This window comes from Procambarus clarkii, chromosome 38, assembly GCF_040958095.1.
Source record: "Procambarus clarkii isolate CNS0578487 chromosome 38, FALCON_Pclarkii_2.0, whole genome shotgun sequence".
NCBI classification, from domain to species: domain Eukaryota; kingdom Metazoa; phylum Arthropoda; class Malacostraca; order Decapoda; family Cambaridae; genus Procambarus; species Procambarus clarkii.
This window is the reverse complement of record NC_091187.1, coordinates 8,637,878-8,782,056: the sequence shown is the minus strand read 5'-3', so window position 1 is coordinate 8,782,056 and position 144,179 is coordinate 8,637,878. Positions and strand designations below refer to the sequence as shown.

Sequence of the window (144,179 nt, the reverse complement as noted above, 5' to 3'; positions counted from 1 at the left end):
ACAGTTTTGATATTCCTAGAGTACGACTTAATCAAACTTGAAATGCTCTACAAATCAAGGGGCCCAGAATGTGGAATGACCTTCCCAACCATGTTAAAGACTGTACCTCTCTCAACCAGTTTAAGATAAAAACGAAGCTATACCTAATAAATTCCCTGTAACCTACCTTACCCTTCTATTGTCAACCAATGTCTGTTTTTTTTTTTTAAAGAGCGCTGTTTGTCGACATAATTGTATTTGTGCTGCTTTTTCATCTATGTTTTCATTTCTTGTTTTCATTCTACTCATTATGCTCAATTAGTATTAAGCTTGTCATTTAAGTTTATCATGCCCGAAACGCTTTGCGTAATAGTGGCTTTAGGCATTGTATGTACTAGCTCTACCTATAAGTCAACCAATCTTTGTAAAAATTTATTGTATGTATGTACCTTACCTAAATAAACATTTTATTTTATTTTATTTTTTTATTTTACTCTTTTCTAGCCAAACACAATGTACTTAGCTCTTGTCAATATGGCTTCAGACCGAAAAAAAGCACTAACGATGCACTTATTAGTATGATTAACTTGATACATGCAGTTCTTGATAAAAAGGAGTTTCCTGTTGGGTTATTTGTGGACCTGCGTAAGGCTTTTGACACTGTCAACCACCAAAACTTCTTCTTAAATTACATCATTATGGAGTCAGAGGACACTCCCTGCAATACCTCAAATCTTACCTTACTGACAGGCTCCAGAATGTTTCTGTGAATAATTCAATTTCTCCCACCCTACCCATCAACATTGGTGTTTCTCAGGGCAGCATACTTGGCCCTCTCCTCTTTCTCATCTACATTAATGACCTTCCAAATGCCTCCCAACACCTCAAACCAATTCTATTTGCTGACGACACAACCTTCATTTACTCCAGTCCTGATCCCCTTGCTCTAAATGCCACAGTAAATACTGAGCTAGAGAAAGTCCATCTTTGGTTAACTGCCAACAAACTCACCCTTAACATTGACAAAACTTTCTATATTCTGTTTGGCAATAAATCCTCTAATCAAATAAATCTCAAAATAAACAATACCCAAATTTGTAACACAGTAGATGGCAAGTTCCTTGGCGTTCTCATTGACCACAAGCTGAATTTCCAGGGACACATTCTAAATATATAAAAAAAAGTTTCAAAAACTGTGGGCATTCTTTCTAAGATCAGATATTATGTACCACGCCCTGCCCTGGTGACTCTCTATTACTCCCTCATCTATCCTTATCTCAACTATGGTATTTGTGCTTGGGGTTCTACTACCCAAAATCATTTACGTCCTCTAATTACTCAACACAAAGCTGCTATTAGGACAATATCCAACTCTGGCCCCAGACATCACTCGGTACCCCTACTCAAATCTCTGAATATGTTATACATTAAGTCACTGCACATTCTCTCATGTGTATTATACATATATAAAACGCTGAACTGTAATGCCAATCCTGATCTCAAAAGTTTCATAGAAGGTTGTAACAGAACCCATGAGCACCACACCAGAAATAAATACAGTTTTGATATTCCTAGAGTACGACTTAATCAAACTAGAAATGCTTTACAAATCAAGGGGCCCAGAATGTGGAATGACCTTCCCAACCATGTTAAAGACTGTACCTCTCTCAACCAGTTTAAGTTAAAAACTAAACACTACCTAATAAATTCCCTGTAACCTACCTTACCCCTCTATTGTCAACCCATGTCTGTTTTTGTTTTCAAAACAACGCTGTTTGAATGTAATTGTCTGTAATAATTTGTAATTGTATTTGTGCTGCTTTTTCAGCCATGTCCCCCCCTCTTTTACCTCTATTTTTATTTGTTCTCAACACATTTTATTCTTTATACCCATTAGTATTAAGCTTTAGTCATTAATGTTTTTCCTGCCCGAAACGCTTTGCGTAATAGTGGCTTTAGGCATTGTATGTACTAGCTCTATCTATTAACCCAACAAACTTTGTAAAATCTCTTGTATGTATGTACCTTACGTAAATAAACATTTTTTATTATTATTTATAAACAGGAAGGGAGAAAAAATATTGAATTATGCGTCAAAAAATTTCAAAATGGTAAAAAATTAACATCAAACACAAGTGTCAATATAAATCATGTCTATGACTCTCAGCCATCACAATAGTATATATTTTAAAAAAATAATAATTAGTTTTATAAAAAAAAAACTTAAGTTAATTTTTTTTTTTAATTTTGTTTTTTATTTGTTTATCGGACGATTTGCATGAAACTTATACACGTGACTGCACATAAGCCTATCTGTAAGGGTGACAATTTTGGAGGAAATTGGTTGATGTCAACCTCAGCCACAGATGGCAGCACCTTACACTTTAATTTTAATAATATGTTTTTCAATTAACATAAACTGAGTCCCTACTCTTTCATTTTTATTCAATTTACATGAAACTTACACATTATATGTAAAGTTTATGTCGCTAAAATCTCATGCCAGCGTTTTTTCCTAAGTTCATTTATTGATTTTATAATATCAATAAACATGATATATTTGCATAATTTTGGGGGTAACTTTGACTTTTTGTATTAGTAAAACTAAACATATTTTGGACAATCCGCGGCATCAGATCCTTTATTATATGCTAATGTGTCAGAAAAGTGTCATAGAATGATTATATCTGAAACTTGTGGTTGTACGAACTTGCTGACAATGTGTAATATTCGTTGAAAAAAATATAAAATCTCCCTTTCTATTTAGGCTGCAGTACTGAAACTTGGAACAATTGCAGCCCTTTTCACACAACTAGTCAAAAATGATTTCTTGACATTGAACAAAGTTTAAAAAACTAACTCGTGGCTCTTATAAATAAATAAATAAATATGTTTATTCAGGTAAGGTACATACATACAAGTGATGTTACATTAATGGATTGATATATAGATAGAGCTAGTACATACAATGCCTAAAGCCACTATTACGCAATGCGTTTCGGGCAAGAAAAACATTAATATCTAGAACTTAATACTAATTGAGCATAAAGAATAAAATGTGTTGAGAACAAATACAAATAAAGATAAAAAAAAAGGGGGAACATGACTGAAAACGCAGCACAAATACAATAGGTTGACAAACAGTACAGAGTGAGGTAGGTTACAGGGAATTTATTAGGTAGTGTTTAGTTTTTATCTTAAACTGGTTGAGAGAGGTACAGTCTTTAACATGGTTGGGAAGGTCATTCCACATTCTGGGCCCCTTGATTTGTAGAGCATTTCTGGTTTGATTAAGTCGTACTCTTGGAATATCAAAACTGTATTTATTTCTGGTGTGATGCTCATGGGTTCTGTTACAACCTTCTATGAAGCTTTTGAGGTCAGGTTTAGCATTACAGTTCAGCGTTTTATATATGTATAATACACATGAGAGGATGTGCAGTGACTTAATATCTAACATATTCAGAGATTTGAGTAGGGGTACCGAGTGATGTCTGGGGCCAGAGTGAGATATTGCCCTAATAGCAGCTTTGTGTTGAGTAATTAGAGGACGTAAATGATTTTGGGTAGTAGAGCCCCAAGCACAAATACCGTAGTTGAGATAAGGATAGATGAGGGAGTAATAGAGAGTAACCAGGGCAGGGCGTGGTACATAATATCTGATCTTAGAAAGAATGCCAACAGTTTTTGAAACTTTCTTTGATATATTTAGAATGTGTCCCTGGAAATTCAGCTTGTGGTCGATGAGAACGCCAAGGAATTTGCCATCTAATTTGTTACAAATTTGGGTAAACTCTCTTAAACTCTCTCCACCGAATACCCTCCTCCCCCCCCTCCCGTCACCACTATACCTCTCACCACTATACCTATACCAGCGCTATACCACTATACCTCTCATCTATCCATATCTCAACTATGGTATTTGTGCTTGGGGTTCTACTACCCAAAATCATTTACGTCCTCTAATTACTCAACACAAAGCTGCTATTAGGGCAATATCTCACTCTGGCCCCAGACATCACTCGGTACCCCTACTCAAATCTCTGAATATGTTAGACATTAAGTCACTGCACATCCTCTCACGTGTATTTTATATATATATATATATATATATATATATATATATATATATATATATATATATATCACACCAGAAACAAATACCTATTTGATATTCCAAGAGTACGACTTAGTCAAACAAGAAATGCTTTACAAATCAAGGGACCCAGAATGTGGAATGACGTTCCCAATCGTTGAGTGTGTTATATATATTTTTTCAGTGGTTAGTATATTGGACTGGAGTGAGAAGGTGTGTAGTGCACTCTGAGGAGCTACACACGTGACAAAAGATACATTTCTCTCATTTCTCAGATAAGAGATACTTATCTCTCTCATCTCATTTTCTCTTGTAATGTATCTTTCATTTATCAATTCTGATTGAAATTACCTACTTAAAATTATCTGCTAGATTAAGGACCTGCCCGAAACGCTGCGCGTACTAGTGGCTTTACAAGAATGTAAATACTGTACTATCCAATGTATTCTCACAAACCCAATGTACCTTCTTGTATATATATAAATAAAAATAAAAATAATAATAACAATAAAATAATTTGACACCTCAGCTCGGACTGAGCGACCTTGAAAACAGGCGCGAATGTGGAGCAGAGGCCTAACTCCATGTGCCCCGCCTCTTAGCAGTGGCTCTGCATGCATAAATGCATAAATAGTGTGTTAATTATTACTACTGAGCCTGCGTAATGATTGGGATCCCCTCGCTGTGTAACTGTGTGGTACGAGGTGTGTGCAGGTGTGAACCTGCCCAGGCGACACTCGAGGCATGACGACTACTGCCTTAGAGAGGGCAGGTGCTGCCTCAGTACTGGGCAGGTGCTGCCTCAGTACTGGGCAGGTGCTGCCTCAGTACTGGGCAGGTGCTGCCTCAGTACTGGGCAGGTGCTGCCTCAGTACTGGGCAGGTGCTGCCTCAGTACTGGGCAGGAGCTGCCTCAGTGGCCTCACACCAGAGTGCATCAAGTGGTCCACACCAGGAAGATACAAGCATGCTATCTCTCACAGTGGAGTCACATGCTGGACAGGAGGAGCCCAATAGTCACGAACTTCCTTGGACAACTGTTGTGACCCGAAGACACAAGGAACCAACGAGTTAATACATCATAACCATGAGAAGAAAAGAATCAACCTGCATTTTCCCCCGAGCTCGGGAACTGCAACGAAATATGCATGGTTGGCTGAGGCAGCCAAACAACACCCTGGTGGTGGGTAAGTGTAATTACCTAAGTGTAGTTACAGGATGAGAGCTACGCTCGTGGTGTCCCGTCTTCCCAGCACTCTTTGTCATATGGTGTTGGCGAATGGACATGCAAACCATGTCCGTATGAACATTACTGAAGAGATGGTGCAATATTTCTCAAAAATCAAATCAAATCAAATGTTTATTCAGGTAAAGTACATACATACAAGGTAAGATACAAAAGTTGATGGATTTATAGATAGAGCTAGTACATACAATGCCTAAAGCCACTATTACGCAAAGCGTTTCGGGCAGGAAAAACACTAAGACTAAAACTTAAAACTAATTGAGATTAAAGTATAAATTGTGTTAAGAAAATAAAAAATCTAAAAAAAGGTGAGAAACATGGCAGAAAAATTAGCAAAAATACAATTTGGTCAACAAACAGCATTCTTTAAAATAGTAGACATTGGTTGACATTTAGGGGTGAGGTAGGTTACATTGAGTTAATTAGGTAGTACTTAGTTTTTATCTTAAACTGGTTGAGAGAGGTACAGTCTTTAACATGGTTGGGAAGGTCATTCCACATTCTGGGCCCCTTGATTTGTAGAGCATTTCTAGTTTGATTAAGTCGTACTCTAGGAATATCAAAACTGTATTTATTTCTGGTGTGGTGCTCATGGGTTCTGTTACAACCTTCTATGAAGCTTTTGAGATCAGGATTGACATTATAGTTTAGCGTTTTATATATGTATAATACACATGAGAGAATGTGCAGTGACTTAATGTCTAACATATTCAGAGATTTGAGTAGGGGTACCGAGTGATGTCTGGGGCCAGAATTGGATATTGTCCTAATAGCAGCTTTGTGTTGAGTAATTAGAGGACGTAAGTGATTTTGGGTAGTAGAGCCCCAAGCACAAATACCATAGTTGAGATATGGATAGATAAGGGAGTAATAGAGAGTCACCAGGGCAGGGCGTGGTACATAATATCTGATCTTAGAAAGAATGCCCACAGTTTTTGAAACTTTTTTTGATATGTTTAGAATGTGTCCCTGGAAATTCAGCTTGTGGTCAATGAGAATGCCAAGGAATTTGCCATCTAATTTGTTACAAATTTGGGTATTGTTTATTTTGAGATTTATTTGATTAGAGGATTTATTGCCAAACAGAATATAGAAAGTTTTGTCAATGTTAAGGGTGAGTTTGTTGGCAGTTAGCCACAGATGGACTTTATTAAGCTCAGTATTTACTGTGGCATTTAGAGCAAGGGGATCAGGACTGGAGTAAATGAAGGTTGTGTCGTCAGCAAATAGAATTGGTTTGAGGTGTTGGGAGGCATTTGGAAGGTCATTAATGTAGATGAGAAAGAGGAGAGGGCCAAGTATGCTGCCCTGGGGAACACCAATGTTGATGGGTAGGGTGGGAGAAATTGTATTATTCACAGAAACACATTGGAGCCTGTCAGTAAGGTAGGATTTGAGGTATTGTAGGGAGTGTCCTCTGACACCATAATGATGTAATTTAAGAAGAAGGTTTAGGTGGTTGACAGTATCGAAAGCTTTATGCAGGTCCACAAATAACCCAACAGGGAACTCATTTTTATCAAGAGCTGTATGAATCGAGTTAAGCATACTAATAAGTGCATCGTTAGTGCTTTTTTTGGGCCTGAAGCCATATTGGCAAGGGCTAAGTATATTGAGTTTGGCTAGATATGAGTAAAGCTGCTTATAGATTAGTTTTTTAAAAATTTTTGACAAGTTTGGCAGGATTGATATAGGTCTGTAGTTGTTAACATCTGTGAGATCACCACATTTGTGGACAGGCGTTACTCTCGCTTTTTTTAGAATATCTGGAAAGGTTTGGAGTTCAAGTGACTTGTTGAAGAGCAAAGCAATAGCAGGGGCTAAAGATCTGGAGGCTTTTGTGTAGATTAAAGTTGGTATCTCCTCAAGGGCACCAGACTTGGTTTTAAGGGAAAGGATTATCTCATTGACGTCAGTGGAATTAATAGGCTTTAGGTACAGAGGCTGTGGATAGTTACCTGTAAGATAGTCCTTAATGTCAGTACTGGAAGATGGAATATCATTAGCAAGGGATGAGCCAATGGAAGAGAAGAACCTATTGAACTCAATAGCAGAATCTGAGGCTGAAAGCTGACCATCGTTATTAGACAGGAGAGTCGGTTTGTTATTTATAGACTTCTTTGATCCCAATATTTGTGAAATTGTGCTCCAAGTTTGTTTAATGTTGCTCTTTATTTGGGTAAATTTATCTTCGTAGTATTTAGTTTTGGCTCGTCTAATTATCTTAGATAGCAATAATGAGTAATTCTTTGAGAATTCTTTGGAGACGGTTCCTAGCCTATACTTCTTCTCAAGGTCATGATTTTTATTAATAGATTTAAGTATTCCCTTTGTAAGCCAGGGATTGTTAAGCCTTTTGGTTGTGACTTGTTTTGTAAGCATAGGACAGTGGGTATTATAAAGGCTAAGAGTTTTTTGAAGAAAAGATTGAACTGCTAGGTTGATGTCCTCTATGTTACCTAACTCGGACTCCCAGTTGACATTATCAGTAGCAGTTATAAAATTGTCTATAGCAGTTTCATTGTGTAGTCTAAAACGTATCTCTCTTGACTCAAGAGGTGGTTTGCTAATGTTAGTTAAGAGAAATGTGGGGTAATGGTCTGTAGTGCTATCGGTGATTATACCTGAAGTAAGCGGAGAGGTTATGTTGGTCCAGATGTGATCTAGAGTCGTGGCAGTGCTATCAGTGATTCTAGTTGGTCTAGTGATTAAGGGTATGAGGAAGCAGGAATTCATACAGTTGAGGAAGCTAACAGCAGTAGGGTGTTCAGGCTCGCAGAGGTCAATATTAAAGTCCCCTGCGATAATTAGGTGGTTTTTGTTCAGTCTGTTATCAAGTATTAGATTTCTAAGGTTTGAGTTGAATTCGGACACATCAGTGTTAGGAATTCTATAAACTGCTAATTGTTCTAATGCTCTAGTTCTAATTTCTTTTAAGCATGTTAGTTCTTGGTGGTAGTAAAGAGCAGTGCCACCACCTCTCTGAAGTTGACGACAGTTGTGAATTGCCGAGTAGTTAGGCATGTTAAAGAGTTGAGTAGTATCCTCTTTCAACCATGTTTCAGTAAGTATAATAAAAGAGAATTTGTTGTCAATAGTTTCAATCAAGGCACTAACATCATCGAAGTGTTTACCTAGGGATCTAACGTTCAAATTGATTACAGAGATATTGTGATTATGAGTTAATACATTGTTTACATCCTGTGCTGCAAAATATCTGCAATTTAGTTCATTAAAGTGATTATTGTCATAGATAGTGGATAAGAGGTTAAGTTCTGGGTCTATACTTGTCTGCATAAAAAAAGCTGATTGCAGGAAAAACAAGGAAAGAAAGGCAGATTACAAGGTAGAAATAAGCTATAAAATAGGGGAAAAAAAATGTACACAATACTGTACCAAACAAACACAAAAGGGGCTTACAGGGTTACAATGGAGTAAGGGAGTATGGCTAGGCTAGGCAACCTAGGTAATAAATGAGATTAAAGAAAAAAACATATAAACATGGACTATACAAAACACAAGATATAGATATACAAAACAAAAATATAAACAAGACTAAGCAATACAAAAACAAATTGAGCAAAAATGAAAAATGAGGTAGATTGCTTACAGGTACTCTCAGGTACACTGTAAGTAACAATAGACAGCAAATATATATCAATATAGAAAAGAATGTCACAATACAATAAGATAACAATTACAGGAACAGATGAAAACAAATCTGCTGTAAAATAGAAAGTAATTATAGCAAAACACAACAATATAATAATATAACAATACAATAAGAGCTTACAAAGTATTGAGTCTGCTAAATTAGAGAATAATTATGGCAAGACACAACAATAAATGTAAGCAAACAAAAGAATTGAAACAATTAGAGGTAGAATTAAGGTCACTAGATAGCCATGGAGGATACACAAGTTTGGCGGAGAGAACAAAAAATCAGTTGAGACTGACAAGATGAATATATAAGAAAATTTGACAAATGATAATTGTAAAGTAAAATAATCTTAAAGATAATAAATTTTATTAAGCTTAGTTTTAACTTATAATTAGTATGAACTTAATTAAATTCAGTTTTGAAGCTTTTTTTGATATATTTAGAATGTGTCCCTGGAAATTCAGCTTGTGGTCAATGAGAATGCCAAGGAATTTGCCATCTAATTTGTTACAAATTTGGGTATTGTTTATTTTGAGATTTATTTGATTAGAGGATTTATTGCCAAACAGAATATAGAAAGTTTTGTGAATGTTAAGGGTGAGTTTGTTGACAGTTAGCCAAAGATGGACTTTATTTAGCTCAGTGTTTACTGTGGCATTTAGAGCAAGGGGGTCAGGACTGGAGTAAATGAAGGTTGTGTCGTCAGCAAATAGAATTGGTTTGAGGTGTTGGGAGGCATTAGGAAGGTCATTAATGTAGATGAGAAAGAGGAGAGGGCCAAGTATGCTGCCCTGAGGAACACCAATGTTGATGGGTTGGGTGGGAGAAATTGTATTATTCACAGAAACATACTGGAGCCTGTCAGTAAGGTAAGATTTGAGGTATTGCAGGGAGTGTCCTCTGACTCCATAATGATGTAATTTAAGAAGAAGGTTTTGGTGGTTGACAGTGTCAAAAGCCTTACGCAGGTCCACAAATAACCCAACAGGGAACTCATTTTTATCAAGAGCTGCATGTATCAAGTTAATCATACTAATAAGTGCATCGTTAATGCTTTTTTGGGGTCTGAAGTCATACTGGCAGGAACTAAGTATATTGTGTTTGGCTAGATAAGAGTAAAGCTGCTTGTAGATTAGTTTTTCAAATATTTTTGACAAGTTTGGCAGAATTGATATAGATCTGAAGTTGTTAACATCAGTGGGATCAGCACATTTGTGGATAGGGGTTACTCTCGCTTTTTTATTTATTTATTTATTTATTTATTTATTTATTTATTTATATATATACAAGAAGGTACATTGGGTTTGTGAGAATACATTGGATAGTACAGTATTTACATTCTTGTAAAGCCACTAGTACGCGCAGCGTTTCGGGCAGGTCCTTAATCTAGCAGATAATTTTAAGTAGGTAATTCCTATCAGAATTGATAAATGATAAAGATACATTGCAAGAGAAAAATGAGATGAGAGAGCTTAGTAAGTATATTAAAGCTCATTGTTATATTAAAGCTCTGATTGATTACATTGACAGCTTGATTAGTAATTTAAACAAGATTAATAGACACCATACAGCAGATTGACAGCACATATAAGACAGCAATGATCACAATGGTAAAGATGCTCAGATTGGGTACATAAAGATTGGGAGACTGGGTAGCAAAAGATACAGATAAACAAGATTTATAAACACCATACAACAGATTGGCAGCACATATAAGAAAACAGCAATGATCACAATGGTAAAGATGTTCAAATTGGGAACATAAAGGTTGGGAGATTGGGTAGCAATAGATACAGTGCAATTTTAAGGCAAAAGTGAAAAACTATGAGGATGAAATTAGGTACTTTTTAGTATTGATTTTGAATGATGTAAAAGTTGGACAGTTTTTCAATTCACTAGGGAATGAGTTCCATAAACTGGGTCCCTTTATTTGCATAGAGTGTTTACACAGATTAAGTTTAACTCTGGGGATATCGAAGAGATATTTATTTCTGGTGTGGTGATAATGGGTCCTATTACATCTGTCCAGGAAGAGTTTCAGACAAGGATTTGCATTTAAGAACAGGGTTTTGTAAATGTAGTTGACACAAGATAATTTGTGGAGAGAGAGATTATGTTTAGCATGTTTAGGGAGTTAAACAAGGGGGCTGTGTGTTGTCTGAAAGCAGAATTTGATATTGTTCTGATAGCAGATTTTTGTTGGGTGATGATGGACTTGAGGTGGTTTGTAGTGGTTGAACCCCATGCACAGATACCATAGTTGAGATAGGGATAGATTAGTGCATAATATAGAGAGATGAGAGCAGAGTTAGGAACATAATATCTGATTTTGGAGAGTATACCCACTGTTTTAGAGACTTTCTTAGTTATGTGTTGTATGTGGGTACTGAAGTTGAGTCTCTTGTCTAGGAATATGCCAAGAAACTTTCCATCATTTTTATTGCTAATGTTTACATTGTCAATCTGAAGCTGAATTGCATTTGTAGATTTGCTTCCAAATAGGATGTAGTAGGTCTTTTCTATGTTAAGTGTTAGTTTGTTGGTTGACATCCATAAGTGGACTTTTTTTAGTTCATTATTAACAACATCATTTAGTGTATGTGGGTTGGGGTTGGAGTAAATGAGGGTAGTATCATCAGCAAACAAAACAGGTTTCAGAATGTTAGAGACATTAGGCAGATCATTAATGTATATAAGAAAAAGAAGAGGTCCCAAGATGCTGCCCTGTGGCACTCCAACAGTTATTGGTAGAATGGGAGAGATTATATTATTGATGGCTACACATTGGTGTCTATCACTAAGATAGGATTGGATATAGTCGTGTGCATGGCCTCGGATTCCATAATGATGGAGTTTACATAAGAGGTAATCGTGATTAACCGCATCAAAGGCCTTTCTCAGGTCAATGAAGAGTCCATTTAGAATATTTTTAAAATATCTGGAAAGGTTTGGATTTCAAGTGACTTGTTGAAGAGCAATGCAATGGCAGGAGCTAAAGATCTGGAGGCTTTTTTGTAAATAAGTGTTGGTATCTCTTCAAGGGCACTAGACTTGGTTTTAATGCGTCCAGGTGTACGGCGCGGAACTCTGAGACAGTGCTCAAATTGGTGATTAAGGTCATCAACAAATGTATCAATGTCATCTGGGATTTGGTATTCCGTGAACCAGTCACTCATCCTGTTTATGAAGTGCGGCCTCATATCTGGTCCGAGTGATAACCTTTTTCTTTTATTTGTCTCTTTCTTTCTCTTGCTCATGTCGACGGTGGTAATCAGTGCCCAATGGTCACTACATAAACTGTGCACAATGTGTGTACTGGCATCCGTGTCCTGTGCATTCAGCAGGAGAGCATAGTCTAGTCTTCCTCCTCTGAGGTGAGTTGGCTGTTCATCACACAGGACCCTAAGGTTTTCACTTCCCCTGACAAAGAGTGACAGTTTCCGTCCATTGACATTGGGCTGATGACAGTTGGCACCAAAGTGTGGGTGTCTGGCACTCTGGTCACCGACCAGCAGGGTATAGTCTTCATTATGCTCATTCCTATGCTAACGAAACAAGTCACAACTAAAAGGCTAAACAATCCTTGGCTTACAAAGGGTATATTTAAAGCCATAACCAACTCTGGCCCCAGACATCACTCGGTACCCCTACTCAAATCTCTGAATATGTTAGACATTAAGTCACTGCACATTCTCTCATGTGTATTATACATATATAAAACGCTAAACTATAATGCCAATCCTGACCTCAAAAGCTTCATAGAAGGTTGTATCAGAACCCATGAGCATCACACCAGAAATAAATACAGTTTTGATATTCCTAGAGTACGACTTAATCAAACTAGAAATGCTCTACAAATCAAGGGGCCCAGAATGTGGAATGACCTTCCCAACCATGTTAAAGACTGTACCTCTCTCAACCAGTTTAAGTTAAAAACTAAGCTATACCTAATAAATTCCCTGTAACCTACCTTACCCTTCTATTGTCAACCAATGTCTGTTTTTCTTTAAAGAGCGCTGTTTGTCGGCAGAATTGTATTTGTGCTGCTTTTTCATCTATGTTTTCATTTCTTGTTTTCATTCTACTCATTATGCTCAATTAGTATTAAGCTTGTCATTTAAGTTTATCATGCCCGAAACGCTTTGCGTAATAGTGGCTTTAGGCATTGTATGTACTAGCTCTACCTATAAGTCAACCAATCCTTGTATAAATTTATTGTATGTATGTACCTTACCTAAATAAATTATTTTATTTTTTTATTTTATTTTTATAAATAAAAAACATGACCTTGAGAAGAAGTATAGGTTAGGAATCGTCTCCAAAGAATTCTCAAAGAATTACTTATCATTGCTATCTAAAATAATTAGGAGAGCCAAAATTAAATACTACGAAGATAAATTTACCCAAACAAAGGGCAACATTAAGAAAACATGGAGCACAATTTCACAAATATTGGGATCAAAGAAGGTTTTAAATAACAAACCAATATTCCTGTCAAATAATGATGGTCTGCTTTCAGCCTCTGACACTGCTCTTGAGTTCAATAGGTTCTTCTCTTCCATTGGGTCATCCCTTGCAAATGATTCCATCTTCCAGTACTAATATTCAGGACTATCTTACAGGTAACTATCCACAGTCTCTGTACCTAATGCCTACTAATTCCACTGATGTTACTGACATAATCCTTTCCCTTAACCCTCAGAGGAAGAAAATAAAATGGTATGAGAACGATTACATAAAGATGCTCAATGCAAATGTTAGGAGCATGAGTAGAGAGTACCGGAGACATAAATATAATAAATATATAAATATTTATGCTCTTGAGTCCCACCGAAAGCAACCAAGAACTGTTCAAAACTGTGTCAAGTTGCCAGGGAAGAGAAGATTAGAGAGGGGGAAAGACAATGGCTTGAGTTCACTAGCTCTATTGGACGGGAAACATCTGCAAGACAAGTGTGGGCAAAAATTCAGATAGCTAAGGGGGGCAGAGCCCGGCCTGCGGCTCACAAAGACCCCCAGGGTAAGGCTGAAGAACTAATTCACAAGTGGAGTGATGCAGCATCCTCCTCCTCCCTCCCTGCAGAAATCAGCAGGGAACAGCTCCTGCGACATGATGACAGAAGGATTAGGATAACAAGAGCACTGTCTAGTGATGACGAATATGGGGAACCAATCACAGCCCAAGAAGTAAGGGGCGCTATGAAAAAGGGTAAAAGTACAGCACCTGGTGAAGATGGCGTCACCTACGACATACTCAATGCACTGTGTGAAGTGTCTGGGAATCCACTACTCCACTTGTTTAACAAGTCATTCCTAAGTGGAGTGTTGCCCACACAATGGAAACACGCAATAATTGTTCCCATACTGAAGCCTTATGACCCTGGTAATTACAGACCTATCAGTCTCGTGTCATGCACTTGCAAGATGCTTGAAAGGATCATCCTAAACCGACTGATGCACAAAATAGGCAGGTTAGGGGAGGGGGTCAATGGATTTGTTAAAAGACGGAGCACAGCAAATTGTATAGTTAATTACTTGGCTAATGACACGGCTAGGTACTCTGTATTTGTTGACATCAAAGGAGCCTTCGACAAAGCACAGGGGATTGCGATCCTGGACGAGCTTGCATGCATGGGTGTCAAGGGGAGACTCATGAAATGGACTGAAGACTACCTCACAGGAAGGAAAGCCAAGGTTTCTCATCTACATTAATGACCTTCCAAATGCCTCCCAACACCTCAAACCAATTCTATTTGCTGACGACACAACCTTCATTTACTCCAGTTCTGACCCCCTTGCTCTAAATGCCACAGTAAACACTGAGCTAAATAAAGTCCATCTTTGGCTAACTGCCAACAAACTCACCCTTAACATTGACAAAACTTTCTATATTCTGTTTGGCAATAAATCCTCTAATCAAATAAATCTCAAAATAAACAATACTCAAATTTGTAACAATTTAGATGGCAAATTCCTTGGCATTCTCATTGACCACAAGCTGAATTTCCAGGGACACATTCTAAACATATCAAAAAAAGTTTCAAAAACTGTTGGCATTCTTTCTAAGATCAGATATATTATGTACCCCGCCCTGCCCTGGTGACTCTCTATTACTCCCTTATCTATCCATATCTCAACTATGGTATTTGTGCTTGGGGTTCTACTACCCAAAATCATTTACGTCCTCTCATTACTCAACACAAAGCTGCTATTAGGACAATATCCAACTCTGGCCCCAGACATCACTCGGTACCCCTACTCAAATCTCTGAATATGTTATACATTAAGTCATTGCACATTCTCTCATGTGTATTATACATATATAAAACGCTAAACTGTAATGCCAATCCTGACCTCAAAAGCTTCATAGAAGGTTGTAACAGAACCCATGAGCACCACATCAGAAATAAATACAGTTTTGATATTCCTAGAGTACGACTTAATCAAACTAGAAATGCTCTACAAATCAAGGGGCCCAGAATGTGGAATGACCTTCCCAACCATGTTAAAGACTGTACCTCTCTCAACCAGTTTAAGATAAAAACGAAGCTATACCTAATAAATTCCCTGTAACCTACCTTACCCTTCTATTGTCAACCAATGTCTGTGTTTTTTAAAGAGCGCTGTTTGTCGACAGAATTGTATTTGTGCTGCTTTTTCAGCTATGTTTTCATTTCTTGTTTTCATTTTATTCTTTATGCTCAATTAGTATTAAGCTTTAGTCATTTAAGTTTTTCATGCCCGAAACGCTTTGCGTAATAGTGGCTTTAGGCATTGTATGTACTAGCCCTATCTATAAATCAATCAATCTTTGTAAAATCTCTTGTATGTATGTACCTTACCTAAATAAACATTTATTTATTTATTTATTTATTTATTTATTTATTTATTTATTTATTCTTGGAGTTCCAAGAACTGCCAAAACGTCTAAGCTACGAGAGTTGTCTCTCCCCAGTGTTAAAAGCAGAATTAAGGAGCTGAATGCTAAGCTTGCAATTAGGATAGCCAGAGATCCCCATTACAATGATATTGCTAAGAAAAAACTGAGCTCTGTGTTACTTTCAGGGGGAAACAGAAGCAAAAAATGGCATCACAGATCAGTCTGCTACCTGGAAGAGCTTCACCTGCTTGAGCAAGCCCGTGAGCTCCTGCCTGTAGAGAGGTTACCTCGCTGGGAGGATGACTCATGCAAGATCATCATCAATGAAATAGCAATGAAAAATCCAACATGATACCACAAGAAATGAGGCACAAGTATCTCGAGGAAATTTATACAGAAGCCGGAGATGAACTAGATCAAATTTACACTGACGGGTCATCTAATCCTGTCAATGGCAGGGCTGGTGCAGCATACACGGTAATCAAGGATAATACTTTCCAACGCAGAAATGAAGAAAAAGCGCGTATTGAGAACTATGCCTCTTCAACGCAAGCAGAGCTAACTGCCATTGTTATGGCGTTAAGGTTTCTTGAATGGAACACTAATGGTGCAGTGATTTGCACTGATTCAAAAGCAGCACTGCAAAGCTTAAGTAAAAATCGGGCAGAAAATCTTGCAATAGTCGCTGAAATTAAGAGAGCTGTGAGAGTACTTACCAATCAGGGAAGAGTCGTCAAGTTTCTGTGGATCCCCTCCCATGTTGGGGATCCCCTCCCATGTTGGGGATCCCCTCCCATGTTGGAATATGTGGGAATGAACGAGCAGATGTGCTGGCTGCTGAAGGAGACCATATTGAATACTTCATACCCAAGACTCTACTACAAATTAGAGGTATTGTCAGGCAACATCACCGTGACAAGGTAACTGAGGAAAGAAGGATAGAAGCACAAACCAGGGAATCTGTACGATGGTACAACATGGTTGCAGCTGACAATCCCAATCATTATGGCCGAAGAGGAGGACGACGAGGGAGAGAATCAGTAATAGCGAGAATCCGTCTTGGATACAAATATCCATGGAGATATGGAATGGAAGCAACTGTTGATCAGCGAAGTTGCAGAATCTGTGGTGAGAGTGATGGACACCGCCTTGACCACTATCTACGTGAATGTGAACACCTGAGAGACATTAGAAATATGTGTAGAATAATAAACCCCACATTGTTTGAGTTAGGAAAACACTATTTGTCAAATATTGATACTGTTCTTAAAAGATTCTCCCATTTTGCACCCGCAAGATAACGTAAGATTTTAAGGGTTGATAGATGTTAATCTTCTTGTTTGAGGAGCTGTTCACTTGAGACAGTTAAGCAAGTCTCAGCTGTGTCTGGGTACAAGTGACAGGATGAACAACCCAGCGGGTTTTCTTCCTATTGGGGAGTGTTGTACATGCTGCTATGGCGGTGTGTCCACTCACAAGATGAGTGACGCTGTCCAAAAAACTCCCCCCTCGGGGCAAAATTAAAAAAAAAATTATATCTATACCACTATACCTCTTATCTATCCTCTCATCTATCCTTATCTCAACTACGGTATTTGTGCTTGGGGTTCTACTACCCAAAATCATTTACGTCCTCTAATTACTCAACACAAAGCTGCTATTAGGACAATATCTCACTCTGGCCCCAGACATCACTCGGTACCCCTACTCAAATCTCTGAATATGTTAGACATTAAGTCACTGCACATTCTCTCATGTGTATTATATATACATATATAAAACTCTGAACCGTAATGTCAATCCTGACCTTAAAAGCTTCCTAGAAGGTTGTAACAGATCCCATGGGCACCACACCAGAAACAAATACCTATTTGATAATCCAAGAGTACGACTTAGTCAAACTAGAAATGCTTTACAAATCAAGGGACCAAGAATGTGGAATGACCTTCCCAACCATGTTAAAGACTGTACCTCTCTCAACCAGTTTAAGGCAATGTATGCAGGCACACATTCATTCATTCATTCATTCATTCATTCATTCATTCATTCACGTAAAATAACGAATAAAGATAAAAATTAAGTACTACCTAATTAACTCAATGTAACCTACCTCACCCCCAAAATGTCAACCCATGTCTACTACTTGAAACAACGCTGTTTGTTGACCAAATTGTATTTTTGCTTTTTTTTCTGCCAAGTTTTCCCGCCCCCCCCCCCACCCCTTTTTTCATTTTTTTCTTATTTTTTTCAACACAATTTATGCTTTAATCTCAATTAGTATTAAGTTTTAGTCTTTAATGTTTTTCCTGCCTGAAACGCTTTGCGTAATAGTGGCTTTAGGCATTGTATGTACTAGCTCTATCTATAAATCCATCAACGTTGTGTATCTTACCTTGTATGTATGTACTTTACCTGAATAAACATTTTGTGTTTTTGTTTTTTTGTTTTGTAAGGAGAAATATTCCACACACAATTCTAGATAATTTTCAAAAAAACTTCCTGGCAATTGAACTCCAAACTACGAAAGGTATAAACTTGATAGGAACATGCTACCAACCACCAAGACGACCTTACCGTCCCCTGGCAGACATCATGAAACTCACCAGAAGGAACAGACCTGCCTTCTTCCTGGGAGATCTGAACGCCAAGCACAGAACACTGGGACACGGAAGGCACAACCAAGCAGGAGAAGCCATCCACAATATGATAAGGAACGGAAATCTAACCCACCTGGGCCCAGACTTCCCAACTTACGTCAGACAAGGCCACAGTGGTAAACCAGACATAATACTGTCAAACAACCACCACTTCCTAAACACCCACATAGAAAGGGGCCCTGTGAGCACAAGCGACCACCTACCCATAATAATTACGCTGTCAACTAACCCCATTCACAAACCCTCACCACCAAGACTTCAATACACTAAAACTGACTGGGAAGCGTTCAAAAGCAGGGCACAGGAAATCAGTGTCACGGACTTTCATGGAAAGGAAACATCATGCATAAACACAGAGCTAAATACATGGATTATGTATTACATCCTAGATTACATCCTTGACGTTATCTACTCAGCCCTTGACAAAACTGAGTTTCCGATTGGACTCTTCATTGACCTAAGAAAAGCCTTTGATACTGTTAATCACAACTACCTCTTACTTAAACTCCAGCATTATGGAATTCGAGGCCTTGCCCTTGACTACATCCGATCCTATCTTAGTGACAGACACCAATATGTAACCATCAATGATATAACTTCTTCCACTCTACCAATTACCGTTGGAGTGCCACAGGGCAGTATCTTAGGACCTCTTCTATTTCTTATATATATAAACGATCTTCCTAATGTCTCTAATATTCTCAAACCTATATTGTTTGCTGACGATACTACCCTTATCTATTCAGACCTCAACCCACATACACTAAATAATGTTGTGAATAATGAATTAAAAAAGTCCACCTATGGATGTCAACTAACAAACTAACATTAAACATAAAAAAGACTTACTACATCTTATTTGGAAGCAAATCATTGAATGCAATTCAGCTACAGATAGACAACATTAACATCAGTAATAAAATGATGGAAAGTTTCTTGGCCTATTCCTAGACAAGAGACTCAACTTCAGCACCTTCAGAAGGTACATCACCACACCAGAAATAAATATCTCTTTGATATCCCCAGAGTCAAACTTAATCTGTGTAAACACTCTATGCAAATAAAGGGACCCAGTCTATGGAACTCACTCCCTATTGAATTGAAAAGCTGTCCAACTTTTGCGTCATTCAAAAACAAAACTAAAATGTACCTAATTTCATCTTCATAGTTTTTTATCTTTTGCTTTAAAATTGCATTGTATCTATTGCTACCAATCTCCCAATCTTTATGTTCCCAATCTGAACATCTTTATCATTGTGATCATTGCTGTCTTCTTATATGTGCTGTCAATCTGCTGTATAGTGTCTATTAATCTTGTTTAAATTACCAATCAAGCTGTCAATGTAATCAATCAGAGCTTTAATATACCAATGTGCTTTAATATACTTACTAATCTCTCTCATCTCATTTTTTTCTTGCAATGTATTTGTTATCATTTTATTAATTCTTCTAGAATTTACCTACTTAGAATTATCTGTTAAATTAAGGACCTGCCTGAAATGCTGCGCGTACTAGTGGCTTTACAAGTATAAATAAATAAATAAATGTTTATTTAGGTAAGGTACATACATACAAGAAATTTTTACAAAGATTGGTTGACTTATAGGTAGAGCTAGTACATACAATGCCTAAAGCCACTATTACGCAAAGCGTTTCGGGCAGGAAGACTGTAAATACTATGCTATGTATTCTCACAAACCCAATGTACCTTCTTGTATATAAATAAATAAAATAAATAAGTGCGGGCGGGGGTAGAGAGCTCCAGGCGGGGTGAGAGTCGTAGAGCGAGGCACTCTGCATGCGGGCCTAGTCGAGGAGCTCCAGGCGGGGTGAGAGTCGTAGAGCGAGGCACTCTGCATGCGGGCCTAGTCGAGGAGCTCCAGGCGGGGTGAGAGTCGTAGAGCGAGGCACTCTGCATGCGGGCCTAGTCGAGGAGCTCCAGGCGGGGTGAGAGTCGTAGAGCGAGGCACTCTGCATGCGGGCCGAGTCGAGGAGCTCCAGGCGGGGTGAGAGTCGTAGAGTCGAGGAGCTCCAGGCGGGACAAGAGCGTGGAAGCTGGATGCCACTAGAGTCTGGCTGTCTGCTCTGTGTCGAGGCCGAAGTGTCTTGGGGTCGGCGATGAGTCACAATAACGTGGCTGAAGTATGTTGACCAATCCACACACTAGAAAATGAAGGGACGACGACGTTTTGGTCCGTCCGACAATCGACTTGAGAATGGTCCAGGACGGACCGAAACGTCGTCGTCCCTTCATTTTCTAGTGTGTGGTCTGGTCAACGTCTTGGGGTCGGTTGGAACTGTACACACCGAGTGCTACATTCTTGAGGCTGAAGGTGTGCTGTACTGACTCAAGGTTGGGGGTTACCTTACCTCAAGGTGTGCGGTAGCCCCCAAGCGTCTGTACTGAAGTTAACTGAACCACTATGGAAATTATACTGATGATTATTCGATTGATTGATGAAGATTAAGCCACCGAAGAGGTGGCACGGGCACGAATAGCCCGTAAATTGAGTACTCTGCTGTTGTTGTTTTAGATTTAGCTACTCAGAACGAAGCGTCCATGTAGCACATTTTGGGTTACATGGACATTGTGAGCCCGTAACTGAGTTCAGTTATTCACGATAATCTTGTTACTGTGATATTTGGGTCTAAGTAGTAAATGGAGGTGGGGTTTCCTCCTTTTCTCCCGTTTCTTTTTCGCTTATGTTTTGGTGCACTGGTTTTTTTAGTCTTGTTTTAATATCATTATCTTGGTAACGGATATAGATGCAGAATGTTCACTAGTGTGTCCCATTCTTCAACTGCTTTTTTAATCATTGTAGTCGCGGTGGAATGTGCATCTAATGCAGCTGCTGTCGTTGGATTAATGTTGAGTTTGATGCGCAGGGGTTCAGTAGCTTCACATTCCAGTAAGTAGTGCAATAGCGGCGCCTCTGCTTCTGGTCCACAGATATGACACTCTTTAACTATTGGGCTTATTACCTCCCAGCAGCACTTGTAACCAAGTCTGAGTCTGTGTATGGCTACTGCAATGTCTCTGGATATCTTTTTGTCAGGCTTGAAAGAGTAGTACCCAGTGGCTTGTTCGTACCATATCGCAGTGGATTTTCCTTCCGCTACTTTTGATCTGTGGCGACTTTTGATAGTAGAGAATATTTTCGTCTTGATTTGTTCCTTAATCTGTGAAAAACTTGGAGATATTTGAACCTGTAGAACAGGTAGAGCAGTGGCAGTTTTTGCTAGTGAGTCTGACTCTTCATTACCATATATGCCAATGTGACTTGGTATTCAATTTAGATTGATTGATAGCCTGATTTAGAGATGGTATGAATGACGACATCAAGTAAATTATTCTCAATTGTATAGTTTATTGCCTCCTTCAGGGCATATAATTCTGTTTGCAATGTTGAGCACCCACTATTCATGCTCCAGTAAGCTTCATGGTTGGTAGTGTAAACTGCTGCCCCAGCAGAACCTCTTTCTTGATCAACTGATCCGTCTGTGAAGATGTGAGTCGTTGTGGGTCTGGAGATAGTTTCCATTTGTTGCTCTATTACTTCCTTGAGCCTCTGCGGGTCACATGCTGATTTTTTAACTGGTAATCCTTCAATAATTATCTTTAGACTCGATTCTTCCCATGGTGGAGGCTGCCGAAAGTGTTAATATGGTCTATCTTCCCCTTTGTTTTTAATGGTCCATTTCAAGTCCACTTTCTCTAGAATCTTGGCCTGATTATCCATCCATGCACTTGTTCTATATTGAAGGTTTTTCTGAAGTGATCTGTGTATGCTATCTTTGATTGACAGTCTGGCGGTGGTTCCAACAAGTTTTGTTGTTATGGTGGCTATCCTTTGTTTGATCCTGTTTTATAAGGCTGATAAATTTGTTTCCATTCTAAGGTTCTCTCAACGCGTCCATATAGGTGCTCCCAGCATTGTTCTGAGGGCAACATTTTGAGACACTTCCAGTTTCTCCCATTGGTTATCACTGAGGGATGTAAGAACAGGAGCAGCATAGTCGATGAGTGACCTAACTGCTTGAACGTAGTACATTTTGAGTACTGGTAGAGATGCACCATCTCTAAGACTGGTCAGAGAGCACAAAGCTGAGTTTCTGGCTTTACAGTGTTGCCGAAGATATTCAATTTCTTGAGTGAATTTCAACTGGTTGTCTATTATGACTCCTAGGTATTGAAAGAAGTTAACCCACTCAATTTCGTGTCCTTGTATTGCGAGTCTGATGTCTTGAGTTCTCATTTTAACGGCCATTGTTTTTGTTTTATTGCTGTTTATTTTCACTGCGTTCCGCTTCCTTGCTGATAATATCTAGGCATTTTTGTGCATGGTTCCTTGCACCTTTGCCACTGATGATGACCACAAAGTCGTCTGCATAGTTAAGAAGTTTGGCTTTTGGTAGCTTGAGCTTCATGAATTGTTCCATGAGACAGTTGAAGAGGAAGGGGCTTAGTACTCCTCCCTGCGGAGTTCCATTTTCCATCCTCTTTGAGGTCGATGTTTTTCCTTGGAATTTGACTTTAGCTTCTCGGTTAAGCAGGCTTCCTTTGGCAAAGGCAAGAGCGTGTCCTTTGATTTCCTTATCCACAAGGCAGCACAGTGTAGCTGGAGCACTGACTAGCTCGAAGGCTTATTCTAGGCCCAGAAAAATAAGAATTCCAGGTTTGTTATTGATTTGATCCAGGAGGGAGGTAAGGCATTCTGTAGTTCCAACACCTTTTCTGTAAGCAAACATATTTTGGTGTAGTGGATTGGTTTTCCATTCACATTGATTAAGGGCCATTCTTTCTGCAGTTTTGGCCAGACAGCTGGTTAATGAGATGGGTCTTGGATTTCCTGGGTCTTTAGGTTTTGGAATGGGAAGAATAATTGCACTGTTCCAAGAGAGTGGTCGGGTTCTTGTCACCCATACTCTGTTGATGAGACTCAAGAAGGCTTCTTCACCCTTTTCTCCTAGCTTGGCTAGCATGTTGTAAGTGATTTTGTCATCACCTGGAGCTGCATTTTTAGTTTTCTTTGTAGCTCTTCTGAGTTCTTTCAGATTGAAAGTGTTACGTTTAGACCGTAAGAGAAACAATTTTCTTCCACTCATGGTTCATTCTCAACAACCACAACAATGACGTCACAGGTATACGTTACATTACTTCTTCAAAAGCTTCCTAGAAGGTTGTAACAGAGCCCATGAGCACCACACCAGAAACAAATGCCTATTTGATATTCCAAGAGTACGACTTAATCAAACTAGGAATGCTCTACAAATCAAGGGACCCAGAATGTGGAATGACCTTCCCAACCATGTTAAAGACTGTACCTCTCTCAACCAGTTTAAGAGTAAAACTAAGTACTACCTAATTAACTCCCTGTAACCTACCTTACCCCTAAATGTCAACCCATGTCTTGCTATTTTTAAACAATGCTGTTTGTTAACCAACTTGTATATTGGCTATTTTCTACCAATTTCCCACCTTTTTTATCTTTTATTTGTTTTTAACGCAATTTATACTTTAAGTTCAATTACTATTATTAAGTTTTAGTCCTTAGTATTTAGTATTATTAAGTGTTTTTTCCCCACCTCACCTTGCCCGAAACGCTATGTGTACTAGTGGCTTTAGGTATTGTATGTACTACCTCTATTCATAAATCCAACATTATGTTTGTAAATCAACTATGTATGTACTTTCCTGAATAAAATTTACTTTACTCTACTTTGCTTTACTACTTACTATTTACAGTGTTATAAACAAAGCATGTGCTCAAATGTCTTTAGTACTTAATCCTACAATACCTTAATCCCAACATTCCTCCCCTTTTAAATAAACTCTATCCCTACAGGTTAAGTCTATCAGGCGGTCGTGTGACTCTCCCTGAGTGTCTCAACTGGAAGTCCTGACCTGTTACTTCTGGGAAACATTCTTCTGAATTACTCCTTGTAGAGTCCATAGGGTTAACTGTATCCCCATTACCCTCTACTGTCCCTTGCTCTGCCTCCCGGTCCCCTGCAGGTGCTGCTATCCCTTCATTATAAGGATGGGTATCACTAGTTGCCCCACCTGAAGGGTCTTTAAAATTCCCTGTGAACCTTGGCATGAGCTGACCGGCATGCCTTTTCCAATTAATGTTCCCAAAACTCTGCACTTGCACAGTGAAGTTCCTGCGGCCCAGGACTTCCCTAATTTTCCCTTCCACCCAGGGCTTTCCACTTCCAAAATTCCTTGCATGTACTGCATCCCCCTCATTAAACAACAATTCCTCTCCCTGAGCCAACTGACTGGCCAAGCTAGTTACCGATTTCTCTTTATTGGGATCTGTCTTTACTGCTTCCATGTGCACTTTAAAGTGTCTATTAAACAGTAATTCAGAAGGAGATTTACCAGTAGTAGAATGAACAGTTTTCCTTTGATTATATAAAAATCTACAAAGCCTTGTATTAATAGTACCTTCCGTAAACCGCTTTAACCCTTCTTTCAAGGATCTCACTGCTCTCTCTGCTCGACCATTTGAAGAAGGATTATAGGGGGCAGGTGTTACATGTTTAATATCATTTTTTCGAAAAAAATCTTCCATTTCCACAGAAACAAAATAAGGAGCATTGTCTGAGACAACCATATCTGGCAATCCAAAATTACAAAATGTTTTCCTTAGTAATTCACAAGTTACAGATGATGTGGTGGAATTACACACATGCACATCCAGAAATTTGGTGTATGAATCCACCACCACTAGGTAATATTTATTATCCATAGGTCCCGCATAATCTACATGAAGTCTAGACCAAGGTTTTCCAGTGCATGGCCAAGAAAGTACTGGGGCCTGGGGTCTCTGATAATTCTTAAAGCAAATATGACAATTCTTAGTTTCTTCAGCAATATCCTGGTCCATTTTTGGCCACCAAACCCAACTTCTAGCTTCTGCTTTCATAGCATTTATGCCATTATGGCCCACACGCAGCTGTTCCAAAATCTTACATCTCAGTTCCCCAGGCACCACCACTCTATTCCTATACAAGAGTACATCCTGGTGAATACTAAGGTCAGCCTTTACTGTTGTATACTCTGACAATAACAAATTATCATTCCAACCATATTTGACATTTTTCATCAACAGACTTAATTTAGGATCTCTACCAGTTGCCTTCCTAATAGTCTGGAATGAAATATCCTCAAAAGACAGATTCCACCAGGTTAACATACTCCACTGGAATACTGGAATTTAATTCTTCTGTCACAGGCAATCTACTTAATGCATCAGTTACTACATTATCCTTGCCTGGCTTAAACTCTAAATCATACTCAAACTGAGAGAGTAGTAATGCCCATCTTTGAATTCTACCATTGGCATTAACTGGAATCTGCTTACCTCTGCCAAACAATCCTAGCAGGGATTTATGGTCTGTTCTAGCAAGAAATTTCCTCCCCAGCAGAAAATACCTCAGTTTTTTTACAGCATATACCAAAGCTAAGGCTTCTTTATCTAACTGAGAATAATTCTGTTCTGCAGGAGATAATTTCTTGCTAGCAAAATATACTACTTTATCCTGACCATCTACTTCCTGTAATAATACTCAACCCACTCCTACTGGGGAAGCATCTACCTCCAGTTTTAACGGGAGTCTACCTGTAAAATTAGTGAGCACTGGAGAATTGATCAATTCCTGCTTAATATTCCTGAATGCATTTTCCTCTCTTGCTGCCCACTTAAATCTAGCCCCTTTTTTCAACAATTCATACAATCTTGAGGTTATCTTGAGATGATTTCGGGGCTTTTTAGTGTCCCCGCGGCCCAGTCCTTGACCAGGCCTCCACCCCCAGGAAGCAGCCCGTGACAGCTGACTAACACCCAGGTACCTATTTTACTGCTAGGTTACAGGACATAGGGTGAAAGAAACTGACCGTTGTTTCTCACCGGCGCCCGGGATCGAACCTGGGACCACAGGATCACAAGTCCAGTGTGCTGTCTGCTCGGCCGACCTGCTCCCACTGCAAGTGGGGCCGGCACTCGCTGCAAGTTACTCAAAATTTGAGCTATATATCCCCGCTCACGACTAACATCAGGCATGTGAAGGGGACTGAGAATGTTGTTGCCGATGCCCCCTCTCGACCTGGCTTGTGTGCACTTTGGAGACGACCCACAACTACGCAGAAATTGCTAGAGCCCAGCAACAGGACCTGGAACTCCTACAATTGTGCACCCCTTCCTCAGCACTTCTGCTCGTCTATGTACCTATGCCTAATTCCGAGGATACTAATCACGTGTGACATTTCTCATTGGCATCCTACAGCTATATACTGTATATGCCAAATACTTATCGGCAGAGGATCTTCACGGCTCTCCATTCCTTGGTTCACCAAGGCATCCGAACTACACTACACCTTCCTGAGAAAACTGACGGTATGGCCAGGCATTAATACTAATGATCAAAGTTGGGGTTGGAACTGCCTCCAGCGTTGGCAATCAAAAATACATTAACACACAGACGCCTCTTCAGAACTTTCCATTACCATCGGCCAGATTTAAAGTAGTGCATGTGGATAATGTTGGTCCATTTCCTCATTCCAGGGGATGCTTGTACCTTACCACTTTTCCAGATGGCCTGAGGCAGTTCCCATGGTGGAAATGACAGCAGTTAGTAGTTCGGGCTTTCCTTCATGGGTGGGTCTCCCATTTTGGAGCCCCTGCAACGACTGTCACGGACCCGGGTCGACAATTTTAATCACGCTTGAAGGGTTCTTGGTATCACACAACCAAACTCCAGCCTACCATCCTCAGGCTAACGGGATGGTTGAACAGTTTCATCGCCAACTGAAGGTGGCTCTAAGGACAAAACCAAACCCGACATCATGTATCAACAACCTTCCTTTGGTACTCTGGCATCCATTCAGCAACTAGAGGACAGTGGGTTCTCAGCGGCTGACCTTGTACTGTATATGGTTCCAATTTCCCACTTCCTGTCGATCTGATCACTCCAACACCATACCATGAGCCGATGGACAAGTCTGCCTTTGTGGAGCGACTTTGGAGGGCGATGTTGCAGATTTGTCCTATGCCCCCCATCACCCATCTACACGCCCTACCTACATACCCCAAATCGCTCTATTAGCCACGTGTTTCCGAGGGTTGACAATTGTGACAGCAGCCATATGAGAGACCTTTCCGGGTGATGTCGAGGACTCCGAAAACCACAACCATCGACCGTCGGGGTGCTGAAGTGGTTGTCACGATTGATCGGGTGAAAGCAGCACATTGACGCCACACCAGCAGTGGTGATCCCAGCTGTTTCTCGTGTGGAAGTTTGGTACCCATACCAACAAGCCGAATCCCCACCAGTAGCAGACCTTCCTGAAGATGTACCTACCGATTTCTTTCATCTACCGGTACCATCTCCAGAGCGGAGCCTTCCAGCGCCTGTAGATGAATGTATGAACAACAGCGATGGTGACGTCAACATGGAGGGTCGCACAGGACGCACAGTGCACCGACCTGCCCTATTCCTGGACGCTCTGGTATCTCGTCTTGAGGGGGGGTCGTGGGTGGTGAGTACTGTAGTGACTTCAGTACCCCCTACAACACTGCCAAGTTGAGGGAAAATGGCAGAGGAGCAGAAGTGAAGCAACCGACCAGCAGGAGGGGCACAACAAGGAGAGAACCACGAGACTAGACGCTCTCACCAACTTGTCCTCTTAAAAATAATGTCACTTTTTGCTCGTATGCGCTATGGCCAAAAGTGGACGTAATTTGAAACAAAATACTCACAAAAGTGACGTACTGTCCCGTTTTCTGTGAGTCGTCCGGCTTACTCAGAAAGGTTAGGAGAGGAAACTTTCAATTAACATTTTTCATACAAATTTGAAACTATTTCCTGCCCACCTAACCTACCAGAGGACCCATAAATTACTACTGTTATTTTTTTTTCAAATTATGTCCACTTTCGGCAACATGGACAAACGGCCAAAAGCGACATTTCTAAGAACAGGTTGCTCACATACCCTCCTTGAGTTTGTATGGTTGTAGAACATGTGTTGATCAGACTTTTTTACTTAACCCTTGTCTGGTGGATATTAGGGCACTAAAAGGCATTTGGACTGTAGAAATGAGGGGGAAGTAATTTTTTTTTTACCATAAATTATGGAAAGCTCACAATGCTGCTTTACGTGTTGAAAATGTAGCTTATGAAGATGCTCTTGAAAAATTGTGCGATGCCATGAATGCTTTGCATCTGAAGACAACTTGTTAAATTTTGCATTTGGCATATTATTTAGCACAAGAGGCAATTGAAATATTTAAGTTTGGAGGAATTACCATAAGCAACAAGAAAAATTCTTAATTATCAACAGTGTCTTACTAGTCTTGTGAGCAATTTCCAGCACTGTTCAAGCCCATCCTGTTTTGGTAGTACTTATAGCAATGATGAGGACCATAGAACACTTACATAGTACAGTACATGACACACAAAACTAACCTATCCTAACTACCCTAGGCTTAATTCACGATATCCGATGCCTAACAATACATGTGCGCGCTATACTAGGCCTAAGAATATTCAAGTGGGTTTTGGCTTCACTAATTTGAAAAAGAATTCCATACTAGTCAATATACTACCATCTAAAAGCTAAGAACGTACAAATTTTGACTACTGACTATTGTCACAATAGGTACTACCTGAACGGGAAGGGTTGGTATATTCATGACTACATCTATGAAAGATCAGATGTTTATTCAGGTAAGGTATATACATACAAGTGATGTTACATTAATGGATTGATATATAGATAGAGCTAGTACATACAATGCCTAAAGCCACTATTACGCAATGCGTTTCGGGCAAGAAAACATTAATATCTAGAACTTAATACTAATTGAGCATAAAGAATAAAAAGTGTTGAGAACAAATACAAATAAAGATAAAAAAAGGGGGAACATGACTGAAAAAGCAGAACAAATACAATAGGTTGACAAACAGTGTTGATTAAAAAAAAGAAAATAACAGACATGGGTTGACAATAGAGGAGTGAGGTAGATTACAGGGAATTTATTAGGTAGTGTTTAGTTTTTATCTTAAACTGGTTGAGAGAGGTACAGTCTTTAACATGGTTGGGAAGGTCATTCCACATTCTGGGCCCCTTGATTTGCAGAGCATTTCTAGTTTGATTAAGACGTACTCTAGGAATATCAAAACTGTATTTATTTCTGGTGTGGTGCTCATGGGTTCTGTTACAACCTTCTATGAAGCTTTTAAGATCAGGATTGGCATTATAGTTTAGCGTTTTATATATGTATAATACACATGAGAGAATGTGCAATGACTTAATATCTAACATATTCAGAGATTTGAGTAGGGGTACCGAGTGATGTCTGGGGCCAGAGTTGGATATTGTTCTAAAAGCAGCTTTGTGTTGGGTAATTAGAGGATGTAAGTGATTTTGGGTAGTAGAACCCCAAGCACAGATACCATAGTTGAGATAAGGATAGATAAGGGAGTAATAGAGAGTCACCAGGGCAGGGCGGGGTACATAATATCTGATCTTAGAAAGAATGCCCACAGTTTTTGAAACTTTTTTTGATATATTTAGAATGTGTCCCTGGAAATTCAGCTTGTGGTCAATGAGAATGCCAAGGAATTTGCCATCTAATTTGTTACAAATTTGGGTATTGTTTATTTTGAGATTTATATGACTAGAGGATTTATTGCCAAACAGAATATAGAAAGTTTTGTCAATGTTAAGGGTGAGTTTGTTGGCAGTTAGCCAAAGATGGACTTTATTTAGCTCAGTATTTACTGTGGCATTTAGAGCAAGAGGGTCAGGACTGGAGTAAATGAAGGTTGTGTCGTCAGCAAATAGAATTTGTTTGAGGTGTTGGGAGGCATTTGGAAGGTCATTAATGTAGATGAGAAAGAGGAGAGGGCCAAGTATGCTGCCCTGAGGAACACCAATGTTGATGGGTAGGGTGGGAGAAATTGTATTATTCACAGAAACATATTGGAGCCTGTCAGTAAGGTAGGACTCGAGGTATTGTAGGGAGTGTCCTCTGACTCCATAATGATGTAATTTAAGAAGAAGGTTATGGTGGTTGACAGTATCAAAAGCTTTACGCAGGTCCACAAATAACCCAACAGGGAACTCCTTTTTATCAAGAGCTGTATGAATCGAGTTAAGCATACTAATAAGTGCATCGTTAGTGCTTTTTTTGGGTCTGAAGCCATATTGGCAAGGGCTAAGTATATTGAGTTTGGCTAGATATGAGTAAAGCTGCTTATAGATTAGTTTTTCAAAAATTTTTGACAAGTTTGGCAGGATTGATATAGGTCTGTAGTTGTTAACATCTGTGGGGTCACCACATTTGTGGACAGGCGTTACTCTCGCTTTTTTTAGAATATCTGGAAAGGTTTGGAGTTCAAGTGACTTGTTGAAGAGCAAAGCAATAGCAGGGGCTAAAGATCTGGAGGCTTTTTTGTAAATTAAAGTAGGTATCTCCTCAAGGGCACCAGACTTGGTTTTAAGGGAAAGGATTATCTCATTGACGTCAGTGGAGTTAATAGGCTTTAGGTACAGAGACTGTGGATAGTTACCTGTAAGATAGTCCTTAATGTCAGTACTGGAAGATGGAATATCATTTGCAAGGGATGAACCAATGGAAGAGAAGAACCTATTGAACTCAATAGCAGAATCAGAGGCTGAAAGCTGACCATCGTTATTAGACAGGAGAGTCGGTTTGTTATTTAAAGATTTCTTTGATCCCAATATTTGTGAAATTGTGCTCCAAGTTTGTTTAATGTTGCTCTTTATTTGAGTAAATTTATCTTCGTAGTATTTAGTTTTGGCTCGTCTAATTATCTTAGATAGCAATAATGAGTAATTCTTTGAGAATTCTTTTTAGACAATTCCTAACCTATACTTCTTCTCAAGGTCGTGTTTTTTGTTAATGGATTTCAGTATTCCCTTTGTAAGCCAAGGATTGTTAAGCCTTTTGCTTGTGACTTGTTTTGTAAGCATAGGACAGTGGGTGTTATAAAGGCTAAGAGTTGTTTGTAGAAAAGATTGCACTGCTAGGTTGATGTCCCCTATGTTACCTAACTCGGACTCCCAGTTGACATTATCAGCAGCAGTTATAAAATTGTTTATAGCAGTTTCATTGTGCAGCCTAAAGCTTAACTCCCTTGTTTCTAGAGGTGGTTTGCTAATGTTAGTTAAGAGAAATGTGGGGTAGTGGTCTGTAGCGCTATCGGTGATGATACCTGAAGTAAGCGGAGAGGTTATGTTGGTCCAGATGTGATCTAGAGTCGTGGCAGTGCTATCAGTGATTCTAGTAGGTCTAGTGATTAAGGGTATGAGGAAGCAGGAATTCATACAGTTGAGGAAGCTAACAGCAGTAGGGTGTTCTGGCACGCAGAGGTCAATATTAAAGTCCCCTGCGATAATTAGGTGGTTTTTGTTCAGTCTGTTATCAAGTATTAGATTTCTAAGGTTTGAGTTGAATTCAGACACATCAGTGTTAGGAATTCTATAAACTGCACCCACAGACAGGTATGGCTCTCAAAGTATGTATAAAAGGGGCCATTAGATCCCAATTTGTCCTAAATATGCAATAAATGAAAACTCATTCGATTTCAATCAAACTTTCTTGACTAGTTGTACATTCATTTCATGAATGTTTTCATGAAGTGTTTCATGTGGTAAAAGTTTCAGCATCGTAGCATAAATATGAAGGGATAATAAAAATACTTGATTCAAGTGTCAAAATTATACCAAAATGGTCAAAAACGTTTATCAAACAAAAGTGTCAACTGAAATCATATCTACGACTCTGCTATCACAATAGCATATATTAAAAAAATATAATTAGAGTAGAAAAAAATTAAGTTAAAAATAGTTTTTTTTTCAATGTTTTTTTTTTGTCGAACGATTTGCATGAAACTTGTACACGTGACTGCACATAAGCCTATCTGTAAGGGTGCCAATTTTAGAGAAAACTGGTTGATGCCTCAGCCACAGATGGCAGCACCTTAGATTATTATTATTATTTTCTTATTTATTTTCAAGTAACAAACATTGAAATAACACTTTCATTTTTTATTCAATATACAGTACATGAAACGTACACCGTATATGTAGAGTGCAAGTTTCTAAGTTTGGTAGTAAGAGTTTCTCTCTAACTTCATTTATTGATTTTATAATAACAATAAATATGACATATTTGCATAATTTTTTGGTGGAACTTTGACTATTTATATTAGGAAAACTAAAGATGTTTTGGAAAATCTCTTACTACCGATCCTTTGTTATATGCTAATGTGTCAGAAAAGTGTCAGAATGATTATATTTGAAATGTGTGTATATTTAGACTTTAAAATGTGTGTATATTTAGACTTTAAAATGTGTGTATATTTAGACTTTAAAATGTGTGTATATTTAGACTTTAAAATGTGTGTATATTTAGACTTTAAAATGTGTGTATATTTAGACTTTAAAATGTGTAAAAGTCGTTGAGAAGAAGAAGAAGAAGAAGAAAAAAAAAAAAATCTCCCTTTCTATTTACGCAGCAGTACTGAAACTTGGGACAATTGCAGCCCTTTTCATATACAACTAGTCAAAAAAATATGGGTTGACATTGAACAACTTTCAGTAAACAATCTAATGCCCCCTTTTAAGTTAAATGTGTCTTTGAAAAAATAATACTGGCCTTATGAAATACCAATTACAAAGAAGCCACAATATTTTCTCCACGATGTTTAAGCTTTTCTTATTCTGCACTAAATGCCTTTAGCCTTACAAGGGTGCTAATTTTGTTGAAAAGTTCTTCACGAACTTACAAAAATATGTAACCATGCCAACAAAAGACTGTACTTCCCCAACTGATGTTGGGGCTGGGGCATCTATTATAGCAGCTACATTTTTGTGAGAAGGAGTAAAGCCCTTACCTGAAATATGGTACGCCAGATATTCAATGGCCTTGGTCTTCAATGTTGTATTTCCCTTATTAATCTTCACATTGTGCTTTTGCAAAAGATTCAAAACTTGTTCTAATCTATCATCATGCACTTCCTCATTCTCCCCACATACAATAATGTCATCTAAAAAACTAGCCACACCTTCAATGTTAACTAACAACTGGGACATGAATCTCTGAAAAATTGCTGGAGACGAGGAGAGTCCAAAAGGAAGTCTTTTATACTTAAATAACCCCTTGTGGGTATTAATCACTAACAATTTCTCGCTCTCCTCCTCTACAGGAATTTGCAAGTAAGCATCTTTCAGGTCAATCTTAGAAAAAATTGCTCCCTTGCAGACCACTGACAACAACTCATCTATCTTAGGTAAAGGGAACTTCTCACAGTGTATGCGGTTGTTCAGTTCCTTGAAGTCTGCACAGATTCTCAAGGATTTCTGATCTGCCTTCAACACTGGTACAATTGGGGCTGCCCACTCACTATGTGTAATTGGCTCTAAGATGCCTTCTGCCACATGCTTTTCCAGGGCTGATTCTACCAATTGTTTGTAATGAAACGGAACTGTTCTTGCCTTGAAAAATTTAGGTGAAGCCCCACTTTTCAGGTGAATTTTTGCCACCATGCTATTAATTGGCTTATCTGCCTCCACTGAATATTTGTCTAACATTTGTTCAGCACTTTTAATTGTTTTAACTATCGACAATTCATCTAGGCCCGCCAAGAAAATTCCCACTTTTTCCATGAGATCCTTACCACGTAGGCTAGGATTACGTGAATCCACTACATAAAAATCCTGGTTAATTTCTTTTCCATTATAACCTACTTTTGCCGACACCTTGCCATAGTCCTTAATCGGTACATTATCATAAGCACTTAAAGATTTTTTACCTGGTTTTACATTCAATTGCAAGGTATCTGCCCAATCTCTAGACAATGTTGACACTGCAGCACCAGTGTCCAGTTCCAAGGGAACTAACTTCCCATTAATTACAAAATTCACCACTTGCGACTTCACTGAACATACCTTTTCTTTCACCGAATATAGTCGGTTTTCCTCACCTGCAGCTTCTTCAGACTGGTTACCTTCCTCTACTGCCTTGACCACAGTACCACTATCTCTTCTTCCTGCATTCCCTGGTCGTCTCCTCTCCCAGGCCTTGCTGTTCCTGTTCAGATATTCCCTACACACTCTCTGCAAGTGTCCCTCCTTGTTACAAAAGTTGCATATATAGGCACAAAACTTGCACTTGCTACTTATGTGATTGTACCCACAGTGTTTACATCTGGTCTGGTCCTGTACTACCTTAATTTCTTGAGTAGATTTTGTACTTCCAAAAGCCCTTTCCAGGTTCAAAATCTTCTCGAGCACTGTCCATGAAGTCATCGATTGTAAATCCAAGTTTTCTGCCACCAGGTTAGGGGGAAAAATATCTAATTTCCTACTGCCATGAACAACTGGTCCCGCACCCGGCCCTCCAACTGTCCTCCGAAGTTTCAGTGGTTTGCCAACGCCTTCAAGTCCGCATATCAATCCTATACGGATTCGCGCTGTTTTTTCGTCCTCTTCTGGAAATCCCTCAAACTCCTGTGATATGATGGTTTCACCACATACTGACGTTTAAGCAGGGCAATCAGGTCTACATAGGTCTTCGTGTGGGGTAGCTCAGGTGCACACAAGTTGCAGGTCATTCTAAACAAAACTGACATTATTGCTGCCTACAGAGTAGGCAAAAAGAATCCATCGGGACAAAACCAGCGGAAAATTCGCCTGAAGCTGACTTCCAAGTCCATGAAATCTTATCTTGTCCGGACAGCTGCATCCCAACGGAAGGGACTCTACATCAACGAGTGCTTGACTAGGAACAGACAGCAACTCCTCCACCGCCTGCGTCAAATCCGTCAACAAAACCCAGCTGTGATTCATCAGTGTTTCGTTAGAGATGACGTGATTAAAGTGAGAAAGATCTCAGTAGGTAAAATGTTTACAATTGCTAATGAGAATAACCTCAACACTTTCCTCTCCCAATGTGGTTTGTCTCACCTTATTATCCCTCTCATTGAGTCAACATAATTAACCCCCTTGTCACCTAGTGCGGGCTACGTATCCTAAGTCTCTTTGTTACACTTTTTGACTTAATTTTTAACTTACTCTTAACTAGTTATTTACTGAACTTAATGAATTCAGTGCATTAATATTTCTTCAGGTCTTATTAATTATACAGTCATAACTGAACTATTTATAGTTAATAATCATTAGCTTAAACTTGCCTATGTTTATTATTCAACTTTATTCTTTGCTTTCATTTATTACCTAGGTTGCCTAGCCTCGCCATGCTCCCTTACTCCATTGTACCCCTGTAAGCCCCTTGTAAACTACCTCATTTTTTTCTTTTGTTGTTCATTTTGTGTTTGTTTTGTACAGTATTGTGTAAATATTTTTCCCCATTTTATAGCTTAATTCTACCTTGTAATTTGCCATTCTTGCCTTGTTTTCCTACAACCAGCTTTTTTATGCAGACAAGTATAGACCCAGAACTAAACCTCTTATCCACTATCTATGACATTGTGGGGGTTTTCTTTTTTTGCTTTCACGACTGCAATGCGTACGTCGCCAATGTACATGTGGCAGACGCTTTACGAAGCTGTCGGAACTAGCAGAATAGAAAATACGAGAGCAACCGTACAGGGCCTGGGAGCAAGGTCGAGTTAGAGTCCTTGAGGGTCTCTTCTCAGACTAGCCTCACCTGGTCTTGCTCCACGTTGATCGTTGGAATCTCCTCAATGATTTAACAATTTACGGGACTCCTAGGGTCCTCATCACATTTATAGTTTGTGACTTATAGGCAACTCGGTGTTGAAGACACTTAGAGCTGAAGGCTTGAGTAATATTGGCAGTATTCAGAAGTGGTTCAACGGAAACACCGCATAAAGCTTAACAGTAGTTTATTTACTAACTTAACCACTAATACACAGGGTGCTTGATTTACTTTAGATTGGCATCAGCAAAGCTATGGTTGTATTAGCGAGACTCTTGACGTCTGGCTAAACGACTCGGATCCACTCGAGGAGAAACACCTAACTTAATAATAATAATAATAATAATTTTTATTTAGGTAAAGGTACATACATAAAGAGATTTTACAAAGTTTGTTGGCTTTATAGATAGAGCTAGTACATACAATGCCTAAAGCCACTATTACGCAAAGCGTTTCGGGCAGGAAAAAACACTAATGACTAAAGCTTAAAACTAATGGGTAAAAAGAATAAGATGTGTTGAGTACAAATAAAAATAGAGGTAAAAGAGGGGGGAACATTGTTGAAAAAGCAGCACAAATACAATTACAAATTATTACAGAAAATTACATTCAAACAGCGTTGTTTTGAAAAACAAAAGAAAACAAAAAGCAGACATGGGTTGACAATAGAGGGGTAAGGTAGGTTACAGGGAATTTATTAGGTATAGCTTCGTTTTTAACTTAAACTGGTTGAGAGAGGTACAGTCTTTAACATGGTTGGGAAGGTCATTCCACATTCTGGGCCCCTTGATTTGTAGAGCATTTCTAGTTTGATTAACACAGTTGACAGCCAATCATTAACACGGCAACCTAACTGCCGGTATGCAAAGGGATCACAAGAGTTCCAACCGGATACTCGGTAATGATGATATGCAATATATCAACAAATACACTGTCAATGGGACAGGCAATAACATGCACAATAATATTATCACACAATAACTAAAGGTGTGGTGTATGTGAAGCTCACATTCACAGACGAGTGAAATGCAGTGATACCACACAGATAACCACGCATTCACCGTCGATTCACCTATGACCTGTGACAGGTATGAGAAGGTGAGAACTGTGGTTGATCCCTCAGATCAACATAGACACAATAAAACAATGACAAGATCTTGTACTTACAGATAGGTACCTTTTCCTTACTCACTCACTCACTCAGGCACATTTATACAAGCACTCGTAGGTGGCCTGACAGCTGGTTTCGCTCGTAGACAAGGAGGGTACTTGCAGTAGGGCGGGCTGTATGCTTAATAGACAGACACACGCACACACTGGCACTGGTGATGAGCAAGGTGGTGACGTCACGTAGTAGTGAGGGCGGCGGCGGGCGCCTCGAGGTACTGAGGTACTGGGGTACTCGGGTACAGAGGTACTGAGGTACACGCTCGGGACGAGTGGCGGCTGTGGTACCATGCAGGTACACTTGTGGTAAAGTCACACACAGGTTACTTAGGCGGCGGCACTGCCTTATTTCACTCTAAGTCACTCACAACGATCTTTGTCACCAGGGGTTACCTGATACCAGTCTGTTTCGCTCTGGAGATTTGTCACTTTAGGCTTCTGAACAATATATTCACACTCGTGATTCTGGGCGAGTGTTGGTATAATGTTCAGACTCTGAGTTAACTTGACGGTGAGGAATGGACGGTTGTTCAGTCTATTGGCCGATAGACTGAACAGCTACACGTCCTCTTTGCTAGAGATCCCTCACAAGAATGCTTTACAAGTGCTGCCGGGCATCTCGTGGCACCCAGCACAAAGAGTTACAATTTGACCAATGGCATTGCAGCAAATGAGCGGGAACCAATCATAATGACATTTCGATGAGCAGTAGGAGAGGTGACGTCACGAACACGTCATAGCTGCTATTCTCCATCGCGCCGGTTGACCCCAGAGGGGAGACGCTGCTAGCGTCTCCCCTCTCCCACGCGGGCACCAGCCATGTACTCACTGACCCTTTGGTGTCAAGTATGCTTAACTCCCTGTATCTACTTCCTGCCTGGACATACGGCGGCCTCCGTGTTATAAAAGTGTTCCTGGTTAAGTGGGCATTCTGGAGATACCCAACATGCCAGGTCACTATCCAGGGTTAACAGAAATAGGACCTTGTGCACAAGATCGGTGCACTGTGCACAGCAATGAGCCATTCCAGTCACCTGTGGGAGAATCTTGAGAGACACTCTCTCACAGACAATCATCACTTTAATGACCAAAATTGCAGATATTTTGCAGCTCATGATGTAAACAATGTATTAACTCATAATCACAATATCTCTGTAATCAATTTGAACGTTAGATCCCTAGGTAAACACTTCGATGATGTTAGTGCCTTGATTGAAACTATTGACAACAAATTCTCTTTTATTATACTTACTGAAACATGGTTGAAAGAGGATACTACTCAACTCTTTAACATGCCTAACTACTCTGCAATTCACAACTGTTGTCAACTTCAGAGAGGTGGTGGCACTGCTCTTTACTACCACCAAGAACTAACATGCTTAAAAGAAATTAGAACTAGAGACTACTGTGGGGAGTATATCTTCGCCAGTTTCAGAGTCAAGGGTGCCGAGTCTGTCCTGTCTGTGGGTACAGTCTATAGAATTCCTAACACTGATGTGTCCGAATTCAACTCAAACCTTAAAATCTAATACTAGATAACAGACTGAACAAAAACCATCTAATTATCGCAGGGGACTTTAATATTGACCTCAGCGAGCCTGAACACCCTACTGCTGTTAGCTTCCTCAACTGTATGAATTCCTGCTTCCTCATACCCTTAATCACTAGACCAACTAGAATCACTGATAGTACTGCCACGACTCTAGATCACATCTGGACCAACATAACCTCTCCGCTTACTTCAGGTATAATCACCGATAGCACTACAGACCATTACCCCACATTTCTCTTAACTAACATTAGCAAACCACCTCTAGAGTCAAGGGAGTTAAGCTTTAGGCTGCACAATGAAACTGCTATAGACAATTTTATAACTGCTGCTGCTAATGTCAACTGGGAGTCCGAGTTAGGTAACATAGAGGACATCAACCTAGCAGTTCAATCTTTTCTTCAAAAAACTCTTAGCCTTTATAACACCCACTGTCCTATGCTTACAAAACAAGTCACAAACAAAAGGCTTAACAATCCTTGGCTTACAAAGGGAATACTTAAATCCATTAATAAAAAACATGACCTTGAGAAGAAGTATAGGTTAGGAACAGTCTCCAAAGAATTCTCAAAGAATTACTCGTTATTGCTATCTAAGATAATTAGACGAGCCAAAACTAAATACTACGAAGATAAATTTACCCAAATAAAGAGCAACATTAAACAAACTTGGAGCACAATTTCACAAATATTGGGATCAAAGAAGTCTTTAAATAACAAACCAACACTCCTGTCCAATAACGATGGTCAGCTTTCAGCCTCTGATTCTGCTATTGAGTTCAATAGGTTCTTCTCTTCCATTGGTTCATCCCTTGCAAATGATATTCCATCTTCCAGTACTGACATTAAGGACTATCTTACAGGTAACTATCCACAGTCTCTGTACCTAAAGCCTACTAATTCCACTGATGTCAATGAGACAATCCTTTCCCTTAAAACCAAGTCTAGTGCCCTTGAGGAGATACCAACTTTAATTTACAAAAAAAGCCTCCAGATTTTTAGCCCCTGCTATTGCATTGCTCTTCAACAAGTCACTTGAACTCCAAACCTTTCCAGACATTCTAAAAACAGCGAGAGCAACCCCTGTCCACAAATGTGGTGATCTCACAGATGTTAACAACTACAGACCTATATCAATCCTGCCTAACTTGTCAAAAATATTTGAAAAACTAATCTACAAGCAGCTTTACTCTTTTCTAGCCAAACACAATATACTTAGCTCTTGTCAATATGGCTTCAGACCCAAAAAAAGCACTAACGATGCACTTATTAGTATGATTAACTTGATTCACGCAGCTCTTGATAAAAATGAGTTCTCTGTTGGGTTATTTGTGGACCTGCATAAGGCTTTTGACACTGTCAACCACCAAAACCTTCTTCTTAAATTACATCATTATGGAGTCAGAGGACACTCCCTGCAATACCTCAAATCTTATCTTACTGACAGGCTCCAGTATGTTTCTGTGAATAATTCAATTTCTCCCACCCTACCCATCAACATTGGTGTTCCTCAGGGCAGCATACTTGGCCCTCTCCTCTTTCTCATCTACATTAATGACCTTCCAAATGCCTCCCAACACCTCAAACCAATCTTATTTGCTGATGACACAACTTTCTTTTTTTTTTTTTTATTATTTTTTTTTTTTTGAGATATATACAAGAGTTGTTACATTCTTGTACAGCCACTAGTACGCGTAGCGTTTCGGGCAAGTCCTTAATCCTATGGTCCCTGGAATATGTTCCCCTGCCGCGAAGAATCGTTTTTTCATCCAAGTACACATTTTACTGTTGCGTTAAACAGAGGCTACAGTTAAGGAATTGCGCCCAGTAAATCCTCCCCGGCCAGGATACGAACCCATGACATAGCGCTCGCAGAACGCCAGGCGAGTGTCTTACCACTACACCACGGAGACTGTAAACTTTTTTTTCGGAGACTTTCCTTTTCTCCAGTCCTGACCCCCTTGCTCTAAATGATACAGTGAATACTGAACTAAATAAAGTCCATCTCTGGCTAACTGCCAACAAACTCACCCTTAACATTGACAAAACTTTCTATATTTTGTTTGCCAATAAATCTTCAAATCAAATTAATCTAATAATAAACAATACCCAAATTAGTAAGAAGGTAGATGGCAAATTCTATGATATTCTCATCGACTAGATTCAAAGCAGCAAAAGGCAACATGAAAAGCACATGGAATACCATCTCTAACATCCTGGGAACTAAACAACACTCCCACAACCAGATAACACTATCTAAGGATGGCCTTACACCATCATCTGACTTAGAAATGGCGAATGAATTTAATAGCTTCTTTTCATCGGTTCGTGCTAACCTTGCCAGTAAAATCCCACAGACTCAGACACATATCAACACATATCTCTCAGGCAGCTATCCAAACTCTCTTCTCCTCTCACCAGTCAGCCCGTCAGATGTTGTGTCCATCATACACTCACTAAAAACCAAAGCTGGAAACATCAGTGAAATCCCATCCATTGTATACAAGAGCGCCTCCCATGCCCTTGCGCCACCTCATAGCTCTGCTGTTCAACAAATCCCTTGAGTGTCATACCTTCCCTGATATCCTTAAAAAAGCAAGAGTAACGCCAGTTCATAAAGGAGGTAATCCGCCAGACATAAACAACTACAGACCAATATCGAACCTACCCATACTATCAAAAATATTTGAAAAAATTATCTACAAACACCTCTACTCCTATCTCGTAAAATTCGACATTCTTAGCCCCTGTCAGTTTGGCTTCCGCTCTCAAAAGAGTACCAACGATGCAATTATTAGTCTCCTTGATATAATTTACTCTGCCCTTGACAAAAATGAGTTTCCAATTGGACTCTTCATTGACCTGAGAAAGGCCTTTGATACTGTTAATCACGATTACCTCTTATGTAAACTCCATCATTATGGAATCCGAGGCCATGCACTGAACTATATCCAATCCTATCTTAGTGATAGACACCAATGTGTAGCCATCAATAATATAATCTCTCCCATTCTACCAATAACCGTTGGAGTGCCTCAGGGCAGCATCTTGGTACCCCTACTATTTCTTATATACATTAATGATCTGCCTAATGTCTCTAACATTCTGAAACCTATTTTGTTTGCTGATGATACTACCCTCATTTACTCCAACCCCAACCCACATACACTAAATGATGTTGTTAATAATGAACTAAAAAAAGTCCACCTATGGATGTCAACCAACAAACTAACACTTAACATAGAAAAGACCTACTACATCCTATTTGGAAGCAAATCTACAAATGCAATTCAGCTTCAGATTGACAATGTAAACATTAGCAATAAAAATGATGGAAAGTTTCTTGGCATATTCCTAGACAAGAGACTCAACTTCAGTACCCACATACAACACATAACTAAGAAAGTCTCTAAAACAGTTGGTATACTCTCCAAAATCAGATATTATGTTCCTAACTCTGCTCTCCTCTCTATATTATGCACTAATCTATCCCTATCTCAACTATGGTATCTGTGCATGGGGTTCAACCACTGCAAACCACCTCAAGTCCATCATCACCCAGCAAAAATCTGCTATCAGAATAATATAAAATTCTGCTTTCAGACAACACACAGCCCCCTTGTTTAACTCCCTAAACATGCTAAACATAATCTCACTCCACAAATTCTCTTGTGTCAACTACATTTACAAAACCCTGTTCTTAAATGCAAATCCTGCACTGAAACTCTCCCTGGACAGATGTAATAGGACCCATTATCACCACACCAGAAATAAATATCTCTTCGATATCCCCAGAGTTAAACTTAATTTGTGTAAACACTCTATGCAAATAAAGGGACCCAGTCTATGGAACTCACTCCCTAATGAATTGAAAAGCTGTCCAACTTTTACATCATTCAAAATCAATACTAAAAAGTACCTAATTTCATAGTTTTTCACTTTTTGCCTTAAAATTGCACGGTATCTATTGCTACCCAATCTCCCAACCTTTATGTTCCCAATTTGAACATCTTTACCATTGAGATCATTGCTGTTTTCTTATATGTGCTGCCATTCTATTGTACGGTGTTTATAAATCTTGTTTATCTGTATCTTTTGCTACCCAGTCTCCCAATCTTTATGTACCCAATCTGAACATCTTTACCATTGTGATCATTGCTGTCTAATATGTGCTGTCAATCTGCTGTATGGTGTCTATTAATCTTGTTTAAATTACTAATCAAGCTGTCAATGTAATCAATCAGAGCTTTAATATAACAATGTGCTTTAATATACTTACTTATCTCTCTCATCTCATTTTTCTCTTGTAATGTATCTTTATCATTTATCAATTCTGATTGAAATTACCTACTTAAAATTATCTGCTAGATTAAGGACCTGCCCGAAACGCTGCGCGTACTAGTGGCTTTACAAGAATGTAAATACTGTACTATCCAATGTATTCTCACAAACCCAATGTACCTTCTTGTATATATATAAATAAATAAATAAATAAATAAATAAATAAATAAATAAATAACAAGCTGAATTTCCAGGGACACATTCTAAATATATAAAAAAAAAGTATCTAAAACTGTTGGCATTCTTTCTAAGATCAGATATTATATACCCCGCCTTGCCCTGGTGACTCTCTATTACTCCCTCATCTATCCTTATCTCAACTATGGTATTTGTGCTTGGGGTTCTACTACCCAAAATCATTTACGTCCTCTAATTACTCAACACAAAGCTGCTATTAGGACAATATCTAACTCTGGCCCCAGACAGCACTCGGTACCCCTACTCAAATCTCTGAATATGTTAGATATTAAGTCACTGCACATTCTCTCATGTGTACTCTATATATTTAAAACTCTGAATTGTAATGTCAATCCTGATCTTAAAAGCTTCTTAAAAGGTTGTAACAGAACCCATGGGCACCACACCAGAAACAAATGGGCACTGCTTTCCCCGGAAAGCGGGGGAATTTCTGATAGAGGAGAAGAGACATTGGCGCAGCGCTTTCCGCAAACGCTGCGCGCACAGTATGTGTGGGATATTTAAGGGACTAGAAGAGGAGTCCCGTCGGACCATTTGGTCACCACTTGGTCCGGGAGACATCTCCCGTCACGCAGGGTGCAGTTGCGCCTCCACAGATCTCCAGTATCATCTTTTGATACTGGTAATGGCTCGAAAGGGCCACCACTTACGGGCTATTCATGCCCGTGCCACCTCTTGGGTGGCTTAATCTTCATCAATCGAGTCCCGTCCCCACTTACGCTGTAGCCACAGCCTGCTTTGCAATGAAACCCGCACTGCACCGACACATGGACCAGTGGTCGGTACCTTGGGTTCAGTCTGTTTAACTGTGTTCTCAAACCTGATGGATCTTACGCCAGCTACCTCGGTCCCAGACATCACCCTGTCCGGCATTGTCGTCGTGGGCCCTTCTACGTCTCAGTGCGACCCGCCAGGGGCGGCCTGCCCATCTCAACATGTCCTAAGGTACAGTGGTGTCAGTGTTTCCCCCACCATGCTCAGCGTGCGGGGCCTCCTGTCTAGTTAGGGACGCCCCCCCTGTCTGGCGTGTGCCCAGCGCCGTGTCCCTTGTGGTGCGTGTTGCGCCGCCCTAGCTAGCTTCCTTTCTTTAGAGCATTACTTGTGCGGGTTATTCGGCGCGGTCCTTATCCGCCCTCAGTGCCACGCCCGGGCGTGCATGCTGTGGTGTGCACGTGTGGGGCTCCTTTCCGCCCGTGGGTTGGCATCGCCCCGTCTGGTGGCACCACCCCACATGGCCAGGCACTCAGTAGCTGTCTTGCCCTAGGCGTCCTTAGGTGCCCTGGTTTGCCTCACGCCCCGGAGGGTCGCCCGGGCCAGCGGGCCATGAGGTATGCACGTGCGGGCTCCTTAATTTACACCCGTGGGTGGTGTTGCACCAAGCCTGGTGGCGTCCCCCCACGTGGCCGGTCACTCTGTGGTTTTCCTGCCCCTAGCAGGTGCCCCTAGAGGCCCTGGCTGTGTGCCTGGCCTGTCTGGCGTATCCGGAGTGTCTTGTGCCGGCGGGTGCCAGCGCCGTCGTCCCTTGTGGTGCGGGTGTGGCCCCCAGATGTGTGGACTGCCCAGTGTAGCCTGGAAGAAACTGCGGCTCTCAGGCCGCTGGTTTGTGCAGACGTGTGAACTGCCCGGTGTAGCCCGGAAAACCTGTGGCCCTCCCTGCACCCCTAGCTGGGTAGCTGCCGCATGCTCCAGCTGGTCTGTTCCAGCCGCTGTGGTTCCAACTGATGATGTTCCAGCTGCTGGTGGTGCAGCCGATGTTTCTCCAGCTGGCTGGTGTCGCAGCTGATGTCGTTCCAGCTTGTTGATGTTCCAGCTGCTGACGTTACAGACGTTGATGTCCCAGCTGCTGTGGTTCTTGCTGTCGGTGTTCCAGCGGCTGTCGTCGTAGCTGGTGCTGCCACAGCGGGTGTTATACTGGCCGTTGAGGTTACAGCTGATGGTGCACCGGCCACAGATGCTCCAGTTAACGATGTCCCAGCTGCCGTTGTTGTAGCTGACGATGTTCCAGTCGACGTTGTTCCAGCTGTTGGTTTCCCGGCTGTCGTGTACCCAGCTGATGATGATCCAGCTGCTGGTGTTCACGCAGCTGATGTTCCAGCTGCTGGTGTTCCAGCTGTTGTTGTACCAGCTGTTGATGTTCCAGCTGCTGACGTTCCCAGTCGATGGTGTTACAGCTGCTGCGGGCGCAGATGATGCTGTACCGGATCGCTGATGTTCAAGTTGATCATGTTACAGATGCTGATCTTCCAGCGGTTGATGTACCAGCTGATGATGTTCCAGCTGACGAAGTTGCAGCGGCTGTTGTTCCAGCCGCAGATGTTCCAGTTGATGGTGTTCCAGTTGATGGTGTTCCAGCTGTTAATGTCCCAGCTACTGTTGTTTCTCCTATCGATGCTCCAGCTGCTGGTGCCCCAGCGGTTGATGCTCTGGCCGTCGATGTAACAGCCGGTGACGTTCCAGCTGCTGTTGTTCCAGCTGATGCTGTTCCAACTGCCGTGTTGCAGCCCGATGTGTCCCAGCTGCTGTTGCTCCAGATGGTGTTGTTCCTTCTGTTGATATTCCTGCTGTGGTTGTTCCAGCAGATGATGTTCCAGCTGCTGTTGTTCCAGCTGGTGATGTTCCAGCTGTTGATGTTCCAGCAGCTGAGGTTCGAACTGTTGATGTTGCTGTTGTCCCCGGGCGCGGGGTCCCTCCCCCAAGTCCGTCTGTCTCCCCCCTTTTGCCGTGCCCGTCTGTCTTATGCATTAGGGTACTATGCATTAAGAATACTTTAAGATGAATACAAGACAATCTCTGGCACGATCTAAAGGACTTCCAGAAGGATTCTAGTTGGTTCCAAGATCGCTTCAAGCGTAACATGACTGCAAGTTACCTTCACGATGACTTCAAGATAACTCCGAGACGACTCCTAGATGGCATCATGTTGACTTCACGATGACGCCAAGATGATTTCAAGACGACTCTAGGTGGAATCCAAGACGTCTTCAAGATGACTTCAGGACGCCCCCAGGATGACTTTAGGACAATTCCAAACGACTTAAGTTGGCTTTAAGATCACTTTGGTGAACCTTCAAGATGTTTTCAGGCTGGCTGGGCCTATAGTGTATTCTTCAGTTCCCCCATTCGGTCTTGGGGGTGCCGTTTTCTTTCTCACAGGGCTCGTCGGCGGGTCCCCCCCCCTTCTCTCTTCCACGCTCCCATGGTTGACTACAAGTTGACTTCACGATGACATCTTGATGTCAGCATGATATCTCCACGTTGACGACTCAAGATGACTCTAGGAAGAATCCTAGATGTCTTCAAGATGACCATGAGAAGGGGACCCCCTCACCACACTCACGTTGCGTGTCCCTCCGCTGCGTATTTGCGATCGCCTAAAAGATGACTGCAGGTGACTTCTTGATGTCCGCATGATGACTTCATGTTGGCGTCTTCCTGACTTCAAGATGATTACAAGTTGATCTGTAGATGACGTCAGGACGACTCCAGGAGGCCATCAGGATGACTTCAAGACGATTCCCAGACGACTCCAAGCTGCCTTTCATGTGGACTGGTGGCATTATATTATATATTAATTTAAGTTCATTTCTATTCAGTATTGGGTTTATTGTTGGCTCACTTCTACCATATTATTACCTGTACTGGATTTTCTGATCAGGGAGAAAAAAGACACCAGCAGTATGGGGCTTATTTATTAAGTAGTAAACTACAAGTAAGTAATTTCTACAGAACACGTAAATGAGGCGGCTATAAGTGAGTACTTGACAAATGCTATAACATAGACGTGGATAACTCTAAGTACAGCTAAATCAACTTAATATGAACACCCATAGTAACATTTAATAAAGTAGGCTTATAGCCAAGTAACAAGATTATTCAAAATTTGCAGAACACCAAATAAGCTTATTGTCTAGGAGTAGAAGTAGAAGTCAAATGTATAACATAACTGAAATAGACAATCAGGACATTTAATGTAAATATAATGGGAATAAACAACGTAACATTTAATAATGCAGCCTGACCAAGAGACCAGATAAGACATAATGCTAAACCCTAGTGGAGTTAATACGGAAGTTAACCAGTGCGTGCGGAATTTACATAGAGACTGGGAAATGCCTGATGTTAAATTGGAGGAGAAATTAACCCAAGCCATGATGGATTGCTTATCTAGTGACCTTAATTCTACCTCTAATTGTTTCAATTCTTTTGTTTACTTGCATTTATTGTTGTGTCTTGCCATAATTATTCTCTAATTTAGCAGACTCAATACTTTGTAAGCTCTTATTGTATTGTTATATTATTATATTGTTGTGTTTTGCTGTAATTACTTTCTATTTTACAGCAGATTTAGTTTTCATCTGTTCATGTAACTGCTTATCTTATTGTATCGCGACATTCTTATCTATATGCTTACTGATATTGATCCTGATCGAAATCTTCTGTCCCATATCCACACTCATCAGCACATTGATCATCATTATTGCAGGTATTACACAGCAAATCCTGCAAAAAACAAACTCCTAAATAGCACCTGCTTATCAGTTTACAACCAAAATGTTAAGTCACTTGGTAAACATTTTGATGATATAAATGCACTTCTTACAGCACTAGGTACTAAATTATCTTTCATCATTTTAACAGAAACTTGGCTAAGTAATGACTACACCCAATTCTACAATTCAGCTGGTTATAAAGCCATTCATAACTGCAGGCCTAATAAAAAGGAGGTGGCACAGCAATATATTACAAAGATACCTTCATCTGCAATAGTGTCATTAGTGATAGAGACGACTATTGTGAATATACCTTTGCCAAGTTCTCCAGTAAATCCCTTAAATCCTCCCTGATAATCGGTGCCATCTATAGATTTCCTAATACCAACATAGCTTTATTCTCTGACAATGTAAGGAATCTTATCATAAATAACAATCTCAACAAAAATCACATCATTCTGGGAGGTGATTTCAATATTGACCTGGGTCTTCGAAACAACCCTCAAGTTGACTATTTCCGTAACAGCATGCACTCCTGTATGCTAATCCCCACAATCACCAAGCCCACCCGAGTCACTCAAACATCTGCCACTACTCTGGATCACCTATGGACTAATATAACAGCTCCCCTTACATCTGGGGTAATTTATGACAGAACAACTGACCACTATCCTACCTTCCTCATAGCAAACATGGACACAGCACCACCAGAAAGCAAGAAACTCTCATTCAGGCTACACAGTGAATCAGCTTTAGGCAATCTTTCTAATGCACTTCACAATATTAACTGGGAATCTGAATTTAATAATACACAGGATATAAACTCATTAACTAACCTCTTTCTCTCCAAAACTCTAAGCCTCTACAACACTCACTGTCCCCTCCTTACCAAACAAGTAACTGACAAAAGAAAAAATAACCCGTGGCTCACAAGTGGCATAATTAAATCAATCAACAAAAAACATGAATATGAAAAGAAATTTAGGATTGGCCTAGTTACAAAGGAAGTAGTTAAGAGGTACTCATCAGTGCTTACCAGTATCATAAGAAAAGCTAAACTTTCATATTATGAGACTAGATTCAAAGCAGCAAAAGGCAACATGAAAAGCACATGGAAAACCATCTCTAATATCCTAGGAACTAAACAACACTCCCACAACCAGATAACACTCTCTAAGGATGGCCTTACACCGTCATCTGATTTAGAAATGGCGAATGAATTTAATAGCTTCTTTTCATCGGTTGGTGCTAACCTTGCCAGTAAAATCCCACAGACTCAGACACATATCAACACATATCTCTCAGGCAGCTATCCAAACTCTCTTCTCCTTTCACCAGTCAGCCCGACAGATGTTGTGTCCATCATACACTCACTAAAAACCAAAGCTGGGAACATTAGTGAAATCCCATCCATTGTATACAAGAGCACCTCCCACGCCCTTGCACCACCTATAGCTCTGCTGTTCAACAAATCCCTTGAGTGTCATACCTTCCCTGATATCCTTAAAAAAGCAAGAGTAACGCCAGTTCATAAAGGAGGTAATCCGGCAGACATAAACAACTACAGACCAATATCAAACCTACCCATACTATCAAAAATATTTGAAAAAATTATCTACAAACAGCTCTACTCCTACCTCGTAAAATTCAACATTCTTAGCCCCTGTCAGTTTGGCTTCCGCTCTCAAAAGAGTACCAACGATGCAATATTAGTCTCCTTGATATAATTTACTCAGCCCTTGACAAAAATGAGTTTCCGATTGGACTCTTCATTTACCTGAGAAAGGCCTTTGATACTGTTAATCACAATTACCTCTAATGTAAACTCCATCAGTATGGAATCCGAGGCCATGCACTGGACTATATCCAATCCTATCTTAATGATAGACACCAATGTGTAGCCATCAATAATATATCCTCTCCCACTCTACCAATAACCGTTCGAGTCCCACAGGGCAACATCTTGGGACCTCTTCTATTTCTTATATACATCAATGATCTGCCTAATGTCTCTAACATTCTGAAACCTATTTTGTTTGCTGATAATACTAGCCTCATCTACTCTAACCCCAACCCACATACACTAAATAATGTCGTTAATAATGAACTAAAATAAGTCCACTTATGGATGTCAACCAACAAACTAACACTTAACATAAAAAAGACCTACTACATCTTATTTGGAAGCAAATCTACAAATGCAATTCAGCTTCAGATAGACAATGTAAACATTAGTAATAAAAATGATGGAAAGTTTCTTGGCATATTCCTAGACAAGAGACTCAACTTCAGTACCCACATACAACACATAACTAAGAAAGTCTCTAAAACAGTTGGTATACTCTCCAAAATCAGATATTATGTACCTAACTCTGCTCTCATCTCTCTATATTATGCACTAATCTATCCCTATCTTAATTATGGTATCTGTGCATGGGGTTCAACCACTGCAAACCACCTCAAGTCCATCATCACCCAGCAAAAATCTGCTATTAGGATAATAACAAATTCTGCTTTCAGACAACACTCAGCCCCCTTGTTTAACTCCCTAAACATGCTAAACATAATCTCACTCCACAAATTCTCTTGTGTCAACTACATTTACAAAACCCTGTTCTTAAATGCAAATCCTGCTCTGAAACTCTCCCTGGACAGATGTAATAGGACCCATTATCACCACACCAGAAATAAATATCTCTTTGATATCCCCAGAGTCAAACTTAATCTGTGTAAACACTCTATGCAAATAAAGGGACCCAGTCTATGGAACTCACTCCCTAGTGAATTGAAAAGCTGTCCAACTTTTGCATCATTCAAAAAGAATACTAAAAAGTACATAATTTCATCTTCATAGTTTTTTACCTTTTGCTTTAAAATTGCACTGTATCTATTGCTACCCAATCTTTATGTACCCAATCTGAACATCTTTATCATTGTGATCATTGTTGTCTTCTTAGATGTGCTGTCAATCTGCTGTATGATGTCTATTAATCTTGTTTAAATTACCAATCAAGCTGTCAATGTAATCAATCAGAGCTTTAATATACCAATGTGCTTTAATATACTTACTAATCTCTCTCATCTCATTCATTTTTTTTCTTGCAATGTATTTGTTATCATTTTATTAATTCTGATAGAAATTACCTACTTAAAATTATCTGTTAGATTAAGGACCTGCCCGAAACGCTGCGCGTACTAGTGGCTTTACAAGACTGTAATTACTGTACTATGCTATGTATTCTCACAAACCCAATGTACCTTCTTGTATATAAATAAATAAAATATAATAAAACCCGTGGAAAGATGCAGGGTGCCCCAGAACTTTCGGCATAACTTACGGAAAGATATAAGGGGCCCCAGAGATAGTTGGCTGCCCCAGCTCAGGTGTGGCACCAGGGCTCAATATCATCAAGAAAGAGATAGATAATATTGCGAGATCAAAAGTTGCCGATAATCTTTCAAGGAAAAAGTTTTATGATTATTCGGGTGAAATTTAAAAAAAAAAAAAGATTCATGCAGAGGAGTAACAAAAGTTATAGATGATGTCTCTGGGGTCCAATAATAGTCAGAAACGAGACAAATCGTGAATTGATTTTCAGATCTGATTGGGCAGTATCCTCCCGACTCAACCTCTGGGGGACAATTCGTGAAAAAACGATTTGAAAGGTGAATTTGTGCTCACCTAATCGTGCCTTTTTTGTTTATTGTGTTTTATGGGCTTTATGTAACAAGTTAGAACATGTTTGGGCTAGAGAAATGTGTGTGAATATTGAATATGTGTTTGAGATAGAATACGTTCGTATTTGAAGTGGAAATATTGGAATAGAGTATTGGGTGGGGAAGAAGCATGACTGAATAGTATAGTAAGTCCTTGACACACCTCCATTTTCTGTAATGGTCAGTGATTGGCCTGAGGGTTTATGTGCGGATTTTGACCAATCAGAAGCCGAGTACAAAAATTATCATTGCGTCCCGGGGTCATGGACCAATCAGGTGAAATATTTCTTATATGTTGCGGGGTGTCACGTGACCTGACGTCATCAATAGCAGCCCCCTACATACGAATTAGTATTAAGTTTTAGGCTTAGTGTTTTTCCTGCCCGAAACGCTTTGCGTAATAGTGGCTTTAGACATTGTATGTACTAGCTCTATCTATAAATCCATCAACTTTCTGTATCTCACCTTGTATGTATGTACTTTACCTGAATAAATATTTGTATTTGTATTTGAATACCCCATTGGGGTTAAGCAGGGTTCTAAATATATCAAAATTTTTTTCAAAAACTGTTGGCATTCTTTCTAAGATCAGATATTATGTACCACGCCCTGCCCTGGTGACTCTCTATTACTCCCTCATCTATCCATATCTCAACTATGGAATTTGTGCTTGGGGTTCTACTACCCAAAATCATTTACGTCCTCTAATTACTCAACACAAAGCTGCTATTAGGACAATATCCAACTCTGGCCCCAGACATCACTCGGTACCCTTACTCAAGTCTCTGAATATGTTAGATATTAAGTCACTGCACATTCTCTCATGTGTATTATACATATATAAAACGCTGAACTGTAATGCCATTCCTGACCTCAAAAGCTTCATAGAAGGTTGTAACAGAACCCATGAGCACCACACCAGAAACAAATACAGTTTTGATATTCCTAGAGTACGACTTAATTTTTTTTGAGATTGAGATATATACAAGAGTTGTTACATTCTTGTACAGCCACTAGTACGCGTAGCGTTTCGGGCAAGTCCTTAATCCTATGGTCCCTGGAATACGATCCCCTGCCGCGAAGAATCGTTTTTTCATCCAAGTACACATTTTACTGTTGCGTTAAATAGAGGCTACAGTTAAGGAATTGCGCCCAGTAAATCCTCCCCGGCCAGGATACGAACCCATGACATAGCGCTCGCGGAACGCCAGGCGAGTGTCTTACCACTACACCACGGAGATAGGGATAAGATAGGGATAATCAAACTAGAAATGCTCTACAAATCAAGGGACCCAGAATGTGGAATGACCTTCCCAACCATGTTAAAGACTGTACCTCTCTCAACCAGTTTAAGATAAAAACGAAGCTATACCTAATAAATTCCCTGTAACCTACCTTACCCCTCTGTTGTCAACCAATGTCTGTTTTTTTTTAAACAACGCTGTTTCTCGACCTAATTGTATTTGTGCTGCTTTTTCAGCCATGTTCCCCGTGTTTATCTCTTTTTTTATTTGTTCTCAACGCATTTTATTCTTTATGCTCAATTAGTATTAGGTTTTAGTCATTAATGTTTTTTCATGCCCGAAACGCTTTGCGTAATAGTGGCTTTAGGCATTGTATGTACTAGCTCTATCTATAAATAGATAAATTTTTATAAAATCTCCTGTATGTATGTACCTTACCTGAATAAACATTTATTTATTTATTTAAACAAGGGGGCCGAGTGTTGTCTGAAAGCAGAATTTGTTACTATTCTGATAGCAGATTTTTTCTGGGTGATGATGGACCTGAGGTGGTTTGCAGTGGTTGAACCCCATGCACAGATACCATAATTAAGATAGGGATAGATTAGTTGCTCCAATACTAATACATAACACTAAGTACATAATATCTGATTTTGGAGAGTATACCAACTGTTTTAGAGACTTTCTTATTTAAGTGTTGTATGTGGGTACTGAAGTTGAGTCTCTTGTCTAGGAATAGGCCAAGAAACTTTCCATCATTTTTATTGCTAATGTTTATATTGTCTATCTGAAACTGAATTGCATTTGTAGATTTACTTCCAAATAAGATGTAGTAGGTCTTTTCTATGTTAAGTGTTAGTTTGTTGGTTGACATCCATAAGTGGACTTTTTTTAGTTCATTATTAACAACATTATTTAGTGCATGTGGGTTGGGGTTGGAGTAGATGAGGGTAGTATCATCAGCAAACAAAATAAGTTTCAGAATGTTAGAGACATTAGGCAGATCATTGATCTGCCTAATTTAAGAAATAGGAGAGGTCCCAAGATGCAATTATTAGTCTCCTTGACGTTATCTACTCAGCCCTTGACAAAACTGAGTTTCCGATTGGACTCTTCATTGACCTAAGAAAAGCCTTTGTTACTGTTAATCACAATTTCCTCTTACTTAAACTCCAGCATTATGGAATCCGAGGCCTTGCCCTTGACTACATCCGATCCTATCTTAGTGACAGACACCAATATGTAACCATCAATGATATAACTTCTTCTACTCTACCAATTACCGTTGGAGTGCCACAGGGCAGTATCTTAGGACCTCTTCTATTTCTTATATATATAAACGATCTGCCTAATGTCTCTAATATTCTCAAACCTATATTGTTTGCTGACGATACTACCCTTATCTATTCAGACCTCAACCCACATACACTAAATAATGTTGTGAATAATGAATTAAAAAAAGTCCACTTATGGATGTCAACGAACAAACTAACATTAAACATCGAAAAGACTTACTACATCTTATTTGGAAGCAAATCATCAAATGCATTACAGCTACAGATAGACAACATTAACATCAGTAATAAAAATGATGGCAAGTTTCTTGTCCTATTCCTAGACAAGAGACTCAACTTCAGCACCCACATTCAACACATAACTAAGAAAGTTTCTAAGACAGTTGGTATACTCTCCAAAATCAGATATTATGTTCCTATCTCTGCTCTCCTCTCACTATATTATGCACTAATCTACCCCTATCTTAATTATGGTATCTGTGCATGGGGGTCTACCACTGCAAACCACCTTAAGCCCATCATCACACAACAAAAATCTGCTATCAGAATAATAACTAACTCTGCTTTCAGACAACACTCAGCTCCCTTGTTTAAATCCCTAAACTTGCTAAATATTAACTCCCTCCACACATTCTCTTGTGTCAACTACATTTACAAAACCCTGTTCTTAAATGCAAACCATGCTCTGAAACTCTCCCTGGACAGATGTAATAGGACCCATTATCACCACACCAGAAATAAATATCTCTTTGATATCCCCAGGGTCAAACTTATTCTGTGTAAACACTCTGCGCAAATTAAGGGACCCAGTCTATGGAACTCACTCCCTAGTGAATTGAAAAGCTGTCAAGCTTTTGTCTCATTTAAATATATATACTATTTATACTTACATATACTTAAATATATATACTATATATACACGTTCCACAGGAATATTTTGGGACGACACAATAACATAGTCAAGCAGCATTTACTGGTCCTGTTCATCCTGGGAGATGGAATGTTGGGCAGATGACACATTTGCAGATGACACTAAGATCTATGATAAAGAAGGAAGTGAAAGTGATATTGAGACTTACAAAGAGATCTACATGAACTCCACCGATGGTCAGATGACTGGCAAATGCTCTTTAATATCGATAAATGCCAGACCTTGCCTGTAGGGCATAACATTCCACGTCACAACTACCAAATTGCCCACACTACCTTACAACAGATAGATGAAGAATGCGACATTGGAATCAGAATCCATCATTCACTAAAAGTTGCACAACAAGTGGGAGCGGCAGTAAAAAAAGTGAACCAAACCTTGGGAATAATCAAGCGTGCCTTTACTTTCAAGGAAACTATAGTAGTCCTTCAATTGTATAAGTCTCTGGTGCGCCCCCACCTGGATTATTGTATACAGGCATTGAGACCTTATCTTCAGAAAGACATAGCTGCTCTGGAGAAGATGCAACACCGGGCAACAAAAATCATACCAGAGCTTAGTCATCTCTCGTATCAGGAAGGGTTGAGGGCCACTGGCCAAACAACACAGCAAACCAGGCATGACAGGGCGGAGCTCATCGAAACACTTAAAATACTCAACAATTTGGACGATGTTGATCCGGACACTTTCTTCTAAAGGTCAGATGTAACACGAACGAGGAGCAACGGGTTCAAGCTCAACAAGCCACAATGTAGGACAGAAAACAGGAGAGGCTTTTTCTCCCGTATGGTTGTAAACCCGTGGAACAGCCTACCCGCCAAAAAGTAGGTAAGGTAAACGCCAAAACTCTACTGGGTTTTAAAATACAGATATAAAAGATCGTCCAGGCAAATGGGTAGGACCTTTGACAAGCAGCCAACTTCCTGTCCTCGTTGAGGCCACCAATATTAGTGTCTCAAGTAAATTAAAGGTCGGCAAAGATCAGTAACCAAAGAGAATGGGAAGAGCGACGTGGCGGGTAAGCGAGCGAGCGAGTGACGTCATCACAACAAAGGTTGCTATAGACGTCTCCAAGACTCGGGAAGTTCGCCTGTCTTAAAGACCTGTGTCCACAATACCGGCCAAATTGTCCCTCCCACAGTACTCTCAGGACACTTATGGCAGTGTAAGTGTGTGGTGAGGCCACACCACTGAAGACATTGAGGATATACCACGAGGGAGAGACAAAACTGTTGAAGGAAGGAGTCACTGGCTCCACCTGACCACCTTGTTCCTCGCACTCTCATCATCCTCCGTAAGTACTGGAGTGCATTACCTGCTTGATACCTGGTTGATGGGGTTCTGGGAGTTCTTCTACCTCCCAAGCCCGGCCCGAGGCCAGGCTCGACTTGTGAGAGTTTGGTCCACCAGGCTGTTGCTTGGAGCGGCCCGCAGGGCCACATACCCACCACAGCCTGGCTGATCCGGAACTTCTCTTAGAAAACAGTCCAGTTTTCTCTTGAAGATGTCCACGGTTGTTCCGGCAATATTTCTTATAGTCACTGGGAGAACGTTGAACAACCGTGGACCTCTGATGTTTATACAGCGAAGAGTTAGGGGTGACATGATAGAGGTTTACAAGTGAATGAATGGACACAACAAAGGGGATATTAATAGGGTATTAAAAGTATCAGTACATGACAGAACACGAAACAATGGGTATAAATTGGATAAATTTAGATTTAGGAAAGACTTGGGTAAATACTGGTTCGGTAACAGGGTTGTTGATTTGTGGAACCAATTACCGCGTAACGTGGTGGAGGTGGGGCCCTTCGATTGTTTCAAGCGCGGGTTGGACATGTAAATGAGTGGGATTGGGTGGTTATAGATAGGAGCTGCCTCGTATGGGCCAATAGGCCGTCTGCAGTTGCCTTTGTTCTTATGTTCTTATGTTCTCTGATTGTGCCTATGGCACCTCTGCTCTTCACTGGTTCAATCCTGCATTTTCTTCCATATCATTCACTCCAGTACGTTGTTATTTTACTGTGTAGATTTGGGACGTGGCGCTCCAGTATTTTCCATGTGTATATTTTTTGGTATCTCTCTCTCGTCTCCTTTCTAGAGAGAACATTCGGAGAGCTTTGAGACGATCCCAATAATTTAGGTGTTTTATCTCAACGATGCGTGCCGTATATGTTCTCTGTATTCCCTCTATTTCAGCAATCTCTCCTGCTCTGAAGGGGGCAAGTGAGTACTGAGCTTTCTGCTCCAACATTGTCTTACACCCCCAACATACAATTGTTAATAATAAAAATAATAAAAATTTATTTAGGAAAAGTATATACATAGTTGCAGAGTTACAGTACAAACATTCTGTTTGATTTAAAGATAGAGGTAGTACATACAATACCTAAAGCCACTAGTACGCATAGCGTTTCGGGCAAGGTGAGGTGGGGAAAAAAAACACTTAGACTAAAACTTAATAGTAATTAAGCTTAAAGTATAATTGCATTGAAAGGAAAAAATAAAAATAATAAAAGATGAAAAAAGGGGGGGACATGGTAGAAAATAGCCAATATACAAGTTGGTCAACAAACAGCATTTTTTTTTTCTTCAACAAAAATGTTGGGGTATGGAAATAGGACTATGGAATTGTTGGAGGTGTAGATGTAGGCCAGTAGAATTGTTGGGGTAAATTATATGCCAATAGCATTGTTGGGGTGTGGACATTGGCCTATCGAATAATGATAACTTTTATAATAATAATAATAATGAGAAATTCCACTGGGACTGTGTGGTGTTGCAAACCCATGACCAAGGCATTGCCAGCCGCATACTCTACTACTGTACCACCACTGACTTAATTACAATCGGATTTCTACTGATATCACAGGAAGTCTGTGATATCCTGATATCACAGTCCTGAAGCCAGTCCAAGTTTTATGTAAGACCCCAAGCACTCAGGTGAAGGATAAAGTACTGTAGTTCAACACTGTATGCACAACTTCAGATACACAGAAAATCACACTAAGGTGATATACATCACTGAACAATCCACTGAGGCTGTGAGGTGATGCAAACATTGCAGGTTTGCATCATCTCACAGCCCGAGGGAATTTTCTCATTGATGTATATCACTTTAGTGTGATTTTCTGTGTAAATAATAATAATAATATTATTATTTATTCAAAAGATTGTGTGTACAAAGAACATAAGAATATTGTTCAATTGAAGGGACAGAAGTTACACATACTAATGAAGCCACTATTACGCAAAGCGTTTTGGGTAAAATTAATAATAATATAGAAATTTTTTAATTAAAGTTGTGACGGGATAAAACACTTAATACTGTTAGAGAAGTAAGCTAACAAAATGAGAATGTTCAAGGAAAATAAAAAATTAATACAAAGAAGGTGATACTTAAGGATGACAAGCATAGACTATTACATTATGGAGTCAGTAGTTCTAGCAACAGTACAGTAGTTTATTTACATTAATTATAGAATGGAAATACAAGGTGTAATTTAGAAAAGCAAGTGAACTATTCCTCATAACATTTTCTTTGAACATATCAGAACATAGAATAACATACTATAATTTAAGGTTAATTTGGCCAACAGTTTCAAATAACCAAGATCATAAAGGACACGAGTAAACACTTTATCAAAGAAATGCATGAAATTAGATGACATTAAATGTAGATAGTAAATGTAGAAATTGAATGTGTGTACTCGCTTGAATGAACTATATGGAGCATAGCCGATTCATTCCAGTGTGGAATTCATTCCATCCGTTCGGCCCCAGCAACTCCCTTCCCCCCCCCCCACCCCCCAAAAAAAATGCAATCACATTAATGCATATGCCAGTCCACATTTGCCTTATGAAAAATTTAAATAACAAAGAATTTGAATTGCAATGAAATAAATTGATATTGCACGTTACAGTACTGTACTTACCCTACCAGTTGAGTTTTGTAGTGCAAACTTTGTTAGCCTTAATATCCTGAGAGTGCCACACACATGAATATAAATTGTTTAAAGAACAGTAACTTTTCTAACAAATGTACATTATACTCTACAGTCTGTACATAAAGTACAGACCACTAGAATCACACTACTGCAGTACACTTATATCATACAAACTACACTTTGTACATTTAATGTCATTAGAACTGTGCTGTACAGCTCAATTGGCACTCCCAGGTAAGTTATGGCTAGTGCTGGGTGCTGGTCCAGTTGCCTGGGCATCAGCAGAAGGTGTGTCCTTGCTAGTGCTGGGTGCTGGTCCAGTTGCCTGAGCATCAGCAGAAGGTGTGTCTTTGCTAGTGCTGGGTGCTGGTCCAGTTGCCTGAGCATCAGCAGAAGGTGTGTCCTTGCTAGTGCTGGGTGCTGGTCCAGTTGCCTGAGCATCAGCAGAAGGTGTGTCCTTGCTAGTGCTGGGTGCTGGTCCAGTTGCCTGAGCATCAGCAGAAGGTGTGTCCTTGCTAGTGCTGGGTGCTAGTCCAGTTGCCTGAGCATCAGCAGAAGGTGTGTCCTTGCTAGTGCTGGGTGCTGGTCCAGTTGCCTGAGCATCAGCAGAAGGTGTGTCCTTGCTAGTGCTGGGTGCTAGTCCAGTTGCCTGAGCATCAGCAGAAGGTGTGTCCTTGCTAGTGCTGGGTGCTGGTCCAGTTGCCTGGGCATCAGCAGAAGGTGTGTCTTTGCTAGTGCTGGGTGCTGGTCCAGTTGCCTGAGCATCAGCAGAAGGTGTGTCTTTGCTAGTGCTGGGTGCTGGTCCTGTAGGCCTACTGTGAAATCGTACCAAAAACTTTGGAATCTTAGATTGTTTCTTTGTTGTGTGCTTCATTATAATATCTTTCATGTCCTTTAGGTGCAGGTAATAATCTGTCAGCTCTTCATTATCAGTTACAATAACCAAATCAAGCAGATCATTAACCTTTTGCAATGATGCAGCATATGGAATAGGTAACACACTATCATCTTCCTCTTCCACATCTTCATCATTATTACCAGTAACACACTGGATAATCTCATCATCAGTTAATTCACCATAACCTGGATCATCAGCATCATTACCTAACCACTCATTCACATCAGAAAGTTGCAAATCTTCCTCACCTGCATCTCTGAATGTCTCAAAAATCGCATTATCAAAGCCCTCAAAATCATAGTCATCTACATCTTTATTCTAACCAGGTACCAGACTCAGAATTTTATTCCAAGCATTCTTTAATGTGGTGACCTTCAACTCACTCCATGCCTTGGCCTAGTTGTAAATTGCATCTTTAATTGAATATTTCTTGAAATTTTCTAGTGTTCTACTAGCCTTCGTATCCTTATTAGGCATCTCGTCTTCCTCAGAAAGCAGAACTTCCATAATATCTGAATTTATAGCTCTTTTATAAAGCCTTTGAGAGCATAGATAACCCCTAATCCATGGGCTGTATTACAGATGTAGTGTTTGGTGGTAAAGCCATACATGTTATTTTGCCATCAGGCGATGTTAATTTAGCAATGGGGTGAGCTGGGGCATTATCTGTCAACAACATTGCCCTTACCTCAGCTGGATGAATTCTGCACATCCTGCAGAATTCATATCTGCTGCTTTTTTACTTCTTTACAAAAGTGATTCTGGAACCAATCCTCAAAAGTAATCTGTGTGAACCAGGCATTTTTTGTGTTGTAGTAGACGACAGGTAATCTGTTCATGCAGTTTTTCAATGCTCTGAGGTTGGCAGATTTCCCAACAATTGCGTACTTTGTTCGGTGACTGCCATCTGCGTTACAGCACAATAATGCTGAAATTCTTTCCTTCTTTACCTTGCAACCAGGAATTCTCTTCTCAAGCCTGAAGGCCAAGGTGTTTCTTTGAAGGCATATCCAGTTAAAGCCTGTTACATCTGCATTGTACACTTAAAACCAGCTTAGATTATTAGATATCATGTGCTGAGAAAGTTTATGCTTATATGCATTAGCACTTCCAACATCTGCACTTAATGCATCGCCACAATTTTTCTTGTTAATGATGCCATACCTCTCTTTAAATCAACATACTTATTCAATACAAGCCTTGAAATTGTCTATGTTTAACTTTACAGCAAGTCTTTCAGCTGCATTTCTAATAGAATCAACTCAAACAAAAATTCCTTTTGCACGATGCTGTGTAAACCATTTAAATACAGATGAGTCTAAATCCATATACTTAGCAGGTTTCAATGTTTTCCTGTTGCCTATTGCTTGAGTTTGAGCAAAGAATTTCTTAATATTATCCTTCTGCTTTTTTTATATCACAAATTGTAGCTTTACCGATGTTGAATTTTTGGGCGAGTTGAGTGACAGAGTATCCACGCTCTGCTTTCTCTGTCAAGTCAACTGTCTGATCAATTGACAAATGTTTTCTCTTTTGTTTTATACCTTCAATACCATGAATGCTGCTCTGAGACATCTTGACAGATTAAATGAGTTCAAACAGTAAAAATTGTTCAAATTTATCATGAAAATCCTTCGCACGTGAGTCCGACGTTTTTACCCCAGGAAGAGGTGAAGCACATGGTGCCAGCCATCTCATCCAGGCCCAACGCGTTGACATGACCTGTGCTTATTTTATAGGGATATTCAAAATTTGATGTACATATTGACTGTTACAAATTGTTTTATTTAAAATATTATTATTGTTATAATTAGAGAAATATTGTTAGTGTGAAATTTTATGCATTTTATACAGTACAGTTCTGTATTAACCCTTAAGCTGTGCATGGCATACATATACGACAGGACCTGATGGCAAAGTTCAATTTCTCAAATTTGCTCTAATGCTTTCCAATTTTTTGTGCAAACTAGCAAATCCTGCAACTTTGTCTAAATGATCATAAACGTAACTTGTAAAGTAAGAAAATAAAAAATAATTATAAAATTGAATATTGAAAACTTCAGATATTGAGATCAGCTGCAAAAATATAAACTATCACCAATTGTTCATTTGGTGTTATTATGCTCTCAGAATAGTATATGATCTTCATTTTCATAGATTTAGAATATATGTTTTCAGTTTAGTTTACTGTAAAAAATATCATCAATGTGGCATTTGAATTATGTGCCAAATTTAGAAAAAAAATTGATAACTACAAATGTTCAGGGTTTGTGAAAAATCCATTCTAATAGGATTGTAGAACAGACAACTGTGCACATTATTTGTAAAAATGGTGAGAATCGGTCAGAAACTGAATTTTTTGAAGCTGTCTCAAAGTTTTAGAGATAACTGAAGTTAAAGTTATCGACAATGAATAAGGTAGTTCTAATTCATTAATTTACATATATGTTTTAATAAACATTGTTTGGCATTCGTACTCGAATATGTGAAAGTTGTAGGTCAATATGTGTTGGAATAATGTCAAGAAAAAATACCCCCCCCCCAAAAAAAACTAAATACTGTATAGGGAAAATTATAATGATCTAGGGGATAAAAATGTATAGTGGCACCTCGATTAACGAGTTTAATCCTTTCTGGCACCGAGCTCGTTATATGGAAAACTCGTCTTAAGAAACAAATTTCCCCATATAAAATAAAGGAAATAAATTTAATCCGTTCCACTCACAAAAATATCCATACTTGTATGACATTTTATAATGTAAATATAATACTGCACATGTATTTATGAATGTTTTGTTGTACTATTTTCATGTTTACCTTATGAAGAGTCGTTGCTGGCTTGAATGAGACGATGGAGAGGTGGGAAGGAAGAGAGGGGTTATGGTGTGGAAGGAGAATCCACCTCTGAATCAGGGGGGCTCTCTCGGGAATTTCTCCCCACTGGGACTGGTTTGTGGTTCACTATCACTGGCTCTTCTTTTCCAAAGAACGTATCTATTGACAATTGCTTTTGTCTTTGTTTTAGGATGTTCCTAAAACGAGTCGGCAAATTGTTATTAAACATGTTCACACACCGGGTTGTCACTGCTTTATCAGGGCAGCTTTTCCAAGAATGCAGTCACCTTTTCAAACATTCCCAACACTTCCCTGATCTCACTGGAAGAGGCAGCATCCTCCCTTACCTCCTCATCTCCTTACTAATGGTGCAAATTGTTGATGAGGACCTGCCATACTTCCTTGTGAGATCAGTCACACAGACACCACGCTCATGCTTTGCTATTATTTTCTTCTTCAAATCCACAGTAATTGTGTCTTTCTTCCTCTTGACAACACTATCTTTAGCAAGCAGCTTCTTTGGCGACATCTTGCGTTACAAATTGTAGTCACAAAACCACAAAATACCGAAAGAAAAGCGCAAATAAATGCAGAGGGATGCTTGTCGTGCGCGATACAACAACAACACTGGTGTCGGAGGCGTCCGAGAATTTGCAAGAACCCGCAAGACGCTAGGAAGCACCATGTGGTTTTGCTCGTTAATAGAGGTGAAGCTCGTCAATAGAGACAAATTTGCTGTGAGTGGCTCGCTCGTTACTCGAAATGATCGTAGATACAGCCGCTCGTTAATCGAAGTGCTACTGTACTTTATTAAAGTGATAAAGTCCTGATCATCAAAACCGCCCAAAGAGACATAGAAAATAGAATTTGAAATCTGTTAAAAACTCAGTCATAAAAAAATTCAAAGTCCCAAGTTCTGCCAGTTGTGACTGATTTATTGGGTGACCAATTTCATTCTATCTTGACATAGTTAGGGATGGGTATGCACTCTCCAGGATGTAGAGGTTACATCAAAATGAGATAATAAACAAAGGAGACAAAAAAAAATATATATATTTTTTGGATATTGGTGACAGTAACAGATATTAACATTAGGCAATACATTTTTATGATATATAACAAAATAGAGCATGATAACATACTCATTATTATTGGTATTATTATGTATTACTCAGCAATGCTATACAGGCACCAGCTGCATATCCACTTTGTGGACACTTCTTGCTACTATTCTTCTTCTTTGTACATTGTACAGGTGTTTGCATCTCTTTATTACTGCATTTTCCCTCAGTTCCAGTTAATAGGAGCTGTTCTCCTTATCAACAAAATGTTCTCCTTTTAAAAAAAAAATGGTCTTAAATACATTTTGAAAATATTGGAATGAAACTTTCATGATGCTTATGCCAATAAGTTGGAGATTTGTTTAGCATTTAATATTAATTTTCACATAATTAAAATATTTTTTGCCCAGCCCAGGCTATAGCAGCTTAAGGGTTAATGCACGTGGTTTGTATTACGTAGGCTGTCAGAGAGGGAGGGGAGGCAGCCGAGAACCCGCCCATACCCACTTCCTGCCCACCCTCCTTACTCCTGCCCACCCTCCTTACTCCTGCCCACCCTCCTTACTCCTGCCCACCCTCCTTACTCCTGCCCATCCTTCTTACTCCTGCCCATCCTTCTTACTCCTGCCCACCCTCCTTACTCCTGCCCACCCTCCTTACTCCTGCCCACCCTCCTTACTCCTGCCCACCCTCCTTACTCCTGCCCACCCTCCTTACTCCTGCCCACCCTCCTTACTCCTGCCCACCCTCCTTACTCCTGCCCACCCTCCTTACTCCTGCCCATCCTTCTTACTCCTGCCCACCCTTCTTACTCCTGCCCACCCTCCTTACTCCTGCCCATCCTCCTTACTCCTGCCCACCCTCCTTACTCCTGCCCACCCTCCTTACTCCTGCCCATCCTCCTTACTCCTGCCCACCCTCCTTACTCCTGCCCACCCTCCTTACTCCTGCCCATCCTCCTTACTCCTGCCCACCCTCCTTACTCCTGCCCACCCTCCTTACTCCTGCCCATCCTCCTTACTCCTGCCCACCCTCCTTACTCCTGCCCACCCTCCTTACTCCTGCCCATCCTCCTTACTCCTGCCCACCCTCCTTACTCCTGCCCACCCTCCTTACTCCTGCCCACCCTCCTTACTCCTGCCCATCCTCCTTACTCCTGCCCATCCTCCTTACTCCTGCCCACCCTCCTTACTCCTGCCCACCCTCCTTACTCCTGCCCACCCTCCTTACTCCTGCCCATCCTTCTTACTCCTGCCCACCCTCCTTACTCCTGCCCATCCTCCTTACTCCTGCCCATCCTTCTTACTCCTGCCCACCCTCCTTACTCCTTCCCACCCTCCTTACTCCTGCCCACCCTCCTTACTCCTTCCCACCCTCCATACTCCTGCCCACCCTCCTTACTCCTTCCCACCCTCCTTACTCCTGCCCACCCTCCTTGCTCCTTCCCACCCTCCTTGCTCCTGCCCATCCTCCTTACTCCTGCCCATCCTTCTTACTCCTGCCCACCCTTCTTACTCCTGCCCATCCTTCTTACTCCTGCCCACCCTCCTTACTCCTGCCCACCCTCCTTACTCCTGCCCATCCTCCTTACTTTTGCTCAAAGCACAATACCTACAAAAAGTTATTTAATTTTTCTAAACATTTACTATGTTTTGGTGGGAAAAATTTAGTCATAGAAACCTTAAATTTGTTTTATTTTGCCTTAATAGGTAATACTGCTTCCAGTCTCTGCTCGGCTACCCAGGACGATAGCAAACACAACTTCTGCCCATTAATGATGGTAAGGACAATTTTATTCTGACTGTACTACCAGTGTGTGTGTTTATCATGTTGATGTCAATAACCAGTGAATGTGAGTGTATTAATCAAGATATTTTCATTAACTAGTGTATTAATGCTGGTCTTGTCCTGTCACGTCTTGAGTCTTGTTCTGTCACACATTCAGGCCACAATTTTTTCCAGCCAGAGATCAGGGTTCTTTGAGTCACTTCTTGCCAGGCTTTGTCAACGAGTTTTAAAGCACTACAAATGTTAAAATGGTGTTTCCACAACTCTTTGAGGGTGAAGTTTGTGGCTTCAGTCACTTCAAAACATTTCTGGAAAAGTGCCCTTTCATAAAGTTTCTTAAAATTCGCTATGATTTTCTGGTTCATAGGCTGAATTAGAGGAGTGGTGTTAGGCGGAAGGAACTTTACTGTGAGAAATTTATTGTATCTGGGCAACAAATCATCTTCCAAGCCTGGAGGATGAGCAGGAGCATTGTCGAGGTGAAGCAGGGCCTTGAGTGGCAAATGTTTCTCCTGCAGATATTTTTCTATGGCAGGGCACATCACTTCATTCACCCACTCCGTAAAAAAAATCCTAGTCACCCATGCCTTATTATTAGCCCTCCACATCACACACATTTGGGTTTTCTGCACTTTATACTGTTTGAAAACCCTTGGATTTTCAGAATGATACACTAGCAAGGGTTTAATTTTCAAATCGCCACTCGCATTTGAACACAGCACAAGCGTAAACCTATCTTTCATAGGCTTGTGTCCGGGCAAGGATTTTTCCTCCTTGGTAAAATATGTCCTCTTGGGCAATCTTTTCGAGAACAGTCCTGTTTCATCACAATTAAACACCTGTTGCGGTAGGTAACCCTCAGCCTCTGCAAACTCCTTAAATTCTTCAATAAATTTCTCAGCGGCTGGTTTGTCTGAGCTGGCTGCCTCCCCATGCCTCACAACACTATGAATACCACTTCTTTTTCTAAATTTCTCAAACCATCCTCTGCTTGCCTTAAAGTCTCTTTCTGCACTCGTTCCAGGGGTTTTCTTTACAAGTTCTTCATGCAATACTCTGGCTTTCTCACAAATGATGGCCTCCGAAACACTATCACCCGCTAACTCCTTGTTGTGTATCCAAATTAATAACAACTTTTCCACTTCCTCAAGTATTTGTGGTCTTTGTTTCGTGATTGTTGATACTCCTTTTGCCACTTTGGCACTCATAATGTCCTTTTTATCGGAAAGTATAGTGCATATCGTTGATGTGGATTTGTTGTACTGCCTACAAAGTTCAACAACACGTGCACCATTTTCATGCTTCCGAATGATCTCTTGCTTTTCCTCTATTGTCATCCTCACATGCGATTTCTTGCCTTGAACCTTGCCACTGCCTTTCTTGGGACCCATTGCGATGTATATTATAACAAATTTTATGCTCAAATAGCAAACCTTCGAAAATAAACGATAAATCCTTGTGAAGAATTCAGGCGGGATAGTCACTGGGCGCGAGGCACTGGCAAACTGAGCGGCAATCGCCGAGCCACCACGCGCTAGGTCGGCCCGTACACGTATCAACAAACTCCTATCCTGAGGCAACCCTCGTAACCCGATGCAAATTTTCTGAGCAAATCCTGCTCGTAACCTGAAAAAATCGTAACCAGGGACGCTCGTAAGCCGAGGTACCACTGTACATGAATATTATATGGTAATAATACAAGATGGGCAAGGATATGCAATATAAACAGGCAAAAAAAAAAAGAGAACAAAGTGAGAATTAGACAATTAGATTAAGATTATGAATAAATAAATGGATTCAGATTCAAAATAATTAATAAAAAAGGAAACATAATTAATCAAATTCTAAATTCAGTAATCTCTTAAGATTGTAATACAGTAATATCATATGGTAATAAGACAAGTTGGATAAGGGTATGCAATAGAAACAAACACATATGGGCTGGAAACACTGATGTACTTAAAGCTTAAGAATCCATTAACAATACTGGAATATTAGACAACAAACAAGACTAGTAGCTAATATTAATGGGCAGATATATAAGTGAGAAACTAAATTATTAATTTTTAATTCACAAAGTAATGAATTAAAGATTCAGATGATTTGACAGATTAAGAGTTCAAGGTTTATAACATTTTGGGAAATTGAAGTGTTAGTATCAACAGATAAATGGGTAAGTTGCAAATATTATAAGCTAAGAATATGATAACTAGACAAATTAAGCATTCAAAAAATTATTACATTATATAAAATTGAAGTCATTGTAGTAATAGTTATAAGAGGGTAAATTATATGTATTTAAAACCAATTATATAAAAAAGAAGCATATATTAATTTATATAAAAATATAAAAAAACTAAATTTAAATAAGGTTAGCCTAGGTAAGGCTTGGTCACTCGTGTGTTAGTTTCAGCAATGACATTGGAAGTTTGCTGGCTTCCAGTTATGTCACAATCAACAAAGAAAGCCTATAATTGTTAGACATTTTTTATTTCATGTCTTTTGCCTCTTCTTTCTTAGCAATGATCGTTCCATTCCTGGTGTAGCACTGCTTGATAAAATTTAGGTTTTGTTTGTGAACATGATGCAGTCTGTAGAGGAGGATCAACGCTGCTTGGTAAGGCACTCATTAATATAAAGGTTGCGTTTATATTTATGGCTGATTGAATGAGATCTTACTTATCATTGGGATAAGCTAGTTTAGTGAGCTTATCTGTCTGGTGCTTTAGTGATTTTTTTATCTATTCTGATAGATTTAATAGTATCATTAAAGTTTATCTCTGATCTAATCAGTTGATGAGCTACACCTGAGTAGTTCTCACATTCTTGTTCTTCAGGCAGTTCAGTAGAGCTGATGGTGAGCAAATCATGGAGTTTTTGTTGATCCCTCTTGTTTGGAGAACCTGAAACACTTATAAATCCATTACAATAGAACCTCGAGTGACGACCGCTTCAAATGGCATGCAATTTGGTTAACGAACACCCTGATTGCCGACAATTCGTCTTGTTAGGCGAGCGCTCGTTTGAATAATGTGAACACCACATGGTGGGGTCGCGCTGCTTCTCGCAGATTCTCGGACGCCTCCGATGATGCAAATAAATTATTTTTCTTTGTTTAACCCTCAAACCGCTAGGGGCCCAAATGGAATTCACACCCACAGGCGCAACAAAAAAAAAAATTCCAAAAAATTCTTTCGTCTTATAGAAGTGTTCATTTTTGTTCCCTGATCACGGAAAAAATAACAAAAAAATCGTAGGTGGCATATTTTAGCCGCAATAGGGTAGGGAAGTGTGGCAAAAAAGGGGCGTTGGCAGAGCCTTCGCCAGACGAGGTCTACTCCGCCCGAGCTGTCAGACGGCAGTTGCCACAAATATATTATTACCTAATTATTTCAATGTCTCTGATTGATTTTTTCTTATAGTTATTTTGCAGTAATATTATTCCTAAGTTCCCTGTTTATTGTCTCCCAGTCTACCATTTTATTATTATAATTTAATTTACTGAATAACCCATCTCTCGCTTGATCATTGTTTAGGTCTATTCTGGGTATTGATGGTAGTTTACACTTCAATGAGCTTGTGATCTGAGTATGTGGTATCTGATATCGTAATGTCCCTGATTATGCCTTCATTGTTTGTAAAGACCCGATCTAGAATATTTTCATTTCTCGTTGGTTCTGATATCTGCTGGTTGAGTGAAAATTTATCACAGAATCTAAGCAGCTCTCTAATCTGTGGTTGGTTATGTCCTGATAGATTTCCTTGTATAATATTATTGTTTGCTATTCTCTATCTTAGATTTGGCAAGTTGAAGTCACCTAAGAAGATAATATCAGGTATCGGGTTCACCAAATTATCAAGGCTATTCTCTATTTTGTTAATCTGTTCTGCGAATTCCTCAGCCGTTGTATCTCGCAGTTTGTATATTAGAATAAAAACTAAGTTTATTTTCTCTATTTTTACTCCCAATACCTCTACCACCTCATTTGTAAAGTCAAGGAGTTCCAAGCATACAAGGTCTTCCCTAATATACAGACCCACTCCTTCATGTGACCTAAATTACCCTATCACACCTTTATAGATTATATCCTGGAATCCAGATCTCACAGTCGAAGAATTCCCTTGCATGGGTTTCTGTGAAAGCTTCAAATACTGCATTTGATTCAGTTTGGAAGCCATTGATGAATTGTACTTTGTTTTTGTTTTTTCTTGTTTTTAGTCCTTGCATGTTGGCAAAGATGAATGAGTTTACTCAATTTGGGATAGTTTGACTGGGAGACTTTTTTGGTAGGTACATTATGCGAGGACATGTTTAGTTTGTTTGGCCCAGTGCTGATTGTTGTAGGGCAGTTGCCTGTCATAGTTGTAGTTCCTTTTTGGTGTACTCACCTAGTTGTGCTTGCAGGGGTTGAGCTTTGGCTCTTTGGTCCCGCCCCTCAACCGTCAATCAACTGATGTACAGATTCCTGAGCCTACTGGGCTCTAGCATATCTACATTTGATACTGTGTATGGAGTCATCCTCCACCACATCACTTTCTATAGTGCATTCCATTTACTAACTACTCTGACACTGAAAAAGTTCTTTCTAATGTCTTATGGCTCATTTAGGTACTCAGCTTCCACCTGTGTCCCTTTGTGCGTGTACCACCTGTGTTAAATAATCCATCCTTGTCTTCCCTGTCAAATTGTAATTTGTGTCTGTAATGTATCTGTATATGTATCGGGTGTGTAATTGTATCTGTGATTCTGGTATGCAAGTGGGTCTGGCATCCAGTTCCATACATTCTCTATGTCCCCCCTTTTGAAATCTCTTTTGGCTTGGTATAAAAAATTAATTGAGTTTCCTCAAAATTCATTATCTTGTTTGACACTCTTTATGCAACGTTTCGTGCCTTTCACATGAAAGTATTGGCAGCTGAGGTCATAGCATTTTCTGTCCTCGAGTGAGGTTTGGCACATGTCAGGATAGAAAAACCTACATGTTGATCCAAATTGACACTGTCCTTTCCTAAGTACATTTAAACATTTTTTGGGATGGTGGTAACTGCATTCTAATCCTTTCTTATTACCAGCATATCTATGTCTGCATATGCCCTTTACATAAAATTTATATATCTGTCCTTCTGGTCTGACTCGTTCTATCTGGGACTGTTGTAGTGTTTGTACCTATCGTGCTGTCTATTACACTTTCTAGTCTATGGTCGTCAGCATCCGGGCATACTGAATCAGAGTTTAGAACTTCCAGAGTTTCTGCTTCAGTTTCCTCCCTGACTATAGATTCTGCCTCAGGTCTATTAGAATTATTGTTGTTCATTTCAAACACTCTCTGGATGGCTGGTACGCTTTCAATGAATTATGTTTTCCGGGATTATGCGTCATGTTATCTAGAAGGTTTTTTAGGATATTCCAAGATGGCAGGTCATTTTTATACACCCAGAGCAAATGGCCAGCTCTCAGTCCCATGGTGTTACTCCTATACAAGCTGAATGAAATCTATTCTTACATATATAACATTCAATTCCTGTTGCTTTCGACTTTAAGGTTTTATTAGTGGCAGCAAATTAATTTGTTAACTGCCATTTTCTGGCGGGGAGCCCCGTCGGCTCCCCGGAACTTTACCAGGCTGATATGCTAATGTCAGACTTTGGCATCAGTCATGTGTATGGAAATCTAGGGCCTACCGGGGACCACGGCCAGAACCTGGCCCCCTCAGAGAGGCAAGGGGAGCAATGGCCTATAGAAACCCCCGTGTGGTTGGAAGCATTCTATGTCTGCCATCGACCGGGTCAAGCATCCAGAAAGGTAAGCATTCCAAAACAAACCCCTATTCTGGTGAAAATTGCTACCTAAAGCCGAACTAGTGGATAGAACTCCTCAACAGAAAACAAGCAAACTAGTATAACATCATACGTCACCCCGCCGCTGTCTGCGCAGCTCCCCCCTCCCCGGGAGGGGGAAGGGGGAGCCCCAGACCTCCCACGCCGGCTATCCATCCATCAGTTCTTCGGCTGATGCTATAGGCACCAGTTATGTGCTCCGGCTCCAGTGGTTGTTTCAGCACTGTACCTAGAGTGTGGTGTCTGTTTTCTAGGTGGTGCGTGAGCCACTTGCGTGAACCTACTTGCGAGCATAAGCCTTATTGCTGGTACGTCCGTGGACTTCCAGGGCACACTAACCTGTTTTCATATAGAAGTTCCAGCCCATCCTGGTTGTGGGGGTAAGTGGGGCCTGCGGGCCGCTCCAAGCAGCTGCCTGGTGGGCCACCCTCTGGCCGGTCTAGCCTGGCCTCGGGCCGGGCTTGGGGTGTAAATGAGCTCCCAGTACCCCATCCAGCAGGTATCGAGTGGGGTTTCTCCGCCGTCGGTCGCCTGGTGTGCAGGTTTCTGGGCCTAATGGGTTTTGTCGTAAGAACTGAACCCTATGGTACTCCACTTGTGACATTTCTCCAGTCCGATATATTGCCTCTGATCACTGCCCTCATTTTTCTATTAGTCAGAAAATTTTTCATCCATGTTAGAAGCGTACCTGTCACCGATCCAATATGTTCCAGTTTCCAGAACAACCTCTTATGTGGAACTCAGTCAAAAGCCTTTTTTAGGTCCAGATAGATGCAGTCAACCCAACCATCTCTTTCCTGTAATATCTCTGTTGCTCGATCATAGAAACTGAGTAAATTCGATACACAGGATCTTCCAGATCGAAAACCATACTGTCTGTCTGATATTATATCATTTCTCTCCAGGTGTTCTACCCATTTAGTTTTAATTATTTTTTCCAATATTTTGACTATTACACTTGTCAATGATACCGGTCTATAATTAAGGGGGGTCTCCCCTGCTTCCACTTTTGTAAATTGGAACTATGTTAGCCTTTTTCCACACATCAGCTACAACTCCTGTAAACAGGGATACCTGAAAAATCAGTTGAAGACTAATGCTGAGCTCAGGTGCACATTCTCTCAGAACCCATGGTGAACACCATCTGGACCAACTGCCTTGTTCTTATTTAGCTCCTTGAGCATTTTTTCCACTTCGTCTCTGGACACCTCTATGTGCTTATCTTGTTCTCTGGAATTCTTATTGTATCTGGTTCCCTGAAGATTTCCTTTTGTACAAACACACTTTGGAACTTTTCGTTTAATGTTTCACACATTTCCTTTTCATTTTCCTTGAATCTATTTCCCATTTTCAACCTCTGTATATCATCCTTTACCTGCAATTTGTTGTTTATGAATTTATAGAATAGACCTGGTTCTGTTTTACATTTGTCTGCAATCTCTTTTTCAAAACTTCTTTCTGCCTCTCTCCTCACTGCCGTGTAGTTGTTTCTCGCATCTTTGTATCGCTGGTATGTTTGGGGGTTAGGCCTCTTCCTGTATTGATTCCATTTTTGTGTCTTTTGGTCTCTGGCCCTCTCGCACTTTCTGTTGAACCAATCCTGTTTCCTAGTTATGCTTCTCTGTTTTGGTATAATTTTTTTTGTGCCTTTATCATATATTTCACAAAACTTGACATACATCTCATTCACTTCCTTGCCTAGCAACAAGTCGGTCCAATTATACCCACTAAAAAAATTTCTAAGGTTGTAATAATGTCCTCTCCTAAAGTCAGGTTTTTCAATTGCATCAACCTTCATATTTTCTTCTATATTATAATGCATTGCGTACTTTATTCCCCAAAAGACATGGTCACTTTTACCCAAGGGAGGAAGGTACTGAATGTCAAATATTTCTTCCTCCTTCCTGGTAAATATCAAATCTAGCATGGAGGGAATGTCCCCTTCCCTCATGCTTGTAGCTTGTTTAACATGTTGATACAAGAATGTTTCCAGGATGAGGTCTACAAATTTACAGGTCCAGAAATCTTCTGTTTTAGCTTCATATGCTTCCCAGTCTATGGCTTTCAAGTTGAAGTCGCCGACTGTCAACAGTCGTGAACTATCGTTATCCGCTTTCGCTATGATCTCTCATTATTGTTATAAGACCTTCTCTTTTACTATCTAGCTCCTTCTTTGACCATGTGCTGCTTAGCGGTGGACTGTATGCATTTATGATCATTAGTTTATCATCCTCATGGTAGATCTTTAGTGCTATTATGTCAACTTCTTGTGGATTGGCAGTCATTATTTCGTTCACCTTTAGGTGTTCTTTCACCAGCACAGCAACGCCACCGCCTTTCCTAATTTTTCTGTCCCGTCTCCAAATTGAGTAGCCCCTTGGGAATATGACTTCATTTAAAATAACATCATCAAGTTTTGTCTCCGTGAGTGCAACAGTGTCTGGTGTCTGCAGCTGTATTACATCACTTAAGTCCAGTATCTTCGATCTTACTCCATCTATGTTGGTGTATGCAATCTTCAGGAACTTGTTCCCCCTCTTCTTATTTTTCACTCCCCCTCTCTCTCTAATGATTTTGTTGGTTTGCCTTTATGTACCACTTTACTGGTCTGCCTACCCCTATCACTTTATAGAAAAAAGAATTGATTTCTTCTTCATTCCTGCTCTCATTTAAACGTTTTGCCTCGGCAAGGTTCAGTTTCAGCTTCTCTCTATCTTCTTTTGAAAGATCTCGTCTTAACGACCACACTTTCCCATCCTCATCACTTTGTAATTTTCTAGCATTCCTTAGTACTTCTTCCATCTGTTTGGCACCGTTTAGGGTAATCCTCAAAGGTCGATCTTTCCCTTTTACATATCTGCCTATTCTCTTGTAGTCGCACACATTCTCTATGGTTGTAAGACCTTCCACGAGGCCAACAATTTTATCTACTACTTTTGCTTCTTCTACAGCTCTTTCTGACCTAGATGTTATCTCCTTTTCTTTACAGCCAAAAATGATCAGGGACTTACTCCAATCAACTGTGTTTTGCACCAACTTCGGGTTAGATGCCAATTCTTTTCTCACTTCCAGCCTAATGTTTGTTTTATCTTGGTTGCCGCAGTGTTTGACTTCCTTAACTGCTGCTTCTATTTTTTCCTTCTCCTTGGTCACTTGTGCATAAGTGAGTTGCATATCTTTCTTGCACTGTTCTATTCCCTGTGTAACTTCCTCCATCTGTGCTGACAAAATCGTGCATCTTGTGGCGCTGGCAGAGCCGCTTCGGCTGGCTTTCGGTCTTGATGTTGCTTCTGCACCATTAGTAAGCTGTCTCGTGTGTCGTTTCACCTCCGGCCTGTTCATGCACCGCTTGCACCATCCTGGTCTCTGGTCAGCGTGCTCTGTCTTCTCGGTTTGTAGTGCCCCTTCGGTTCAGGTGTGTTTTTTCGTCTGCTCTTTTTCCTTTTGGCATTTGCCTCTGGGGGTCGGGTCGCTGTGTTTTCTTGCTACTTTGGTTTTAGCGTTTTGGTTGTTTGGTGGCAGCAGTCTCCATCTTTTCTGGCGCAGGGTGGGGCTGCTACATTCTGGAGGTGTCCAGGGTTTGTTGGTGCTTCGTTGCCGGGGGTGTGTCGTGTTTTGTGTTCAGTGGTGGCCCTCCGCTGTTGTTTGCGTGCCACAGCATTTGGGTCCGGAGCGTGTTTTGCATTGATCCGGTTCTGTTCTTCCCGGTTCGCGGGTGATGGTGTCCCGGGTTGTCAGTCGTGTTCTTGTGGCTAAGCTGCCTGTGTTCTTCCCTCATGCCCATGGCGTTCGTGGCTTCGGTGCTCTCGCTGCTGTCTGGGCGACGTGTCCTTACGGTTTTTCGGGCATGGATTTTTGGTGTTCGTATGGGGGCCTTGCTGCTCGTTGTTCTCGTGTTGTTCCCGGGACTTTTCGGGGCTGTGGCGCCTTGGGTTGGGGTTTGCTGCCGGTTGTCTCGCTTCCATGGGGGGTGCGTGGTGTCTGCCTCTCGGTTCCGTCCCTTTGACCTTCCTCTGTGGGTAGTTAGCTCCGGGGAGCCGACAGGGCTCCCCCCAGAAAACCAGCGTTGAATGTAATTAAACGCCATTTTCTGGGTGAGACCCGGAGGCTCCCCGGCAACCCTCCCTCCCTCCGGTCGGTGGTTTTTCGCGTGTTTTGACATCCAGCCTCAGAACTGATGGGTGGATAGCCGGCGTGGGAGGTCTGGGGCTCTCCCTTTCCCCTCCCGGGGAGGGGGGGAGCTGCACAGACAGCGGCGCGGTGACGTATGAAGTCATACTAGTTTGCTTGTTTTCTGTTGAAGAGTTCTATCCACTAGTTCGGCTTTAGGTAGCAATTTTCACCAGAATAGGGGTTTGTTTTGGAATGCTTACCTTTCTTGATGCTTGACCCGGTCGATGGCAGACATAGAATGCTTCCAACCACACGGGGGTTTCTATAGGCCATTGCTCCCCTTGCCTCTCTGAGGGGGCCAGGTTCTGGCCGTGGTCCCCGGTAGGCCCTAGATCTCCATACACATGACTGATGCCAAAGTCTGACATTAGCATATCAGCCTGGGAAAGCTCCGGGGAGCCTCCGGGTCTCACCCAGAAAATGGCGTTTCATTACATTCAACGCTGGTCTTGTCCTGTTTTGCTGTGCACTTGGAATGGGGTTGCCAGTGTTCTATATTTGCACGAATGCCAACCTCTTGTACCTATCTAATCTTGAAAGTGTGTATTACAACATTCAATATGCAAGACCAGTTTGTCTATTCCCTTTATCTCAAACCCTACCCAGCTGCATGTTCCAGGGTATACTGTAAATGGCAACCTGGAGTTTAGTGAGTGGCTCCACTCCCTGGCTGTTCCCTGGGTCACCATCACCACCAGTGTGGAGGTGCCAGTTTTCTATTTGGTGTCCTTAGTATTTCAGTATTTAGTAAACTGTCCTCAGTATTTTACTATTTCTAATATTACAGTATATGTATATTTAAATTTATATGCTTAACCCTTATGTACAGGTACTTATTGTATGTAGAGGAGTACAAGTCACTGTTGTTGACCGTAACCTTCCCCTCAGGTCTCTGGGTTGATGTGTCCTGTTGCCACTTCTTTGTTCTTAAACCATTAATGACTGGTTGGCTGTATCCATTATCATAAGGAATTTTATGCTTACTTTCTGGCTTCCTCTGTTGACTTACTCTATTATTTATTTCTAGATTCCCATTCCCATATTTCAATATAAATTCACAGTATATTCTCACTGAGGACGGCTCTAGCCCTGGTCACCTCGTGGCTAGTGTATACAGTATATTCTCACTGAGGACGGCTCTAGCCCTGGTCACCTCGTGGCTAGTGTATACAGTATATTCTCACTGAGGACGGCTCTAGCCCTGGTCACCTCGTGGCTAGTGTATACAGTATATTCTCACTGAGGACGGCTCTAGCCCTGGTCACCTCGTGGCTAGTGTATACACATTCAAGGGTGTTGCCTTATTTTGGCACTCTTATACATCTCCACTTTTACACATGGCAATATTCCTACATTTCAACTTTTATGTGTCGTGTTACACTTCACTGTAACTTCACTGAATCACTGTTTTAGAATAGCTAATACAGTGGAACCTCAGTATTCGGATTTAATTGGTTCCTGAAGGGGAGACGAATGCCAAAAAGTGCGAATGCCGAATAATTTGTTCTCATATGAAATAATGTAAATTGGATTAATCAGTTTCAGACCACAAAAATAAATATAGTTATACAATAATTAAATGAAATAAATGCTAACACACTTTACCAACGCTTAGACATATGTTGATGGCATATGTGGAAGGTGGTGAGGCAGAGGAAGAGAGATGTTCTTTGGCAGGGGAGTCCCATACCATTATAACTTCTGATAGTTGTGCTTCTGGGATTCTTTCTCTTTTCTGTCTTTTTCTGTTTCCCTCATTACACTCACTGGATGCTTTTCTTACAAGAAACTTGTCCAAGGATAATTAATTTTGTCGGCACTTTAACCCTTAAATTGCGCATTGCATCATATGATGCTTTGACCGACTTGCAGTAAATTGCGCATCGCATCGTATGATGCTGTGGAGTACTATGCAAGATTTAAACGGCCCACGGATACACGGGGTTCACCACACCTTCATCAGGGCTCTTGTAAACAGATGCCATAAAAAAAATTCGTGGGCTAAATTCCCGGGTGTTAAGGGCCTCAGTATTGAGTGAGCTACCAAGCCTGACGCACGCAGCATGAGCTCACAGCACTGCTGTTCAGCTTGTGACCACAACATTGCCTAAAGATGCCATAATATACTTGTTCATGCTATTATGTAGTGATAATATTATTACAGAAGACCCCTGACTGTGATAAAACTGACCAGGGTTCTGATAATAGCAGGATTGTGGTGATATTTAGCGCTGTCCTCCATGGAGGGAGGAGTAATGCTGTGGGAGGGAGGGTGGTGGCGTTGTCTTCTGACTGTGTGTGGCCACCTTTTATTGACTGCACTCACCATACCAGCTTAGTGGTTCGCTATGGTGAACAAAAATGTAGATACTTCTATATAATGTGTGTATAGAGGGTATAAACAGCAATAGGAGAAGGTTGGGAGCCGCCATTTTGGTGAGGAAGGTGGCATCGTCTGCACGACTTATGTTGTTTACTGGTGACCACTATGGTCTTTGGACACCATACCAGTTTACTTGTACAAGTATGGTGAATAAAACAGGTAGATACTTATATATAATGTGTGTATATAGTGTAATAACACCACAAACAGTAGTGTTGGAGGAGAAATATTAGTGCGTCTGGCCTTGAGGGCGGCCGCCACCAGTTGACTGTGTGAGTAGCTACTTCTTGGTGCCTTTACTCACCATACAAGCTTAGATGTACAGTTATGGTGAACAAAACATGTAAATACTTATATATAACGTCTGTATATAAAAGCAAAAACAGAATGGTGGGAGGAGAATGGTGGCAAGTCAGGTAAAGTGAGGGAGGGAGGGAGAGGCAGCCAGTGGCGGGCTGCCACTGGCTGCCATTGCCACTGCCACTCAGCATACCAACTTAGTGGTTCGTTATGGTGAACATGAATGTAGATACTTTTATATAGCGTCTGTCTATAGTGAATAAAAGCAAAAACAGTATTGTGGGAGGAGAATGTGGGTGAGTCAGGTGACTTGAGGGAGGGAGCAAGTAGCAGCCAGTGGCGGACTGCCACTGGCACTACCACTCAGCATGCCAACTTAGTGGTTCGTTATGGTGAACACGAATGTAAATACAGTACTTATATATAACGTCTGTATATAGTAAATAAAAGCAAAAACAGTATGGTGGGAGGAGAATGTGGGCAAGTGAGGTGTTGAGGGAGTGAGTGGCTGGCTGGTGTGTGGCAGTCACTTCTCGATACTTTTTGACTTATAATAGCAGCTTAGTGGTTCGTTATGGTGAACAAAACATGCAGATACTTATATATAACCTGTGTATATAGTGTAATAACCGACAAAGTATTTGTTCACTGTTTGATGAACATAATTGAATCAACAATATGCACACCATATTTTTGAGTACAGTGATGATTCACTTATTTTATTATATAAATATATCACACTACACACTATTGAATAATATTACAGCAAAAAAACTACGAAAAATCAATCAGAGACATTGAAATAATTAGGTAATTATCTCTTTGTGGCAACTCCGGCCTGACAGCTGGCAAGCAACAAAACGTCTGGGACGCACGCTGAGTCAGCGCCTGTTTTTTGCCAGACTTTCCCTCCCTATAGCGGGCAATATATGCCACTTACGATTTTTTTATTATTTTTCCCATGATCAGTGAACACAAATTAACAGGTTTAGAAGAAAATAAATTTTTTTTTTTTTTTTGGTATGCGCCTGTGAGTGACACGTGCTAAATAGCCAGGCGCCATACAAGGGTTAACCCCTCAACTGCGCAACACGCCTGCAGGCTCTCGACGGGGGGTGTGCAACGCGCCTCCAGGAATTTTATATTTTTAGCGTATTATTCAAAACTCCCGCGGCTACATGGGGTTCACATCAGCTTCCTCAGGGCTCTTATAAACAGATGCCATCTTTAAAAAAAATCGTGGGCAACATTCCCGGGTGTGAGAGCCTCAGTAGTGAGTGAGCAACCAAGGCTGGCACACGCATCATGAGCTCACAGCACTGCTGTTCAGCTTGTGACCACAGCATCACCAAATAATGTCAAAATATATATATAACTTGTATTATTTAGCCATGATAGTATTATAGAGGAGCCTGAGTGTGATAATGACTGGGTACAATGTTCAAATATCAGTGATTCAATGCTGTTCACAATGTTCACAGCGCTAGCCACAGCACCACAGCATTATTTCATCCATCTAGGAACCTTCAAACGATTTCTTATGTTACTTTACAAAATAAAGCTGTAGTCAGTTATTCATTTACAGGATTTAGTGGGCCAGGATTGTGATAATAGCTGGATTTTGGTGATAATTAGCGCTGTGCATAGTATTGTGAAAGGATGAAGTTTGGTGAGGGAGGGAGAGAATCCATATAGCGTCACTGTGTGGGGCAGTCACTCTTGTTTTGCTCACTATACTAGCTTAGTGGTTCGCTATGGTGAACACATATGTACATGGATATATAGAATGTGTATATGTAGTGTAATAACAGCAACAGGAGTAAGTTGGGAGGAGCTATTTTGGTGAGGGAGGTGACGTCATAATAGTAGCATCGTCTGCTGGCTGCTGTGTGATTTCTCATGCAGTGTATGGCGGCCACTGTGCTGTTTGGACACAATTCCAGCTTACTTGCATAGTTCTGGTGAATAAAACATGTAGATACATATACATAACATGTGTAAATAGTGTAATAAAAACAATAACAGTATGGTGGGAGGAGGAGTGATGACGAGTACGATGTTGGAGGAGTGAGGGAGGGCTGGCTGGGAGTGGCAACTCACACTTGAGGAGTTCTGAGTGTGTTTATGGTGAATGTATATAGTGTGTAATAGTGTATAGTGTGTAAATATGTTGTAAATATACATAAATGAACATGAAACATTGTTGTGAGTAACAGTATGGTGGGAGGAGGAGTGATGGTGAGTACGATGTTGGAGGAGTGAGGGAGGACTGGCTGGATGTGGCAGCTGACACTCGCTGAGTTCTGAGTGTGTTTATGGTGTGTGTGTATATAGTGTGTGATAGTGTATAGTGTGTAAATAGATTGTATATATACATAAATTAGCATGATACATTAGAAGTATGTGCAAGATATGTGTACACGTGTGTCATGCACGTAACACAGTGTCTTCGGACAGTACGGATGTTCTACTGCCATAAAATAGTGTACGTGTTCTTTATACATAGGATTGGCACAAAAAAAACAAATGAAATGTATTTGTAACTTTTTTTTTTTTTTGAGATATATACAGGAGTTGTTACATTCTTGTACAGCCACTAGTACGCACAGCGTTTCTGGCAGGTCCCTAGAATATGATCCCCGCCTCGAAGAATTGTTTTTACAACCAAGTACCCATTTTACTGTTGAGTTAAAGAGAGGTTACAGTTAAGGATTTGCGCCCAGTAAATCCTCCCTGGCCAGGATACGAACCCATGACAAAGCGCTCGCGGAACACCAGGCGAGTGTCTTATCGCTACACCACGGAGACTGGGAGCTGAGCGCAAAAAGTGAATAAAAATATATTCGTGGCAACTCGCGCATCTTGAGCCGGGCACCCTACTGGCCCTGGGAGCATATGCCACAGGCGACCGGGGATTGATGACATCACGCGCGAACTGACGGACCCCATAGTAGCCAAAGTAAGTAGTGGTACTTCGGAGTACGAGCGTCCCTGTTTACGCATTTTTCAGATTACGAGCAGGATTTGCTCGGAAAATTTACATCGGAATACGAGGGTGTTGATACTCGTAAAGGCCAACCTAGTGCATGGTGGCGCGGCGATCGCCGCTCAGTTTACCAGTGCCTTGTGCCCAGTGACTATCCCGCCTCAATTCTTCACAAGGATTCTTCACGGTGTTTTGTCGAATATTTGGCCATTTGAGCATAAAAGTTATTATATATCTCGCAATGGGTCCCAAGAAAGCCAGTGGTAAGGTTCAACCTAAGAAAATAGTTGTGAGTAGAGGCAGTAGAGGATGTCCCTTCCTCATTAAGAAAATGTGTGAAGTATGGAAAGAACTGCTAAGTTTTGTTGAAAAAACTCAACCAGAAAAGCTGTAGCAGGCCGTTGCATTGACCTTTTAAATAACAATGTGAGGTCTTACTACGGTCAAGTGTTAAAATGTAGGGAAAAAGAAACAGATTCTTAGTAAGACAAGCAAGCAGTGAGCCACAAGCAGGTCCTAGTGGTATGCAGGCAAAGCGTGCCAGAGTGTGCACACACCACCAGAAGCTGAAACTGAACCTCGCCGAGGCAAAACGTTTAAATGAGAGCAGGAATGAAGAAGAAATCAATTCTTTTTTCTACAAAGTGATAGGGGTAGGCAGACCAGTAAAGTGGTACATAAAGGCAAACCAACAAAAGCATTAAAGAGAGGGGGAGTGAAAAATAAGGAGAGGGGAAACAAGTTCCTGAAGATTGCATACACCAACATAGATGGAGTGAGATTGAAGATACTGGAGTTAAGTGATGTAATACAGCTGCAGACACCAGACATTGTTGCACTCACGGAAACAAAACTTGAAGATGTTATTTTAAATGAGGTCATATTCCCAAGGGGTTACTCAATTTGGAGACGGGACAGAAAAATTAGGAAAGGCGGTGGCGTTGCTGTGCTGGTGAAAGAACACCAAAAGGTGAACGAAATAATGACTGACAATCCACAAGAAGTTGATATAATAGCACTAGAGATCTGCCATGAGGATGATAAACTAATGATCATAAATGCATACAGTCCACCGCTAAGCAGCACATGGTCAAAGGAGGAGCTAGATAGTAAACGAGAAGGTTTTATAACAATAATGAGAGAGATTATAGCGAGAGCGGATAACGATAGATCACAACTGTTGATAGTCACCGACATCAACTTGAAATCCATAGACTAGGAAGCATATGAAGCTAAAACAGAAGATTTTTGGACCTGTAGATTTGTAGACCTCATCCTGGAAACATTTTTGTATCAACATGTTAAACAAGCTACGAGGATGAGGGAAGGGGACGTTCCCTCCATGCTAGATTTGATATTTACCAGGAAGGAGGAAGAAATATTTGACATTCAGTACCTTCCTCTCTTGGGTAAAAGTGACCATGTCTTTTTGGGAATAAAGTATGCAATGTGTTATAATCTGGAAGAAAATATGAAGGTTGATGCAATTGAAAAACCTGACTTTAGTAGAGGACATTATGGCAACCTTAAAAAAATTTTCAGTGGGTATAATTGGACAGACTTGTTGCTAGGCAAGGAAGTGAATGAGATGTATGTCAAGTTTTGTGAAATATATGATAAAGGCACAAAAAAAAATTATACCAAAACATAGAAGCAGAACTAGGAAACAGGATTGGTTCAACAGTAAGTGCGAGAGGGCCAGAGACCAAAAGACACAAAAATGGAATCAATACAGGAAGAGGCCAAACCCCTAAACATACCAGCGATACAAAGATGCGAGGAACAACTACACGGCAGTGAGGAGAGAGGTAGAAAGAAATTTTGAAAAAGGGATTGCAGACAAATGTAAAACAGAACCAGGTCTATTCTATAAATTCATAAACAACAAATTGCAGGTAAAGGATGATATACAGAGGTTGAAAATGGGAAATAGATTCACGGAAAATGAAAAGGAAATGTGTGAAACATTAAACGAAAAGTTCCAAAGTGTGTTTGTACAAAATGAAATCTTCAGGGAACCTGATACAATAAGAATTCCAGAGAACAACATAGAGCACATAGAGGTGTCTAGAGACGAAGTGGAAAAAATGCTTAAGGAGCTAAATAAGAACAAAGCAGTTGGTCCAGATGGAGTTTCACCATGGGTTCTGAGAGAATGTGCACCTGAGCTCAGCATTCCTCTTCAACTGATTTTTCAGGCATCCCTGTTTACAGGAGTTGTAGCTGATGTGTGGAAAAAGGCTAACATGGTTCCAATCTACAAAAGTGGAAGCAGGGAAGACCCCCTTAATTATAGACCGGTATCATTGACAAGTGTTATAGTCAAAATATTGGAAAAAATAATTAAAACTAAATGGGTAGAACACCTGGAGAGAAATGATGTAATATCAGACAGACAGTATGGTTTTCGATCTGGAAGATCCTGTGTATCGAATTTACTCAGTTTCTATGATCGAGCAACAGAGATATTACAGGAAAGAGATGGTTGGGTTGACTGCATCTATTTAGACCTAAAAAAGGCTTTCGACAGAGTTCCACATAAGAGGTTGTTCTGGAAACTGGAAAATATTGGAGGGGTGACAGGTAAGCTTCTAACATGGATGAAAAATTTTCTGACTGATAGAAAAATGAGGGCAGTGATCAGAGGCAATGTATCGGACTGGAGAAATAAACACCAGTGATGTTTATTGTCTACATAAATGATCTACCAGTTAGTATATAGAATTATATGAACATGTTTGCTGATGATGCTAAGATAATAGGAAGGATAAGAAACTTAGATGATTGTCATGCCCTTCAAGAAGACCTGGACAAAATAAGTTTATGGAGCACTACTTGGCAAATGGAATTTAATGTTAATAAATGCCATGTTATGGAATGTGGAATAGGAGAACATAGACCCCACACAACCTATATATTATGTGAGACATCTTTAAAGAATTCTGATAAAGAAAGAGATCTAGGGGTGGTTCTAGATAGAAAACTATCACCTGAGGACCACATAAAGAATAGTGTGCGAGGAGCCTATGCCACGCTTTCTAACTTCAGAATTGCTTTTAAATACATGGATGGTGATATACTAAAGAAATTGTTCTCGACTTTTGTTAGGCTAAAGCTAGAATATACAGCGGTTGTGTGGTGCCCATATCTTAAGAAGCACATCAACAAACTGGAAAAGGTGCAAAGACATGCTACTAAGTGGCTCCCAGAACTGAAGGGCAAGAGCTACAAGGAGAGGTTAGAGTCATTAAATATGTCAAAACTGGAAGACAGAAGAAAAAGAGGTGATATGATCACTACATACAAAATAGTAACAGGAATTGATAAAATTGATAGGGAAGATTTCTTGAGACCTGGAACTTTAAGAACAAGAGGTCATAGATATAAACTAGCTAAACACAGATGCCGAAGAAATATTAGAAAATTCACTTTCGCAAACAGAGTGGTAGACGGTTGGAACAAGTTAGGTGAGAAGGTGGTGGAGGCCAAGACCGTCAGTAGTTTCAAAGCGTTATATGACAAAGAGTGCTGGGAAGACGGGACACCACGAGCGTAGCTCTCATCCTGTAACTACACTTAGGTAATTACACCAGAGAAGTCCTCACTGCCGAATGTTATAATGGAAGGGGACTCCCCTTCCAAACAGTAACACCTCTCCTCCTCCCCCCTCCTCACCATCTTCCATACACCAACAGTAGTCTTCAGCAAGGATAAGTAATAACTTGAACATACTTTTGTAGTAAAGATTTATATGAATTAGGTATAAAATTTAGTTTGAAGTGAGGTTTTTGGGTAGTCAGGAACAGATTAATTCATTTCCCATTATTTCTTATGAGGAAATTAGCTTCGGTTTACGAGTTTTCAGATTACGAGCTGTCTCCAGGAACGGATTAAACTCTTAAACCGAGGTACCCCTGTACAATTTCGACTTTTTGTTAACATATCCATACTCAGGGAAAGGTTTTTGACACTTAAAAAAAAAAAAAAATCCAGAGAATTTATTTCCTATGCACGGGGGTTGGGTGGGGTGCCGTATTCGGAAGCCGAGCAGCCCAGTGGTTAAGATGTTTCTAAAGTGAGACATGGCATTGCCATTCAACAGGTTTATAACACGGTTTGTCAGGAATGATAATTTTCATGAAAATGTTTGCCATTTTGCACACATTCCTTTTATTAGAGAACTAGATTTAGGAATACCAAACTCTGTGTCAAGAGCAGACACACGGGCACCACTTTCATATTCAGCTACGAGTTCTTTCTGTGGGAACCGACCTGTGAGATTTATATTTATTTAATTTATATGAATTTATATAGAATTTATATTTACGTTAATTTGTATACTTCGATAGCAATTTGTATAATGATAAGTGGACTGTATTTCTGCAATAATCTCATAATCTCACAAATCGCTCCTCTACACATTAGGGGGGTTTATATTAAATTTATATATATGCAGCCAATCAAACTACAGTATTAACTACACATTGAAGAGGTTCCTTATCTTATTGTACAGCAGGCCTTAGTCCACCAGGTATAACCAGGATGTAGACACCAAATTATCCTCTTTGAGGTAGCTTCCATCACCCAGTAACTGGTACACAAAGCATGCTTCCTCGTCTTGACCTGTCAAAAGGGCGCTAGCTGTAAAGCCAGAATCCTAATACAGTGTGTCCTCACTTGAACGAACTATATGGGGCGAAGCTGATTCGTTCCAGTGCGGAATTCGTTCCATCCGTCCGGCCCCAACAACCTTCTTATTTTTTTTTTTTTTAAACATATGCCAGGACACATTAGTTTGTTTCTTTGTTGTGTGGTGCTTCATTATAATATCTTTCATGCTCTTTTGGTGTCAATAATAATCTGAGATGCGAGAATCACCATCCCCCACCCCACTCACACCATCTTCCACACCACCCACACCATCCTCCACACCACCCACACCATCCTCCACACCATCCTCCACACCATCCTCCACATCCCCCACACCACCCATACCATCCCCCACACCACCCACACCATCCCCACACCATCCTCCACACCACCCACACCATCCCCTACACCACCCACACCATCCCCCACACCACCCACACCATCCCCCACACCACCCACACCATCCCCCACACCACCCATACCATCCCCCACACCACCCACACCATCCCCCACACCACCCATACCATCCCCCACACCACCCACACCATCCCCCACACCACCCACACCACCCACACCACCCACACCATCCCCCACACCACCCACACCACCCACACCATCCTCCACACCACCCACACCATCCTCCACACCACCCACACCATCCTCCACACCACCCACACCATCCTCCACACCATCCCCCACACCACCCACACCATCCCCCACACCACCCACACCATCCTCCACACCACCCTCACCATCCTCCACACCACCCACATCATCCTCCACACCACCCACACCATCCTCCACACCATCCTCCACATCCCCCACACCACCCATACCATCCCCCACACCACCCACACCATCCCCACACCATCCTCCACACCACCCACACCATCCCCTACACCACCCACACCATCCCCCACACCACCCACACCATCCCCCACACCACCCACACCATCCCCCACACCACCCATACCATCCCCCACACCACCCACACCATCCCCCACACCACCCATACCATCCCCCACACCACCCACACCATCCCCCACACCACCCACACCACCCACACCATCCCCCACACCACCCACACCACCCACACCATCCTCCACACCACCCACACCATCCTCCACACCACCCACACCATCCTCCACACCACCCACACCATCCTCCACACCATCCCCCACACCACCCACACCATCCCCCACACCACCCACACCATCCCCCACACCACCCTCCACACCACCCACACCACCCACACCATCCCCCACACCACCCTCCACACCACCCACACCATCCTCCCCCACACCACCCACACCATCCCCCACACCACTAACACCATTCGCCCCCACCACCCACACTCCCCACACCACCACCCACACACCCCACACCACCACCCACACCATCCCCCACACACCCCACACCACCCACATCATCCCCCACACCATCCACACACCACCACCCACACCACCCACATCATCCCCCACACCATCCACACCATCCCCCACACCACCCACACCATCCCCCACACCACCCACACCCTCCCCAACACCACTAACACCATTCGCCCCCACCACCCACACTCCCCACACCACCACCCACACACCCCACACCATCACCCACATCATCCCCCACACACCCCACACCACCCACATCATCCCCCCACACCCAACCACACCACCCACACCAACCCACCCACACCCAAACCACACCACACCACCCAAACCATACCACACCACCCACACCACCCACACCGTGTATTGAAGCAGCAGGCTTGGAAGCGTCTCAACTCGCCCGACAAAAAAAAATGATGGGTTGACAGGTCTCCTCTCACACCTCCAGGACCCCCCCCACCCCCACCCCCCAGGTACCCGGCCATACACACCACAATGCCAAGTCAGCTATTGTTTTCTTCAGGAAACAATAAAACGTGTTAATGATTAATAATGTATATTAATACACGAAAATTAACATATTTTGGCATAAATATTTTACAGCTAAGATTGAGATTTATAATAGAGTATGAATGAGAGGTTTGGCAGCCATGCGTGGTCACCACCCTTCTCTCTCCACTTCCACCTCCCCTGACAACACCTTCCACCACTGACCCCACCTGCCTCTTTCCACCACCTGCCTCCCCTGACCCCACCTGCCTCCCCTGACCCCACCTGCCTACCCTGACCCCACCTGCCTCCCCTGACACCACCTGCCTCCCCTGACCCCACCTGCCTCCCCTGACCCCACCTGCCTACCCTGACCCCACCTGCCTACCCTGACCCCACCTGCCTACCCTGACCCCACCTGCCTCCCCTGACCCCACCTGCCTCCCCTGACCCCACCTGCCTCCCCTGACCCCACCTGCCTCCCTTGACCCCACCTGCCTCCCCTGACACCACCTGCCTCCCCTGACCCCGCCTGCCTCCCCTGACCAACCTGCCTCCCCTGACCCCGCCTGCCTCCCCTGACACCACCTGCCTCCCCTGACACCACCTGCCTCCCCTGACCCCACCTGCCTCCCCTGACACCACCTGCCTCCCCTGACCAACCTGCCTCCCCTGACCCCGCCTGCCTCCCCTGACCCCACCTGCCTCCCCTGACACCACCTGCCTCCCCTGACCCCGCCTGCCTCCCCTGACACCGCCTGCCTCCCCTGACACCGCCTGCCTCCCCTGACCCCACCTGCCTCCCCTGACACCACCTGCCTCTTTCCACCACCTGCCTCCCCTGACACCGCCTGCCTCTTTCCACCACCTGCCTCCCCTGACACCGCCTGCCTCCCCTGACACCACCTGCCTCTTTCCACCACCTGCCTCCCCTGACACCGCCTGCCTCTTTCCACCACCTGCCTCCCCTGACCCCGCCTGCCTCCCCTGACCCCGCCTGCCTCCCCTGACCCCACCTGCCTCCCTTGACCCCACCTGCCTCCCCTGACACCGCCTGCCTCTTTCCACCACCTGCCTCCCCTGACCCCGCCTGCCTCCCCTGACCCCGCCTGCCTCCCCTGACCCCGCCTGCCTCCCCTGACCCCACCTGCCTCCCCTGACCAACCTGCCTCCCCTGACCCCGCCTGCCTCCCCTGACCCCGCCTGCCTCCCCTGACACCGCCTGCCTCCCCTGACACCGCCTGCCTCCCCTGACCCCACCTGCCTCCCCTGACACCACCTGCCTCTTTCCACCACCTGCCTCCCCTGACACCGCCTGCCTCTTTCCACCACCTGCCTCCCCTGACACCGCCTGCCTCCCCTGACACCACCTGCCTCCCCTGACACCACCTGCCTCCCCTGACACCACCTGCCTCCCCTGACACCACCTGCCTCCCCTGACACCACCTGCCTCCCCTGACACCACCTGCCTCCCCTGACACCGCCTGCCTCCCCTGACACCGCCTGCCTCCCCTGACACCACCTGCCTCCCCTGACACCACCTGCCTCCCCTGACACCACCTGCCTCCCCTGACACCACCTGCCTCCCCTGACACCACCTGCCTCCCCTGACACCGCCTGCCTCCCCTGACACCACCTGCCTCCCCTGACACCACCTGCCTCCCCTGACACCGCCTGCCTCCCCTGACACCACCTGCCTCCCCTGACACCACCTGCCTCCCCTGACACCGCCTGCCTCCCCTGACACCACCTGCCTCCCCTGACACCACCTGCCTCCCCTGACACCGCCTGCCTCCCCTGACACCACCTGCCTCCCCTGACACCACCTGCCTCCCCTGACACCGCCTGCCTCCCCTGACACCACCACAAATGATGCCAGCCACCTCACCAAGGCCCAACGTTCACACGACCTGTGCTTGTTTTATTGGCCTCCTCAAAATTTATTCTAAATAGATATTAGTACAGTACGTAGGCTGTTAGAGGAGGGAGGGAGGGATCCAGGAAACAACCCCCCCCCCCTCCCACCCCTCACCCCCCCCAATGGCTCAGGGAGCGACCGGCCGGCCACACAATGCCGGCTGTTATCTACACCCCAATTGTATTAAAAATTCTGTGAAAAGGAAATGTGTTCAAACTGTTTAAAATATGTACTGTATATATTACAATTTTCACCATTATTATTGCTCCAATATGACATTTTTCTAATAAAAAGGCTATTTTCAGTGTAGATAATGCGATAATTATCATTAAATTGACTCTTGGCATCTGACGACGAGAGGAGAGTGAGGTAGTAGGTGGTCTCTGTGGTCAGGTGGAGGAAGGAGGGTGGGGGCGGGGGAGCACGTGTTGCCTCCTGACAATAACTCTCTCACCAATGCCTCCCTGACACCATTTTATCACCATTTTTATCACCATTTCTCCCTAGAAACAATGGGTAGGGATAATAAAACACTACATAACTGTTTACACTCTGGCGAATCATAGTTGATGACAGCCAGCTCTGACGCTCGGCCTCGGTGACCGCTTGGACGAACATTCCTCACTTAATCGAACATTTGTATGTTCCACTGAACATTTGGTACCGAATTCAATTTGTTCGGCTCTTCCGGGAATTCGATAGAGCGGGGTTCGTTAGTCTGAGGAAGCACTGTATATGACAGCTATATCAGAGAAAACACTGTACAAGGAACCATAAAGACCTGGCTTAATTACCTTTAGTATGAGGCGATCTCGTGATCTAACCGGCTCACCCTATATCTATTGACATTAATGGCCATAAATGAAAGATAAACAGGTTTCGGAAAGACACTTCCCTTGAGATTGATGACAGCGTGTTGATGATGGCAGATCACTACTCTGATCTTCCATAACACTTCGTCCAAGAGAATTTATAGGAGCTGAATTTGCTCCATGACTCTGGTCTAATTACAATAACAATGGCTGACCACTCCCTCCTCCCTGACGCCTGGCTTACATTGTCCAGATGACAGTAAGTGATAGAAGGGTCACATTTACTCTATTTTAATTCTGATAATTAAGTTAATTTATATGAGATGTTTTTATGATGGTAAAGTCCAAAGACTAATGTATTTAAGAATAATTCCCACCATAATAGGTGGTGAATTTATAATAGTATGTGGTAATGATATCCCATTTTCTATAGACAGAAATTCCACTACAATTTACATTTTCTATGGGTAACTTGTGTATACAATACAGCAGCAATATTATCTGTCTGTATGATATTATTAAATGGTGTCGGATTTTCCGACATAATTCCCCAGGGGCTGCTCACGGGTCGAAGTCCTATTTAGAACAGACAAACACCGATACTCCTCCTTCGAATTATTAGATTAATTTGATGTTAGTAGTTAGTAATCACACATTTGTGTGTCTGTTCGTACAGGACGGATGTCCCGTACTAGAGTTGCAGGGGTTAGAAGTCTAATGCGATTTCATTTCCCTGTTAACTCTTGAAAGGCTAAAATTCAAGCCTAATTACATATTATTTAACCCAGAAGACTGAATGTGATCAAGTACTACAGTCAAGTATGATTCAGGGACTGCAGTGAGATCAGTGACATTAGATATAACTTGAAGTTTGTTCCGGTAACTGGTCACTGATATATAAACACTGAGGCCCATGGAATGCATCTTGATTAAATAATAAATGTATCAAATCAGTCATCAGATTTATTGGGGTTTAATTTAGTTAATTGATTCAGAAGATTGAATAGCTCATCATTAAAGTAAAGTATGGTTCTGAGACTGCAGTGGGTTCAGTGACATTGGTCGCAGTGACTTGTAGCTGTTTAGGCTACTGTTCACTGATTTGCCACTGAGGCCTCATGAACTCATCTTGAGCTTTAAATGATGATACTAACATCAACCTCTGTTACTATAGTCAGCTGTAATCTCCTTAGTATAATGCTACTGGAGAAATATAATCAGCTGACAAATTTAGACTTCTATTGGTATTGTTTATCTGCAGGCATAGGTCTCCTCAGGCTTGATACTGGGCCTGAGAGTAATTTACCTCCTGCAGAGTTTAACATGGTTATGCCCTGATATTTAGTAGGGCTACCGATGAATCGATGACAGTCTGTCCCTACAAGGAGACCGAAGTCGGTGAGGTGATCAGACTTAATATTATCTGCCAATTTTATTCCTCTATTTCTCAGGAATTTGGCTGTTGCTCTCAGACCTTGAACTTGTAGGTCTACTGGTATTTTGTCCACCACAATGGCTTGTACTCGACAGACGTACCTGCCTAAACGTACTGATGGTTGTACCACCTGGTAGACTTGAGGTCCTGCATCTGTTACAAACCCTGAGATATTGAATGACATCTGGGCTACAGGCCTTAATTGTAGTTCATCTGCCAACTTTTTAGTGACATATGTTCTCTGGGATCCTTGGTCAAACAACCCACGGGTATGGACCTTGGCCCTCTTATTCAGGATGGTAATTTGGGCAGTAGGCAAAGTTGTATTACCTTTAGACTTCGCGGATTGGACACTCTGTGTTGGTTGCACCTTGCAGTACTGTACTGTGGTGGGAATGCTATCTTCCACCTTGGGGTTTGGAGACGTTGTTTTGATGTCTCTGCACAATGCTGCATGGTGCTGACCTTTGTTACACCTATTACAGGTGTGTAATTGGGTCTCACAGTCCTTGATGTTATGTTTCCTGAGGCACCTCGTGCAATGTTGCAAATCTTTGAGTCGCTCAACACGGGCGTCACTATCAGGAAAATTAGAGCAGTGGTACATTGAATGTTTCTCATCGCAGAACAAACATGTTCCATAGCTTCCAGTACCCTTTGGTGTCACGTTCTTGGGTGACACAGTAACTATAGGCTTGGAGGATCCCACTGCATATACACCCACACTGCTACTGTTCCACTTTGGTGTTGAATTATATTGTCTAGATTGATTTGGAGTACCTTTGGTACTCTGTGGTTTACTATTATTGGTTTCTGAGGGTTTACCTGGTGGTTTTAATTTGTCATCTTTTCGTAATTGATGAACTACTGACTTTAAACCTTCAGATATTTCATTCATGGATAAGATACTTTTATTGTAATGAGCACTCATTTGTCTCAATATGTCCCTAGGTATTTTCTCCTGGACAATTATTTTCAAGACCCACTCAGCCCCGTTTGTATCTGCTGTCAGGCTGAGGGCATTGATCAATGATTCTACCTCCAGCTTGAAGACTTGGAGTGAATCAGCTGAAGCCTCCGGTGGGGGTAAATGCAACAGCTCATGAACTAAATGTGATGTTCTTACTTCTGGATCAGCATAATTATCCTTGAGGAGTTTTACTGCCAGATCATAGCCATCATTAGTTAATCTCAGATGGGATACTACTGTTTTAGCCTCACCTGATAATTGGCCTGGCAAATAAGAGAATTTACTACTCTTTGGTAAAGATTGTTTTGAGTCCACAAGGTCAACGAATTTGTTCCAAAATTCGTCCCAATCTTCCTCATCTTTTCCTGAGAAAGTGGGTAAATTAATTGGAGGGAGTCGAGCTTCTGCTTGACTCGTATTAGATGCAACTGTTGTTGTTGTTGCTGTTGCCTTGTTCTGGGCAATTAATTTGACGTAAGGCTGTAACGTGGCCTGAGTGTGATCTTCATAACTCGCTAGATCAACCATAATGTCGTCTATTTCTGTTTCTGATAAATTGGTGTTGGCAAGTTCAGCCACATATGTTGCTATTTGGCATTTGATTTGCTAAAATTTACCTGCAGCTGCTTGATAATAGCTTTCGAGGTCAGCATAATCAACTTGAGATTGTTGTAACAAATCTTCACATTTCTTGATCTGTCTTGTTAAGTGGCCTTTAAGACCTGCAAGGGTTCTTTTCATTCTCCCTGCATTATCCATACTGGCTAGTTGGTGAAGCCTTGTGGGGCTTGTACTTGGGTCGCTCATAATACTGAACAAGCACTGATGGTAGCCTAGGGTAAAATTCTGCACTCACTAGGCTGTAATCCTACCTCTACTAGAGGTTAGCACTTAAAATTAATACACATTATATATATACAATCATACACACTAATGATTTGAGTGATAAACCAGTGTCACTGGAAGTACCTTTAGGTTAGCTCTTCTATATCACCCTAGGATGGTATAGACACTAATTAATCACTCAAAGGTGTAATGACCATAAGTAAATTATTATATATACAACTCAACTCGAGTTGATAAAAATTACACCCAAAATAGGGTCTGGACCATTCATTAATGGTGCTAGGTTGTTCAATATAGTACAACTAGACTATGGTAATAATGGGACTAGGATGAACAATAAATAGTTCAACTAGTCAATGGTAATATCCTACCCTGTTGTGGGTTGGCAATTAGTAAATATTATATTGAGATCACTAGTGCAATATATATTAAATAATTCTCTATTTTGGAGAAATAATCTACACATTTATTGATAATAGCCTCTATGAAACTTCTAATATTATCTAGAAGTATTAAATATTATTAGTGACCTCGCGAAATAAACTCCACAAAATTCGTAGATAATCTCTCGCGAAATTTAACACCACGAAATCAGTGAATAATATTTTTTTTTGTTTTGAGATATATACAAGAGTTGTTACATTCTTGTACAGCCACTAGTACGCGTAGCGTTTCGGGCAGGTTCTTAATCCTATGGTCCCTGGAATACGATCCCCTGCCGCGAAGAATAATATATCACGAAGACACAGTCACTAATTTGGCTGGCTTCAATATTAGCGCTGTCATTTCACAGAATAACACGCCACCAAATCTGTGGGTGTGCATGAAACCGCTGACTAAGGCTTATCTGAACTGAGCGGGGCTCGTGAACTCGCTCGAGGCAACGCCGCCGTCTTTGACTGCTGGCTTTGTATAAATCACACTGCACTAGTATATTTAATGAATCCACTGGTTAACTGGTTCATCCGGTACTAAGATGACCAAATGTGGGTTCATAGGACCAATATTCCGGTTCCGAAGGTCCAAATAATGTGGGAACCGACCTGTGAGATTTATATTTATTTAATTTAAATGAATTTATATAGAATTTATATTTATGTTAATTTGTATACTTCGATAGCAATTTGTATAATGATAAGTGGACTGTATTTCTGCAATAATCTCAAAATCTCACAAATCGCTCCTCTACACATTAGGGGGGGTTTATATTAAATTTATATATATGCAGCGCATCAAACTACAGTATTAACTACACATTGAAGAGGTTCCTTATCTTATTGTACAGCAGGCCTTAGTCCACCAGGTATAACCAGGATGTAGACACCAAATTATCCTCTTTGAGGTAGCTTCCATCACCCAGTAACTGGTACACAAAGCATGCTTCCTCGTCTTGACCTGTCAAAAGGGCGCTAGCTGTAAAGCCAGAATCCTAATATATGACAGCTATATCAGAGAAAACACTGTACAAGGAACCATAAAGACCTGGCTTAATTACCTTTAGTATGAGGCGATCTCGTGATCTAACCGGCTCACCCTATATCTATTGACATTAATGGCCATAAATGAAAGATAAACAGGTTTCGGAAAGACACTTCCCTTGAGATTGATGACAGCGTGTTGATGATGGCAGATCACTACTCTGATCTTCCATAACACTTCGTCCAAGAGAATTTATAGGAGCTGAATTTGCTCCATGACTCTGGTCTAATTACAATAACAATGGCTGACCACTCCCTCCTCCCTGACGCCTGGCTTACATTGTCCAGATGACAGTAAGTGATAGAAGGGTCACATTTACTCTATTTTAATTCTGATAATTAAGTTAATTTATATGAGATGTTTTTATGATGGTAAAGTCCAAAGACTAATGTATTTAAGAATAATTCCCACCATAATAGGTGGTGAATTTATAATAGTATGTGGTAATGATATCCCATTTTCTATAGACAGAAATTCCACTACAATTTACATTTTCTATGGGTAACTTGTGTATACAATACAGCAGCAATATTATCTGTCTGTATGATATTATTAAATGGTGTCGGATTTTCCGACATAATTCCCCAGGGGCTGCTCACGGGTCGAAGTCCTATTTAGAACAGACAAACACCGATACTCCTCCTTCGAATTATTAGATTAATTTGATGTTAGTAGTTAGTAATCACACATTTGTGTGTCTGTTCGTACAGGACGGATGTCCCGTACTAGAGTTGCAGGGGTTAGAAGTCTAATGCGATTTCATTTCCCTGTTAACTCTTGAAAGGCTAAAATTCAAGCCTAATTACATATTATTTAACCCAGAAGACTGAATGTGATCAAGTACTACAGTCAAGTATGATTCAGGGACTGCAGTGAGATCAGTGACATTAGATATAACTTGAAGTTTGTTCCGGTAACTGGTCACTGATATATAAACACTGAGGCCCATGGAATGCATCTTGATTAAATAATAAATGTATCAAATCAGTCATCAGATTTATTGGGGTTTAATTTAGTTAATTGATTCAGAAGATTGAATAGCTCATCATTAAAGTAAAGTATGGTTCTGAGACTGCAGTGGGTTCAGTGACATTGGTCGCAGTGACTTGTAGCTGTTTAGGCTACTGTTCACTGATTTGCCACTGAGGCCTCATGAACTCATCTTGAGCTTTAAATGATGATACTAACATCAACCTCTGTTACTATAGTCAGCTGTAATCTCCTTAGTATAATGCTACTGGAGAAATATAATCAGCTGACAAATTTAGACTTCTATTGGTATTGTTTATCTGCAGGCATAGGTCTCCTCAGGCTTGATACTGGGCCTGAGAGTAATTTACCTCCTGCAGAGTTTAACATGGTTATGCCCTGATATTTAGTAGGGCTACCGATGAATCGATGACAGTCTGTCCCTACAAGGAGACCGAAGTCGGTGAGGTGATCAGACTTAATATTATCTGCCAATTTTATTCCTCTATTTCTCAGGAATTTGGCTGTTGCTCTCAGACCTTGAACTTGTAGGTCTACTGGTATTTTGTCCACCACAATGGCTTGTACTCGACAGACGTACCTGCCTAAACGTACTGATGGTTGTACCACCTGGTAGACTTGAGGTCCTGCATCTGTTACAAACCCTGAGATATTGAATGACATCTGGGCTACAGGCCTTAATTGTAGTTCATCTGCCAACTTTTTAGTGACATATGTTCTCTGGGATCCTTGGTCAAACAACCCACGGGTATGGACCTTGGCCCTCTTATTCAGGATGGTAATTTGGGCAGTAGGCAAAGTTGTATTACCTTTAGACTTCGCGGATTGGACACTCTGTGTTGGTTGCACCTTGCAGTACTGTACTGTGGTGGGAATGCTATCTTCCACCTTGGGGTTTGGAGACGTTGTTTTGATGTCTCTGCACAATGCTGCATGGTGCTGACCTTTGTTACACCTATTACAGGTGTGTAATTGGGTCTCACAGTCCTTGATGTTATGTTTCCTGAGGCACCTCGTGCAATGTTGCAAATCTTTGAGTCGCTCAACACGGGCGTCACTATCAGGAAAATTAGAGCAGTGGTACATTGAATGTTTCTCATCGCAGAACAAACATGTTCCATAGCTTCCAGTACCCTTTGGTGTCACGTTCTTGGGTGACACAGTAACTATAGGCTTGGAGGATCCCACTGCATATACACCCACACTGCTACTGTTCCACTTTGGTGTTGAATTATATTGTCTAGATTGATTTGGAGTACCTTTGGTACTCTGTGGTTTACTATTATTGGTTTCTGAGGGTTTACCTGGTGGTTTTAATTTGTCATCTTTTCGTAATTGATGAACTACTGACTTTAAACCTTCAGATATTTCATTCATGGATAAGATACTTTTATTGTAATGAGCACTCATTTGTCTCAATATGTCCCTAGGTATTTTCTCCTGGACAATTATTTTCAAGACCCACTCAGCCCCGTTTGTATCTGCTGTCAGGCTGAGGGCATTGATCAATGATTCTACCTCCAGCTTGAAGACTTGGAGTGAATCAGCTGAAGCCTCCGGTGGGGGTAAATGCAACAGCTCATGAACTAAATGTGATGTTCTTACTTCTGGATCAGCATAATTATCCTTGAGGAGTTTTACTGCCAGATCATAGCCATCATTAGTTAATCTCAGATGGGATACTACTGTTTTAGCCTCACCTGATAATTGGCCTGGCAAATAAGAGAATTTACTACTCTTTGGTAAAGATTGTTTTGAGTCCACAAGGTCAACGAATTTGTTCCAAAATTCGTCCCAATCTTCCTCATCTTTTCCTGAGAAAGTGGGTAAATTAATTGGAGGGAGTCGAGCTTCTGCTTGACTCGTATTAGATGCAACTGTTGTTGTTGTTGCTGTTGCCTTGTTCTGGGCAATTAATTTGACGTAAGGCTGTAACGTGGCCTGAGTGTGATCTTCATAACTCGCTAGATCAACCATAATGTCGTCTATTTCTGTTTCTGATAAATTGGTGTTGGCAAGTTCAGCCACATATGTTGCTATTTGGCATTTGATTTGCTAAAATTTACCTGCAGCTGCTTGATAATAGCTTTCGAGGTCAGCATAATCAACTTGAGATTGTTGTAACAAATCTTCACATTTCTTGATCTGTCTTGTTAAGTGGCCTTTAAGACCTGCAAGGGTTCTTTTCATTCTCCCTGCATTATCCATACTGGCTAGTTGGTGAAGCCTTGTGGGGCTTGTACTTGGGTCGCTCATAATACTGAACAAGCACTGATGGTAGCCTAGGGTAAAATTCTGCACTCACTAGGCTGTAATCCTACCTCTACTAGAGGTTAGCACTTAAAATTAATACACATTATATATATACAATCATACACACTAATGATTTGAGTGATAAACCAGTGTCACTGGAAGTACCTTTAGGTTAGCTCTTCTATATCACCCTAGGATGGTATAGACACTAATTAATCACTCAAAGGTGTAATGACCATAAGTAAATTATTATATATACAACTCAACTCGAGTTGATAAAAATTACACCCAAAATAGGGTCTGGACCATTCATTAATGGTGCTAGGTTGTTCAATATAGTACAACTAGACTATGGTAATAATGGGACTAGGATGAACAATAAATAGTTCAACTAGTCAATGGTAATATCCTACCCTGTTGTGGGTTGGCAATTAGTAAATATTATATTGAGATCACTAGTGCAATATATATTAAATAATTCTCTATTTTGGAGAAATAATCTACACATTTATTGATAATAGCCTCTATGAAACTTCTAATATTATCTAGAAGTATTAAATATTATTAGTGACCTCGCGAAATAAACTCCACAAAATTCGTAGATAATCTCTCGCGAAATTTAACACCACGAAATCAGTGAATAATATTTTTTTTTGTTTTGAGATATATACAAGAGTTGTTACATTCTTGTACAGCCACTAGTACGCGTAGCGTTTCGGGCAGGTTCTTAATCCTATGGTCCCTGGAATACGATCCCCTGCCGCGAAGAATAATATATCACGAAGACACAGTCACTAATTTGGCTGGCTTCAATATTAGCGCTGTCATTTCACAGAATAACACGCCACCAAATCTGTGGGTGTGCATGAAACCGCTGACTAAGGCTTATCTGAACTGAGCGGGGCTCGTGAACTCGCTCGAGGCAACGCCGCCGTCTTTGACTGCTGGCTTTGTATAAATCACACTGCACTAGTATATTTAATGAATCCACTGGTTAACTGGTTCATCCGGTACTAAGATGACCAAATGTGGGTTCATAGGACCAATATTCCGGTTCCGAAGGTCCAAATAATGTGGGAACCGACCTGTGAGATTTATATTTATTTAATTTAAATGAATTTATATAGAATTTATATTTATGTTAATTTGTATACTTCGATAGCAATTTGTATAATGATAAGTGGACTGTATTTCTGCAATAATCTCAAAATCTCACAAATCGCTCCTCTACACATTAGGGGGGGTTTATATTAAATTTATATATATGCAGCCAATCAAACTACAGTATTAACTACACATTGAAGAGGTTCCTTATCTTATTGTACAGCAGGCCTTAGTCCACCAGGTATAACCAGGATGTAGACACCAAATTATCCTCTTTGAGGTAGCTTCCATCACCCAGTAACTGGTACACAAAGCATGCTTCCTCGTCTTGACCTGTCAAAAGGGCGCTAGCTGTAAAGCCAGAATCCTAATATATGACAGCTATATCAGAGAAAACACTGTACAAGGAACCATAAAGACCTGGCTTAATTACCTTTAGTATGAGGCGATCTCGTGATCTAACCGGCTCACCCTATATCTATTGACATTAATGGCCATAAATGAAAGATAAACAGGTTTCGGAAAGACACTTCCCTTGAGATTGATGACAGCGTGTTGATGATGGCAGATCACTACTCTGATCTTCCATAACACTTCGTCCAAGAGAATTTATAGGAGCTGAATTTGCTCCATGACTCTGGTCTAATTACAATAACAATGGCTGACCACTCCCTCCTCCCTGATGCCTGGCTTACATTGTCCAGATGACAGTAAGTGATAGAAGGGTCACATTTACTCTATTTTAATTCTGATAATTAAGTTAATTTATATGAGATGTTTTTATGATGGTAAAGTCCAAAGACTAATGTATTTAAGAATAATTCCCACCATAATAGGTGGTGAATTTATAATAGTATGTGGTAATGATATCCCATTTTCTATAGACGGAAATTCCACTACAATTTACATTTTCTATGGGTAACTTGTGTATACAACACAGCAATATTATCTGTCTGTATGATATTATTAAATGGTGTCGGATTTTCCGACACTTTCTTCATCTGTATCATGATGAAGAATATAACTTATTTTTTTTTTTTGCTTGGCCCTTATCACTAACCCTCATAGGTGACATGGCGACTTATTTACACTAAGAATATCAAACATATCCAAAATATCCCAGAGAAAAGTGTAGTGGGTTGTGTAGTGAACAACAGCTATGGTGAAACTGAAGCATCAGGGACGCATGTTTACTTCTGAATGCTGTGCAAACGGATGAATACCGAACATGAACACAGTGTCTGAATACTGTAACGTGTGAATTGGAAGCAGTGCAAATATTGAGGTTCCTCTGTACAAGGAAATTATGTAAATATTATATAATTTGTATTGATAAATACAGTACAGTACTGTAATATTACTTTTTGTTGCAAATACATCTAGCTTAACCAAATATTCTTTTCCACAGGATAACAAGCCAGAGGAATGTTCAGTGTGTTATAACGATTATGACGACAATCAACTACGGCCTCGCACACTGCCGTGCGGCCACACATTCTGCTCCCAGTGTATTGACAATGCTATCAAGAATGGTCAGCTGAACTGCCCCAGCTGCCGTGCCGAGCATGCTGCCACAGCTGCTACTCTGTTCCCAATTAATTATGGTATGGAAGCCCTTATCAGAAAACTAAAAGGTATCAAGGTTGTGCCAGGGGTAACAGTACCAGCAAAACCCATTAAAACTCCTGCGAGAGGAATCAGTAAGAAGTTACGTTCCCTGGTGCAGGAGCAGAAGAGCATCATCAGCAGCCTCATTACTAGCTGTGAAGAGGTACTGTCCCAGCTGGGGGAGTACCGGGGGCAGCTGGGGGACTGGAAGACTTGCCACCTCCAGCTCCAGGACAGACTCTATGCTCTGGTAGAGCAGAACAAGTCAGCAATGAAGCTCTTGGAACTGGAGGATACCAGTGTGGTGGATATGACAACACAAGGAGAGGAAGGGAAGACTCAGCTGCAGGCCATGTTGGGGAGCCTCAACACAGTCAACACCCTACAGGAGGTTGACACAACCATAGACACAGCTGATGAGTGCAGCATGAAGGTAGAAGATTGGCTCAAGAAGTGCCAGGAACTCTTCCCAGATGTCAAGACTGTCCACACCTCAGTGAAGGTACGTTGCTGAAGGTCACATTGTTCTCACCCAACTGAGTGTAGTATTGCCTCTATATAAACACTTTTGACATGGAGACACAATAAGATGAGAGTTGACTTTATATATAGGAAACTTTCTGGGGGAAGCCCCTTCGGCTTCACTGAGCTATCCGGGCTGATATGAGTGTATTAGACCCCTGACATCAGTCAAGCGAATGGAGTTCTAAGCCTAACACTGACCATGAGCCAGAACCTGGCCTCCCCTCAGAAAGGCACGACAAGCAATGGCCTATAGAAACCCCGTGTGGTTGAAAGCATTCTATATCTGCCATCAACCGGGTAATGCACCCAGAAAAGTAGGCATCCCAAAACAAACCTCTATTCTGGTTAAAAGATTGCTACTGGAAGCCGAACTATTGGACGGAACTCCCCAAATGAAAAATGAGCAAACGAACATGGTGTCACAACCTTCACCGTGCTGCCGTCTGCGCAGCAACCCCTCCTCCCCGGGAGGGAGTAGGGGAGCCCCAGACCCACGTGCCGGCTATCCACACACCAGTTCTGTGGCTGATGTGCTTCCTGGACGGTTGTGCGACTCTGGCTCTGAATTTTCCAGTGCTGTGCCTTGTGATGTGGTCCTGTCCGGTGGTGGTGTGCGAGCCAGGAGTACTTTTACCAGTACTCAGTCTGCTTGTGCCTAGGGTTACCTTCCCTAGGCAGGTAGCCCTAGAGTACTGCCTGTAAGTACTGCCCATGGAGCTTGGGGCTACCTTCCACAAATCACCTTTGGGGTCTACCGCTGCTGTGGGCTTTTGCTGCTCAGTGATTACCCTCCATTGGAGTCAGCTGGGGTGCTTCATGCACCCTTCTTTGCCTCTGGGAAGGAGGTAGTTTTCGTCACTGGTTGGGATGCAAGGTACTGTGCAGCTAGTTGTCATCTACTCATAGTGGCCGGCTCTGTTCCGCCTGGGCACGTTGTGCTCCTGCGAGATTTTTTGTTTTTTTATTGTTTTTGTTTTCCTGCCTGGTGGGGGGTCTGCCCCTTGGTTTTGGTCCTCACCCAATTATATCTTGGTGGTCCTCTACTAGGTACCCGTGAGTGTACATGTCCCGTGAGTTCAGCAATTTGGAGTTTGTTTTGGTAATTTTTGGCGCTGGTTAGCAGTTCCTAGTCTAGGCTTCCCCTAGTGAGAATACGCGACAAAGGGCCCTGGAAAACCCTATGTGGCTCAGTGGTCTGATGGAGGCGTCCCTCGAGTCCCATCTTGCTTCGTACGAGTTTTAAAGGTTGCTCTGTCTCCTTATCTCAGGGTGACACTCGCTGTTTGTGCCTCCGTCATGCTGCCTGTTGGGTCGGTGACACCTTCAACCTGGAGTCCCGCGAGTTTTGTTCCTTGTTTGTACTCCAATACACCCAGTCCACTGATAATGATCTACGGGTGCAGGCAGCTACGGCATTGCATGCGCGTTTTAGGTTGCTGCAATGACCTAGGTTGGATGCTCACCCAGAAGCCCTGAGACTGCCCCATGTTTGGTTATAGGGACCCAGATTTGGGGATGTTAGTCGTTTCGACTTTGGTTTTGTCAGTGCCCCCTTGTCCTTCCCCTGCTGTTGTTCGTCTTGTTCCTCCCCCCCTCCCCCTTGCTTCTGGCTCTGATGCATCTGAGAGTTTCAGAGTCGGGGTAGGGTTTAGTTGGTGTTGAGACTCTGACAGTTTCAGGGGATGCCCCTTCCTGTGCGACGATGGAGGCATTCAAGCCTGTTCCTTCAGCTGGTGCTTCTGGGTTTGACCAGTGGGCCCTCTTTATTCCAGCTTTTCCGGTGGCTTCTGCCTTTTCTTTTGAGGCAGGAGGCTTGGAGGACGGCTCAGCCCCGGGGCCTGATGTGGAGGTTCCCGGGGCAGGGGGAGGGGATGACTTGGGAGGCTTGGGCCCATTACACCCCGCTTGGTTTTTGGTACTCTCGGAGCAGGGCTTGTTACAGGGGGTAGGGTTTTCTTATCTTCCCTCCCTGTACGAGTTTGATATGGCGTCGACCCCTCCCTGTATTCGGTTCTGTGTTTTCTTGTGTGCTTCAGTCCAGTCCTTCCGGAGGTTTTTGGCCTCTCGCATCCCACCTCATGAGGTGCAGGAGGCTCTTAAGGTGGTTCAGGTTTACCTGGGGGACAACTATGTGCACCTCAATGCGTGCTTGTTCACCCCTGCCCTTCCTCGGGATGTCGGCATTGTGCAGCTTCACATGCAGGTTCCCACCCTTTTAGCTGCCCTGGTTGCTGAGAATTTTTGTGCCCGTGGCCTTTTGGTGTTGGTCTTGCGGTTCTTTTCCCTTCTCGAGCGGTCTTTGAATTGACTTGAAGAGGACATGGAGGCACTTGGGACCGATCCTGGGTCTAATGCGTTGGTTTTGACAGTGCGAGCATCGTCTGCCCTGTTGAAGCTGTTCGTGTTGCGGACATCCCGCATCCCTGCAGGATGCTGCAGGATGCAGTGTCTGTTTTTGTTTCTTATCTCGCATGTCGGCAGGCGATGATCTTTCAATCCGTGGAATCCGCTTGGGCTCTGGTTCTTAGGTTTCTTTGCCTGTTTGTCCTTTGCTGTTTACAGAGTCTGTGGTGGTGCAGTATCTTCAGGTAGCTTTTTCCGGTTGCCGTCCCATGTCAAACTTGTTTGTTCTCCAGGGGGCCTGTGGGGAGGTCTTCCCAGAAGGGTTGTGCCAGGGCTTGGGGTTCCTCTTGTCGTGGTAGGCCAGTGGTGCCAGTTTTGGGGATCACACAGCCTTCAGAACTGATGACGGCTGGTTAGCGCGGTGATCGCTCTGCTCATAATGTGCTTTTCATATCGTTTCTGATGGCCTGCGGTAGTGTTGGGTGGCCCCTCCTCCTTTAGGGGGTTCGGGGCTGGTGGGTGGGTCCCTCAGGTGAGTCCCGCATGTTTCCAGTTCTGAAACGGGACTGTGCAGACCTGCAGTTCATTCTGGACTTGCTCTGTCTGAGCCCTTGGGTCTCCTGTCCCTTCTTTCGGATGTCTACTCTGTCCCAGGTCTGTCTTTTCTTGGAGCCGGGCACTTGGATGGTGTCCCTTGACTCCGGGATGCATATTGGCATGTCCCAATTCATCTGGGGTTCAGGGACTGGCTTGGTTTTGTTGTGGGGCATCAGGCTTACCATTTTCATTGCCTTCCATTCGGCTCGAATCTGGCACCTTGCGTGTTCACACGCCTTACCCAGGTTATGGTGGCCCATCTGCTTCTCTTAAGGGTTCGGGTTTTGGCCTACCTTGATGACTGGATGGTGTGGGCTCCCAGCCAGTCCGCACGTCTGCTCACCAGGGATTTGGTTTTTTCCCAGCTCACCTGATTCGGGTTCCTGGTGAGCTGGAGAAGTCCCATCTGGTTCCCTCTCAGGTTCGGTCTTGGCTGGGTCTTGTGTGGGACTCTCGGAGTGCTTCCTTGTCTCTTCCTCCGGAGGCCCTTTGGCAGCAGTCCCGCCTTCGCCTGTTTCTGGGGGGATCCCGGGTCACGCGGTGGTTGCTCGAGGGTTTGTGTGGGAGTCTGAGCTTAGCAGTGATGGTCTACCCACCGGGTCGGGTTTGGTTTCGTTGGTTGTTCTGATTCCTTTGGGGTCATCCCTTCGGCCTCTCTCGCGATCGCTGGGTTTGGCCTCTGGGGGCCTTGCATCAGTTGCTGAGTCGCCGACTTCCTCTTTGGGTTTTTCGGGGGTTCACTGCCTTGCTGCCTACCCGAGCCCTCGCTCAATGTGTTCATGGACGCATTGTCTCTAGTCTGGGGCTTTGTGACCAGTGCTCAGAGTACCGGCCAGGAGTGGTGAGGTCTTTCCTTCCTGACCCACAGCTTGGTGTGGGAGTTTGTGGTGGTGTGGCTGTCACTTCGTAGGGTTCAGGTTGCTCGCGGATCGATGGTCAGGCTCCATTTGGACTGCTCCCCAGTGGTTCATTGCCGGGGTTCGATGCGGTCCTTGGCTCATTGGGGCTGGTAGCTTCGGGTGACTCGTCTGCTGAGTTCTCAGTGTTTGGCTCTCCTGGCAGTTCACATTCGGGGGGGAGGGGGTCCAACGTCCTGGCGGACGGCCTGTCTTGGTTCATTCCACTGTCCACGGAATGGACGGTGACGCTGACTCGTTCAATTGGCTCTGCCGGACATACGGGCTTCTGGAAGTGGACCTCTTCGCATCTGCATGGTTGGGGCGCCTCCCATTATATGTGGCACCCTTCCCCAACTGCAAGGCTGTCAGGGTCGACGCCTTCAGGCAGGACTGGTCAAGGTGGGGTTTCCTGTACCACTTCACCATTGTTCAGCTGTTACTCCAGGTCCTAACTCGCTTGGAGACTACCAAGGGAGAGTAGTCCTCTTAGCTCCTTGGTGGCCCGGCCCAGCCTTGGTTTCAGGTGCTGTTTGCTCGATGTCTGAACCCCGCGGGTCTTCCCGTGGCTCTGCCTCTTTCAGTAGATCGGACCAGTCCGTTACGTAGCTGGTTCTATCTTCTCCTTGAGTCTTCATGTCCAGTCTTTTTGATGTGGGTCTATCTCCGTTTGTATGGTGATCAGGTGGCTTTGTTAATGGTGTCCCACTTTGCATGCTTCATCTCTGTTTCAGTATGAAGTTTCCTGGCGGTCCTTCTGTTATTTCTTATCCCTTCGTAGGTCTCTGTTACGGTTGTCCTCTCCTTCCTTTCGTTGTTGTTTTGGGACTGTCATCTTATGCAGATTACTGTATAAACCCGCTAATCTGGACTATATGGGTAGGACCCCATGCCAGATAAGCCGGTTTTCTGGATTAACATACTTTTTCACCGCGTGAGTCCAAAAGTGACCATTTCCAAAAATGTTTGTACGGACAACCACTTGGTTTGCAAACTTAAGTTATCCAAAGGCAGGCATGGAGGGAGCTGTCAAGTCAGTCAGTCAGTCCAGTCCAGTCAGTGGAGGAGAGGTAGTGAGGGATGTGTAATTACCTAAGTGTAGTTACAGGATGGGAGCTACACTCGTGGTGTCTCGTCTTCCCAGCACTCTTTGTCATATAACGCTTTGAAATTACTGACGGTTTTGGCCTCCACCACCTTCTCACCTAACTTGTTCCAACCGTCTGCCACTCTGTTTACAAAAGTGAATTTTCTTATATATCTCCGGCAGCTTTGTTTCGTTAGTTTAAATCTATGACCTATTGTTCTTGAAGTGCCAGGTCTCAGAATTCTTCCCTATCAATTTTATTGATTCTTGTTACTATAATGAACGTAGTGATCATATTGCCTCTTTTTCTTCTATCCTCTAGTTTTTGCATATTTAATGCCTCTAACCTCTCCTCGTAGCTCTTCTCCTTCAGTTCTGGGAGCCACTTAGTGGCATGTCGTTTGCACCTTTTCCAGTTTGTTGATGTGCTTCTTATGATATGGGCACCATACAACCGCTGCATATTCCAGCTTTCGTCTAACAAAAGTCGTGAACAATTTCTTTAGTATATCTCCATCCATGTATTTAAAAGCAATTCTGAAGTTAGAAAGTTTAGCATAGGCTCCTCGCACAATGTTCTTAATGTGGTCCTCAGGTGACAGTTTCTATCTAGAACCACCCTTAGATTCCTTTTTTTTTTTAGAATTCTTTAAAGATTTCTCACATAATTTATAGGTTGTGTGGGGTCTATGTTCTCCAGTTCCACATTCCATAACATGGCATTTATTCACATTAAATTCTATTTGCCGAGTGTTGCTCCATGTACTTATTTTGTCCAGGTCTTCTTGAAGAGCATGACAATCATCTAGGTTTCTTATCTTCCCTATTATCTTAGCATCATCAGCAAACATGTTCATGTAATTCTGTATTCCCACAGGCAGATCGTTTATGTAGACAATGAACATTACCGGTACGATAACTGAACCCTGTGGTACTCCACTCGTGACATTCCTCCAATCTGATACTTTGCCTCAGTTTACGGCCCTCATTTTTCTGTCAGGAAATTTTTCATCCATGTTAGAAGTTTACCTGTCACCCTCCAATATGTTCCAGTTTCCAGAACATCCTCTTATGGGGAACTCTGTTGAAAGCCTTTTTTAGGTCCAGATAGATGCAGTCAACCCAACCATCTCTTTCCTGTAATATCTCTGTGGCTCGATCATAAAAACTGAGTAAGTTCGTTACACAGGATCTTCCAGATCGAAAACCATACTGTCTGTCTGATATTATATCGTTTTTCTCCAGGTATTCTACCCATTTAGTTTTAATTATTTTTTTTTCCAATATTTTGACTGTTACACTTGTCAATGATACAGGTCTATAATTAAGGGGGTCTTCCCTGCTTCCACATTTGTAGATTGGAACTATGTTAGCCTTTTTCCACACATCAGCTGCAACTCCTGTAAACAGGGATGCCTGAAAAATCAGTTGAAGTGGAATGCTGAGCTCAGGTGCACGTTCTCTTAGAACCCATGGTGAAACTCCATCTGGACCAACTGCTTTGTTCCTACTTAGCTCCTTGAGCATTTTTTCCACTTCGTCTCTAGACACCTCTATGTGCTCTATGTTGTTCTCTGGAATTCTTATTGTATCTGGTTCCCTGAAGACTTCATTTTCTACAACACACTTTGGAATTTTTCATTTAATGTTTCACATATTTCCTTTTCATTTTCCGTGAATCTATTTCCCATTTTCAACCTCTGAATATTATCCTTTGCCTGCAATTTGTTGTTTATGAATTTATAGAATAGACCTGGTTCTGTTTTACATTTGTTTGCAATCCCTTTTTCAAAACTTCTTTCTGCCTCTCTCCTCACTGCCGTGTAGTTGTTTCTCGCATCTTTGTATCGCTGGTATGTTTGGGGGTTCGGCCTCTTCCTGTATTGATTCCATTTTTGTGTCTTTTGGTCTCTGGCCTTCTTGCACTTTCTGTTGAACCAATCCTGTTTCCTAGTTCTGCATCTCTGTTTTGGTAAAGAAAAATTTGTGCCTTTATCATATATTTCACAAAACTTGACATACATCTCATTCACTTCCTTGTCTAGCAACAAGTCTGTCCAATTATACTCACTAAAAAATTTTCTAAGGTCACCATAATGTCCTCTCCTGAAGTCAGGTTTTTCAACTGCTTCAACCTTCTTATTTTCTTCCAGATTATAAAGCATTGCATATTTTATCCCCAAAAAGACATGGTCACTTTTACCCAAGAGAGGAAGGTTCTGAATGTCAAATATATCTTCCTCCTTCCTGGTAAATATCAAATCTAGCATGGAGGGAACGTCCCCTTCCCTCATCCTCGTAGCTTGTTTAACATGTTGATACAAGAATGTTTCCAGGATGAGGTCTACAAATCTACAGGTCCAAAAATCTTCTGTTTTAGCTTCATATGCTTCCCAGTCTATGGATTTCAAGTTGATGTCGCTGACTATCAACAGTCGTGATCTATCGTTATTCGTTCTCGCTATAATCTCTCTCATTATTGTTATAAAACCTTCTCATTTACTATCTAGCTCCTCCTTTGACCATGTGCTGCTTGGCGGTGGACTATATGCATTTATGATCATTAGTTTATCATCCTCATGGCAGATCGCTAGTGCTATTATGTCAACTTCTTGTGGATTGCCAGTCATTATTCGTTCACCTTTAGGTGTTCTTTTACCAGCACAGCAACGCCACCGCCTTTCCTAATTTTTCTGTCCCGTCTCCAAATTGAGTAGCCCCTTGGGAATATGACTTCATTTAAAATAACATCAAGTTTTGTCTCCGTGAGTGCAACAATGTCTGGTGTCTGCAGCTGTATTACATCACTTAACTCCAGTATCTTCGATCTCACTCCATCTATGTTGGTGTATGTAATCTTCAGGAACTTGTTTTCCCTCTCCTTATTCTTCACTCCACCTCTCTCTAATGCTTTTGTTGGTTTGCCTTTATGTACCACTTTACTGGTCTGCTTATCCCTATCACTTTGTAGAAAAAAGAATTGATTTCTTCTTCATTCCTGCTCTCATTTAAACTTTTTGCCTCGGCGAGGTTCAGTTTCAGCTTCTCTGTCTTCTTTTGAAAGATCTCGTCTTAACGACCACACTTTCCCATCCTCATCACTTTGTAATTTTCTAGCATTCCTTAGTACTTCTTCCATCTGTTTTGCACCATTTAGGGTGATCCTCAAAGGTCGATCTTTCCCTTTTACATACCTGCCTATTCTCCTGTAGTCGCACACATTCTCTATGGTTGTAAGACCTTCCACGAGGCCAACAATTTTATCTACTACTTTCGCTTCTTCTACAGCTCTTTCTGACCTAGATGTTATCTCCTTTTCTTTGCAACCAAAAATTATCAGGGACTTACTCCGATCAACTGTGTTTTGCACCAACTTCGGGTTAGATCTATCTCAAGATAGATGCCAATTTCTTTCTAACTTCCAGCTTAATGTTTGTTTTATCTTGGTTGCTGCAGTGTTTGGCTTCCTTTACTGCTTCTTCAATTTTTTCCTTCTCCTTGGCCACTTGTGCATAGGTGAGTTGCATATCTTTCTTGCACTGTTCTATTCCCTGTGTAACTTCCTCCATCTGTGCTGACAAAAGCTGTTTCTCCTGTTGAATTTCCTTACCTAACCTATTGTAGTCATTTATGTTTAAATTTACTTTAACTTCTTCCAAAATTATTTTTAAGAGTTTATTTTCTTCTTCCATGGCTTTGCAATTTGTTTCCAATTGATTTTTATCCATGCACAAGTCTTTCACTAAACCCTTAAGACATAAAACTTTGCTATTTAAATGGTCATTACTTTCTTTCAATTTACTAATTATTTCTACATGAATGTTCACTATAGTATCTAATTTTACCAACTTGTTGTATAGACTGGTTATATCAATGCTTTCTTCATTGAATCCAGCAAAATCAAGCTCTGTTTTGTATTTCCTCTTGCAGGCGGCCATCTTGAATGTTCTTCTCTGCACTGTAAACACTAGGGTAACTTTTTCTCATCTAATTTTTCACTTCCCTTAGCACATTCCTGTTATCTCACCTATTTTTCAAAAGCACTATACCTTTATGTTCTCTGGGACACCACTCACTACCATCATCCTGTACTACAATACTTAGGATTGTTGAAATATGCTGGAGCTCCTCTGATGCAAGTGTTGACCCTGGGGGTGTCACCTTTTTGAAAAGGTGTGTTATGAAGTCAGCGTGTTAATTCGCTGACTAAGCACCGACCAAAGTCTCCCACCATATTAAAATTTATATCTTAGCTTTATGCTATTAAATGTTGATTTTTGTGTTTAGTGTATAGTCTTATGATAAATTAATAATCATTAACATGTTTTATTGCTTCCTGTTTATTAATTTAACAAATACATTTTTACTTATGAATTATGGACAGTTGAACTATGTGACCAGTATAGTAGAGTGTGTATACGGCATGTGGGGGGTGGGGGTGGGGGAGGTGTGTCGGTGGTGGGCTGGCTCACTCCAATAACCCTTACACACTCGACCCTGTTAGCCAGATTTGTTTCTTAAATTCTGGATGTACATGCTCATATATATTTTTGGATACAGAATTTGTCTAGTAATATTATTAGGATAATAAAAAGTTATAAAAGTACTGTACTTGTTTTATGAATGCTTTATTATATTCAATGGAAATTCTCCAGGCTATTTCTGGCTGGCAATCTACTGCCACCTACAGAAGGATCTCTTGGGGAGGGAGGCAGTGAATGTGAGTGGGACAGAGGACGTGAGCAGCAGTGAGGGTGACTCCCCCCCCCCCCCTTCCTGGTGGTGATGTACAAAGAGTGTTAGGCCGTTGATCCGGCAAAATTTCCGCTAGTCCGGCTTCCATGGACATTTTTGCCAGATAGGGAGATAACTTTATCCGGCCATGATTTTTGCCGGATTAGAGCATTTTCCGGATTGGCGGATTCCCGATTAGTGGGTTTCTACAGTACTGTCGCCTCATATCGTGCGGCACTGGCAGAGCTACTGCAGCTTGCGTTCGGCATTGATGTTTCTTCTGCACTGTTCCGCAAGCTGTCTCGTGTTGTTTCACTTCCGAGCCTGCTCATGTGCCACCTGAACCGTCCTGGTCGTTGGACCGGGTGCTCTCTTTTCTGTCTCCTCGGTTTGTGGTGGCCCCTTCGGTTCAGGACTGTTTCTCCAAGGGTCTTTTCTTATTGGCATTGGCCTCTTGAGGTTGGGTTGGTCAGCTTCATACTCTCCTCCTACACAGGGGGTTTCTGCTCTTTTGGTCCTGGTGGCAGGTTTGTATGGCTGCAGCCGTCTCCTTTTCTGGCAAAGAATGAGACTGCTGCTTTCCAGATTGGTCCTTCGGTTGTTGATGCTTAGTTTGTTCAGCCAGGGGTACATCCTGTGTTGTGTCCAGTTGCGGCTTTCCGCCGTTACATGCGTGCCACGGCCTGGATGGCCGGGAACGAGCTTTGAGTTGACCTGGTTTCCCAACTTCCCTATTGCAGGGTTCTGGTCTCCCAGATTGTCCATAGGGTTATTTGGTCCAGCCAGCGTGCGGTGTATCCTTGTGAACACGACGTTCGTAAGTTTGCTGCGTGGGCTGCCGTCTTTGGTAACATGTCTTGGCCTGACATTCGGTCATTGGGTCGGCGGTTGCAGCCAGTTGTCTCGACTTTGAGTTAAGGAGCGAGTGGCGACCGCCTCCAGGGTAAGTCCCTCCTGTTTTTGTCTTTGGGTACGTAGCTCCGGGGAGTCAAAGGGGCTCCCCCAGAAAACCAGCATTTAATGTAATTAAATGCCAGAGGCTCCCTCGGCAACCTCCCTCCCTCCATCTGGTTGACAGTTTTTTGCGTGTTTTGACATCCAGTCTCAGAACTGGGGCATGGATAGTCAGCGCGGGGGTCTGGGGCTCCCCCTTCCCCCTCCCAGGGAGGGGAGAGCTGCGCAGAAAATAAAAGGGTGACTGTTGTGACGTCATGCTCGATTTTCAGTTGGGGAGTTGTGTCCAATAGTCTGGCTTTTAGTAGCAATCTATTAACCAGAATAAGGGGTTTGTGTTTGGGCATTTACCTCTCTGGGTGCCTGACCCCTGTCAATGGCAGACATAGAAGGCGTCCAATAATATGGGGGTTTCTATAGGTCATTGCTCCTTGTGCCTATCTGAGTGGGCCAGGTTCTGGCTTGTGGTCCCTGGTAGGGCTGAGAACTCCATTCACATGACTGATGCCAAAGTCTAATATATCCATATCAGCCTGAATAGCTCCGGGGTGCCTCCGGGTCTCCCCCAGAAAATGGCATTTCATTACATTCAATGCTGTATTTTTTGCTCTAACACCTGAAACATTGTTAATAATAAAGTCAACTGTCATCTTGGCATTTCTCTACACTGTGGTCAATACAGTACTCAGTGTTCACTACACCCATGTCAACTGTCATCTTGGCATTTCTCTACACTGTGGTCAATACAGTACTCAGTGTTCACTACACCCATGTCAACTGTCATCTTGGTGTTTCTCTACACTGTGGTCAGTACTCAGTGTTCACTACACCCATGTCAACTGTCATCTTGGCATTTCTCTACACTGTGATCAATACAGTACTCGGTGTTCACTGCACCCATGTCAACTGTCATCTTGGTGTTTCTCTACACTGTGGTCAACACTCAGTGTTCACTACACCCATGTCAACTGTCATCTTGGTGTTTCTCTACACTGTGGTCAGTACTCAGTGTTCACTACACCCATGTCAACTGTCATCTTGGTGTTTCTCTACACCGTGGTCAGTACTCAGTGTTCACTACACCCATGTCAACTGTCATCTTGGCATTTCTCTACACTGTGGTCAATACAGTACTCAGTGTTCACTACACCCATGTCAACTGTCATCTTGGTGTTTCTCTACACTGTGGTCAACACTCAGTGTTCACTACACCCATGTCAACTGTCATCTTGGTGTTTCTCTACACTGTGGTCAGTACTCAGTGTTCACTACACCCATGTCAACTGTCATCTTGGCATTTCTCTACACTGTGGTCAATACAGTACTCAGTGTTCACTACACCCATGTCAACTGTCATCTTGGTGTTTCTCTACACTGTTGTCAGTACTCAGTGTTCACTACACCCATGTCAACTGTCATCTTGGTGTTTCTCTACACTGTTGTCAGTACTCAGTGTTCACTACACCCATGTCAACTGTCATCTTGGTGTTTCTCTACACTGTTGTCAGTACTCAGTGTTCACTACACCCATGTCAACTGTCATCTTGGTGTTTCTCTACACTGTTGTCAGTACTCAGTGTTCACTACACCCATGTCAACTGTCATCTTGGTGTTTCTCTACACTGTGGTCAACACTCAGTGTTCACTACACCCATGTCAACTGTCATCTTGGTGTTTCTCTACACTGTGGGTCAGTGTAGAGAAACAACATTACTTATATTGCCAATATACCTTGAGGTTACCTTGAGGTGCTTTCGGGGCTTAGTGTCCCCGCGGCCCGGTCGTCGACCAGGCCTCCTGGTTGCTGGACTGATCAACCAGGCTGTTAGACGCGGCTGCTCGCAGCCTGACGTATGAGTCACAGCCTGGTTGATCAGGTATCCTTTGGAGGTGCTTATCCAGTTCTCTCTTGAACACTGTGAGGGGTCGGCCAGTTATGCCCCTTATGTGTAGTGGAAGCGTATTGAACAGTCTCGGGCCTCTGATGTTGATAGAGTTCTCTCTCAGAGTACCTGTTGCACCTCTGCTTTTCAACGGGGGTATTCTGCACATCCTGCCATGCCTCCTGGTCTCATGTGATGTTATTTCTGTGTGCAGGTTTGGGACCAGCCCCTCAATTATTTTCCACGTGTAAATTATTATGTATCTCTCCCGCCTGCGCTCAAGGGAGTACAGATTTAGGCTCTTTAGTCGGTCCCAGTAATTTAGATGTTTTACTGAGTGGATTCTAGCAGTAAAGGATCTCTGTACGCTCTCCAGGTCAGCAATTTCTCCAGCTTTGAAAGGGGCTGTCATTGTGCAGCAGTACTCCACTCTAGAGAGCACAAGTGTTTTGAAAAGTATCATCATCGGTATAGCATCTCTAGTGTGGAAATTTCTTGTTATCCAACCTGTCATTTTTCTTGCAGTTGTGACGGCTACTTTATTGTGTTCTTTAAAGGTAAGGTCTTCCGACATGAGTACACCCAGATCCTTTACATTGCCTTTTCGTTCTATGTTATGATTTGCCTGAGTTTTATACGTGGTTTCTGTTTTTATATTTTCAATTTTTCCATAGCGCATGAGCTGGAACTTATCCTCGTTAAACACCATATTATTTTCTGTAGCCCATAGAAAGACCTGATCTACATCTGATTGGAGGTTTGCCGTGTCCTCTATGTTGCCAACTCTCATGAAAATCCTAGTGTCATCTGCAAAGGATGATACAGTGCTATAGGTTGTGTTCTGGTCTATGTCCGATATGAGGATGAGAAAAAGTACTGGAGCAAGCACAGTACCCTGGGGGACAGAGCTCTTCACGGTTGATGGGCTGGATTTTATTTTGTTGACTATTACACATTGGGTTCTGTTATTCAGAAAATTGTAGATCCATCTGCCTATTTTCCCGGTAATTCCTTTTGAACGCATTTTATGTGCAATAACACCATGGTCACATTTATCAAAGGCTTTTGCGAAATCTGTGTAAATTACATCAGCATTTTGTTTGTCTTCCATAGCATCTAATGCCATATCATAGTGGTCCAGCAACTGTGACAGGCAAGAGTGCCCTGTTCTGAAACCATGTTGTCCGGGGTTATGGAGATGCTGTGATTCCATGTATTTTGTGATCTTACTTCTTAGCACTCTCTCAAAATTTTTTATGATGTGCGATGTTAGTGCTATCGGTCTGTAATTTTTTTGCCTCTGCCTTATTTCCTCCTTTATGGAGTGGTGCTATCTCTGCTGTTTTTAGTATGTCAGGGATAACGCCAGTATCTAGGCTTTGTCTCCACAGAATGTGAAGGGCCTGCGATAGTGGTTTTTTACAGTTCTTGATGAATATGGAGTTCCAAGAATCCGGGCCTGGTGCAGAGTGCATAGGCATACTGTTTATGGCTTCTTCAAAATCTAGTGGGGATAGGGTGACGTCTGATATATGATTTGATGTTGGTATCACATCCATGAAAAATTCATTTGGGTTATCAATCTTTAGTGCATTTAATGGCTCGCTGAAAACAGAGTCGTACTGCTTCCTCAGTAACTTGCTCATTTCTTTGTTGTCATCGGTGAAAGTTCCATCTCCCTTTCGCAGGGGCCCGATACTATATGTGGTTTTTGATCTTGATTTTGCATAGGAGAAAAAATATTTTGGATTTCTCTCTATTTCACTGATGGCCTTTTGCTCTCTTTGCCTCTCCTGGGTTTTGTATGATTCTTGTAGCTTGAGTTCAATTGTTTCTATTTCTCTACCTAACCTTCTTCGCCGTTCTTGAGATAGGGTGCGACTCTCAAGTTGTTCCGCGATTCGTTTTCTTCGCCTATATAGGGAACGACGTTCCCGTTCCAATCTGCATCTCTTTCTCTTTTTTCTTAGGGGTATGCGGTTTGAACATATTTCTAGTGCTACTGAGCTTATTTTTTCCAGGCACTGGTTCAGGTTTGCATTTTCTAGTTGTTCTTCCCAGTTTATTTCTGTGAAGTCCTGGTTTATTTGCTCCCAGTGTATCTGTTTATTATTGAAGTTGAATTTGCTGAAATCTCCTCCACCGGGAATCTGGACTGGTTTTGAAGGTCCATTCCCCATGGTTGTCAGAACTTCAATTAAGTTGTGATCTGAGTAACAGGTATTTGTAATCTTTATGTTCCCGATCAACTCATCATTATTAGTGAAAATGAGGTCCAGCGTGTTCTCCTTCCTAGTTGGTTCTACTATTTGCTAGTTTAAGGCAAACTTATCGCACATCCGTAGCAGGTCATTTGCATGTGCCTGTTCATTTAGGCTACTTCCTGGTATTCTTTCTGATATTACTGTATTAGCCAGGTGCTTCCATTTCAGGTGCTGTAGGTTGAAGTCCCCAAGCAGGATGATGTTCGGAGCTGGATTTGTGAGGTTTTCCAAGCAGTGCTCTATTTTCATTAGTTGGTCTTTAAACTGCTGAGGGTTTGCCTCCGGCGACTTATATACAAGGATAACAACTACATTTAGGATCTCTATTTTGACTATCAGCACTTCCACCATATCATTTGAGGTGTTTAGCAGCTCAGTACAGATGAGTGTGTCTTTGATGTAAAGGCTGACCCCACCCTGAAGCCGGTGTTTCCTATCACATTTGAAGAGATTGTATTCTGAGATCCATATTTCACCATCATGGTAGTCCTTTGTGTGAGTTTCCGTATATATTTTATATTGTCATATATTTTATTGCCTGTCTCTACTTCCTTATCACAATCGACTTGAGAATGGTCCAGGACGGACCGAAACGTCGTCGTCCCTTCACCTTCTAGTGTTGTGGTCTGGTCAACATACTTTAGCCACGTTATTGTGACTCATCACCTGCTTATATTGTCAAATTACTTTACTCAGAGCTTGATGCTTCATTATAGCCCAGTTTCTTTACTCAGAGCCTGATAGCCTTTATAGTCCAGGTTCCGCCATTAATGTTTGTGTTGGTAATGACAGGTGCAGGAGACCATCAGGGAGGCCCTGGAGATGATGACCACAGAGACAGGTGCCACAGCTGACCCCGTACACCTGGGAGACTCAGCCTCCACCATTAATGTTTGTGTTGGTAATGACAGGTGCAGGAGACCATCAGGGAGGCCCTGGAGATGATGACCACAGAGACAGGTGCCACAGCTGACCCTGTACACCTGGGAGACTCAGCCTCCAGCATCATGAATAAAGTTCAGGAAATCACTGGACAGATCCCCCAGAAGCAGTTAACAGTAAGTTTTTTCTCATATCACAAGATATTGAGTTGCATTTTGAGGAGAGGAAGCTGTTCTTAGGTTTATCGAGGTTCCCCAAGGTCAACTACTGACTTAATATATAATACACAATAGTTGCCTTACTCCTGGAAAAACATTTACTGCTAGGTGAACAGGTGAATCTGGTAAAAGGAAACATGGGAATCATTTCTGTCCTGCGCGATGATTGAACTTCCGATTCTCTATTGAAACCGGGATCCTGGCCCCCTCACAGAGGCACAGAGAGCAGGTGACACTCCATCAACCTTGGGAAAAAGCATCCAGGTAGACAGTGAACCAAAACAAACCACTGCTGGGTTCGAAGAGACTGAAGCCTTGAAACTACCAACACACTCCCAAACAATGCCAGCACCAACCCCCTGCCAGTAGAGGGGGGCTGGAGCTACAGGTCCAGCACCAACCCCCTGCCAGTAGAGGGGGGGCTGGAGCTACAGGTCCAGCACCAACCCCCTGCCAGTAGAGGGGGGGCTGGAGCTACAGGTCCAGCACCAACCCCCTGCCAGTAGAGGGGGGCTGGAGCTACAGGTCCAGCACCAACCCCCTGCCAGTAGAGGGGGGGCTGGAGCTACAGGTCCAGCACCAACCCCCTGCCAGTAGAGGGGGGGCTGGAGCTACAGGTCCAGCACCAACCCCCTGCCAGTAGAGGGGGGGCTGGAGCTACAGGTCCAGCACCAACCCCCTGCCAGTAGAGGGGGGGCTGGAGCTACAGATCCAGCACCAACCCCCTGCCAGTAGAGGGGGGCTGGAGCTACAGGTCCAGCACCAACCCCCTGCCAGTAGAGGGGGGGCTGGAGCTACAGGTCCAGCACCAACCCCCTGCCAGTAGAGGGGGGCTGGAGCTACAGGTCCAGCACCAACCCCCTGCCAGTAGAGGGGGGGCTGGAGCTACAGATCCAGCACCAACCCCCTGCCAGTAGAGGGGGGCTGGAGCTACAGGTCCAGCACCAACCCCCTGCCAGTAGAGGGGGGGCTGGAGCTACAGGTCCAGCACCAACCCCCTGCCAGTAGAGGGGGGCTGGAGCTACAGGTCCAGCACCAACCCCCTGCCAGTAGAGGGGGGGCTGGAGCTACAGATCCAGCACCAACCCCCTGCCAGTAGAGGGGGGCTGGAGCTACAGGTCCAGCACCAACCCCCTGCCAGTAGAGGGGGGGCTGGAGCTACAGGTCCAGCACCAACCCCCTGCCAGTAGAGGGGGGCTGGAGCTACAGGTCCAGCACCAACCCCCTGCCAGTAGAGGGGGGGCTGGAGCTACAGATCCAGCACCAACCCCCTGCCAGTAGAGGGGGGCTGGAGCTACAGGTCCAGCACCAACCCCCTGCCAGTAGAGGGGGGGCTGGAGCTACAGGTCCAGCACCAACCCCCTGCCAGTAGAGGGGGGCTGGAGCTACAGGTCCAGCACCAACCCCCTGCCAGTAGAGGGGGGGCTGGAGCTACAGGTCCAGCACCAACCCCCTGCCAGTAGAGGGGGGCTGGAGCTACAGGTCCAGCACCAACCCCCTGCCAGTAGAGGGGGGGCTGGAGCTACAGGTCCAGCACCAACCCCCTGCCAGTAGAGGGGGGCTGGAGCTACAGGTCCAGCACCAACCCCCTGCCAGTAGAGGGGGGGCTGGAGCTACAGGTCCAGCACCAACCCCCTGCCAGTAGAGGGGGGGCTGGAGCTACAGGTCCCGCACCAACCCCCTGCCAGTAGAGGGGGGGCTGGAGGTACAGGTCCAGCACCAACCCCCTGCCAGTAGAGGGGGGCTGGAGCTACAGGTCCAGCACCAACCCCCTGCCAGTAGAGGGGGGGCTGGAGCTACAGGTCCAGCACCAACCCCCTGCCAGTAGAGGGGGGCTGGAGCTACAGGTCCAGCACCAACCCCCTGCCAGTAGAGGGGGGGCTGGAGCTACAGGTCCAGCACCAACCCCCTGCCAGTAGAGGGGGGCTGGAGCTACAGGTCCAGCACCAACCCCCTGCCAGTAGAGGGGGGGGCTGGAGCTACAGGTCCAGCACCAACCCCCTGCCAGTAGAGGGGGGCTGGAGCTACAGGTCCAGTACCAACCCCCTGCCAGTAGAGGGGGGCTGGAGCTACAGGTCCAGCACCAACCCCCTGCCAGTAGAGGGGGGGCTGGAGCTACAGGTCCAGCACCAACCCCCTGCCAGTAGAGGTGGGCTGGAGCTACAGGTCCAGCACCAACCACCCTGCCAGTAGAGGGGGGCTCGAGCTACAGGTCCAGCACCAACCCCCTGCCAGTAGAGGGGGGGCTCGAGCTACAGGTCCAGCACCAACCCCCTGCCAGTAGAGGGGGGCTGGAGCTACAGGTCCAGCACCAACCCCCTGCCAGTAGAGGGGGGCTGGAGCTACAGGTCCAGTACCAACCCCCTGCCAGTAGAGGGGGGGGCTGGAGCTACAGGTCCAGCACCAACCCCCTGCCAGTAGAGGTGGGCTGGCGCTACAGGTCCAGCACCAACCACCCTGCCAGTAGAGGGGGGCTCGAGCTACAGGTCCAGCACCAACCCCCTGCCAGTAGAGGGGGGGCTGGAGCTACAGGTCCAGCACCAACCCCCTGCCAGTAGAGGGGGGCTGGAGCTACAGGTCCAGCACCAACCCCCTGAAAGTAGAGGGGGGCTGGAGCTACAGGTCCAGCACCAACCCCCTGCCAGTAGAGGGGGGGCTGGAGCTACAGGTCCAGCATCAACGCATCAACCCCCTGGCAGTAGAGGTGGGCTGGAGCTAACGGTCCAGAATCAACCCCCTGCCAGTAGTGGGGGCACTGGAGCTACTGGTCCAGCACCAACCCCCTGCCAGTAGAGGGGGGCTGGAGCTACAGGCCCAGAACCACACCCCTGGCAGTAGAGACGGGGGTGGGGGGCTCTGGAGCTACTGGTCCAACACCAACCCCCTGCCAGTAGAGGGAGGCTGGAGCTACAGGTCCAGCACCAACCCCCTGCCAGTAGAGGTGGGATTGAGCTACAGGTCCAGCACCAACCCCCTGCCAGTAGAGGGGGCCAGGAACTACAGGTCCAGCACTAACCCCCTGCCAGTAGAGGGAGGCTGGAGCTACAGGTCCAGCACCAACCCCCTGCCAGTAGAGGTGGGCTGGAGCTACATGTCCAACACCAACCCCCTGCCAGTAGAGGGGGGGGGGGCTGGAGCTACAGGTCCAGCACCAACCCCCTGCCAGTTAAGGTGGACTGGAGCTACAGGTCCAGCACCAACCCCCTGCCAGTAGAGGGGGGGCTGGATCTACAGTTCCAGCACCAACCCCCTGCCAGTAGAGGGGGGCTGGAGCTACAGGTCCAGCACCAACCTCCTGCTAGTAGAGTGGGGGGGGGGGCTGGAGCTACAGGTCCAGCACCAACCCCCCCCCCCCCCTGCCAGAAGAGGGGGGGGGGGGGTTGGAGCTACAGGTTCAGCACCAACCCCTTCCAGTAGAGGGGGGCTGGAACTACAGTCCAGCACCAACCCCCTGCCTGTAGAGGGAGGCTTGAGCTACAGTCCAGCACCAACCCCCTGCCAGTAGAGGGAGGCTGGAGCTACAGGTCCAGCACCAACCCCCTGCTAGTAGAGGGGGGCTGGAGCTACAGGTCCATCACCAACACCTTGCCAGTAGAGGGAGGCTGCAGCTACAGGTCCAGCACCAACCCCCTGTCAGTGGGGGGCTGGAGCTACTGGTCCAGCACCAACCCCATACCAGTAGAGGGGGGGCTGGAGCTACAGGTCCAGCACCAACCCCCTGCCAGTAGAGGGGGGCTGGAGCTACAGGTCCAGCACCAACCCCCTGCCAGTAGAGGGGGGTCCAGCACCAACCCCTGCCAGTAGAAGAGTTCTGGGGCTACAGGTCCAGCACCATCCTTCCCCCCCCTGCCAGTAGAGGGGGGCTGGAGCTACAGGTCCAGCACCAACCCCCTGCCAGTAGAGTGGGGGGCTGGAGCTACAGGTCCAGCACCAACCCCCTGCCAGTAGAGGGGGGCTGGAGCTACAGGTCCAGCACCAACCCCCTGCCAGTAGAGGGGGGCTGGAGCTACAGGTCCAGCACCAATCCCCTGCCAGTAGAGGGGGGCTGGAGCTACAGGTCCAGCACCATCCCCATACCAGTAGAGGGGGGGCTGGAGCTACAGGTCCAGCACCAACCCCCTGCCAGTAGAGGGGGGCTGCAGCTACAGGTCCAGCACCAACCCCCTGCCAGTAGAGGGGGGGCTGGAGCTACAGGTCCAGCACCAACCCCCTACCAGTAGAGGGGGCGCTGGAGCTACAGGTCCAGCACCAACCCCCTGCCAGTAGAGGGGGGCTGGAGCTACAGGTCCAGCACCAACCCCCTGCCAGTAGAGGGGGACTGGAGCCTACAGGTCCAGCACCACCCCCCTGCCAGTAGAGGGGGGCTGGAGCTACAGGTCCAGCACCAATCCCCTGCCAGTAGAGGGGGGCTGGAGCTACAGGTCCAGCACCAACCCCATACCAGTAGAGAGGGGGCTGGAGCTACAGGTCCAGCACCAACCCCCTGCCAGTAGAGGGGGGCTGGAGCTACAGGCCCAGAACCACACCCCTGGCAGTAGAGACGGGGGTGGGGGGCTCTGGAGCTACTGGTCCAACACCAACCCCCTGCCAGTAGAGGGAGGCTGGAGCTACAGGTCCAGCACCAACCCCCTGCCAGTAGAGGTGGGATTGAGCTACAGGTCCAGCACCAACCCCCTGCCAGTAGAGGGGGGCTGGAGCTACAGGTCCAGCACCAACCCCCTGCCAGTAGAGGGGGACTGGAGCCTACAGGTCCAGCACCAACCCCCTGCCAGTAGAGGGGGGCTGGAGCTACAGGTCCAGCACCAATCCCCTGCCAGTAGAGGGGGGCTGGAGCTACAGGTCCAGCACCAACCCCATACCAGTAGAGAGGGGGCTGGAGCTACAGGTCCAGCACCAACCCCCTGCCAGTAAAGGGGGGGCTGGAGCTTCAGGTCCAGCACCAACCCGCTGCCAGTAGAGGGGAGGCTGGAGCTACAGGTCCAGCACCAACCCCCTGCCAGTAGAGGGGGAGCTGGAGCTACTGGTCCAGCACCAACCCCCTGCCAGTAGAGGGGGGCTGGAGCTACAGGTCCAGCACCAACCCCTTCCAGTAGAGGTGGGCTGGAGCTACATGTCTTGAACCAACCCCCTGCCAGTAGAGGGAGGCTAGAGCTACAGGTCCAGCACCAACCCCTGCTAGTAGAGGGAGGCTGGAGCTACAGTCCAGCACCAACCCCCTGCCTGTAGAGGGAGGCTTGAGCTTCAGTCCAGCACCAACCCCCTGCCAGTAGAGGGAGGCTGGAGCTACAGAGTCCAGCATCTACCCCCTGCCAGTAGAGGGGGCTGAAGCTACAGGTCCAACACTAACCCCCTGCCAGTAGAGGGGGGGGGGGATAGGAGCTATAGGTCCAGAACTAACCCCCTTCCAATAGACGTGGGGGGTTAGGAGCTACAGGTCGAGAACCAACCCCCTGCCAGTAGACGGGGGGTGGGGGGGTAGGAGCTACAGGTCCAGAACCAACCCCCTGCCAGTAGAGGTGGGCTGGACCTACATGTTCAGCACCAACCCCCTGCCAGTAGAGGGAGGCCAGGAACTACAGGTCCAGCACGAACCCCTTGCCAGTAGAGGGGGGCTGGAGCTACAGGTCCAGCACCAACCCCATACCAGTTGAGGGGGGGCTGGAGCTACAGGTCCAGCACCAACCCCCTGCCAGTAGAGGGGGGCTGGAGCTACAGGTCCAGCACCAACCCCCTGCCAGTAGAGGGGGGGCTGGAGCTACAGGTCCAGCACCAACCCCCTACCAGTAGAGGGGGCGCTGGAGCTACAGGTCCAGCACCAACCCCCTGCCAGTAGAGGGGGGCTGGAGCTACAGGTCCAGCACCAACCCCCTGCCAGTAGAGGGGGACTGGAGCTACAGGTCCAGCACCAACCCCCTGCCAGTAGAGGGGGGCTGGAGCTACAGGTCCAGCACCAATCCCCTGCCAGTAGAGGGGGGCTGGAGCTACAGGCCCAGCACCAACCCCATACCAGTAGAGAGGGGGCTGGAGCTACAGGTCCAGCACCAACCCCCTGCCAGTAGAGGGGGGGCTGGAGGTACAGGTCCAGCACCAACCCCCTGCCAGTAGAGGGGGGGCTGGAGGTACAGGTCCAGCACCAACCCCCTGCCAGTAGAGGGGGGCTGGAGCTACAGGTCCAGCACCAACCCCCTGCCAGTAGAGGGGGGGCTGGAGCTACAGGTCCAGCACCAACCCCCTGCCAGTAGAGGGGGGCTGGAGCTACAGGTCCAGCACCAACCCCCTGCCAGTAGAGGGGGGGCTGGAGCTACAGGTCCAGCACCAACCCCCTGCCAGTAGAGGGGGGCTGGAGCTACAGGTCCAGCACCAACCCCCTGCCAGTAGAGGGGGGGGCTGGAGCTACAGGTCCAGCACCAACCCCCTGCCAGTAGAGGGGGGCTGGAGCTACAGGTCCAGTACCAACCCCCTGCCAGTAGAGGGGGGCTGGAGCTACAGGTCCAGCACCAACCCCCTGCCAGTAGAGGGGGGGGGCTGGAGCTACAGGTCCAGCACCAACCCCCTGCCAGTAGAGGTGGGCTGGAGCTACAGGTCCAGCACCAACCACCCTGCCAGTAGAGGGGGGCTCGAGCTACAGGTCCAGCACCAACCCCCTGCCAGTAGAGGGGGGGCTCGAGCTACAGGTCCAGCACCAACCCCCTGCCAGTAGAGGGGGGCTGGAGCTACAGGTCCAGCACCAACCCCCTGCCAGTAGAGGGGGGCTGGAGCTACAGGTCCAGTACCAACCCCCTGCCAGTAGAGGGGGGGGCTGGAGCTACAGGTCCAGCACCAACCCCCTGCCAGTAGAGGTGGGCTGGCGCTACAGGTCCAGCACCAACCACCCTGCCAGTAGAGGGGGGCTCGAGCTACAGGTCCAGCACCAACCCCCTGCCAGTAGAGGGGGGGCTGGAGCTACAGGTCCACCACCAACCCCTTGCCAGTAGAGGGGGGCTGGAGCTACAGGTCCAGCACCAACCCCCTGAAAGTAGAGGGGGGCTGGAGCTACAGGTCCAGCACCAACCCCCTGCCAGTAGAGGGGGGGCTGGAGCTACAGGTCCAGCATCAACGCATCAACCCCCTGGCAGTAGAGGTGGGCTGGAGCTAACGGTCCAGAATCAACCCCCTGCCAGTAGTGGGGGCACTGGAGCTACTGGTCCAGCACCAACCCCCTGCCAGTAGAGGGGGGCTGGAGCTACAGGCCCAGAACCACACCCCTGGCAGTAGAGACGGGGGTGGGGGGCTCTGGAGCTACTGGTCCAACACCAACCCCCTGCCAGTAGAGGGAGGCTGGAGCTACAGGTCCAGCACCAACCCCCTGCCAGTAGAGGTGGGATTGAGCTACAGGTCCAGCACCAACCCCCTGCCAGTAGAGGGGGCCAGGAACTACAGGTCCAGCACTAACCCCCTGCCAGTAGAGGGAGGCTGGAGCTACAGGTCCAGCACCAACCCCCTGCCAGTAGAGGTGGGCTGGAGCTACATGTCCAACACCAACCCCCTGCCAGTAGAGGGGGGGGGCTGGAGCTACAGGTCCAGCACCAACCCCCTGCCAGTTAAGGTGGACTGGAGCTACAGGTCCAGCACCAACCCCCTGCCAGTAGAGGGGGGGCTGGATCTACAGTTCCAGCACCAACCCCCTGCCAGTAGAGGGGGGCTGGAGCTACAGGTCCAGCACCAACCTCCTGCTAGTAGAGTGGGGGGGGGGGCTGGAGCTACAGGTCCAGCACCAACCCCCCCCCCTGCCAGAAGAGGGGGGGGGGGTTGGAGCTACAGGTTCAGCACCAACCCCTTCCAGTAGAGGGGGGCTGGAACTACAGTCCAGCACCAACCCCCTGCCTGTAGAGGGAGGCTTGAGCTACAGTCCAGCACCAACCCCCTGCCAGTAGAGGGAGGCTGGAGCTACAGGTCCAGCACCAACCCCCTGCTAGAAGAGGGGGGCTGGAGCTACAGGTCCATCACCAACACCTTGCCAGTAGAGGGAGGCTGCAGCTACAGGTCCAGCACCAACCCCCTGTCAGTAGAGGGGGGCTGGAGCTACTGGTCCAGCACCAACCCCATACCAGTAGAGGGGGGGCTGGAGCTACAGGTCCAGCACCAACCCCCTGCCAGTAGAGGGGGGCTGGAGCTACAGGTCCAGCACCAACCCCCTGCCAGTAGAGGGGGGTCCAGCACCAACCCCTGCCAGTAGAAGAGTTCTGGGGCTACAGGTCCAGCACCATCCTTCCCCCCCCTGCCAGTAGAGGGGGGCTGGAGCTACAGGTCCAGCACCAACCCCCTGCCAGTAGAGTGGGGGGCTGGAGCTACAGGTCCAGCACCAACCCCCTGCCAGTAGAGGGGGGCTGGAGCTACAGGTCCAGCACCAACCCCCTGCCAGTAGAGGGGGGCTGGAGCTACAGGTCCAGCACCAATCCCCTGCCAGTAGAGGGGCGCTGGAGCTACAGGTCCAGCACCATCCCCATACCAGTAGAGGGGGGGCTGGAGCTACAGGTCCAGCACCAACCCCCTGCCAGTAGAGGGGGGCTGCAGCTACAGGTCCAGCACCAACCCCCTGCCAGTAGAGGGGGGGCTGGAGCTACAGGTCCAGCACCAACCCCCTACCAGTAGAGGGGGCGCTGGAGCTACAGGTCCAGCACCAACCCCCTGCCAGTAGAGGGGGGCTGGAGCTACAGGTCCAGCACCAACCCCCTGCCAGTAGAGGGGGACTGGAGCCTACAGGTCCAGCACCAACCCCCTGCCAGTAGAGGGTGGCTGGAGCTACAGGTCCAGCACCAATCCCCTGCCAGTAGAGGGGGGCTGGAGCTACAGGTCCAGCACCAACCCCATACCAGTAGAGAGGGGGCTGGAGCTACAGGTCCAGCACCAACCCCCTGCCAGTAGAGGGGGGGCTGGAGCTACAGGTCCAGCACCAACCCGCTGCCAGTAGAGGGGAGGCTGGAGCTACAGGTCCAGCACCAACCCCCTGCCAGTAGAGGGGGAGCTGGAGCTACTGGTCCAGCACCAACCCCCTGCCAGTAGAGGGGGGCTGGAGCTACAGGTCCAGCACCAACCCCTTCCAGTAGAGGTGGGCTGGAGCTACATGTCTTGAACCAACCCCCTGCCAGTAGAGGGAGGCTAGAGCTACAGGTCCAGCACCAACCCCTGCTAGTAGAGGGAGGCTGGAGCTACAGTCCAGCACCAACCCCCTGCCTGTAGAGGGAGGCTTGAGCTTCAGTCCAGCACCAACCCCCTGCCAGTAGAGGGAGGCTGGAGCTACAGAGTCCAGCATCTACCCCCTGCCAGTAGAGGGGGCTGAAGCTACAGGTCCAACACTAACCCCCTGCCAGTAGAGGGGGGGGGGATAGGAGCTATAGGTCCAGAACTAACCCCCTTCCAATAGACGTGGGGGGTTAGGAGCTACAGGTCGAGAACCAACCCCCTGCCAGTAGACGGGGGGTGGGGGGGTAGGAGCTACAGGTCCAGAACCAACCCCCTGCCAGTAGAGGTGGGCTGGACCTACATGTTCAGCACCAACCCCCTGCCAGTAGAGGGAGGCCAGGAACTACAGGTCCAGCACGAACCCTTTGCCAGTAGAGGGGGGCTGGAGCTACAGGTCCAGCACCAACCCCATACCAGTTGAGGGGGGGCTGGAGCTACAGGTCCAGCACCAACCCCCTGCCAGTAGAGGGGGGCTGGAGCTACAGGTCCAGCACCAACCCCCTGCCAGTAGAGGGGGGGGCTGGAGCTACAGGTCCAGCACCAACCCCCTACCAGTAGAGGGGGCGCTGGAGCTACAGGTCCAGCACCAACCCCCTGCCAGTAGAGGGGGGCTGGAGCTACAGGTCCAGCACCAACCCCCTGCCAGTAGAGGGGGACTGGAGCTACAGGTCCAGCACCAACCCCCTGCCAGTAGAGGGGGGCTGGAGCTACAGGTCCAGCACCAATCCCCTGCCAGTAGAGGGGGGCTGGAGCTACAGGTCCAGCACCAACCCCATACCAGTAGAGAGGGGGCTGGAGCTACAGGTCCAGCACCAACCCCCTGCCAGTAGAGGGGGGGGCTGGAGCTACAGGTCCAGCACCAACCCGCTGCCAGTAGAGGGGAGGCTGGAGCTACAGGTCCAGCACCAACCCCCTGCCAGTAGAGGGGAAGCTGGAGCTACTGGTCCAGCACCAACCCCCTGCCAGTAGAGGGGGGCTGGAGCTACAGGTCCAGCACCAACCCCTTCCACTAGAGGTGGGCTGGAGCTACATGTCTTGAACCAACCCCCTGCCAGTAGAGGGAGGCTAGAGCTACAGGTCCAGCACCAACCCCTGCTAGTAGAGGGAGGCTGGAGCTACAGTCCAGCACCAACCCCCTGCCTGTAGAGGGAGGCTTGAGCTTCAGTCCAGCACCAACCCCCTGCCAGTAGAGGGAGGCTGGAGCTACAGAGTCCAGCATCTACCCCCTGCCAGTAGAGGGGGCTGAAGCTACAGGTCCAACACTAACCCCCTGCCAGTAGAGGGGGGGGGGATAGGAGCTATAGGTCCAGAACTAACCCCCTTCCAATAGACGTGGGGGGTTAGGAGCTACAGGTCGAGAACCAACCCCCTGCCAGTAGACGGGGGGGGGGTGGGGGGGTAGGAGCTACAGGTCCAGAACCAACCCCCTGCCAGTAGAGGTGGGCTGGACCTACATGTTCAGCACCAACCCCCTGCCAGTAGAGGGGGGCCAGGAACTACAGGTCCAGCACGAACCCCTTGCCAGTAGAGGGGGGCTGGAGCTACAGGTCCAGCACCAATCCCCTGCCAGTAGAGGGGGGCTTGAGCTACAGGTCCAACACCAACCCCCTGCCAGTAGAGGGGGGCTGGAGTTACAGGTCCAGCACCAACCCCCTGCCAGTAGAGGTGGGATGGAGCTACAGGTCCAACACCAACCCCCTGCCAGTAGAGGGGGGCTGGAGCTACAGGTCCAGCACGAACCCCTTGCCAGTTAAGGTGGGCTGGAGCTACAGGTCCAGCACCAACCCCCTGCCAGTAGAGGGGGGCTGGAGCTACAGGTCCAGCACCAACCCCCCTGCCAGTAGAGGTGGGATGGAGCTACAGGTCCAGCACCAACCCCCTGCCAGTAGAGGGGGGCCAGAAACTACAGGTCCAGCACCAACCCCCTGCCAGTAGAGGGGGGCCAGGAAATACAGGTCCAGCACCAACCCCCTGCCAGTAGAGGGGGCTGGAGCTACAGGTCCAGCACCAACCCCCTGCCAGTAGCGGGGGCACTGGAGCTACTGGTTCAGCACCAACCCCCTGCCAGTAGAGGGGGGCTGGAGCTACAGGTCCAGCACCAACCCCCTGCCAGTAGAGGGGGCTGGAGCTACAGGTCCAGAATCAACCCTCTGTCATTAGAGGGGGGCTGGAGCTACAGGTCGAGCACCAACCCCCTGCCAGTAGAGGGGGGGCTGGAGCTACAGGTCCAGCACCAACCCCCTGCCAGTAGAGGGGGGCTGAAGCTACAGGTCCAACACCAACCCCCTGCCCGTAGAGGGGGCACTGGAGCTACTGGTCCAGCACCAACCCCTTGCCAGTAAAGGGGGCTGGAGCTACAGGTCCAGAATCAACCCTCTGCCAGTAGAGGGGGCACTGGAGCTACTGGTCCAGCACCAACCCCCTGCCAGTAGAGGGGGCTGGAGCTACAGGTCCAGAATGAACCCCCTGCCAGAAGAGGGGGGTGGAGCTACAGGTCCAGCATCAACCCCCTGCCAGTAGAGGGGGGTTGGAGCTACAGGTCCAGCATCAACCCCTTTCCAGTAGAGGGGGGCTGAAGCTACAGGTCCAACACCAACCCCCTGCCAGTAGAGGTGGGGTGGAGCTACAGGTCCAGCATCAACCCCCTGCCAGAAGAGGGGGGCTGAAGCTACAGGTCCAACACCAACCCCCTGCCAGTAGAGGGGGGGGGGTTGCAGCTACAGGTCCAGAACCAACCTCCTGCCAGTAGAGAGGGGGGGCTGGAGCTACAGGTCCAGATTCAACCCCATGCCAGTAGAGGTGGGCTGGAGCTACAGGCCCAGAACCACACCCCTGCCAGTAGAGGGGGCCAGGAACTACAGGTCCAGCACCAACCCCCTGCCAGTAGAGGGGGGATGGAGCTACAGGTCCAGCACGAAACCCTGCCAGTAGAGGTGGGCTGGAGCTACATGTCCAACACCAACCCCCTGCCAGTAGAGGGGGGTCTGGAGCTACAGGACCAGCACGAACCCCTTGCCAGTAGAGGGGGAGGGGGCTGGAGCTACAGGTCCAGCACCAACCCCCTGCCAGTAAAGGGGGGGGGGGGCTGGATCTACAGGTCCAGCACCAACCCCCTGCCAGTAGAGATGGGCTGGAGCTACAGGTCCAGCACCAACCCCCTGCCAGTTAAGGTGGGCTGGAGCTACAGGTCCAGCACCAATCCCCTGCCAGTAGAGGGGGGGCTGGATCTACAGTTCCAGCACCAACCCCCTGCCAGTAGAGGGGGGCTGGAGCTACAGGTCCAGCACCAACCCCCTGCCAGTAGAGGGGGGCTAGAAACTACAGGTCCAGCACCAACCCCCTGCCAGTAGAGGGGGGCCAGGAACTACAGGTCCAGCACCAACCCTCTGCCAGTAGAGGGGGCTGGAGCTACTGGTCCAACACCAACCCCCTGCCAGTAGAGGTGGTATGGAGCTACAGGTCCAGCACCAACCCCTTGCCAGTAGAGGGGGGGCTGGAGCTGCAGGTCCAGCACCAACCCCCTGCCAGTAGAGGGGGGCTGGAACTACTGGTCCAACACCAACCCCCTGCCAGTAGAGGTGGTATGGAGCTACAGGTCCAGCACCAACCCCTTGCCAGTAGAGGGGGGCTGGAGCTACAGGTCCAGCACCAACCCCCTGCCAGTAGAGGGGGGCTGGACCTACAGGTCCAGCACCAACCCCCTGCCAGTAGAGGGGGGGGCTGGAGCTACAGGTCCAGCACCAATCCCCTGCCAGTAGAGGGGAAGCTGGAGCTACTGGTCCAGCACCATCCCCCTGCCAGTAGAGGGGGCTGGAGCTACAGGTCCAGCATCAACCCCCTGCCAGTAGAGGGAGGCTGGAGCTACTGGTTCAGCACCAACCCCCTGCCAGTAGAGGGGGCTGGAGCTACAGGTCCAGCACCAACCCCCTGCCAGTAGCGGGGCACTGGAGCTACTGGTTCAGCACCAACCCCCTGCCAGTAGAGGGGGGCTGGAGCTACAGGTCCAGCACCAACCCCCTGCCAGTAGAGGGGGCTGGAGCTACAGGTCCAGAATCAACCCTCTGTCATTAGAGGGGGGCTGGAGCTACAGGTCGAGCACCAACCCCCTGCCAGTAGAGGGGGGCTGGAGCTTCAGGTCCAGCACCAACCCCCTGCCAGTAGAGGGGGGCTGAAGCTACAGGTCCAACACCAACCCCCTGCCAGTAGAGGGGGCACTGGAGCTACTGGTCCAGCACCAACCCCTTGCCAGTAAAGGGGGCTGGAGCTACAGGTCCAGAATCAACCCTCTGCCAGTAGAGGGGGCACTGGAGCTACTGGTCCAGCACCAACCCCCTGCCAGTAGAGGGGGCTGGAGCTACAGGTCCAGAATCAACCCCCTGCCAGTAGAGGGGGGTGGAGCTACAGGTCCAGCACCAACCCCCTGCCAGTAGAGGGGGCTGGAGCTACAGGTCCAGAATCAACCCCCTGCCAGAAGAGGGGGGTGGAGCTACAGGTCCAACATCAACCCCCTGCCAGTAGAGGGGGGTTGGAGCTACAGGTCCAGCATCAACCCCTTTCCAGTAGAGGGGGCTGAAGCTACAGGTCCAACACCAACCCCCTGCCAGTAGAGGTGGGGTGGAGCTACAGGTCCAGCATCAACCCCCTGCCAGAAGAGGGGGGCTGAAGCTACAGGTCCAACACCAACCCCCTGCCAGTAGAGGGGGGGGGGTTGCAGCTACAGGTCCAGAACCAACCTCCTGCCAGTAGAGAGGGGGGGCTGGAGCTACAGGTCCAGATTCAACCCCATGCCAGTAGAGGTGGGCTGGAGCTACAGGCCCAGAACCACACCCCTGCCAGTAGAGGGGGCCAGGAACTACAGGTCCAGCACCAACCCCCTGCCAGTAGAGGGGGGATGGAGCTACAGGTCCAGCACGAAACCCTGCCAGTAGAGGTGGGCTGGAGCTACATGTCCAACACCAACCCCCTGCCAGTAGAGGGGGGTCTGGAGCTACAGGACCAGCACGAACCCCTTGCCAGTAGAGGGGGAGGGGGCTGGAGCTACAGGTCCAGCACCAACCCCCTGCCAGTAAAGGGGGGGGGGGCTGGATCTACAGGTCCAGCACCAACCCCCTGCCAGTAGAGATGGGCTGGAGCTACAGGTCCAGCACCAACCCCCTGCCAGTTAAGGTGGGCTGGAGCTACAGGTCCAGCACCAATCCCCTGCCAGTAGAGGGGGGGCTGGATCTACAGTTCCAGCACCAACCCCCTGCCAGTAGAGGGGGGCTGGAGCTACAGGTCCAGCACCAACCCCCTGCCAGTAGAGGGGGGCTAGAAACTACAGGTCCAGCACCAACCCCCTGCCAGTAGAGGGGGGCCAGGAACTACAGGTCCAGCACCAACCCTCTGCCAGTAGAGGGGGCTGGAGCTACTGGTCCAACACCAACCCCCTGCCAGTAGAGGTGGTATGGAGCTACAGGTCCAGCACCAACCCCTTGCCAGTAGAGGGGGGCTGGAGCTGCAGGTCCAGCACCAACCCCCTGCCAGTAGAGGGGGGCTGGAGCTACTGGTCCATCCAACACCAACCCCCTGCCAGTAGAGGTGGTATGGAGCTACAGGTCCAGCACCAACCCCTTGCCAGTAGAGGGGGGCTGGAGCTACAGGTCCAGCACCAACCCCCTGCCAGTAGAGGGGGGCTGGACCTACAGGTCCAGCACCAACCCCCTGCCAGTTAAGGTGGGCTGGAGCTACAGGTCCAGCACCAACCCCCTGCAAGTAGAGGGGGGGCTGGATCTACAGGTCCAGCACCAACCCCCTGCTAGTAGAGGTGGGCTGGAGCTACAGGTCCAGCACCAACCCCCTGCCAGTAGAGGGGGGGGGGGCTGGAGCTACAGGTCCAGCACCAACCCCCTGCCAGTAGAGGTGGGCTGGACTACAGTTCGAGCTCCAAACCCCTGCCAGTAGAGGGGGGCTGGAGCTACAGGTCTTGAACCAACCCCCTGCCAGTAGAGGGGGGCTGGAGCTACAGGTCCAGCACCAACCCCTGCTAGTAGAGGGAGGCTGGAGCTACAGTCCAGCACCAACCCCCTGCCAGTAGAGGGAGGCTGGAGCTACAGGTCCAGCACCAACCCCCTGCCAGTAGAGGGAGGCTGGAGCTACAGGTCCAGTACCAACCCCCTGCCAGTAGAGGGGGGCTGGAGCTACAGGTTCAGCACCAACCCCCTGCCAGTAGAGGTGGGATGGAGCTACAGGTCCAGCACCAACCCCCCTGCCAGTAGAGGGGGGCTGGAGCTACAGGTCCAGCACCAACCCCCTGCCAGTAGAGGGGGGGCTGGAGCTACAGGTCCAGCACCAATCCCCTGCCAGTAGAGGGGAAGCTGGAGCTACTGGTCCAGCACCATCCCCCTGCCAGTAGAGGGGGCTGGAGCTACAGGTCCAGCATCAAACCCCAGCCAGTAGCGGGGGCTGGAGCTACAGGTCCAGCATCAACCCCCTGCCAGTAGAGGGGGGCTGGAGCTACTGGTTCAGCACCAACCCCCTGCCAGTAGAGGGGGGCTGGAGCTACAGGTCCAGCACCAACCCCCTGCCAGTAGAGGGTGCTGGAGCTACAGGTCCAGAATCAACCCTCTGTCATTAGAGGGGGGCTGGAGCTACAGGTCCAGCATCAACCCTCTGCCAGTAGAGGGGGGCTGAAGCTACAGGTCCAACACCAACCCCCTGCCAGTAGAGGCGGCACTGGAGCTACTGCTCCAGCACCAACCCCCTGCCAGTATAGGGGGCTGGAGCTACAGGTCCAGAATCAACCCCCTGCCAGTAGAGAGGGGTGGAGCTACAGGTCCAGCATCAACCCCCTGCCAGTAGAGGGGGGCTGAAGCTACATGTCCAACACCAACCCCCTGTCAGTAGAGGGGGGGGTGGAGCTACTGGTTTAGCATCAACCCCCTGCCAGTAGAGTGGGGCTGTAGCTACAGGTCCAACACCAACCCCCTGCCAGTAGAGGGGGAGGGGGTTGCAGCTACAGGTCCAGATTCAACCCCCTGCCAGTAGAGGTGGGCTGGAGCTATAGGTCCAGCACCAACCCCATGCCAGTAGAGGTGGGCTGGAGCTACAGGCCCAGAACCACACCCCTGGCAGTAGAGACGGGGGGGGGGGGGGGGCTCTGGAGCTACTGGTCCAACACCAACCCCCTGCCAGTAGTGGGAGGCTGGAGCTACAGGTCCAGCACCAACCCCCTGCCAGTAGAGGTGGGATGGAGCTACAGGTCCAGCACCAACCCCCTGCCAGTAGAGGGGGCCAGGAACTACAGGTCCAGCACCAACCCCCTGCCAGTAGAGGGGGGTCTGGAGCTATAGGTCCTGCAACAATCCCCTGCCAGTAGAGGGGGGCTGGAGCTACAGGTCCAGCACCAACCCCCTGCCAGTAGAGGGGGGTCTGGAGCTACAGGTCCTGCAACAATCCCCTGCCAGTAGAGGGGGGCTGGAGCTATAGGTCTTGAACCAACCCCCTGCCAGTAGAGGGGGTCTGGAGCTACAGGTCCAGCACCAACCCCTGCTAGTAGAGGGAGGCTGGAGCTACAGTCCAGCACCAACCCCCTGCCTGTAGAGGGAGGCTTGAGCTACAGTCCAGCACCAACCCCCTGCCAGTAGAGGGAGGCTGGAGCTACAGGTCCAGCACCAACCCCCTGCCAGTAGAGGGAGGCTGGAGCTACATGTCCAGTACCAACCCCCTGCCAGTAGAGGGGGGCTGGAGCTACAGGTTCAGCACCAACCCCCTGCCAGTAGAGGTGGGATGGAGCTACAGGACCAGCACCAACCCCCTACCAGTAGAGGGGGGCTGGAGCTACAGGTCCAGCACCAACCCCCTGCCAGTAGAGGGGGGGCTGGAGCTACAGGTCCAGCACCAATCCCCTGCCAGTAGAGGGGAAGCTGGAGCTACAGGTCCAGCACCATCCCCCTGCCAGTAGAGGGGGCTGGAGCTACAGGTCCAGCACCAACCCCCTGCCAGTAGAGGAAGGCTGGAGCTACAGGTCCAGCACCAAACCCCTGCCAGTAGCGGGGGCACTGGAGCTACTGGTTCAGCACCAACCCCCTGCCAGTAGAGGGGGCTGGAGCTACAGGTCCAGAATCAACCCTCTGTCATTAGAGGGGGGCTGGAGCTACAGGTCCAGCATTAACCCTCTACCAGTAGAGGGGGGCTGGAGCTACTGGTCCAACACCAACCCCCTGCCAGTAGAGGGGGGCTGGAGCTACTGGTCCAGCACCAACCCCTTGCCAGTAAAGGGGGGCTGGAGCTACAGGTTCAGCACGATCCCCCTGCCAGTAGAGGTGGGATGGAGCTACAGGTCCAGCACTAACCCCCTGCCAGTAGAGGGGGCTGGAGCTACAGGTCCAGCACCAACCCCCTGCCAGTAGAGGTGGGATGGAGCTTCAGGTCCAGCACCAACCCCATGCCTGTAGAGGGGGGGCTGGAGCTACAGGTCCAGCACCAACCCCCTGCCAGTAGAGGGGAGCTGGAGCTAAAGGTCCAGCACCAACCCCCCTGCCAGTAGAGGAAGGCTGGAGCTACAGGTCCAGCACCAAACCCCTGCCAGTAGAGGGGGGCTGGAGCTACAGGTCCATCACCAACACCTTGCCAGTAGAGGGGGGGCTAGAGCTACTGGTCCAGCACCATCCCCCTGCCAGTAGAGGGGGCTGGATCTACAGGTCCATCACCATCACCTTGCCAGTAGAGGGAGGCTAGAGCTACAGGTCCAGCACCAACCCCTGCTAGTAGAGGGAGGCTGGAGCTACAGTCCAGCACCAACCCCCTGCCTGTAGAGGGAGGCTGGGGCTACAGGTCCAGCACCAACCCCCTGCCAGTAGAGGGGAGCTGGAGCTACAGGTCCAGCACCAACCCCCCTGCCAGTAGAGGAAGGCTGGAGCTACTGGTCCAGCACCAACCCCCTGCCAGTAGAGGTGAGGTGGAGCTACTGGTCCAGCACCAACCCCCTGCCAGTAGAGGGGGGCTGGAGCTACAGGTCCAGCACCAACCCCCTGCCAGTAGAGTGGGCGCTGGGGCTACTGGTCCAGCACCAACCCCCTGCCAGTAGAGGTGAGGTGGAGCTACAGGTCCAGCACCAACCCCCAGCCAGTAGAGGGGGGCTGGAGCTACAGGTCCAGCACCAACCCCCCCCCTGCCAGTAGAGGGGGGTTGGGCTACAGGTCCAGCACCAACCCTCTGCCAGTAGAGGGGGGCTGAAGCTACAGGTCCAGCACCAACCCCCTGCCAGTAGAGGGGGGGGGGGGGGCTGGAGCTACTGGTCCAACACCAACCCCCTGCCAGTAGGGGTGGTATGGAGCTACTGGTCCAACACCAACCCCCTGCCAGTAGAGGGAGGCTGGAGCTACAGGTCCAGCACCATCCCCCTGCCAGTAGAGGGGGCTGGAGCTACAGGTACAGAACCAACCCTCTGCCAGTAGAGGGGGGCTGGAGCTACAGGTTCAGCACCAACCCCCTTCCAGTATAGGAGGGGGGGGGGTGGAGCTACTGGTCCAACACCAACCCCCTGCCAGTAGAGGTGGTATGGAGCTACTGGTCCAACACCAACCCCCTGCCAGTAGAGGGGGGGCTGGAGCTACAGGTCCAGAACCAACCCTCTGCCAGTAGGGGGGCTGGAGCTACAGGTCCAGAACCATCCCTCTGCCAGTAGAGGGGGGCTGGAGCTACAGGTTCAGAACCAACCCCCTGCCAGTAGAGGTGGGCTGAATCTACAAGTTCAGCACCAACCCCCTGCCAGTAGAAGGGGGGGGGGGGCTGGAGTTACATGTCCACCACCAACCCCCTGCCAGTAGAGGGGGGGGCTGGAACTACTTTTCCAGCACCAAACCCCCTGCCAGTAGAGGGGGGGTTGGAGCTACAGGTCCAGCATCAACCCCCTGCCAGTAGAGGGGGGCTGGAGCTACAGGTCCAGCACCAACCCCCTGCCAGTAGAGGGGGGGGGGCTGGAACTACTTTTCCAGCACCAAACCCCCTGCCAGTAGAGGGGGGGTTGGAGCTACAGGTCCAGCATCAACCCCCTGCCAGTAGAGGGGGGCTGGAGCTACAGGTCCAGCACCAAACCCCCTGCCAGTAGAGAGGGGCTGGAGATACAGGTCTAGCACCAACCCCCTGCCAGTAGAGGGAGGCTAGAGCTACAGGTCCAGCACCAACCCCCTGCCAGTAGAGGGGAGCTGGAGCTACAGTCCAGCACCAACCCCCTGCCAGTAGAGGGGGGCTGGAGCTACAGGTCCAGCACCAACCCCCTGGCAGTAGAGGGAGGCTAGAGCTACAGGTCCAGCACCAACCCCCTGCCAGTAGAGGGGGGCTGGAGCTACAGGTCCAGCACCAACCTGCTGCCAGTAGAGGGGGTGCTGGAGCTACAGGTCCAACACCAACCCCCTGCCTGTAGAGGGGGGCTGGAGCTACAGGTCCAGCACCAACCCCCTGCCAGTAGAGGGGGCTGGAGCTACAGGTCTAAAATAACGGGACTGACACTGACCACAGGTGATAATGGGACTGACACTGACCACAGGTGATAATGGGGCTGGCACTGACAACATGTGATAATGGGGCTCACACTGACCACAGGTGATAATGGGGCTGACACTGTCCACAGGTGATAATGGGGCTGACACTGACCACAATTGATAATGGGGCTGTCATTGACCACAGGTGATAATGGTGCTGACACTGTCCACAGGTGATAATGGGGCTGACACTGTCCACAGGTGATAATGGGGCTGACACTGTCCACAGGTGATAATGGGGCTGACACTGTCCACAGGTGATAATGGTGCTGACACTGACCACAGGTGATAATGGGGCTGACACTGTCCACAGGTGATAATGGGGCTGACACTGTCCACAGGTGATAAGACTGACCACAGGTGATAATGGGGCTGACACTGTCCACAGGTGATAATGGGGCTGACACTGACCACAATTGATAATGGGGCTGTCATTGACCACAGGTGATAACGGTGCTGACACTGTCCACAGGTGATAATGGGGCTGGCACTGTCCACAGGTGATAATGGGGCTGGCACTGACCACAGGTGATAATGGGGCTGACACTGTCCACAGGTGATAAGACTGACCACAGGTGATAATGAGGCTGACACTGTCCACAGGTGATAAGACTGACCACAGGTGATAATGGGGCTGGCACTGACCACAGGTGATAACGGGGCTGACACTGACCACAGGTGATAATGGGGCTGACACTGTCCACAGGTGATAATGGGGCTGACACTGTCCACAGGTTGGGGACCTCAGGATGAGGGAGCCCGTCAAGAGGCTGGTGGAGGCTGGCCGGGTGTTGGCCGTCCAGGAAGACCAAGATGGCCGCCGCTCCGCCAGGATAACTCTACAAGACGGACAGCTGTTCCTCCATTCACTCCTGCGTCAGCCCACGCCCGCCCACGCCCACACCCTCCAGGTTACTTTATTACACCCACTAGTCTTACTGACATTACTGGCTTACTGAGTTATCATAACTAATATGATAACATTTTGTTGTACAGTTATTATCATGATTTATTTCATTTCCTGCAGGAGAGTGAGGTTGTGGGCATGCTGGAGCCCTCCTGCACCCTGGCGTTCCTTGACCTCGGGTGGGCGGGGTCAACAAGAGGGCGGGTCACCATCCGGCTGACCCCTGACACTCCGCTGGCCAGACAGTTTGTGTTGTTGTGTACGAGCCAGCGGGGCCACACCTACCGCAACACTAAACTGTTGGAGGTGGGGAACAAGGGTCAGCCGACGGAGTATGTGGCGGGCGGAGACTACGAGAGTAATGATGGTAAGGGAGGAGCCCCACTGCTGCCTGACCTCCAGGGGCAGTACCGGGAGTCAGGCCGGGCAGGAGCTGTGTGGGCCAGGTATGTGCTGGGGGGTCCCTGGAGTGCCCAGTTCGTCATCACCACCAGGGACCGCCAGGGTGGTCACCATTGGCCACGTGTTTTCGGTGATGTGGTGAGTGGCCTGGATGTGGTGAGGGCAGCAGTCAACCACAGTGACATTACGGAGGTGACTGTGGTGGACTGTGGTGTTGTGCTGCCACTCTAGTTCACTGTACCATCACCATCACCACTGTGGTGTTGTGCTGCCACTCTAGTTCACTGTACCACCACCATCACTACTGTGGTGTTGTGCTGCCACTCTAGTTCACTGTACCATCACCATCACTACTGTGGTGTTGTGCTGCCACTCTAGTTCACCGTACCATCACCATCACTACTGTGGTGTTGTGCTGCCACTATAGTTCACTGTACCACCACCATCACTACTGTGGTGTTGTGCTGCCACTGTAGTTCACTGTACCATCACCATCACAACTGTGGTGTTGTGCTGCCACTCTAGTTCACTGTACCATCACCATCACTACTGTGGTGTTGTGCTGCCACTCTAATTCACTGTACCACCACCATCACTACTGTGGTGTTGTGCTGCCACTCTAGTTCACTGTACCATCACTACTGTGGTGTTGTGCTGCCACTCTTGTTCACTGTACCACCACCATCACTACTGTGGTGTTGTGCTGCCACTCTAGTTCACTGTACCATCACTACTGTGGTGTTGTGCTGTCACTCTAGTTCACTGTACCACCATCATCACTATCACTCCTGCATCACCATGGACTGCGTGTTTTGATGCCAATGTAATTTAAGGACACATCTTTATCACTATATCATCATAACTTCACTATCTTTGGTATTTAACACTTTGGTATTTATACTTTGGTATCATATACCTGACAATCTCAGCTGTATCACCATCAATGCTATATCTTCCCAGTACTGTAACCTATCATTGCTGTATCACTATAGCTTCACTATCACCTCTATATATCACCATCACCTCAGGCCTCACACTTAGGGTCATATACTGACCATATTGAGTAACAAATTGTTGGTGTCACTATATGACAGCTGTTGTCACTGTTATATCACCAACAGCTCACTATCACATAACACTGTCACTGCTACACCAACATCATTTCACTTTCACTGCATTATCACCTCATACTTTTATATTTCCTTCTTACATTTACTGATATATCACTATCATTGCTACAGCACCATCACTGTCATATCACCATCACCGCACCATCACTGTCATATCACTATCACCTCAGTATCACTGCTATATCACCACTATACAATCACTGCTATATCGCCTCACTATCACAGTTATATCACCTCACTATCACAGCTATATTACCATCACCTCACTATCACTGTCATATCATCTCCTCAGTATCACTATCACACTATCTTTATTATATTACTTTCACTGCTATATCACCATCACCTCACAATCACTCAGGTGTGTTGTGATATTACCATACTAGTCCATGGTGTGTTGTGATATTACCATACTGGTCCATGGTGTGTTGTGATATTACCATACTGGTCCATGGTGTGGTGTGATATTATCATACTGGTCCATGGTGTGGTGTGATATTATCATACTGGTCCATGGTGTGGTGTGATATTACCATACTGGTCCATGGTGTGTTGTGATATTACCATACTGGACCATGGTGTGTTGTGATATTACCATACTGGTCCATGGTGTGTTGTGATATTACCATACTGGTCCATGGTGTGTTGTGATATTACCATACTGGACCATGGTGTGTTGTGATATTACCATACTGGACCATGGTGTGTTGTGATATTACCATACTGGACCATGGTGTGTTGTGATATTACCATACTGGACCATGGTGTGTTGTGATATTACCATACTGGACCATGGTGTGTTGTGATATTACCATACTGGACCATGGTGTGTTGTGATATTACCATACTGGACCATGGTGTGTTGTGATATTACCATACTGGACCATGGTGTGTTGTGATATTACCATACTGGTCCATGGTGTGTTGTGATATTACCATACTGGTCCATGGTGTGTTGTGATATTACCATACTGGTCCATGGTGTGTTGTGATATTACCATACTGGTCCATGGTGTGTTGTGATATTACCATACTGGACCATGGTGTGTTGTGATATTACCATACTGGACCATGGTGTGGTGTGATATTACCATACTGGTCCATGGTGTGTTGTGATATTACCATACTGGTCCATGGTGTGTTGTGATATTACCATACTGGACCATGGTGTGTTGTGATATTACCATATGGGTGTGAGGTGGTGTTATGACCACATATACACCAGTATGATCATACTGTAGCTGGTGTATGATGTGCTCAAACTGTATAGTGATGTCTTGGCTGATTAGCCTAGTATCACGAATATTAATTTATGTAGTTATTCTTTTCTTGACAACACACTAGTATTAAATGTGTATTGCCAATGTATTCCACATATATCTATATATATTATATTTCTGTACTATAAGTCCTTGCCATGTATTTGTGGATATATATTAGAAGTCTAGTGAATAGCAGTAGCCTAATGTCATGTAGCTTGATAAACATCCGTATATACTTATATTATGGAATGCTACATAGTACTGTATAGGAAATATTATGTGAACTATGATGGAGAATGTATAAATTTAGGTCTCGGATGTATTACTGTCATGTATACTGTGTAATTTCCCTTTCATTATTGTTCATTACATTGTCCTCTAACATTAATAAGATTTTGGCACTGTGAGATGTATACCACATAGACATGGTTTTGATACACATGTATATATGTACTTTATATTGTATTCATGAATACTTATGTATAATGGCTGGTGGGCAGACGTCTTGAAATCCTCCCTTAACCCCTCCTCCCCTCTCCCGCCAGTGTTACCATGTCTTGCCAATATGAATTCTTTGTTCACATATTTTTATATCATGATATATTCTTTAATGTACTGAATTATTGATATGTATTATTATGTAAGGTTGTGTATTATAGTCTTTTTTTTTGTTGATATATGAATTAGAAGTTCTTGATGGAGATATGTCTGTATATGAGCTTGAGATATTTGAAAGAGAGGAGTCAGCTGACTCATAGAGGTGGATACAGTGTCGCTCCCGGCCAGCATGGCTCTGGGCGGTCACTCTTTGATTTTCTCAGTCGAGCGCATGTGTTGCCGCTACGGTCCGGGTTTTGTGACCTTATTTGTGTCATTTGACTGCTAGGATATTTGTCATGTTGCAGTAATGTATACCATGGATCAATTCTACCATTGTGTATCCTTTATACCAGGTGATTGGCGCTGTTATATATCTTAGTGAGGTGGGTACCTGAGGATCTTAAGTGATGCCATTGTGCTGTATATGATATTGATTCCTCATACCTCATTTGTTAATGGTTGTGACACCACCACCACCCTGTATTGGTATTAGCAGCATAATAGGCGCTATTGTCCCACTGCGCCACGATAAAGCCTGGTGTCAGATAGTGCTGATTGTATGCAGTTTTGAGACCTGTTGATGCTCATGCCCAGCTTTGAGAAGCTGGATAACTCATTGAGTGTGAGTTTATAGATTGTATTCTTTTTTTTTGTTATGTTAATGGCCAGTAAACTAGAATATTTTTTGTTAGCCTTTCACTCCCCTAGACACTTATTGATATTTGGCCAGGCTGTGTTTTCCATTAGAAAACATGCTGTAGGTTACTCTCCCACACACACACACACACACACACATATATATATATATATATATATATATATATATATATATATATATATATATATATATATATATATATATATATATATATATATATATATATATATATATATTAGTATATTTTGGTAGCAGTCTTTCCTGTAGACATATATTATTAAATATGACCGAAAAAGTAAGATTAATAATTCTAACACGAATTTTCTTCATCTTTCGTACATTTCTTTTCACTGTTGGTGGTAATTAAAAAATCAATTCTCCAAAATTCATTTTTATTTCTAGTCTGACGCGACACTTGAGCGCGTTTCGTAAAACTTATTACATTTTCAAAGACTTTAGTTTACACATACACAACTGAATAGAACTTACACATCTCCGATTTGTTTATATCTACATTTGAGTGAGGTGGATGGGGTGAGGTGGTATTTAATAAGGTATTAATTTCAAAAACACAAGACAGAACACGAAACAATGGGTATTGAATAGAAGTGATTGTAGAAAGCCTATTGGTCCATATTTCTTGATGCTTCTATATTGGAGCGGAGTCTTGAGGTGGGTAGAATATAGTTGTGCATTAATTGGCTGTTGATTGCTGGTGTTGACTTCTTGATGTGTAGTGCCTCGCAAACGTCAAGCCGCCTGCTATCGCTGTATCTATCGATGATTTCTGTGTTGTTTACTAGGATTTCTAGGTTTGGTTGTGGGAAGAGATTATATAATCCTTAATGGAGCCCTGTTGCTTATGCATCGTTAAACGCCTAGAAAGAGATGTTGTTGTCTTGCCTATATACTGGGTTTTTTGGAGCTTACAGTCCCCAAGAGGGCATTTGAAAGCATAGACGACGTTGGTATCTTTTAAAGCGTTCTGTTTTGTGTCTGGAGAGTTTCTCATGAGTAGGCTGGCCGTTTTTCTGGTTTTATAGTAAATCGTCAGTTGTATCCTCTGATTTTTGTCTGTAGGGATAACGTTTCTATTAACAATATCTTTCAGGACCCTTTCCTCCGTTTTATGAGCTGTGGAAAAGAAGTTCCTGTAAAATAGTCTAATAGGGGGTATAGATGTTGTGTTGGTTGTCTCTTCAGAGGTTGCATGGCGTTTCACTTTCCTTCTTATGATGTCTTCGACGAAACTATTGGAGAAGCCGTTGTTGACTAGGACCTGCCTTACCCTACAGAGTTCTTGCTTCCATTCTGAGCTGTGGCTGAGAGCACGGTCGACATATGCGTTGACAACACTCCTCTTGTACCTATCTGGGCAGTCGCTTTTGGCATTTAGGCACATTCCTATGTTCGTTTCCTTAGTGTAGACTGCAGTGTGGAAACCTCCGCTCTTTTCCATGACTGTTACATCTAGAAAGGGCAGCTTCCCATCCTTTTCCATCTCGTAAGTGAAACGCAGCACGGAACTCCGCTCAAATGCCTCCTTAAGCTCCTGCAGATGTCTGACATCAGGTACCTGTGTAAAAATGTCATCAACATACCTGCAGTATATGGCCGGTTTCAAGTTCATGTCGACTAAGACCTTTTGTTCGATGGTACCCATGTAGAAGTTTGCAAACAGCACACCCAGGGGAGAACCCATGGCGACCCCATCTACTTGCTTATACATGTGCCCATCCGGGCTCAAGAAGGGTGCCTCTTTAGTACAAGCTTGGAGTAGT

General features: G+C 44.8%; 3 protein-coding genes across 3 annotated transcripts; 2 read left to right on the top strand and 1 right to left on the bottom strand.

Moving 5' to 3' along the window:
- The first annotated feature begins 45,268 nt into the window (after positions 1–45,268).
- Positions 45,269–45,676, top strand: LOC138372160 (outer membrane protein H.8-like). The gene has a single exon (XM_069337471.1). The coding sequence runs from the start codon at positions 45,269–45,271 to the stop codon at positions 45,674–45,676; it is 408 nt and encodes a 135-aa protein (XP_069193572.1).
- A 10,547-nt stretch (positions 45,677–56,223) lies between these two features.
- On the top strand, positions 56,224–142,426 carry LOC138372378 (uncharacterized). The gene is made up of 6 exons (XM_069337681.1): positions 56,224–56,457; positions 65,614–65,684; positions 101,115–101,816; positions 117,509–117,655; positions 138,174–138,350; positions 138,467–142,426. Exons 2-6 carry the CDS (start codon positions 65,679–65,681, stop codon positions 138,977–138,979), a joined length of 1,545 nt encoding a protein of 514 aa, XP_069193782.1. The 5' UTR covers positions 56,224–56,457; positions 65,614–65,678; the 3' UTR covers positions 138,980–142,426.
- LOC138372159 (tigger transposable element-derived protein 7-like) lies at positions 60,731–61,583 on the bottom strand. The gene is made up of 2 exons (XM_069337470.1): positions 61,445–61,583; positions 60,731–61,038 (listed from the first exon to the last, which is right to left on the bottom strand). Exons 1-2 carry the CDS (start codon positions 61,581–61,583, stop codon positions 60,731–60,733), a joined length of 447 nt encoding a protein of 148 aa, XP_069193571.1.
- Positions 142,427–144,179: the final 1,753 nt, after the last annotated feature.

Bases quoted from the DNA above. Each gene is read 5' to 3' on its own strand.
- LOC138372160 (XM_069337471.1), top strand. From the start codon at position 45,269: ATGTCGTTCCAGCTTGTTGATGTTCCAGCTGCTGACGTTACAGACGTT.
- LOC138372159 (XM_069337470.1), bottom strand. From the start codon at position 61,583: ATGTCTCAGAGCAGCATTCATGGTATTGAAGGTATAAAACAAAAGAGA. The intron at 61,039-61,444 runs GTAAAGCTACAA...TGTACAATGCAG, and splicing joins CGCCCAAAAATTCAACATCG to ATGTAACAGGCTTTAACTGG.
- LOC138372378 (XM_069337681.1), top strand. The intron at 101,817-117,508 runs GTACGTTGCTGA...TGGTAATGACAG, and splicing joins CTGTCCACACCTCAGTGAAG to GTGCAGGAGACCATCAGGGA. The intron at 138,351-138,466 runs GTTACTTTATTA...CATTTCCTGCAG, and splicing joins CCCACGCCCACACCCTCCAG to GAGAGTGAGGTTGTGGGCAT.